The following is a 144,179-nucleotide window of genomic DNA, read 5'->3' on the forward strand; positions in this document are numbered from 1 at the left end:
TTTCGAAAAATAGATACGACATAATTTCCTATTACAATGTTGCAACTTAAAAACATAAATATTCCATTCTCAAATCTTTTCTGTAACAAATGAAACCAGCAACCTCTACTTGTCCTCTTTCCTTTCTTCCAACAACCTGCAAATAAAACATAGGCTATGACCATGGAGTGCTCACCTCCCAGCCTAGGCTAACTAGTAGCCACCGCCGAGCTCGGAGAACCAAGCCCTAGATAGGTAACAAACATGCAACCACAGAAGATAGAATACACACAAACTCAAGCACACTCCCAAACCTGGGCTACACTACACCACACATTGGTGATGTCTTTTCGAGGGTGGTAGTGGACCAAGTACCCTGAGGAGACTGCAAGTATGGTAAAACACATAGCCACCTCATGGCAAACCAAAACATATAGCCACCTCATGGAAAACCAAATACATCAAGTATAACATAATCAACCCCTTATTCCTTATGCCCCCCAAGGCATTCATGCCTTATTGCCCTCCTTATGACCCCCAATGCATAAACAAGCCATGCAGCAAGGGTCACATAAATTCCCTTGTGATCGCTCTCATAACGAGAGTCTCTCACTCGAGGGCTGTCACTTCTACCACCCACAAGATCCTCCTCTCTCCCAAGAGTAGGAGGTCTTGATTACTCCCAAAACATATACAATGTACAAACAAAAAATACCAAATAAGTTTCCAAGAGAACATGCACGGAAACTAGCCTTTTACACAAAAATTACTTTCAAAACAAATGCAGTAAGAAAATCATTATAAAAAAAATACAACCAACCCTAAACTGCCCAAAGGTATACTAGTTTTGTTGAGGATGAGCAGCCCAATTCCATGGTCTTCTCTTTCTACCCTTAGCTAAAATTCTCAAACCAAATTCTATTTTTTTCTTTACAAAATTCTTTTGTCTCCAAAAATGGAGAGTGGGTGATTACCCCCAAAATCTCTCTTTCTTGCTTAAGAAGACACTAGTGTGAGTTCTCTCAAGTTTCTAAAACTGAAAAGGAAAGTAAAGTAAAATGGGAAAAGGGAACTTTCATTCAAAAAGGAAGGTTAACCACTTAGCTCAAGTCTTCTAATTTCAATTTTCGCACAACTTAGAAAACTTACTTTTTAGGGTGTCTAAATGGTCACATGGGAGTAGAAACTTGCCTAAAATTACCCCTAACCCTTAGGTATACCTTATGGGCTTTAGGAAACCCTATTAAACTACTCCTAGATGTCCATTTAACCCTTTTTTAACCCCTCTGAAGTTTATTTTCGGGTGAAACCTATGTTGACCATCCCAAAGATTCTTTACCCAAGGCATTTATGGGATCCCATTACATTAATTGAAAAAGCTATAGTTAAACAATTCCCACCAAGAGACAATTTAAAAATTCAAACATAAATCCACACGTGTCAAGTGACAAAGAAACTACTTTTACAAAATTATACATGAAATCGTGTCTCTTGTGGGATTTACATAAATCAATTAAATAACACTTAACACACATGCATCATTTACTATTACGAATAAAATACGACAATACTTGAAATTGTGTCTCTTGTGGGATTTACATAAATCAATTAAATAACACTTAACACACATGCATCATTTACTATTACGAATAAAATACGACACAAATGGGGTGTTGTCTCTCCAAATAGACAAACCCTGGTTTTACAAACATACATAGGTCTAGGTTTGGTTCTCCGTAATATTTCTATGGTCACATGAATATCTTTTCCTGCACCACTCCAATACACATTAGTAATTTCCAATAACCTCATATAATATTAAACACATGAATTAGAATACACATCAAACACTTCGCATACAATTTACATTTGAACAATTCAATATATCTCATATCCAATTAAATCCACATAAGCAATTATCACAATTCTCATAATTTTGGTCCACACATAAAACATACATCTTAATTCTATCATAATAATAAAGTCCTGCAATCCAATAATGACATACATCCTCTCCAATTTATCCTATTCTAGAATCATATAGAGTTCTTTATCATAAAGCATATAAATGAAGCATCAACATTCATCAATGTTATCAAATCATGAAATCATATACGTTCTACATCCAGACATAGGTGACATACGTTAAATCAAGATTATCCAATCAATGGATCTTTTAGGATTTCAAATTCATAACATATCAAAATGTACACCACAAGGTGCAATAACCCTATAACTTGGTTCAATTACCTTTTTCACCAATCTATCTATCTAACACAGTCCATTCTATTGAATTATAAAGCCTTTATTAATAGGTCAAACATGGTCAACTAAGTTAATCAAAGCTTGGTTTGGGGAAGGCCTTACACATATATAGAGATTTGTAGAAGCCAAACTAATGGGATGTGTGGAGATATAGTCTTGTGGGAGTATTGTCCGAACTTAGATGACTTTGTGACCTCAGATAAGGCACTGGTATAGATCAAGGTTATTTATTACATATTTTGTAGGTCAATACTGAACATGAGTACAATTTTCATTCCTTTGTTTCAGTTAGTTTTAAGGTGATTAGATCCACTGGTTTTTTGGACTGGTTTGCTATGGATTTATCTTTTAAAAGTGTGAATTTAGTTTACAAAGGTATACCCACCTGGACTTTGAATAAGTCTGAAGTGTAGAAGGTTAATCAAACCTTGTCATATGTTCTCCTGGAAGTTTCCTTCTCTTTAATATCTCTTCTGCATACAGAGTTATCATGTCACTATAAAGATGTTAAAGTGAATCAGATTTTGAGAATAATAGGAGCAAATGGACCCTGCTAAGAATATAGGAGCAGCACTTAGACATAATCTTTTGGGAAGAGGTTGGCCTGATGAGAAATTTTCTGCCTTATTGACTTTTTGATAGGAAGTTCAAGTCCTGAATTCTAATTTTTAGAGTCATCATTTGGATGATAATTTTATGACATATGGAACAAAGAGAATGATGACACTGATGAAGAAGAAGAAGAAGCATCCAACGAGCAAGAGAATAAGGGGAAAAAACATGAGACAAGGCTTGTCACAAAGTCATTAATATTTGAAGAATATCTAGCAACCCGACAACCACACACCCAAAGTTAAAGGAAGAGGCCTTAATCTACACAATAGCCTAAAAAGGGGGCTGAAATTAACAACCTACCACCTGGGAAGAAGTAGAAGACAAGTGGCACCCCAGAGAAAGCTACATAACAAGTGGTTGTTTCCGCTCCAATTTCAACTACCCCCACAATTCAGGAATGCTTTTCTCCCCCTCTTCTTATTTCTCAATATTTGTTTAGTCCATTAGTTCCCCTACCTCTTGTCTCTTCAATTGGAACCAGTTCCACAACCTCAATTTCTATCCCCGTGATGAGTTCTACCCAATTTTTTGTATCCATTTCCTTGTCTGGCTTAATTCTTATACCTCAGTGAGTGATCCCATCATTCATTGCTTCGTCCACCATGCCCTCTATCATAACAATGAAAGATCCACCAGTGTCCACCCCTGCATCACAAACTATTCTGGCTAATACAACTCCATAATCCTCTACATCTAGTTTAAGTACTATGCCTCCTCTTGTATTTGCAGGACAAAGTTACAAATTATTCCCTCATTTTCCCTTCCAGTGCTAAGTTTCCCAAGACAAGCATAGTCTAAGTCCTCTGTATTCCTAATTCCTTTTGCCCTTCCTACAAGATTTCCTTTCTTTGACCAATATATCTAATCTCCTTCTAACTTTAGAGATTGGGCTAATGTAATGAGGATCACATGAGAAAAACAAGGGCATAAGAGGAGAAAAAGATGTAGCTAGGCTTATCATGCCATACATAGAAGCAATCTTTAACAAAATACATAATTCTATTATGTTTTCATCTAAGATTCCTAATGTAGAAAAGCCAGAAGGGAAAATGCAACTAGAGGACTGCATGGTTTATGTAGTAGGAATCAACCTAAGCCAGGCCCGACTGCAAGATAAAGTGGAGCTTATGAAAGAAACACAAAATGTAATGACTACAGATTTCCTTAAGCTTAGTCATCACCTAGAGAAAAGAGAAAAGGAACTAATTAATGTGAAGGATACTATTGACCTTTTGAAGAAAAAGGAAAAAGTGAAAGATGCAGAGATTGTCCAAGTACCAAAATATTTGCAAGGAAATACCCTCACCATTTCTCAGCAAGGACAAGCGGAAAAGGCTAAGCTCCAAGAAGAATTGAATAAGATTACAACCCAGATTTAGAAGGATCAATAAGAAAAGGAAGACCTATCTAAAAGGTTTCACAAAAAATATCAAGACCTAATGAAGCTACAAAAAAGCCTTTTAGAACCAACCTACATCCTGACACTTACATAATATGACTGCTAAAACAAATCTTCTTCAACAAGAGATGAAGAAGTTGCGAGTCCTATAGGTTCAAGAGAAGCAAGAAAATGAATTGGCAAATAGCCAATTGCATGAAAGGATCAATGAGCTTTCTCGAGTAAATCAAGAGCATGCAACCTCCATAAATCTGCAAGTGCAAATTCAACAGGAGCTTCAGGACTAACAAGCGAAATTTCACAAAGAGCTCCATGAAGCTTGAGTTTCCTATGAAAAAGAGTGTGAGGCAAAAGGAGAAGTAGAGAGAGCCCTCCAAGAGAAATTCTCAAAAATTAATTCCCTAAAACAACAAATCTTTGATTCTAAAAAGAAAATTGAGGGATTGATGGTGGAGGTGATGGCAAAAGAGGCACAAATTAGCTTTATTTTGGAGCCAAATATAGTTTTATCCTCAAACTGATTTCACTCTAATATTACAACAACTCTATATTTATTACTAGGAGAAAATTAAATTGGCTATCATCTCCCTCTAGCCAACCTTGAATTTTTTTGCAGATGCCCAAAAGCTAGTTGCAGAAGTAGGGAGCTCAGTGGATCAAACCTTGTAGGCCATTACACTGAAAGTGTCTAAATCTGAGATGTTGATCCGAAAAATGTATATGATCACAGACCATATTCTAGTAGTAGTGCGCATAGGAGATTGTAGATCAGCTACTCAAAAAGATAATCAATCTATTAATTATAATAGAGAAGCTCTAAGTGCAAAAGGGTATTTAAATGCATTAATGGCTACCGCCACTCATATAAGGGGGTAGTTTGAACAATTTATGCAAATGGGTCTACCATCTCCTTTTCTTGAAGATGGCTTGATGGTGGCTGAAGAACAAATAATGTAGCTCTTGGAGCCATGTCATCAGGACCTGTCATTCTTTCAATCACTTGAACCAATTCCTAATGCCTCTAATATCGAAAAATATCATTCACCCTTTGGCTTAACTAAATTTGTCACCTAGAGTGGGCATTCAATATGTTGAGTGATTTATCCTTTAGGGAGATGATCAAATTAGATCAAGCATATGAATATCTACGAGCCCATAAATAGCCTTCAGATGTAGCATGGGTTCCTTTGTAGGCTGCACTCTCCCAACTCTAAAGTCCTTTTTCTCAGTTTTAGTTTGGATTGAAAACTAGAGTTTTGAGGTTCCTTTTATCTACAGGTGGAATGCCAAGATGATTCGCCAAAAGCTATGGATAAAAATCCTTAGCCTTCCTTCGAGCCCTTTTCTTGTTTAAATCTTTGGCATCCTGGCTTATTCAAAGCATTTCCTTTGTTTTTGCCATGTGTTAATAGGGAACACTTTTTAGAATAGTGTCCTTGTCTTAGCCTTGCCAAGCCATGCTAGGTTACCACATGTCTCTTCCCCATGCTCCTACTCAGGCCTTTGAGTGAAGAAAAATCCTTAACAGTAAGAGCACCATGTGTTGCATCCATGAGGTTTCTTTGAGGAAGGATTGTGAAGGGCAACAAGAAGTCCCGACAACTAACCACATGTCTCATTTGCAGATTTGCGAAGGGAAAGAAATTAAAAGTTGAAGAGAATCTATGCCTAGCTTCCACGCGTACCTACAACCAAGCAATCAACTATGCATTGGTAAAGCAAAATATCAAGGATCATCACAGCTTAGGGAATAAACAAAGGCTTGATCTAGTGCCAAGCGTTCGCTTAGGAAAATGTGTAGACATTATTGAGAACCAATTTGTTGAAGCGGTTAGGCCGAAATGATGATTCAGAGTGAGGGGGCATTTATCATTAAGAAAATATGATGCCATTTTGAAAATGTACAGCCACACAGCTATGTTGGAGAATCAATTTTTGTTTCCTCGGGCTTCTTGATTTGTAGTAGAGGGCTATAAAAGGACAATTTCTTGTAGTTTTAAGGGGTTGATTCATAAAAGAATTTTAGGTCTACTCAAAATTTAACTTTTCTCAGTTTATGCAAATAGGCACTAAAACTATGCTGATTTTTAGCATTTGCATTTGTTTATTTTTATTCATGTTGAACTATGTTTTATGTCATTTTGAGTAGGAATTAAAGATTTGTAATTTGTGAAATATTTTGATATTTTAATATGTTAGACAGTTCAGATAACCGGAAGACAACTGAGGGGGGGGGTGAATAAGTTGTCACAGATTACAGGAACCATTAGCAATTTAAACTTTAATACCAGATCCCAAAAAATTAATACTAGAATATGTTGGTGCCCAAAACCGCAAATTGGAAAACCCAAAGACTTGCCAACTCCTTAGGAAATCCAATTAGCCTTGGCCAACAAATAGGGATGGTCGAAGACCAAATCCCTCCGCACTTCAAGCTCCACAAGACCTAGGTGGGTGTACCCTTCCCTCTCAAGCACAAAAGAGTTATTTAAATGTGGATTTAAGCCTCTAAGCAAGTTTACACAACTGGCAAATTAGTGTTCTGCAACTATGCTATGTCATGTGCTTTAGCTGAATACTTTGAAAACTGAAAACTAAATATGAATAAAAGTGCATGTTAAAGATATTGTATATTGAAAATGAAATGCTTTCAGAACTTGAATGAAATCTACAAGGATTAGTTCAAATAGGATATGGAAGAATGTTTCTTTGTAAGGACCTTATGCATACAAATCAAAATCTCAGAAATAAATAATAGACCAGTGCCTCTATCCAGGAATATCCATGATACTTTGTGGACAAATATTTCAATTAAACTCTTGAGATAGTTTTCAGGCAACTTGTAACACAAGACTATCAATACAAAGGTTCAATTAAGTGCTATAAGAACATGAAGAAGCAAATATTATATTCAGTTATAACAACTTGTGGTGGCACACTGTATTAAACCCTTTATCAGATTTATCAAGAGGACAAAATGAAATGCATCAACACAAAAGTATACATGAATTCTGGAATTGAAATAGGGAATCTTGTATATTAATTTTTGGAGAGTGAATGCATACAATAGCTACACTTATAGATACTCCATTACACAGTGATTGCTCAAAATGATACTTCCATTCCTACAGAATTCTCCAATACAGACATCCCATAGCCCTACAGGCAGCCTCACGGATTGTGAATTGTCTTCTGGATGATTTTTTTTATTTTTAAAGACTCCCTATAAATACCTAATCCAAAAGACATATGTGAAAGGACACACCCTTTCGCATACAGGAGGGAGTTATAGACAGTTGTTTTTCCAAAGGACACACCCTTTAGTTTACAAGATAATTACATTTGAATCCCTAAAATACATACTAAATAAAGCTTTAATGATGTTCTTTATAATCTTTCACTTTGATAAACTTCCACTTCCACTCTTGAACTCCTTGATATTCCTCGTCACCAAACTTTGATAAAATATCCCGCACACAAACTAAACCAATCAAATTCATTGGTTTAAAAAATTAATTACTCTCGATTAGGTTTTACTTATGAAAGACTAATAATCCCTTTCCTAATGCAAGATCAATCCTCAATCAAAGTATATCATCAAGAGGATATTTTGCAAAGTGATTTTTATACTTGGGACTTTAAAAACATTAATTCATATAATAAAACAAAATATTTACCCAAGTATATATTTCCAAATAATAACAGAAGGTAAAATACTTTATACTAAATAATAATACTTCCCTTGGAAAATGGTAACCATGGATAAATATTCCAACTTTGCAATACCTTTTCATCCTTTTAGGGCAACTTCAATTCTTTTTTACATATTTTATCATATAGAACATATACTTGCAAAAAAAAACAATCAAACCATTAACTATATGATATAAATAGTTTACCCTAATGAACATATTCAATTAATTAACTTAGGGAAAGTAATATGTATATGGAAGGATCACTTTAAATAAATAAATGCTTTTCATCATTTTACTTATGGTAAAAATACATTTTCTTCAAAATAATAATAATCATTCTTTGATCTTGCATAAAATCAACCCTAATATATACATGTTCCATTTTATTCACTTAGGGTGAAAAAATATAAATGATCAAATGATAATATCAAAATGCTAAAATTTATTAGGTCATCAAATTAAAGAATTAACCATGGTAAAAGAACTTATAAAATATAACTTCCTTTGTGATAAAATATATCCCTTTATAGCCTCTCAAAAGGTAATTTCAAAAGATAATATTGAAAACTATTATTATTGTATCAAATATTGTAAACATGATTTCTTTTACCAAGGTGCTTCTGAAAATCATCAAATTATAATATAAAAACTTTAAATTAAATTTCTTGAGTAAGGGATACTTCCTGTTAATATGCACCCAAGAAATATAATTTTTGCCTATAGTATCCTACACAAAACATAAAAATCAAATCAACTAGCTTGATAGGTCATATGTTCCTATTTCATAGGGATATATTTAATAAATTCATTGATAATATTTTCCCCATGCAGAATAAAGTAAATGGAAACTTCTTGAGTAAACATTCAAATAAGGATATTAAAGATTTGAGAGTGTTTTTACTTTCACTTGAATAATTTCCAAAGTAACAAGAACGTTGCCATAATAACCTCTTTAAATTAATTTTACCTTTTAACTTAATAAATCAAAAGCAAATGATTAAAATATACCTACCTCTACATGATAAAAATACATTACCTTGGCAAATATTCCCCTCTTGCAATAAGAATAGATTTTGAATAATATGCATATGAAAAGATTAAAAGTCCACTTAAATAAACAAATGCTTTTTATTATCTCCACTTGTGATTTGAAACATTTCATACCTTTGAAATATTTTTCAAAATAAGATCTATTTATATGAAATAATATTTTACCCTAATATATATTTTACCAATGTTTTTGGGTAAAAATAATTTATTTAAATCACATATTTCAAAATGTATTTCCACATTTCAAGATTACTTTAATAAATTAAAATCTTGTGGAAATATTTGAAAATTATTATCCATAGTAATTTACCCTAATAAACATTTTCAAGTAATACAATAGAGCAATTGGTAAAGGGGAGGGTAGGTATGGGTAGTTAGGAAGGTCAGGTTGAGAGATTGAGTGGCCTTCAAGGTAGGGTGGATGGTTTGGGCCTCTATCGAGAGACAAAAATCACCATTTAAAACTCATATTGAAGCCCAAAAAATGGCTTGAATTGCAAAAACGTGAATCAGCTTTTGCTGCTATTGGTGATACTTCTCATAATAGCTTCTCTACTTCTCTAATATTTGTTGAGCTTACTCGATTATGTATGAAGATCGTGACATATATTTAATAGTTCACTACTACTTGTCATCACCCCAATCATTTTCTTGCTGAGGTGTTGTAAAAGCTCACAACATCATGTATATATAATACTTCAGCTTGAGCACTCAATAGGTTATTAAGGAAACATGTATATGTTGTTTATTAATGAATATATTGTTCATTTTCAACAGGTTGTACAACAATGGCTGCCCTATCGGGGATCGGGAGGGCTCTCAAATGCCTATACCGATACTCGATGGCTTTTACTCGTCGAGCCCCAATGTATCCCAATCATTTATTTAAAAAAATGATTTAATATTTCACCTTTTGAGATAAAAACTTTTTACTTCCTTCAACCAGCTATAAAGTATTTGATCATTTGATTTGATCAAACATAAAATCTTTTATTTCTTTTTTGTAATAATCTTGCACATTATACAAGCTCAAAAATTGTGTTAGTTTTAAAAGCATCATATAATTTCATGTAACACAAATAATTTAAATACTATAATATTAATTGGAGGAAAAATATAATATTCAAACTTAAAAACTTCCTAATTAATATTATACTCAAGGAAAATAATAATGGCTTTCATAATTCATTCAGCGTGATACTCTTGCAAAAGAAAATTTATTAGTATTCTACTATAATCATTTTGACAAAATTTTAAAATTGTATATTGCAAATTTGAAGAAATTGTATTAAGATTAGCCTCATAAAACATATCAAACGATATCGTATGAATTTGAAATTTGAAACATAGGTCCTCATATATACATAAAATACAGAGGAATAATTAATTTGACATAACAAAGTTCAGATGAGAAGAAGTTATGGTTCAAAAAGGCGTACCTGGCTTGATTCCATATTTGCAACTATATACATACCTGGAAATCGACCACCTTCTTCATGCATCAAAGTAAGTTGCAGGGAACTCAGAGTGGAATAGATACTTGATCTAAATAATTGCAGAGAGAGATTTGCTTCCTAGTATGAATCTGGAACCTTAAAAATTAAAATTTTTAAGGGTCCAACAGAATAGAAGATAAACCAATAAGCATAAATAATGTATACACCTAAAAATCGGCTATGAGCAATTAAATAAATATTTTATATTTATTTAATAATTATTCTTCTATTAAAAAGTTAATTCAAAAAGATTAATCTGTTTAATTCATTTCATGTCTTTCTATTAATTAATATTTTATTAATTAATTCATCTATCTCATTCCTCTAATTAATTAAATATCTAATATTTAGTTATTCCTATTCCTCAAGTCAATTAAATATCTAATATTTAATTATCTCCTCCAAGTTAATTAAATATCTAATATTTAATTGTCTTCTCCAAATAATTAAATATCCAATATTTAATATTATTCTCCTATCCTATAGTCTCAAATATTAAATAATTCTCAAAATTATTTAATCCCTTTTCCAACTCACCCTCCATCTCCACTTCATCTTCCCTTTTCCAACTCATCCAACATGTGGCTAAGGAAATTAATATTTCTTAATATTAATTCATCATTTATCTCCAACTTCCAAAATTAATGAAATTGTGTACGTACACACATTTCATAACCATTTCCTATATTCTCTCCAACACCCCCTACATCTTAGGAAGGACTTGAGTCCACTTGTCTTATCATGTCTAAATTTCCTCCAACCATCCCTAGATTCTCTTAGTTAGCAACCCAGTCAAGGTGAGATGAGTGACACTTGTCTTCTCCTTCCCCCTTTCTCGCAACCTTCACCTTTTCTCATAGCCATTCAAATCTCTAGATCTGATCAGGACTGTTGATCTAAGCCACATCATCTAATCCTCTCAAAGTCTATAAAATCAAGAGCTACAATTGAGAGGAAGAGAGTCTTCAAAAATAGTCTTCAAGCTAATCTTATGCATCCGTGAGTTTTTGAAGCAAATAGCAAACATCATTTTAGCAATATTATCATATAGTATCATTTAGCATAATCATGTAGCTTTGCATATCATACTATCAGTTAACTACAAGTTATCAGTCCATTCTTCATATGCCATCTTGCAAGCCAACAGTGCATTGTCTGAGAGCACACCATCTACAACCAGGAATAGTGGAGTTAGGACACAATGAGACATAAAGCCATGAAGGTAAAATAATGTTTTATTTTAATATATATTTCATGTAGTTTCATTGGTGGATTTTAGATTTTCTGTATGCATTTTCATTGTATTTTGTGAAACTAACTTATTACAGGTAACATTCTAAGGATGAAATTCAAGCTCACACATTTTGGCACCTACCATGGGGCTGGACCTCACATATACCTCTAAAAATCTCACAAAAATAAAATTAATGCATTTATAATGCAGATTCACACATGTGTGAATTCTGATAGCACTTTTGTTTGATAGGTTAGCGCATATGCATCACAGGTTAGCGCATATGTCATGTAGGTTAGCACTTTTGTCTGAAAATCTGCACATTTGCATCATTGGTTAGTGCATTTGCATCACAAGTTAGCACATTTGCATCGCAGGTTAGTGCTTCCTAACATAGGTTAGCGCTTTTGTAACACAGGTTAGCACATTTGATAGATGGGTTAGCGCATTTGACAATTGTTTTGGCGCATATGTTCTCTAAGATAGCGCATTTGAAACAGAGTGCAAAATTTTTAATCAAATCTTGAAATTAGGCTTGTGCAAGGGTAATATATATGGAATATAACATTTAATGTTTGAGAGGGGTTTAAGACCTCTAGGAGTTATAATGCAAAATCTAGTTTTTGGAAGATCCTCCAAATTTCAAACTTAGTCAAATTTCAGGGCATTTCAGAATCAGGAGTGAAAAATTTGTAACCACGATTTGATATTAGGCTTGTGGAAGCCCACCTAAGGTTTTGGATTTTCACTAACTTCCTTTTTTATTGTAGGTTTCTAACAGTTTCTTGTAGGTTTGGAGAAGACAATTTAGGATTTAGTGATTTCTTTCCTAGCTTTTTCAAAGTTGGTTAAAAAGAACTCATACTTCCTTTTGGGTAAAAAGAACTTCATTTTTCAATTTGGTGTTCTAAAAAGTACCTCACTTATTTTTGGGCTCTAAAAATAATCACATTTGCAAGGTAAAAAGAACAACAAATCAAACATTTACTTTCTTGCAAAGTTAGGACATTCACACCTCAAATTTTGGGCTCTAAAAAGAACAACAATCTTTTATTTTCTTGCAAAGGTAAAAAGCACAATAAATCTTTTTTTTTTTGCAAGTTAAAAAGAACAATCAACTTGTCCATTCTTACAAAGCAAGTTACTTTTCGCAACGATTTTCATTTTGTTGACCAGGATTTCCAATTCCTAGTTTATAAAATCATTTGCTATGAAAGGCTAAAATAAACACCATGCTTGTTGGAGCAACATCTCCAAGTAGATGATAGATCACATTGCTATGGAAAGTTAAAAATAAAACTTATATTTTGTGTCTCGAAAGTGGTAGGTATATGCTCTCCCCTTAATTGGGTGATCAAAAATCCAAACCCACTCTTTTACGCTTTCTTTACTTTCAAGCAATTAATCCTTTAGAGGGCTTGCCTTCCTGAGCTGCCTTGAGGGGGCCAATGAGAGGAGAATGACCTAAAGTGGAAATGGGCTAATACTGAGTCCTTCCAATCCACTCTAAATAAATCGTGTTTGTAACGAAAGTTCAAACAACATGTGCTGATAAGTTCATACCGACACTATATTTCCCCATAAACCCTATGGAGCGTAACCTCTATAGGCTGGGAACCTTTTATATTTACAGAGCTGAAAGTGCCACATGTATGGCCACATGACCGGAAGCCTTTACTAAAAACTATTTGTACTAGTTGCCAAAAACCTTCTAGTTGTTGGCGCAGGAGGTCAGACCTCTGAAGCGGCTCACACACATACAGTTCCTAGTAGAGATATAAAGTTTGCCATGGGGAGTTTTCATGGAGATTGATGCTTGGCTGCCCTAAAGAAGTGAGTGTCGAGGGTGGAGCCAGTGGGGTCAAGCATCTAAATATCCACTTTGAATAAGCATAGCCTTGGGGGAAACCCCATGTGAGATTCAACAACTATTGTCTCAGCCTGCCATAAGATTTGTACTTGCTTGTGCATTTTATTTATTAAACATTGTGTCTTCTATGTTTGTAACATGTTCCAAATGGTCAAAAATTGAAGAAGATTATCATCTACAAGTGAGCAAAAATCCCAACAAATTGCTGAAAAAAAAAATTAATCAAAAGGGTAATACAAAGGTTTTCCAACATTTGAAACACTAGATCAAACCAAGTGATCAAGAGTATATCATCCAACTATCTCAACAACAACAATACCTAGATAGGTATTCAACTTAGTCAGGTCAAGTTTCCATATCAAGAGACTTTATCCATATCATTTGACATACTTTGTCATAGGAGCCTATCGAACAAACCCTCTATTCAACTTAGTGAGCTTGAGTATCTAAAATGAAGTATCCATCAATTCAACAACATCAACCTATCTAAACTAAAACTTTGATCACTCATGTAATCATCCCTTGTCACTTGAAAAAGAAGAAGCTTATTCAAAGGAAATGAGTCCTAGCCTAGATCAAGATCAAGATATCATGGCTCTCCAATCTAATCCCATTTTTTATCAAGATCCTACCAATCAAGAATCTTATGATGATCCCCTAAAATTTTGGTATTCCATCCACGATGATCCCCTTTTATCTCAAGAGCAGAGTCCCATTCAACATCCACCTCCTAAGAAAGAGCATGGCATCCCTTCCATCCCCTTCATTAATCTAATTCAAAATCAAGAGCAAAGCACAAACTCAAATGGTCCTACTCCAAGTCAAGATCAAGATCAAGAAATATCTTCATCCTCCAAATCCATTTTAGGTCCTTTCATTCCAAAGTCAAACTCTTCATCCTCCAAATCCATTTTAGGTCCTTTCATTCCAAATTCAAACTCTTCATCCCTTCCATCCATCTTGGGTCCTTACTTCCCTCCATCCACCATTCCATCACCTCAAATGATCCATAAGAAAGATCAACAAAGGAACGCATCTTTGAACTTGTTTCAAACAACTATCTAAACATCTTTGAAAACTATTCTTCCATCATTTCCTTCATCTATTTTGGGTTCTTATGTCCCAAAATTTAATTATCCTCCATATCTTTATCACTTCTCAAGTTGTGTACCAACACTCATCTTGAATGCATTTTTATCTATCCTCACGCAAGTCTTCCAACATTCTATCTATTATCCAACACATCTTTTCTATCCTTCCATCCATTTCATTCAATCCTTTGCATAAATTCATCATCTGTGAAATAGGCATTTATGTCATTTTGTCACATGCTTTCCCATGCTTGAATATCATGTTCAATCCATTTCCTAGATATCTATTCATGATACACTTAAGAATCTGAGGTTGATCCTCTTTAACATTATCTTTTGATTGGGATACACACTCAATCCAGAAAAGAACCACTTATCGTATCTTGGTACCGAAATATTTTGATTACTATATCTCGTACACTTAATTAATTTCTCTAAATCATTGTGATCTCTTAGTCGAAGACATGGCTAGTGAAAAATCTAAAATCTTGCTTCAGCGCCACTGTAATTATCAAACCCATGTAAGTTTCATTACTTACAAGCCAATGAAATCAAAATAAGAAAAGAAAAAGACAATATCAAAAGATCCAAAGCATGATAAGGAAAAGAAATAAAATATCAAATACTTGGCTATGGGAAAATGCAAATAACTCCATCGAGGCTATGGATGCCTGGCTGGCAATGGAGCAATATTTGTGATATTACAGTGATAACCTTGTTGGATCTATGGATTCTTTCTGGCAGTGAGGCTCTATCCAGGATGCTTTTGAAGTCAGGATAACTCATGTAGCTAGCTACGCTGGATTCTAAAGATTACAATGATCATATGAGCTAGAATGAAACCAATTGCACACACATGGGTAATCAAAGACTAAGTACCATGATCCAATTTGGGATTCTTCTTCCCTTTTGAGTCTGCTTCCTAGTTGCTAGATATGTTTGGTTGAATTTTCCAGAGGTTCTAAGTGTGGTTTGGGTCTCTATCTTTGAAAAGTTTAGGAACACTTATTCAGGTGGTACTAAATACTGTGACAATCTTACATATCACCTCTTTACAAATGGAGACTTCTATACTTGGGGTCAAAGTTTCATCCACTCTATTCTTCATACCATATCTCCCATTATCCTTCCTCCAGTATCCATTACTCTATCTAAGTTCATCCAGTGCTATCTATGATCTTGCTTCATGCTAATCCATACCATTTATCCTAACTATACATTTCTTCCATCAGGTATCACTATCTATGATCTTGTTTATCACATCCATATCCCCTTTTACATCCTTGATCTTGATCAAAACTAAGGACAAAAACATGATTTCAAAAAATCTCTTGACGTGTCTCCTCATAAGCTACCTCCATATTTCACCCATTCATCTTCAGCTCAACAATTCATCCATTGCTTGTCTTGCTATACTTTGGGGAAACCAAATACATCTTTCTTCTAATCCAAAAAGCTCAAAAAATAAAAAATATCCAAAAACTAAAAAAAGAACAAAATGGAAAATCAAAGTATGAGTGCATGGCCCATCCATCAAATTAACAATATGAAAACAATCAAAGTCTGCAATCAAACTGAATCAATCAATGATTATCCAATCAATCAAATCAAATTGAAGCAACTTAAGCTATCAAATCATTTTAAACCTATCAATCATGGTTTATTATCAATCACTGAGTTTGATCAAAAACTCTGCTAAGTTCTTGCATCAGAAACTAAATCCGTTTCTTAGAGCTACTCAATCAAGCTAAACAAAGCTATCTATCAATCAAGCTAATCAAAGCTACTCTATCAATCAAGCTAATCAGGGCTACTCTATCAATCTATCAAATCAACATCTATCAAGCAATCAATCAAGCTAATCAATAAATCTAGCAAGCAATCAAGCTAATCAAAGCTACTCTATCAATCTATCAAATCAACATCTATCAAGCAATCAAGCTAATCAAGCAATCAATCAAGCTAATCAAGCAATCTATCAAGCAATCAAGCTAATCAAGCAATCTATTGAGCAATCAAGCCAATCACGCAATAAAGCAATCAAATCAATCAATCAAATCAATCTATCCAACAACATCAATCAATCGATCAATCAAATCAATCAATCAAGTCCTTATTTCATCATACATGTGCATCAAACACATTAAATCTAATCATCAAAGTGATTTTTAGCTTTTGCACTTATCAAATACTGCAATCAAACTGATCACATGTCTAATTAATCAATCCATCTATAACATCAACATGTCTTATACAAGGATAGGTACACTCGAAACCAAACATATCGGTCTTACACGGGGTACTCACTCTTTGAAACCAAACATTTTTATCAATCATCAAACAAAGCAAAACAATGACATAGATTAGTATGACTGCTGGATTTTGTTTTGGGTAGTCTTATCTTTATCAATTGATGGCAGGGCATGTTTCATCTCTCAAAAATCAGGAAAAACAAATAAAAATGTGCAATCGAAATGTTCTTTCATCTATGAGATCGCTTTGCACACTTATCCACTCCATCATATCACATCTATCACTTCCATCATATCCTAGCTTATCCATTCCATCTTTTGCATCCATTGCTCTGAACCATTAGCAAGAAATATGCAGCTTACCAATAGTTATCAATCTTTGACATACTTGTCGTAGTCACTGTCTTAGATTTTATCAGCGTCAACCAATTTGCATTTGTATCTCGCCATGGTTTGGATCTTGATCAATTCATACATCCATAATAAATTTTTGTTTCTGCTGGGGGAAAAATCCAAATTCCTTTTGCTAAGGTGATCTTTTGAATCTTTAAAAAATCCAAAACATTCAAAAAATTTAGAAAATCCAAAAACACCAAGGATTTTGAAACAGATAACGAGCAACAAAGAAATGAAAATCAAGGCATTTCATCAACAACTGAATCATGAAACTTAGAAACTGAAGAATCAACTAGCAAACTATAAAGGATTATCAAAGATCATTCATTAAGATGATTATATTAGTTAATGACCATTAGAACATGTGAATGACATACAAGATTTAGTGTTTATATCTTAATTTTATTGCTAATCATGTACTCTATGCGACTTAAGGATGTCCATGACTAGGGGAGCTATGATGGGGCATGATTATTTTCTTTGATTGTTGTCTATGCCTTATCTCTTACTATGGTATGAACTTGTCTCAGGATATGATCAGCAAAAGATCAAGAAGGACGTTCTAAGTCATGCATGAAAGGAGATACTCCTTGTCTGTTCTGCAAGCAATACTCAGGTAAACTTGATCCATTATATCAAGTTGCTTGTATTAACTTGCTATATCAAAATCCATGTAAGAAATACTCAGGTCATCTTGAATCATTATGTCAAGTTGCTTGTATTTTCTTACAACATTTTAAAGCTCAATGATGAAATCAAAGCACTGTTACAAGATAACATATGAAGAATGGCAGTACAATTTTTAGTTAGATCATTTCATTAGCTCATTATTCATTTGCATTATAAGCATTCATTTGTCAGTTGCATTATAAGCATATAATTTCATTAGCAGATCAATGGTCATAAATAAAGATTGAGTATACTTGGACAACAAAAACAATTTGCATTTAATCATTATAGGTGCATTCATTTTTTTTAGAATCATTTTAATCATTATCCATCTCATTTAGTTGTATATAAATCATTGTATTTCACTTGCATTCGCATTTGCATTTAGCTTGCATTTCATTCTTGAATGGGATCCTACAAGCTCATCTTATCCAAGGCTAAATCCATCACAAGAATCATCGAAGCATCATCATAAGTGTATACACAATCAAACTGATGACTCATCTCTCTCATGATATTGTCAACCCAGTGCCAATCTTATATCACCCCCTCAACCGAATCACCATCAGCATATCTACTGATCCTGCAACCTGATATCAACAAACTATCAGTTCTTTATCCAATCAATCTTAATCCATTCTATCAATTGATCGCATTTGATCTATCATATCATGTCTTATACAGGATGTATCCTTCCTGAAACCAGACATTTTGATCACGTCTTATACAGGATATATCTCTCCTGAAACTAGACGCTCTTGATCATCTTTGTCTTACATAGGAGGTGTCATTCCTGAAACCAGACTATATCTATATCTTATCGATCTCATCTTATCAATGGAAAACTAAACCATTGTGATCAAAGAACTCGCACTTTCATCAATCAAAGTTGCATAATCAAACCTTTTCTGATCGAGACATCAATCTCGTAATCATCCAACTGCTTCCCCAATCAATTATCTCAATTGATCTCCTGAGGGGGCATCATCATACTGTAATTTATCAACCAAGGTCTAGGGCATCCTATCAAACCAATATCATCATCAAATGAAATTATTCTTTGAATCAACGTGTCATCACACCTCACTTCAAAGAGGGGCAAAATGTATACACTGAAAAATTGGCTATGAGCAATTAAATAAATATTTTATATTTATTTAATAATTATACTTCTATTAAATAGTTAATTTGAAAAGATTAATCTGTTTAATTCATTTCATGTCTTTCTATTAATTAATATTTTATTAATTAATTCATCTATCTTATTCCTCTAATTAATTAAATATCTAATATTTAATTATTTCTACTCCTCAAGTTAATTAAATATCTAATATTTAATTATCTCCTCCAAGTTAATTAAATATCTAATATTTAATTATCTTCTCCAAATAATTAAATATCCAATATTTAATATTATTCTCCTATCCTATAGTCTCAAATATTAAATAATTCTCAAAATTATTTAATCCCTTTTCCAACTCACCCTCCATCTCCACTTCATCTTCCCTTTGCCAACTCATCCAACATGTGGCTAAGGAAATTAATATTTCTTAATATTAATTCATCATTTATCTCCAACTTCCAAAATTAATGAAATTGTGTACGTACACACATTTCATAACCATTTCCTATATTCTCTCCAACACCCCCTACATCTTAGGAAGGACTTGAGTTCACTTGTCCTATCATGTCTAAATTTCCTCCAACCATCCCTAGATTCTCTCAGTCAGCAACTCAGTCAAGGTGAGATGAGTGAAACTTGTCTTCTCCTTCCCCCTTTCTCTCAACCTTCACCTTTTCTCATAGCCATTCAAATCTCTAGATCTGATCAGGACTATTGATATGAGCCACATCATCTAATCCTCTCAAAGTCTATAAAATCAAGAGCTACATTTGAGAGGAAGAGAGTCTTCAAAAATAGTCTTCAAGCTAATCTTATGCATCTGTGAGTTTTTGAAGCAAATAAAAAATATCATTTTAGCAATATTATCATATAGTATCATTTAGCATAATCATGTAGCCTTGCATATCATACTATTAGTTAACTACAAGTTATCAGTCCATTCTTCATATGCCATCTTGGAAGCCAACAGTGCATTGTCTGAGAGCACACCATCTGCAACCAGGAACAGTGGAGGTAGGACACAATGAGACATAAGCCATGAAGGTAAAATAATGTTTTATTTTAATATGTATTTCATGTAGTTTCATTGGTGGATTTTTGGATTTCCTGTATGCATTTCCATTGTATTTTGTGAAACTAACTTATTACAGGTAACATTCTAAGGATGAAATTCAAGTTCACACAAATAATAATCACAGAATAAAAGCCATCCACATGACACCAAGATTTGTACATGGAAAGCCCGGTAAAGGGAAAAACCACGGTGGGAAGCCTACCCACAGTCAGATAATACTTCTGCAGTAAGTATGTGAATTACAATTGCTCAATATAAACTTCCTCATCAAGATCCCCATTCAGAAATGCACATTTAACATCCATCTGATAAACCTTGTAGTTTTAATAAGCAACATAGGCAAGAAATAATCTCACAGCTTCAATCCTAGTTATAGGTGCAAAAGTCTCTCCATAATCAATTCCTTCCTTTTGAGAATATCCTTTACAAACCAATCTATCCTTATTCCTTATTACTTGACCATCCTCATTCAACTTATTCCTAAGAACCCATTTAGTTCCAATAACATTTTTATTTTTAGGTCAGGGAACCAAGGTCCATATGTTATTTTTCTCAATTTGATCTAATTCTTCTTCCATAGCTTTCAACCAATGTTCATCTTTACATGCCTCAATTACTATACCAGTTCAACTTGTGAAATTAAACATACCTAATTGTTTTCTATTCTTCTTCTTGTCATCACTCCATTGCTCTTATCCCCAATAATTTGATCTTATGTGATTCAATCTCACATACCTAGGCATCTTCTGACTTTCTTTTCCTCTTCCATGTTCTTCAGTTACTGTAGAGTTCTCTGATACTGTCGGAGTAACTAGTTCAACTCTTTGTTCTGGTAAAGGTGCTACCAATTCAGATATAATCATTTCCACTGTCGGTTCCTTCTCATAAACTCTGATTTGACTTATGTTCATCTCATCTACTTTGACATTAGCACTCTCCACAATTCTCTGCAATCTCTTGTTATAACATCTATATGCTTTGCTTTCATTAGAATAACCAAGAAATATGCCTTTATCACATCTAGGATCATATTTCCCAATAATATCATCTCTCCTAATATAACATTTACTACCAAAAATTCTAAAATACTTAACTGTAGGTGTATTGCCAAACCATAATTCATAAGGTGTCTTACCATTTTCTCCTTTGAAATGTACTATGTTGAATGTATAGACCACTGTACTCACTACTTCTCTCCAGTAGATATGAGGTACACTAGCTTCCATCATCATCATTCTAGCAACATCCAAGATAGTTATGTTCTTCCTTTCCACAACTCCATTCTGCTGAGGTGTCTGAGGAGAAGAAAATTGTCTTCTTATACCATGTTTCTCACAAAAGTTATTAAACTCACTAGATGTGAATTCTCCACCATAATCTGACCTCAAAAATTTAATCTTCAATCCTTTCTCAGTTTCCACTTTAGCCTTAAAGATTTTAAACTTTTCAAATGCTTCATATTTTTCTCTCAGAAAAGTAACCCACGTCATTCTAGAATAATCATCAATGATTAGCATAAAATATCTATCACCTTGAAAACCTTTAACTCTAGCAGGACCACACAAATCAGTATGAATAAGAGAAAGAACATCATTTGATTTACCTTGCATACTCCTAAAAGAGGTTCTGACCTGTCTACCCATTTAACATTCCTTACATACCAGATTATAGGGCTTCATAATCTTAGGTATATCCCTAACAACCTTAGTTGAACTGATCTTCACAATGCAATCGAAATTCACATGACACAACCTTTTATGCCATAGGCAACTCTCATCAATCTATGTAATCAAACATGTCTTCTCACCAGAGTTTAAGTGAAATATATTAGCTTTTGTCTATGTACCGGTTGCAATCTCCAAGCCAGATCTGTTAATAATTTTGCATTTCCCATCCTTGAACTATAATTGAAATCCCTTATCTACCAATTGTCCTACAGTCAAAAGATTATGCCTCAAACCTTCAACATAATAAACATTTTCAGTAATGTTCTTACCATCCAATGATATAGTTCCTTTTCCTTTGATCATACATGCCTTGTCATCTATAAATCTAACTAGAGCACCATAAAATTCTTGCAAAGATAGAAATTTCCCTTTATCTCCATTCATATGATGTGAACAACCACTGTCAATTACCCATTCATCCTTGTCTTCAATTTTAGCAGCAAGTGCCTTCTCTTTAGGTACATTCTCTTCCAGTGTTGGATCATCTTCCTTGATAGCCAAGAACACCCATTCCTTCCCATTGTTGGATCCACTAGCAGAGTCTTCTATCGGTTCATCATCTCAATCAGTAATGCCTTCCTCATCCGCTACGTAGCATGATTTGTCTCTTTTTTCTTGTATTTATACTTGTTCTGATATCCAGGGTTAAGCTTAAATGATCTCTTAACTCTTTCTTCAAATCTTGAATTCCTTTCAAGACATCTAGATTCAAAATGACCAATCTTATTACATGCAAAACATTTAAAAGGTGCTTTTCCTTCATATTTACTTCCTACTGGTCCTTTAGGTACTCTTCTACAAAATAGTGCTTCAACTTGCTCAAACTTGTCATCTTCTCTCTTCATATCTTCTAACTCCTTTGCATATAAGGCTTTCCAATCTTCCTTACCAGTTGTAGATGTAGATGCATGAAAAGAAGGTTTAGTCTTCATAGTTCCAGAAGGTCCAAATTCCTCAAGCTCAAAATAAGATAGTTTCCCAACCAAAGTATCTATGTTGATATATGTATTAGCCATTGTTCTCAACTCATTAATAGCAGTAGCCTTCATTTTGTAAGCTAGTGGTAGGGCTCTTAGGACTTTATAAATAATTTCATCTTCGCTCAGAGTTCCACCACAACATTGAATTCCCATAACAATCTCATTTACCCTTTCCATGAATGCAGTAATCCTTTCATATTCTTCCATCTTCAGGCTTTCATATCTCACCCGAGAACCATCAAGTTTAGCAATCTTCATTGTAGGTTCACCTTCATTAAGAGTCTCCAACTTATCCCATATAACCTTTCCAGATGATTTGTTGGTTAATCCCATTATTTGTTGGTTAGAAAGTGCACACAAGAGGGCTTCTCTTGCTCTACAATCATTCTCAAGCTCCTTGTCCAGGTTTTCCAGATGAGGATTGTTAGATTCTGGATTATAGGGTGTGACACCATTCTGTGTGAACTCCCAAATCTCCTTGCCAAGACATCTCAGATGAGTCTCCATCTGAATCTTCCTTCAAAAGATAGTTCCAAAAGGACTGGATGAACTTGAACTGTTAGTCACCATAGGATCTTCCTCAAGTAGTTAAGCTTTTTCCAGAGAGGACCAAAGCTCTGATACCAATTGTTAGATAGTTCAGATAACTGGAAGACAACTGAGAGGGGGGTGAATTAGTTGTCATAGATTATAGGAACCATTAGCAATTTAAAATTTAATACCGGAACCCAAAACATTAATACCAGAATAGAAGATAAACCAATAAGCATAAACAATAATCACAGAATAAAAGCCATCCACATAACACCAAGGTTTGTATGTGGAAAACCCGGTAAAGGGAAAAACCATGGTGGGAAGCCTACCTACAGTCAGATAATACTTCTGCAGTATGTGAATTACAATGAAGGGGTCTGCCCTTGCAGGAAGGCCAACACCCTAAAGCACATTTCTCATCACCAAAGGAGCCTCACTAACTATATACAAATCTAGACTACAATCTGGAGAAGTATTGAACTGCAAAAGATAGCATCTCGTATGCCTGAGTACAGTTCTGGTTAAGCTCAATACCAGAGGACTAAATCCTCTTACATAAACCTAATTCGATCTCCAATAATCAACCAACTCCTCTGCCTGAGTGATATTACATTATTTTCACATTACATTCCTTGACCATGACCTCTTACATTAACCATGATGATCTACAATGAGATCTTACATCTATTTATACAAATCCTCGATAATAAACAATCAGATCGGCCACTAGAAAATAAACGGATTACATAATTATAAACCATGTCGGCCTTAGACCAAACAAATAATATCAACACATAAGACATCCTGTAAATAAATCAATAGGTCATACCCACATGTTACATTAAATTTGGTCCATAACCTAGATCAACCGGGACCAAATATAGGTCCATATGCTTCAGCAATGATCTCGAACTGCCAAGTCTCAAACACAATCACCAATAGCATCTTGAAACTCCATCAGAAGCTACACCAACACCACTTATGCAATTCATCAAAGATCTCCATCAAAATCTTTGTCGATGAAACCCTCGTCGAAACCAGAAACCAATCTTCTAAGCAAGCAGGATAGCATCCAATCACCAGACCAACACCAGCTGACCAAATATGAGTATAAGTATCATGAAAAAGCCAATTCCATCATCAGACTATATCGGAGCCTACCAGATCATGCCGAATCCAAGTTAACCAAAAACCACTCAACCTACTGGGACCAGAAGGGTGCTGGTAAAGCATCCAAATGGCTAGTGTTGACATAAATGACAAAACATCAATGCAACACATAATTAATTCCACCAAATGGCCAACATGATATAATTTTTGTTGGTTGAATCATGTCTGATACTCTTTCAATTCAATGATGATGTTTTTGAATCATACTATAATTATGAATAAACTTGTGATATGAGTATGTTCTAATTAGTATACTATTGTCGATCCTTTAGCTATGCATTCATGTATGGTTCTCTGTGCTTCGAAAATATTTTAAATTTCTAAATCTCTTTCCTTTTCCCTTATGTGATGAAGATTTGTCTTCTAAAATCTTGGAGGTTGTTTAGTGAAGTGAAATAGGTTCCCCATTCACTAAACTTCCCATAAGGTTGTTGTCCTAAAATAAATTTTAGGCATCAATAGATATCAAGGTCATATATGATGAATAAATTCCTATTATGTGTCACAATACAAGTTCAATAAAAATTTCAAAGAATTCAGTTATGCATTCAAGAACAAATCATATTTTAAGCAGATGTCACTACTTAAGGGAAAAAGTTGTTGAGAAGGAAGTTCGATTGGATTATATGTATAAAAAAGAATAGGTTGCATATATTTTCACTAAGGCATTAGCAAAGGATACATTTATATTTCTTTGGGAAAAGCTTAGGGTCATTTCCCCTCCTTCTTCTAGCTAGGTGCATTATGGGGATACATCTTTCCAGGGGGATCCTTCATGCCTATTTCTTTTCTTGGATTGATGTTATGGTTTCTCTCAGGGAGAGTAGTGGTGTGTGTAGTATTGTTGAGGCCTTTTTCCTTGATGGCAAAGGGGAAGAGATTGAGAAGTTTGAGATAGAGATTTGTTTGATTGAGTAGTTTCATGGGGAGAGATTGAACAATTTGAGATAGAGATTTATTTCATTTATTTTCTTTTGGGGGAGAGATTTGTTTCTCTTAAGGAGAGATAGTTCAATTTGGGAGAGAAAGAGATGTGATGAGATGTGATATGTTTGATATAAAAGTTTCATTGAGATATTGAGCAGTATTTGTAGTCTAGTATTTTTTTGCAATTTGATCAATTTTTGGTTGCAGGTTGAGTTTTTCTCGAGTGTTGTCAAGTGTTGTCATCAATGACAAAGGGGATATTGTTGGAATTATGTGTTATTGTGGTTGTCATGATGTGAAACTTATAGTTCTGGATTGGTTTGAAATGTTTGTAGTGCAAAGTTATCTTTTTATGTTGATATTGTTTTTGTTCTATTCGTGGTTCCAGAAGTGTTTGAGTCTGGAAAGTGTTGCTAATATTTTTTATTATGGTTACCTTTGTTGGATATAGCTTTGGTGTCGTGGAGATGATAGTTCTATGGTTCAGAAATATCTTTGTGTTCTTCGAGTTTGTGGCATTATTTATAGATGGTTGTGATATTTTATGTTAGACATATCCTTAGGATCGAATATGATTTTTGGGAGATTATTTGATGTTTTATGGGTCTCATCGTAGCATGTGGAGATCCGGATTTAAGTTATTTGCATTGGAGGATATGTTTTGACTATAAATTTCTTATATGGATGCGTAGCATGTGTACATGATTTTGGTTATGTTATAGTGATTGTGGATCAGTGAATTGATCTTTGGAAGATGTGTTTTGGTCCCCTCTTTCTCTTGGAGTGGATCATTGTGTGTGTTTTTGGTCGGGAAAGTATATTTTGGTTCGAGATGACTTGGTTCAAGCTTTGATAATCTATCTTGTATATAAAGATGGGTGTGATTGAGATAAGTGTATCATGATGAGGTGTGGAGTGTAGATATATGATGCAAAGATAGTCAGTAAGGTTCGGTAAAGAGCAGAGAATAAAAGTAGTGTTCGAATTATATGCATTGTGCTTCAGGACTATGGTAGAGTTATTGTTGGCAATTGATACTCAACTGGTTGGTTTCAATATGTTGTCATTGATGGCAACATGGAAATTTATTCCAGCTTCATATTTTGGGTTAGTTGTGTACTGACAGGCACTTCACAGACACTTCACCGGAATCGGCACCAGCACCGGCAGGTTGGAAGGAATTCTTTGGTTACCGACAATGCAGGCTGACATGGTTTAGAATTAGGTTATCGGTATTGGAGGCCAACATCTTTTGGATCTGGCTTCAGCAATTGTTTTTGATATTCATGTATTTATGTTATCTAGCTGACATATATATTGATATTGTAATTATCTTTGTAAGCTAACATAAGGCATGATGAATTGTAAAGGGTATATAGGTCAGTTGGTTAGATCATTTTGGAATATGTATTAGGAAGGAAATAATAAGGAGACATGAAATATATGAGAGAGATCATGTATGTAAGGATACTTATGTAAAGGGGTATTCCAATAAAGGATTAAAGGTTTCAGACTAGAACAAACAGAGCTTAACTGGAACTGTATTCAGGCATAAAAGATGTTATCTTTGCAGTTCAATCAACTCTCCAGATTGTAGTCTAAATTTGTATGTAGTTGGTGAGGCTCCTTTTGTGATTGAGCAGTGTGCTCTAGGCTATAAGCCTTCCTACAAGTGTAGACCCCTATATTTTGTAACATCTCTTCATATGGTCAGTGGATTAATATTGTGGGTCACAAATCCCACCATGGTTTTTTCTCTTTAAGGTTTTTCACTTATAATTTTGTGTGTTATGGTATTCATTTATGTGATTGGCTTATTGATTTCTTTACTTCTTTTAATTATATATGTATCGGTATATCGGTTGGTGTATGCATGTTTTAATAAGGTTGAAATTGATTATTCTGATTATACACTGATAAACCCCCCTCTCAGTGTTCTTGGATTCCAACAATTAATATCAGAGCCTTATGCCTCAGAGGAAGTTTAATAGCTTGAGGAAAATCCTAAATCCAAAATCCATGGATATGAGTTTGGAAAAGCAACTTGAGGTGGCACTTGAAGATTATGATGCTGAAAGAATGAAGAACTTGAAGCTACAAGATGAATTGAATTCTGTTGAGGAATTCATTCTTGTCCTACAAGAGAGGTTGTCATTTGTTCAAGCTAGGAGGAAGGAACTTTTGCAACATCAGGATGATGAAGAGAAAGATGCACTTAAGGAACATTATCATAAGTTGATTCAAGAGAACATGGTCATGAGAAATGAAATGCAAGCTATAACTATGAGAATGTCTAAGGAGATTGAAGACCGGAAGAAAAAGGAAGAAAATCTTGTTGTATCTCTGAAGAACAAATTTGAAGACTGTGGTAGGTTGGTTCATGAGAATGAAATGTTAAGAACTGATTTAGTACAATCCCAGAGTAATGAACAAGAACTTGAGAGACAAATGATAATTATAAGAGATGATCTGACTATTGCAAGTGAGTATAAAGGAAAATTCAAGATTAGTTCAGCACAGCTAGATGAGTTATTGAAAATTCAAAGGCAGAATGGATATTCCAGTGGACTTGGATTTCAGCAAGGACAAAGTTTCGATACTGAAAATGAAGATCAAAACCATAAGGCACTGGTAAGGCAGTTCAATGCTTATAAATTTAATGGTAGATGCTTTGTTTGTAATAAATTTGGTCACATAGCTAGGCAATGTAGAAATAGAGCAAATGAGAACATTGATTCTACTCCCGGTCAATGTTCTAAATGTAATAAGTATGGACATAAGACAAAAGATTGCAGAATGTGTTAGGATTCCCATAGATACTGAGGAGGGGGGGTGAATCAGTATCTAACTGATTGTAAGATTTTCTTAACTTAAAACATGTAGAGCATATTAATATTGTATACCGGTAAATAGAAAGTAATGCAATAAGCAGAGATAAAAACAACCACATGAGAAACACACCATAACACAATATTTTAATGAGGAAACCTGGTGTGGGAAAAATCTCAGTGGGATTTGTGACCCACAATATTCACTTACTGGCCAATAAGAGAATATTACTGCTACAAGAGGGGCCTGCACATGTAGGAAGGCCAAGTGCCTAGAGCTCACTACTCAATTACAAAATGGGAAGTCTCACTGACTTACAAAATGGATTATACAAATCTAGTGTCTTGTACTGCTTCAAAATAGCATCTACTATGCCAGATCCAGTACCGGTTTATAGCTCTGCTTCTTACATAAACCCTTAAACTATAATTCACATAATAGGTCTACCTTATTTCTCCTAATTACATTCCTCTATCTATTACAAAATGTTCTACAATGATCTCTCTTATATAAGAGTCATTTTACAAATTACCAAGTCGGCTTACAATGATTTTTCAATAATAAACAAAATATATTAACAACAAAATTCATGTCGGCTTTTGTGTCGGTATGCTTCCTTTCACTATCGATGTCGGTGGTCTGTGTGCCGGTGTAGAATCTAACTTTGCTAGTGCCGGTGGATTGCCTTGCCGGTGTCATAGAATTGTAAGGTTGCCATCAATGAAAAAACCTTAAATCACCTACAATGTCTCATTAGAGTGTGCATTTGCCAACAATCTCCCCCTTTGGCATTGATGGCAACACTCATGAGAAAAATTCAGAAGTGTATCCAAAAATTGAAGTCCAAAAATTGTTACCAAAAATGTGTGCTCCCCTGAGTAGATGATCTCTAAGTTATTGGATTTTTCACATAACACTACTCCCCCTTTGGCATCAATGACAAAGATTGTCAAAGTGTCAATAGAGTGTAGTTTGTTGTCTCAACCTTGTAACTGGTTGGTTACAATTTGAAAAAGTTCTGCCATAACCAAATTCAAGTTCTCAATGAACTTTTTACTGTCTTTTATTGTGGCCTCTTTCCTCTGAACTATACCAGTGAGGTGTTGCATTTGCTCTACTGGTGTTTCCTATCCTTGTACTAATGCATCAGATATTTCTTTCCTTAAACATGCGAGGTAGTCCAACTTTGGACTTAATCTCCATTTCAGATCCTTAGCCTTACTTTTTATTTTCTCCTTTTCTCTTTCTAGCTTTAGTAATTCTTCCTCAAAACCTGTTATCTTTTTCTCAAAAACTGATAATGAACTAGATGAATTAATAAAATTGTCAGCTAGCTTATTAATTTCCTCCTGTATCTTGCCCATTTTCTTGTCTATGTCAACTGTCAAAAAGTTTGTCTCACAAGTGTCTCTGTACAAAGTTTTGAACTCCTTAAGTGTGTTGCACAATTCCGGTAGAAGTGTGTCAAACTGCCTTGTACACTTCTTTATTTGTTCCTCAAAGAATTTCTGTTTTTCCTTTTCTAACCTCTCTTTTAATGCTTCCTCCTTTATTTGTTCAATTGTCACTATGTTGTCAGTAATATACTTAGACAAAGTGTCAAGTTGACTCAAACAATCCTTATTATCTACATTGCATTTTGGACCTATCATCTTCAAAATTGGAATTGTGTCATCTATAGCTTTATATGCCTGTGAACTAAAATCTACTATTTTCTTTATAGAATCTAAAAGAACTTCAGTTACATTTATTGATTTAAATCATGCAGTTAAAGAGCTAACATTTTGAATTCTACCGGTGGGAGCAATATCCTTGCTTGCAGTGACCTCTGGTAGGTCAGTTTGTGTTTCCATTTCCTTAAGAAATGGTTTGTTTTGCTCAGTAGTTGCCGGTGGCACTAATTCTGTATTAACCTATTCTTGTGCTGGAGCTTGTTGCTCTGCTTGTTGCTTTGTTTGTTGTTTTGCTTGTTGTTTTGTTTTCCCATCTGTTGGTTTACCTTCTGTATTATCTATGTTATCAGTTACCGATGGCTCACTAGCCTTATCTGTCTTACCGGTTGTGTCCTTATCTACCATAATGTTGACCTTCTGAGTATCAACATCTACTGTATATAATACCTCAGAATTAGGATTTGTATCCTCTTGTGATATATCCATACTCTCATCAGCCAGTTGATCTTCAGTTTTTGTTACCGGTGGAGTAATCAGAGGTGGTGGAGATAAATTATCTCTTATTTTGATGCTTGGAGTTCCACCAACCTTTCCTTTTCCCTTATACTTGTCTTTCTGATATACCTTGATTGGTTTAGGGTTTCTATACTCTTCCTATTTTTCCTTCTCAACAAGGAATATATCCCATGCATTTTTCAGTTTCCTCTGTAACCTCATTTACTCTTCCAACCATTAGTGCAATATGTCGGTGTGCAGTAGAGAATACTAACCGGTTAGCCTTTGCAATTAGATCATCTATTTCTTTTGGAGAGTTAATTGGGTAGACAACAAGTAATTTTTCAATTTTTATTTTCTTGTCAAGCTCTACAATAGCTTGTCTTCTTACTTCCAGTCTCTTGAATAGTTCATTTGGTAGTTCATTTACAACTTGCATCAAGAACTTCTTGTAGATATCCAAGTGTAAGATAACATTGTTTTCAACCTTTTCTTTATCATCAACTGATAGTGAGTCCTATAGTTTGTTGATGTTTTTAAGTTTTCCTTCTTCTGTGATTTCATCCAACAGTCTATCAATCAAAGTAATATTTTGTTGAGTCCTTTTCTTTGGTGTCAACTTTTTCTTCTTAGGAGTAGACTTCTTGACCGGGGGCCTCACTGCCTGTTGTTTTTGTCTAGTTCTTCTAGGCGAAGGTGTGGATACCGGTGAAGGTTGTCTTTTCCTTACAACTCTTTTAAATGTTGTTGGCATGTCACTCTCTGAAGAAGTTGCAACTGATGAAAGGTGAGTTTCTGGTTGTTGTGCCTGTAACTCATCTTCAGTGATACCGGTTTGTTTCAGTACATCTTCTTTGATAGCCTCAGCCTGCCTTGAACCTCTCCTCACTGTTGCTTCTACTTTCTTCACTCTCTTCTTGGATTGAATTTGATTTTCAATGGTTTCAGCACTGCCAAATACCTCTTCCTTAGGTTCATTGGGTGCTTCCAGAAGGGCTTTTGCATATGTTTAAATGATGTGATCATCTGTCTCATAACCCATTTCAGTAACCCAAATTGTTCTTGGGATAACTTCTTCCATCCAGATCTCATCCTTCTTAATCACAAAGCATATGTCATCCTTATATTTATCTACAATTGTTTGTGATAATCTTACTTTAGTGTTCATTCTAGCCTTTAATGCTTGAAAGTATTCATTAATATTCTTTTCTTTGTTTTCACCCATGTTGTTCAATAAGTTAGATAGTTGTTTGCCTACCGATATGTCAAATCCAAGGTTCTTATTACCTATATCGGGCACCTATTTGGTTATATGTAGCATTATGGGGTACCGGAATTTAGCTCTTCAGTACTTATGGGGTACCATTCAATTGGAACCTAAACACAATAATTGCCCTAATCAAATCAAGTATTAGGAGTTAATTCTTCAATAAAATACTCTTGATGGTAACTAAGAGGATTCCTTCCATTGAGATATGATCTTGACATGGCAAGTAAAGCAAGATAGTTAGACCTAAGATAAAGGCACAATAAACAAGATAAATAAGATCGAGACAGTTCAAGTTAAGTTTTTAAGCTATGTGAAATTATGATGGTTAAAAAGATCAAGGCCGCCATTGGAGACATAAATGAAGAAGAGTTAAAAGGAACTCTTGCAAATCTCAAATAGAAGCATTAACCTATCCTAATGACTAGGTACCTTAAGAATGTTGTCATGCTAGATTTCTTATTAAGAGCATTTGTTAGACAATTTTTGTAGTAATGCAGCAAAGCTAGAGCTGGATAACCCTGAAGATTAGAACTAAAATGATGAATGGAAAACTCCGTGATCAGAAAACCCTAGTAATACTATAGATGAGTTAAATAAGGAGAAAGGAGGCATGAACTTCTTGGGTTAAAACACGTAATTACAATAAACCCTAAGTTCATCCATGGTTATATAATTGGGGAAACAAGCAAGTAAAACCTCAACTAGTTCCTTTACGGGAAGATAATCTTGGAGAAATTAAATAATGGAAGAGAGAGTAGAGTTGAATTGGGAATCGTACAAAAATCCCCATTGAAGTGAAAGGAGTGTAAAAGTATTAGGATCTTATAATCTAGGAATAAGTAACTAATACTCGTTCAGAAAACTAGGAAGAAAAGTGCAACCCAATCATGGTTAGTCGCTAGGCACAAGACCGTATGTAACACAATTTAACTACTAGGCACAATCAAAGAAGTTTTGCAAATTATGGCACTCAAATGTAGAAGTATGTAAAAACATTAAGTATGGATGAAGCAACATGTGGATGGAAATGGGTTATGGAAAGATAGTATAACAACAATATAATACCAAAGTTTTAATGGGAATTACTTGACAGTATAAAAGATTTTATGAGAACATTGATAAGGAGCCAAATTATGTGGTTAGCCAAGGGAGAACTTGGAAATTATGGGAGTCTTAAGACATTGATAATTATTGGACACCCTTATGTTATACCGTACTTTGGGTAACAGGATGTTATAATGATAAGGTGGTGTATGTGGTTTGAAGGAAATTGTAAGTTGTGATATGCCAAAAATGGGGTAGTAAGTAAATATAAATAAGTAATATGGAAAGAAATAACTTATTTTTACCAAATTTTTATTAAAAGGGTGAGTGTTGGTCACTTCTCGAGTGCACACCCCCTTGATATCATAAGTTTCATAAGGGAAGTAGGAGGGAATAATTCAACTCTCCGCATTGTTTGAAATATGTCATGAAATGTGTGGGGAGGGATTAGTTGTCAAGCATTATTGATTTTACTTGACAATTAGTCCACCCCGAATGGTCCTTAACCATAAGTCTTAGTAATCTGGTAAGATGCTCCTTATTGATGAGAACAAAAGGATGATTAGAGGTGAAAATTCAAGGAGCTAGCAAAGGTGCTAAGAAAACAAATGATGTCCCTAGTAGAATTATATGATTACTTTTCTTTTTCAAATCCTAAGTGTTTCTAAGTACACAAGTGACAATTTTGTGCCAAACTATCCACCGCATGTGAGTAAGACATGAAAGTGTCGATGCATGAGTTACCACATAATATCGAGACCTAAGGTTTCATTGGATCAGCTTGTTAAGCTTTAACCTCTAGTTAAGCATAGATTGCGTATAATTAAGTGTTCAAAAAAATTAGTGCAAGAGGAATGGATGGAGAATGGTAGCCTATTAGAATATAATTAAGGATGTTAATAACCCTAAATAGATAGTGGGTTATATCAGAAAGTGTTGCTTGAAATAGTAAGCAAGTGAAGGTTAAAATGGAACATGATTTATAAAAAAATGAATACGATCTCTCACGTATAAGAATTTATTTCATAAATCAATAAAGGGATTATAAAGAATCTAAGAACCTTAAGAGTCTAACAATCACTTCCTAACACACTCAGGACATGTGATCTTGGGTGATGTGTTGTGGTTACTCCCTAGGGTATGACCAGTATGGTCATCTTGTTTCGAGTTTTGGTTCGTCAATATTTTCAACTTTCTTTGAAAAGTATATTGTGACCTAGGGGCTAGTACTTTCTTTTATTTATTTTATATTTTTTGTTTTTGTGAAAAGAGGACCACTAAATTTATGTTTCTTTTTATTGGAACTATGGCACTTGCCATGTTTCTAGTTTTAATATCTTTCAATTGCCGGCATTTTTCTTCTTTTGAAGGGACTTGGTAAAAGTATTTTTTTTATTTTGACCTTTTAAAGTGTCAAGTGGTCTTTTTGATGGTTGATATAGCTAGCCCTAGTGATGTGATTTGTGTAAATGGCTATCATGTTCATTGAAACACTGATAGTGTGTCAAGGGAGAATACCGCAATGAGTGAAATTAGGCACAAAGAATTAACAAAGAATATATTTTATCAAATTAAGAAAAAGGAAGGAATATCCTCCTAAGTAAAATTAATTGCGAGTAATCTGGAAGAGAAAGATTTATAACAATAGTGTGACCTAGACCTAATGAATTGCGAAAGTGATGATTGTCGACTGGTAAATTTGGCATGTGTATGGATATGATTGCGTGGATGATGTCTAAAATAAGTATTAATAATTTCCATCACTCCCTTAGAATGGGATTGTTATGTACCTTAATGTTTGGAAATTGTGAATAATGTACCCTATGAAACTTAAGCCTTGGTGCCTAGAAATATAAACATTGTAATTCCTAGTGGTAGAAAACTATCCTATATAGGGGCAGATTTGAAGAAACCTAAATTTGATTAGGCCTTGTTACCTAAGGAAGTTGGAAGAAATTATGCACCTAGGATGGTTTAACAAATATTTTATTAACACCCTAAGGAGGTGCCTTGATGTAAATAAGTAGATACATTAAGAATAAACTGTGATGTCAATTCTCTTTAGTGGCAAGCATGGATGACAATTGCGGTGGGATAAACATGTTTTACACAAACCCTTAATAAGTATGACTCCTAGAAATTAATAAGTAAACTATCATGTGTAACCTTGATTGTGGGAGTTGATGTGTGTTATTGATATGATCTGGATGGCGCATTAATGTAAGTTGTTGAAAAGTAGAACTTGTAAACACCTACCTAAGATTGAAGGGAAATGTAATAAAAATACTAAGAATTTAACCTTGTGAAGATAGTAAGTTAATTACAATAATAAGTTGATTTTGGTATTTCACCTTTCTAGTAGGCAAGATAAGATTTTGAGTAACTTATTGAAATTGTGGGAAATGTTATGTCCCTACTTTGTAAATCTACTCATGCGACTTCTAGGAGTAAGTTGAACTCTAGGGGAGGAGGATGTAAGGCCCTCCCAAACCAAGCTTTGATTAACTTAGTTGACCAAGTTTGACCCTACTAATAAATGCTATAATTCAATCGGATGGGCTATGTTAGACAGATAGATTGGTGAGAAAAGTAATTGAACCAGGTTACGGAATCATTTCACCTTGAGGTGTACATTTTTATGCATTATGGATTTGGATAACATTGATGTATGTTGATGCTTCATTTATATGCGTTATGATATAGAATGCTATATGATTCCAGAATAGGATAAATTTGAGATGATATATGTCATTATTGGATTTGTAGGACTTCACTATGTTGATAGAAATAGGATGTATGTTTTATGTATGGATTAAAATTATGAGGATTATGATAATTGCTTATGTGGATTTATTTGGATGTAAGATGTATTGATTTGTTTAAATGTATATTGTATGCAGAGTGTTTGATGTGTATTCTTATTCATGTGTTTTATATTATATGAGGTTATTTGGAATTATTAATGTGTAATTGAGATGTGTAGGAAAATTGTCCATGTGACCATGGAAACATTATGGAGAACCAAACCTAGACCTATGTACGTTCGTAAAACTAGGGTTTGTCTATTTGGAGAGACAACACCTCATTTGTATCATATTTTATTTGTGAAAGTGAATGTGGCATGAGTGTTAAATTGAATTTATTAAATTGTGTAAATCCAACAAGAGACAAAATTTCATGTGTAAGTTTGTAAAAGTATTTTTATTGTGTTACTTGACACGTGTTGTTTTATGTCTTGATTTTTGAATTGTCTCTTGGAGGGAGTTGTTTTAACCATAGCTTTTTCAAATAATTTAATATGGTTCTATATTTTTCCATGGGTAAAGAATCTTTGGGGAGTTCAACTTAGGTTTGACCCGAAATTTAACTTCACATGGGTTTAAAAGGGGTTATATGGACTCATAGGGGTAGTTTAAAGGTGTTTCCTAAAGCCCATAAGGTATACCTAAGGGTTAGGAGTAATTTTAGGCATGTGACGACTCCCATGTGGCTGTTTAGTCACCCTAAAAAGTGAGTTTTCTAAGATGTGCGAAAATTGAATTTAGAAGGCTTCATCTAGGTTAGTTAACTTTCCTTTTTGGTGAGAGATCCCTTTTGATATTGTTTTGGACTTTTTCCTTTTTCAATTTTAGAAACCTATGAGAACTCTCACTGAGGTCTTCTTAGGAAGGAATGTGAGATTTTGTAGGTAATCACCCACTCTCCATTTTTGGAGACAATGCAATTTTGAAAGAAAGAGATTTGGTATAGGAATTTGGCTAAGGATAGAGAAACAAGGATTGTGGAATTGGGCTGCTCATCCTCAACTAGATCTAGCATACCTTTGGACAGTTTCAAGGTTGGTGTAACTTTTCTTGGTATTGTTTTCATGTTGCATGCTATGTTGAAAAGATTGCTTGTAAGGAAAGGCTAGTTTCTTGCATTTCTTTTGTGAAAATTATCACGCATTATGTCTTTTATTTCTTGTATGCATTTTGTGTTTTGGGAGTAACCAAGACCTCCTACTCTTGGGAGAGAGGATGGACTTGTGGGTGGTAGATGTTTGACAGCCCTCGAGTGAGAGGCTCTCTCTATGAGAGTAATCTCAAGGGATATTTATATGACCCTTGCTGCATGGCTTGTTTAGGCATTTGGGGGCCATAAGGAGGGAAATAAGGCATGAATGCCTTGGGAGGCATAAGGATGCAGAGTTATTATACTTATGATATATCTTGTTTGCCATGAGGTGGCTTTGTGTTTTTACCATACTTGCAGTCTCCTCGGGGTATTTGGTCCACTACCACCTGTGTAAAGACATCACATTGTGTGGTGCAGTGTAGCCTTGGTTGGGAATATGTCTGTGATTGTTTTTCCCCTACTTGTTGTGTTTGCATGTGTGTAACCTGTCTAGGGATTGGTTCTCCAAGCTCGGGGGTGGCTACTAGTTAGCCTAGGCTGGGAGGTGAGCACTCCATGGTCATAGCCCTTTTGATGTATTTGTAGGTTGTTGAAAGAAAAAAGAAAAAAGACAAGTAGAAGATTGTTGGATTTATTGTTTGCAAGAGAGATTTGAGAATGAAATATTTTATATTTTAAAGTGTAGCAATGTGAAAGGGATTGTAATTACTTTGAAAATAAAATGTATCTGTTTTAATAGAAGTCCTCATTTAATAGAAATGAGGGACTAGTTTGGGTATTTCACCCATTTTGTAATATTAACTATATTGTATGCCAAATATGTTTAATTAAATGCATGATTTTTGTCAATTTATTATTGCATAAATGAAATGATTCAGTTGGGTTTTAGCTTGTATTGTTCGTAAAAGTTTAATGATTGCATGCATGTTACTTCGAAAATAAATGTTCAGTTTAATTCCTATTTGCATATCGCTAAGGTTAAATTCAAATGAATCTAGATAAATAAAGTTGTTGTTTAGAATTATTAAATTTTGTCATTTGCTTATTGCAAAAAAATAAAATCTATAGTTAAATAGACTATTTGATTTAAATAATATCATAGTTGTTGTTTAATTTTTATCGGATTCTGTCAATCATTTAATACAGAAAATAAATCTAAATTAATTAGTCCATCTCAAATTCTACCTAAATAGTATAAAAAAAGAAATAGGGGTACATTTTTTTTAAATCTGGAAAATTTTATTCAATTTGTTAAAAGTTCAAAAAAAAATACATCATACATTTGCATGGTAAATTTAACCCTAGAAATCTCGTGCATCTAAAATATTTACAAATATATATATATATATAGGGAAAAAAAAATATATACAAGTATATTTAAAATATATAAACATATATATATGTTAATTTAAATTTAAAACAAAAAAAAATAAGGAAAAAAAAAATAGAGGGGATTTGGGCCGAATCCACTGTGTTAATCACAGGGGTCGGCATGGGTGGGAGGGGCCGCCACTGTGGGTGACCACAGTGGTCTATACGAGGCCTCCCACTGTGGTTAACCATAGTGGGAAGACTCTAGGCAGCCATTGTGGTTTCCCACAGTGGGTGGCGCTTGGCCACCACTGTGGGTAACCACAGTGGTGTCTCCGGGGTACCTCGCCGCTGCCATAGCAATCCCCTCTCCCCAAAACCCTCCGCCGATTTCCATTCGCTCCGCCCTTCACAAAAAAAATGCTCCGCCTCCACCCTGCAGTAAAATAAAATTTGAAACCAGGTTAGGGCATTTCAAAATTATAACAGTATAAGGGGAGAAGGTAAAATGAAAGGCACTTTTATAATGTTTTTTTTTAAATTAGGTTTCCAAGTTATTTTATAGTTTAGGTTAAGTTTTAGAGGATAAATATATTTTAGAAAATAATTATTTTCATAAGTATGTGTATTAATGGGAATATATATATATATATATAAAAGATTGTATAAGATTTGTAATAGAGATATACATTAAGTGATTTACTTAGCTTAATGGGTTGGTTTGGAATTTATTGAATTAATCCTATCACATTTGGGTAAATATATTTGAGAAGTTATTTTAATAACTATTTAATTTGGGATTTGTTTAGTTATAGAAAGGTAATATACTCCTTTTAGTAGATTCTTTTAAAGAAGTTCATTGATGGGCTCTTTTTCTTCCTGTAATGTTTAATTGATTAAATTTAAACCAGGAGGTAAAGAGAATATTGAATTTATAATATTTAATATTTGATAAAGGAAAAAATGACAACTTGATTTAAGCTATATGATTACGCTCTAGAAATCTTAATGTTCCTTTTTATAAATAACAAAATAATTTAATTAAATATTTATTTTAAGAGAAAATTGTAGAGGCGTAAATTATTTTCCCTAAAATAAAATGGACTAAATCTTGCGAACCGTGTTAACCCAAGAGGAGTCTTTCATCAGACAATTTAATTATTGTAATGATGCTAGGCACTTTAATTATTCAAATAGATGTTACAATGAAATTGTATTAATATTGAATTAATAGATTTAAGGATTATTTAAGTTATTAATGAAGAGGTCATGGTATCTATGCATCGGGAAAACTCTTGATGTACCTTTACCTAGGTGAATATTATTGAATCAAGTAATTTTATTAATGTCTTCTTGGTAGAAGTTGATCTAATTATTATTATGAAACGTAACTGAAAAGAAAGGGACATTTGAGTGAATTTATTAGTACCCTTATAAAGTTAATTTGATCTCTTGATTTTTAGAGTTATCATAATTGTAACATAAGTAATATTTTGATTTTATCGTCTAGAAGTTTTATCGAAACTTTAGGTTTCTATTTAAACTTTAATTCATCATTCTCTTTAGAAACCCATTTTCCTTATAATATCAATTAAGAATTTGTTTGTAACAGCTTGTTAAGATGTTACAACTATTTAAGCAATGGTTGCATGTAATTAGTGTTTAAAAAAAAAAAATTATTGTTTGTGTTTTGCCCAAAAGTTTGGGCATGACACCTCTATCTATTACAAAATGTTCTACAATGATCTCTCTTATATAAGAGTCATTTTACAAATTGCCAAGTCGGCTTACAATGATTTTTCAATATTAAACAAAATATATTAACAACAAAATTCATGTCGGCTTCTGTGTCGGTATGCTTCCTTTCACTATCGGTGTCGCTGGTCTGTGTGCCGATGTAGAATCTAACTTTGCTAGTGCCAGTGGATTGCCTTGCTGGTGTCATAGGATTGTAAGGTTGCCATCAATGACAAAACCTTCAATCGCCTACAATGTCTCATTGGAGTGTGCATTTGCCAACAGAATGAATGTTAAATGTTATGCATGTGGAAAATTTGGACATATGGCCAATCAATGAAGGTCAAGAAATTACATCAGTTTTAGCAAAGCAATTTAAAAGAACAATGTTACATGTTATGCATGTAATGAGGTTGGACATATTGCTAAGTTTTGTAGAAGCAAAAATCCACCTGTTGGTAATGGAGGATCAAATGAGAAAGGAAAAGAGAATGTTAATGAAATCAAACAAGATCATACCTAGAAATGGGTCAAGAAGACTGAAGATCAATCTACATATAGGAATGCTTTGGTTACTCAATCGAGAGAGGAGGTTGCTCCTCCACCGGTAGGAAGCTCATCCGAAAACTAAAGCAAATGCCTTAGGGGTAGGCAAAATTTATGAAGATGTTGCATATGCTCGGGGAAGAGGTTTTGAAAGATGTTCTAGACATTGCAAATGCTTATCCGGCATGGAGATGTTTTATCGAGATCTGGTATCTTCCACCGGAAGTCATTTATATTAATGAAGGATTGGGGTTTTTCTTGGAGGATAAAAGGTCGAATTCACTTTATTTCTGATCACTTTGCATTCAGAGCAATTCAAAGAGATTCAGAGGAATTATAAGGCAAATTAGTGCGATCGATATCATCTTGAGCGATTTCACCATCGATTGGAAGAAATCTTTAGGGTCTTTCACTGGCAGTGATTCGTAGGTATTTATCTTGAATCATGGAAGTGGGATCATCATTTGTACCTATCTTTATTGCAAATCCAACTATTGTTGAGGTCAAGGACCGTCCTAGGTCAATTTTCAAGTGGTATTCGCATGTTGCTACCCTGGACAATTCAGTTGGAGCTTTTTCACGTGTCCTAGAAGGAGTCATGTACGTCAAAGATTTAAGAGCCTACATTCACTATCATATTGAGGATTTGGGAATGACTGATATCAAGAGCATGTACATGAATGAGCTAATGAGAGATTTTGGAAAGATTAAACCTGAATACAAGCATATTGTTGATCATTATAGGCATTCTAGATATTCCATAATTTGAAGATGAAATTATTAGGTATTTTTTGAGTAGAGTACATGGAGAGTTTATCTCGTTGGATAGACCGTATTAGATTATGAAGGAGGCCATTAGGGCAATTACCAGTTTACCGCAGGTTGGACAACGTCCGGAGAATAATGTTTCAAATAATCAGGTTAACAAGATTACTGACGCTACATCAAATAATCAATCAAATGAGAATCAATACTATCACCGATACAGACATCAGATTTGGAAGCACGGTCATCGGTTACAAGGTAACACAATCAAACTGACTGAATTCTATTTCTAGCTCCTGCATTTATGCAGCTCATAAAATGATGAGGGAGAATGAGAGGTTAGATCTATGTGGTTCGATGTTGGATGAATTGTTGATTAACTTAGGAAAGATTAAAGGAGAAAAGAAAGGAAATTTCTAGTATCGTAACCTAATTGTCTATTCAATGTTATTTTTCATCAATGACACTCTCAATTTTGGGAATAGAAAATGGGCATTCGATATCCCGGTAGGGAGGCAACTAAAATAGTCTATTCCTACATTGGGTAGTCAGAGAGATGACAAAGTGTGGGGTTATTTTAAAGCATTTCAAAAGGATATGAATTCTAGGATGAGGGTTCCCAAGCACATTGTTGAGAAGTACTCAACTGAGATATGCTTCATGGTCAAGAAAGATGAAACTTTGATGGAAGTTGTTAGGCCCCAAAATATTTGGATTGAGGAAATGGGTTATGAAGTTGATGCACAGATTCTTGATGCTTATGCACAAATGCTAATTGATGCATCAGTAGATGAAACTATAAAAACCTTTGGCACTACTAAGCAGAATACACAAGAGGTTGAAACTGATTTCAACTAGAAGAAGAGAGAGAAGCAGGAAGGTAAGGGAAGTAAATTTGCTGAAAAGGTTTCACAAGATATCAAAGCATTTATTGATGTTGTCCCAAAGAAAGGTAGGAAGAGGAAATAACCAGAAATATTCATTGAACCTATTGCAGTAGAGTCTACATCTGATGATGACACACCCCTGGCATTCAAAAGGGTATTGAGGAATAAAACTGAAGAAACTAAGGTAGAAGCTAAGAAGCAACCATTTAGGAAAGTTACTATCAGGGTACTAGCACAAAAGAAAGCACCAAAAGAAACACCTTGAGCCCCATCTGGTACTCAAAGAAGGAAGAAGAAGGATGACATTGATCTTGCAATTGTATCTAGTAATGTAACTATTGTTCCACCAAAGACTTGTGTAGAGTTAGTTGATGAGATTACTAAAGATGTTATGTTGAAGGATGTACAATTTTATTATGAACATAGAAAGGTAGAGGAAGCAATTTTGTTATATTTGGATATTTATAAGAAAGCCTTGTTAGAAATTGAAGACCAAATATTGGCACAGTTGTATGATATGTTAGATGTTAGAAGACTATCAACAATGCAAGAGGATAAGCATATAAAGATTAAAGAGTTGTTATATGTTTGTGTTTCTATTGCTCCAAATAGGAAAATCTTTAACAACAAGCATAGAATAATCAATCTTATGTTAGGTAGAGTAAATGAGATAATCAAGGAGACACATAAGGCATGGGTTAAGTTCTTTGAAGAGAACCATGGTTTTTATACTTCATTGGAATCTAAGATAGATACTACACACATCCCATTTGAAGGGAAGGGTAAAGGTATTATGGGTACTTCATCCTCAATTTTGAAAAACATTAAGATAGTAGAAAATGAGCCCCCAGTAGATATAGACAAATGTTGAGATATCGATTGATACATAGAGTGTAAAGGTTGATAATGTAAAGGTTTCACATGTTGAGGATAATAATCCTCCAGATACAAATGTACATGATGAGGTTACAGTTCCTGTATACACCTAAAAATGGTCTAAAGATAATTAATTAAATAACCAATTATTTAATTAATCTCCCTCCCCAATTTAATTGAATTCACTAAACAATTTGATTAAATTCCCCTTTTCATCTACTTATTAATAAATCTAAGGATTTATTTAATAGGTTAAATCCAATAGTCCTCTTTAATTAATTAATTCAAATTAATTAATTCCCCGCATCCAAAGTCATTTCTTCTAATTCCCTAATTAATTAAAACAAATCAAATTCATGAGTTGTTGAGATTAATTAACCTTTTCCTATTATTTCAATTTTTAAATTCAAATTCTCCTAACTTCTACCACTCCTAAACCTAACCATTCCTAAACTTAACCCATTCTACCTACCCCCATGTCCCCTTTCATCCAACATCTTCTAGAACCTTTGTGACACTTGTCACTAAGTGTTCCCTTTCATCTAACCTCTTCTAGAAGCCTCTTGACACTTGTCACCATAGAGATGATAATGTTTCCTTTAATCCAACCCCCTTTGCCAACCTCCTCCAATTTAACCATTGATATCTTCAAATCAATCTTGATCGTTGATTCTTGCCACATCACCCCTAGCGTTGGGAAATCTTATAAATAGACCCCATTTTGGAGCACAAAGGCTCCCAATTTCATATCATTTCTTGCATATCATTTGATTGATCCCATCTCATTCTCATCTTATGCATTGTTACTATAGGCATCTAACTTCTAGTTTATCATTCTTTAGCAATGTTATCATGATCAATTTTAGCTTAATTGCATCTTCATTCTAGCTCATTTTCTAGATAAATCATGAAATCATATAGCTTAATCGTCCTATTCTTGCTAGATCATGCATTTTCATCATTCAAATCCTCCATCTAAGTGTATTCAAGTCACTGGAATATGTATAATCAGATCTGAGAGTATTTTCATACTAGCATTTACTAGGAGGCAATAAGTCGATTAGCTATGGTTTTGTCTTTTATTATTTCAATTTACTAACCATTGCTTGTAATGATTTATTGAGTGCAATGTGTTTGTAGGTATAGGTACACTTCATAGAGCACGACATTTTGGCGCCCATCGTGGGGCCGGAATCATCACTTTTGGCCTCTTAATCTTCAGCAAACTTCATCTCTGTCTGGCTCTGTTTCAGATATTCGTACGAGTTGCCTTTTTAGATCATATGAACTTCCTTTCAATCTAGGATGACACCTCATCCTGACTCGTACTAGGTATAATTCTATGTCGTACTAGCTTCTATGTTGCAAATTCTTTATTCGTACTAGGTCTTAAGTTGTGTCGTACGAGTCTATTTCTTGCAAATTCTTTACTCGTACTAACCATAATTTTGTGTCGTACGAGCTAGTTTTGGTCTCTGTGCGAAATCTAACTTTGTGTCATACTAACTAGAAATTTGTGACGTACGAGTCTTTGGTTCTATGATTCTTTTGATAAATTGCATGTTAGGGTTTTCTGGCTTTAATCTGAACTTCACTAATGCTAACCCTAATTGGTTTGTGAGATTGTTAGCAACCTAACTCTTTTCTGCAGGACGATTGACGAAGAAACACTTGTCAAAGACATAATTCAAAAACACGAATGACTACTAATAGATCTATTTTGCAGGTTGCCTATGAATTCAACTAAACTTTGTGTATTCATTAAAGTTTTCTAGGCACACTTCAATTTTGATAAAGGAATGAACTATCATGTCTTATGTGTCTTTGATGATAGGCGAGTATGCTCTCACCTTTCTTAGGTGATCAGAAAGCTAGACTCATATTTTGCTTTCATTAGTGCATTTCTTTAGCAAGCCTGCCCTTCTGAGGAGTAATAACTCTTAGCCATTAAGGTCGGTTAGAGGGGAACAATCTAAGAGGGAACGGCTAACGCCAAGTAATCCAACCCACTATAAAATAAATGTGTTTTTGATGAAAATCAAAGCAATGATAGTGCTCAAGAATAGCTCTCCTTTGTACCTTTGGGTATATCAACCCTTGGTTTTCAAGGTTGGGAGACCTCTTAATTGAGTTTATACCCCGACGTGCCGAACAGATCCCGTACTAGTTCCAGTTAAAATAGAAGCTACCCGATTCACCTCCGGAAGGGTGATAATCTTTGTGCTAGAGAGATAGTAACTCTCCCAAGACACTTTCCATATCATGCCCCCATTAGCATTTGGAGTCAGATAATACGACGTTGATAATCCATTGTGTGAGACTCAGCGGCTATATTTTGATTAGCTATTGGGTGTGTACCTAAGTCAGTAAGCAAAGGTTTTCATTCTCAGCCAACTTCCTTAGGGTTTAGCTTGATTGAGAGTCATTCATCATATCATGTGTTTGTTGTGTAATCATCCCTAAATTGACAAATCAGACATCCAAAAACTGGAAGACATAAGCAAGACATTAAACTTCAGTTATCAAAAATTCAACCAAACAAATACATTTTTATCTCTGCTCTGTTGTCTATCGTATGAGTTAAGATCTTTGTCGTACGAACCTGTTTGCATAAAATCTTGTGTCGTGCTACACAACATTCTATGTCGTATGAGTTAGTTTTTTTGTCATATGGTTAAGAAAAGTGTGTCGTACAAGCCTCTTCTTTTTACATGAAAACTTCTACTTTGTCGTACAGACTCATATCTTGTGTCGTTCTAAGATGCATATCCTATCGTACGAAACTCTGCATTTGTCAGTCCAGAACTGTGTCTTACATACCTATTTCAGATTTATCATTTATGCCTGATCAATTTGTAGTAAACATAAACATCTATTGTCTGTCAGTTTGTCCTTAGATTGTTTGCTTGGTTTGCTTAGTCAGGTTATCACCCGTCAAAATTAGACTCTAGAAGATAAACACCTCAAGATTTTCAAAGTGCTCACCCCCAATAAGTTCAAGATCTAAACATCTCAAAGTGCATTATCACCCTCTTTGATAAACTGATCACTCAAACATAGTTTCTCATCAGAATCAATCATCCTTTATCATGAAATTGAAACGTTTGGTCAGGATAATCTTGTCCCACATTGTAGGATATATCATTCCTACTAGACTTGGTTCTTATCAAATCATCACCATTGCACTCCTAAACCGAAGATCGAAAAACTTGCAAACTTTTAAACACTTGAATTCTCTTTTAGTATCATATCACTTTATTGCCTTGAAATTGACTATTGATCACTTACTCAAACCAACCTTTTGGACAATCGAATACTAGTGAAATAACACACGTGTATGCCCATTCTCACTAGAGCTCAGAGACAAAGGATCGCAGAGATTGAAATCGAAACATTGAAAACATTCGAAGAGCATATAACCATGGAACATGAAGATGAAATACAAGTTGAAGAAGAAATAACAGAACAAAACATACTTTCTAATGCTAGCTAAATCTAGTGCTACACTTCCCCAAGATTTTGATGTGAATAAATTGACACAAAATAAAAGTGACCCTCCTCCTAATAATGAACAATATGAGGAAATCTTTGGTCTCTGCATGAATGACACATCAATTCCCAATAACACAAGAACCAATGAAGAAACCAACATACCTAGAAGAGATGAAGTAGAAATCCTGAATAACATTCAATTCAATGAGGATACAAGAAGAGATAGAGATGAAACAAGAAGAGATCCCAATCCTCCTAGAATGCAAAATCATGGTCATGCAAGAACAAATCATGTTGATAATCCTATCATGACTCTCACACAACAACTGCAAGAAATGTAAACACAAATCCAAGAGATGCAAAGAGGAAATGTTAGACGATACTCACTTCAAGAAATCTGTCCTTATCCTTTCGACAGAAATCTAAACATGATACCATTTCCTATAGGTTTTGAAACTCCTAGATACAAAAAATATGATGGAAGCATTTACCCTCAAGATCATATATGAGAATTTTGCACAATGAGTATGGATTTTGCACATGAGGATACCTACTTGATGAGATTATTCCCGAAAAGCTTAACTAGACTAGCTATGGAATGGTTCTCCAAACTTCGACTGGGAATCAGATCATTTTCAGAATTGGTGGATAAGTTTGTCTCACAATACTCTTACAGTATACAACATGAAGTAACAATGCTAGACCTATGTAACACCAAACAAAAGAGTGGAGAACCTTTCATGACATTTTTACAATGATGGAGACAGTTGGCCTCGCGGTATCCTCGTACAGTACGAGAATACAAAAAAATGGACATATTTATCGATAACTTAAATGATCAAATTATTTATTACTTAAAAATGCAAGGAAATCAAAGTTTCAGAAAAATGATTGATAATGGAATCAGAATGGAGGAAGCCATGATAAAGAAAGCTGAGTTGAAAATATACAAAGAAGGAGTCCATCCTCCTAACAACAACAATAACACGAATCACAATGATAAACCAAAGTTTTGGAATAGAAATTGAAATATCGTCAACAATGGAATAGTGGATAACAATAATCTGAAACCAAAACAATCAATTTTTAATATATCCACTCACTCAGCAGTGGCTTAGCAAAACAACAATCACCAAAGAGAAACTATCAAAACTTTCTTTCGAAGACAATTTACAAACATCGGTGAACCACTTGGATCGGGACTAAAGACACTATTGCAAACAAATTGATCACTTTACTAGAAGAAAGGAACTACGAACCCCAAATCAAACCATCTTGGTGGAACGATAATCAGTATTGTGATTTCCATCGAAACAAGGGACATCTCACAGATAATTGTCAAAAGTTGAAACATGTCATACAAGACATAATTGATAATGGTGTAATAGCTGTGGATGGATATACAACAAATGAATCTCATACCACCTTTAAAACTCCACTTCCAAACTATGAGAAAGGTGAATCATCAACAACAAATAATGTTAAGGGTAAAACAAAGGTAAACTATGCTAATACATATGACAATGTGGTGAATGTGATTGTAGTTAAAGAAAAACAAAATCAAGAACATGCTCAGGATATCACAAGAAGCGAAGCCAGAGTTGTTTTGTCGGGTCCTACAACAAACACATCATCCCCTGCAGCAAAACAATATAATTTAGTGGAGAAAATAAAGAAAACACCCGCCCAAATATCAATCTTAGAGCTTTTAAGACTTTCACTCACACATAAAGAAATTCTTGAACGAGCATTAGTAGATACAACTGTATCCAAAGACCTTGATATTGATAAATTCCAAACCATGGTGGGACACCTCACAACCCCTCATTGCTTATCATTCACTAACGAAGATGACATGTCCTTGCAACATCCTCACAACGCTCCCTTGCATATTGAAGTCCTTATTCACAAAACGTGAGTCAAGTGTGTTCTAATAGATGGTGGAGCTAGCCTAAATATTTTCTCATTAAGTCTTGTTCGTGCCTTAGGATATTCAAAAGATGCAGTTGATATCCAAAAAAGGATCACTATAAAAGCCTATGATGAAGAAGAACTTTCCTCCAAGGGAATTGTGATACTACCAATCAGAGTGGGACCTCTACAAAAAGACACAACGTGCCAAGTTATAGACTTGGACCTATCATATAATGTACTCCTAGGGAGACCATGGATACATGAATTGCAAGTTGTCCCATCAACCTATCATCAATGTGTCAAATTTCCCTACGAAGGACAAGAAATCACAATCTCTGCAGATGCAAATCCATTTCAATATTGCAACAATCTAAAAGTGGCTCAGCTGGAAGTAATTGTTCCTCATAACAGGGAAGTGACATCTTCGAACACACAATCCAAGGAAAAATCATTCACCTCTATTCTATCAAGTATGGAAAAACAAATACAGCTAAGAGACTGAGGGAATGGAGAATACTCAATATTAGAATTACCACTTTCTCCTAAATCCTTTGGAAAACCATCAAATTCTAAACAAAAACCAATTGTGAAACATCTTCCAATATTTGATGGAACATTTATTATTGTTGGAACCTTATCAGAGGAAACAGAAGACAAAGATGTGCTACAGTGGCTATACAAAGATGAAGAAGCTCAACAAAAGGTCAACAATGTCAGAATACCTACAGAAAAATATGGAAAAGGATTCAACATTCTTTGAAGGATGGGATACATTGGGACAGGCCCTATAGGAAAAAGAAAAGAAGGTATCTCAAAACCTATTCAGCCTCATACTCAGCAGACTATAGACAAAATAGGTTTAGGGTATGGACAAGTCACTCTACTAGAAGACACATCTTTTAGTCAACAATAAGAGGAATATGAAAACAGACAAGAACAATAGGCAATTGAAAGGGAAGAAAAATCTGCTCAGCAACAAACACAAGTAAACACAAAATCACAAAAGAAGCAAGCTTCAAATCAACAAGAGAAATAAACTAAAAACATCTCTCAAGCAGCATTAAATCTCAATCAAAACAAGAAAGAAGCTAATGTAAGTTCAAGAGAACTCATAGAAAATTTGACAAAACTCAATCTTAGTCTTGAAGAGGTTGAATATGAAAGAAGAAAAAGTATAGCCAGGAAAGCAGAAGAAATGTTATATGACCAAATCTGTAGACTACAAGCTGCAAGTGATACTGATTCTAATGAATGGGAATGGGATTCATATCACTCTGAAGAATCAGTTGAAGAAAAATGCTTTGAAGGAGATATAGAAGTCGATATAGTACGTATGCAGGACAAATGTCAGGAACTAGTTCACTTGAATTAGAATCACATTTGGCTAGCTTGGACTTAACCGAGGATGATCAGGAACTTCTTACGTGAGATCATTCTAATAAGAGTATCGTTCTAGACATCGACGTACATATTGAAAACTTTGATACATCCATCATGACCATTGAAACCATTGAAACATCCCAACCTGAAGATCCCTTACCTCTAATCCACCCTGAGATTATTGATTGGGAAAATGAAGGACATGCCACTATTGATACCTTTCCAAATGACCATGCCATATCTATATATCTTAACGCAATCAAATCCGTAACAACTTTCACCAAGAATTTTAGCAATGCATCTTCTAGTCAAGTGGGTGCCAAATCTCCTAGTCGCAAAGGTGAAAATAAAGAAAACAATATCAGGTCTAATGCTGAAAACCATTTCTTGGCAACATTAGACCAGGAAAAAGTAAAAGGAAAGGATGCATCTAATGGTGAAAACCTCCTTGAGGTGTTGGAAGATGGGAGATTTGACACTTCACCTGAGCATTATCAAGAAAGGTCATCCATTTTGATCGAACCAACAAAGGCAGTTAACATTGGCATAACAGAGCAACCAAAGATTCTTCATCCAACAACATCTTTATCAGAGGTAGAAATGTAACAATATGTGGAATTCTTCAAATGATGGCAAATCAATTTTGCCTGGTCATATGTAGACACACTAGGGTTAGATCCAGAGCTTATTATGCATCACTTGAATGTTAGTCCAGGAGCCAAACCAGTCAAAGAAAAGTTAAGGAAAATGCATCCGCATATCGCTCTCCTAGACAAGGCAGAAATAAAGAAATTAGTGGATGTCAGATTCATCAGACCTGTAGCATATCCTCAATGGGTATCCAACATTGTTCCTATTTCAAAACCAGATAAAAGCATCAGAATATGCATAGACTTCAGAGATCTTAATAACGTGTGTCCTAAGGATGACTTTCCTTTGCCTAGCATCGACATCATTGTAGATTTAACTACTGGACACTCCATGTTTTCTCTAATGGATGGTTTTTCTGGATACAATCAGATCAAAATAGCACCCGAAGATCAAGAAAAGACAGCTTTCACATGTCCATGGGGTACTTTCTACTGGAACGTCATGCCATTTGGATTAAATAACGTAGGCGCTACATATCAAAGAGCTATGACAACTATATTTCATGACATGATGCATACATTCATGGAAGACTATGTGGATGACATATTAGCTAAATCATACAACAGAGAAGAACATATAGAGATACTGGAAAAGATCTTTGACAGGTTAGAACAATACAAGCTAAGGCTAAACCCTAAGAAATGTGCCTTTGGTGTCACTTCAAGAAAGCTATTGGGATACATTGTTTCAGCAAGAGGAATCGAAGTAGATCCAACTAAGGTTAAAGCAATCATGGAAATGGAATCTCCCAAGAATATCAGTCAACTAAGATCACTACAAGGAAGACTCCAGTCAATCAGAAGATTTGTGGCTCAATTAGCAGATAAATGTCAACCATTTACTCACCTATTGCACAAACATGTTAATTTTAAATGGGACCATCAATGTGAAGAAGCATTCAACAAAATCAAGGCATATCTCATGCAACCACCTATTCTAATGTCACCAATTCTAAGAAAACCATTATTACTCCATGTATCAACTACTAAAGCATCATTGGGAGTTTTGCTCGCACAAGAGGACAAGGAAGGAAAAGAATGAGCCATCTACTACATCAGCAGAACACTAGTGGGATACGAGGTTAACTATTCATCAACAAAAAAAGCATGCTTGGTAGTATTTTTTGCTTCTCAAAAACTACGACACTATCTACTATCTCACTCCAATTTGATAGCTAAAATTGATCCTTTGAAGTATTTGCTCAGCAAAGCCACATTGATAGGATGACTAGAAAAATGGATCATGATTCTAAGTGAGTTTGATATCAAATATGTTGACAGAAAAGCTATCAAGGGACAAGTCATCGTAGATCAACTAGCAGAGGCACCACTTCAAGATGACCATCGTCTACAGATTGAGTTTCCTGATGTTGATATCCTAACAGTCACAATAAAAGCATGGCAACTATACTTTGATGGTTCATATACACAACACAGATTAGGAGTCGGAATCCTATTCATCACGCCACAAGGTCATACAATCCCAAAAGCATACAAATTAAGCTTTCCGTGCACAAACAATATAGCAGAGTATGAAGCATTGGTAACAGGTATCAAAATGGTTGTAGAATGGAACATAACACAACTTCAAGTCTTTGGAGACTCTCAGCTCATCATCAATCAAATCAATGATGACTATCAAACAAAGGATGAAAAGCTAATGCCTTACAAAAAGATAGTGGATGATATCAAGAAGTACTTTGTAGAAATCACTTTGGAATAGATCCCAAGAAATGACAACAAAGCAATAGACGCCATGGCTACACTTGCTTCTCTATTGCGGACACAGGAAAATCAACAGCGTTATGAATTCCTGGTTGAAGAGTTGTTTCATCTCGCCTTTAATCGTCCTAATTCCTGAACCATCTATCAACTTAAATACATGATTCCTCCCGCTATGGAAAAACTTATACATACCTGAAAGATAATATCTTACCTCCTTATCAAAAAATCAAAAGAGAAACTTTATTCGCCAATCCTCCCATTTTACTCTCGTCGCAAATACCCTATTTAAACGAGGTCTAGATGGTACTCTCTTAAGGTGTCTCAAACAAGAAGAATCTGAGAAGGCCTTACATGAAGTCCATAATGACATTTTTTGCACTCATTCAAGTGCTCTTACCCTTTCAAAAAAACTCATACGCTTGGGCTATTATTGGTCAACTATAGAACGAGATTCTTTAAAAATAGCAAGAACATGCAAACAATGTCAGATCCATGGGAATTTGATTCATGCACCAACACAAGAACTTCATGCTTTAGCAACATCTTGGCCTTTTTGCCAATGGGGTCTTGATTTGGTAGGAAAGATAAGTCCTTCTTCATCTAATGGTCACAAATTCATCCTGGTAGCTACAAAATATTTTACAAAATGGATTGAGGCGGTACCTCTCATCAATATCACAGGAAAACAAATTGTTTCATTTATCTTGAATTATATCATCTGTCGCTATGGAATACCAATGACCATTATCACTGATAATGGGTGACCATTCAAGAATCAAGATGTACAAGAGCTATGTGAGAAGTTCAAAATATAGCACAGATTCTCCACACCATATTATCCACAGGGAAATGGGCAAGCAGAAGCATCTAACAAAACTATTTTGAAAATTCTTAAGAAGATAGTGAACGATGCTGGGTAAGATTGGTATATTCAACTAAACCCTGCTCTTTGGGCTTACCATACTAGTATCCGCACACCGCCAGGTGCCACACCTTTCTCTCTTGTATATGGATCAAAAGCCATATTGCCAATCGAAGTAGAGATACCCTCTCTACATGTATCAATAAAAGGTCTTATCCCAAGTGAAGAACAATGAGTATCTAGACTACAAGAGTTAGAACTAATCCATGAACGAAGACAAAATGCCTTTGATCATTTAAAGGTATATCAGCAAAGAATGTGTTGGAGCTATAATCATAAGGTTAAACCATGAATCTTTCAAGTGGGAGAACTAGTGCTAAAGGAAAATCCATGCAACCAAGAAGATCGAGAAAAGAAAGGAAAGTTTGAATCAAACTGGTTAGGTTCGCTTGTGGTCACAATAGTATTTGGGTCAGGAGCATATCAACTATCAACACAGAATGGTGATCGACTTGAAGAACCCATCAATATCATGCACCTGAAGAAATTCTATGTCTGAAAAATAAAAAACAGTGAAAAATAAAAAAAAATAAAAAACTGTGAAAAAGCAGAAAAATCCTAAAAAGTGAAAAAGAAAAATAAAGAAAAAATCAAATATCAGAAAAAGTGCAATAAAAACATATGGTGAAAACCTAGCAAACAGGCGCTATCTATCCACTAGCTCTTCCATCTATTAGCTCATGCATTTTTCCACTTGCATTCATCCTTCATCAGCGCTATCCATCATTAAGCATTTGTACATACTCAGGCATCATAGTTGCTCTCTCACCATGGTTTGGATCATTGGATATATCATAATGACTTTGTTTCTAGGCTTGGGGCAAAATCCTACACTTAGTAGGGGGCAAAACTTTGGATCAATTTTGAGCTTAATTAAACAGGTAGAACAAACAGTTAGACAACTCTTATCAAGCGAAAACTGAGACACATCCAACGTTGAACACAAGATCAAACTATCAACTATAAAGCTATCACAAAATCAATCTAAGCACGTCACACAATTTTCAATGGATGATATATCTTTTGGATAATGATTTTAACATAGTTGTTCAACTTTTCTATAATTGCTTTTCACTATCATGATTTCTAAATGACTCCAAGATGTCATTGACTAGAGAAACAAGGAAGGAACATGATATTTTTCTTGTCTGCTGTCTGAAAATTAATCATTAATATGTGCAAATTTGTCTTGGGACATGATCATCAGAATATCATTGAAGACATTTCTGATTTGCGTATTGAAATGATTAATACTGCCTATTTTATGCAAGAAACACTCAGGTCATCTCAGTTCAATTATACCTCGATGCTTGTGCTAACTTGCTATATCAAAATCCAAGAAAGAAGTGCTCAGGTCATCATGGTTTAATTATACCATCGATGTTTGCACTCACTTCCCATATTTGAAAAGCTCAATGATGACAAAATGCAAAATAATCCAGTGACTGGTCCGATCGTAGATTTGCATTCCATTTCATTTTAGCTTGCATTTCATTCTTGCATGGGATCCTACAAGCTCCTTTTATCCAAGGTTAAATTCGCAGGAATCATCAAAGTATCATCACAAGTGTATACACAATCAGAATGATGACTCATATATCTTCAGTTATTGTCGACCTAGCCCAAAATCTTATGCTATCTCCCTTAACAGAATCAACAATCAGCATATGTAGAATATTTCTACAACTTGATATCAAGAAACTGTTAGTTCTTTATCTTATCAACCTTATCAAATCAAATCAATCAATCAAACCTAATCGATACTATTATGTCTTATACAGGATGAATCCTTTCTGAAACCAGACGATCTGATTTTGATTCATGTCTTATACAGGATGTATCCTTCCTAAAACCAGACGTTCTAATCATGTCTTATACAGGATGAATCCTTCCTGAAACCAGACGCTTTGATCATCATTGTCTTATATAGATGAATCCTTCTTCAAACCAGACGCTTTGATCATCGTTGTCTTATACAGGATGAATCCTTCCTGAAACCAGACTGAATTTTGATCTTATCAATCTAATCAATCAAGATTTTTCAATCTTACCAATCTAAGCAATCAAGCTAATCGAAGAACTCGCACTTTCATCAAACCACAATTGCAAAAATCAAATCTATCGGGATATCAATCTCGCAAAACTCCAAAGATCAATTACCTCAATTGATCTCCTGAGGGGGCATCATCGTACCAGAATTTAGCAATCAAGAGCTGGGGCATCCTATCAAATCAATACCATCATCAAAATGAGATTATTCTTTGAATCAACACATCGTCACACCTCGCTTCAAAGAGGGGCAAAATGTATACACCTAAAAATGGTCTGAAGATAATTAATTAAATAAGAAATTATTTAATTAATCTCCCTCCCCAATTTAATTGAATTCACTAAACAATTTGATTAAATTCCCCTTTTCATCTACTTATTAATAAATCTAAGGATTTATTTGATAGGTTCATTCCAATAATCCTCTTTAATTAATTAATTCAAATTAATTAATTCCCCCCACCCAAAATCATTTCTTCTAATTCCCTAATTAATTAAAATAAATCAAATTCATGAGTTGTTGAGATTAATTAACCTTTTCCTATTATTTGAATTTTTAAATTCAAATTCTCCTAACTTCTACCACTCCTAAACCTAACCATTCCTAAACTTAACCCATTCTAGCTACCCCCATGTCCCCTTTCATCCAACATCTTCTAGAACCTTTGTGACACTTGTCACTAAATGTTCCCTTTCATCTAACCTCTTCTAGAATCCTCTTAACACTTGTCACCATAGAGATGAAAATGTTCCCTTTAATCCAACCCCCTTTGCCAACCTCCTCCAATTTAACCATTGATATCTTCAGATCAATCTTGACCGTTGATTCTTGCCACATCACCCCTAGCCTTGGGAAATCCTATAAATAGACCCCATTTTGGAGCACAAAGGGTCCCAATTTCATATCATTTCTTGCATATCATTTGATTGATCCCATCTCATTCTCATCTTATGCATTGTTACTATAGGCATCTAGCTTCTAGTTTATCATTTTTTAGAAATGTTATCATGATCAATTTTAGCTTAATTGCATCTTCATTCTAGCTCATTTTCTAGATAAATCATGAAATCATATAGCTTAATCATTCTATTCTCGCTAGATCATGCATTTTCATCATTCAAATCCTCCATCTAAGTGTAGTCCTGTCACTGGAATATGCATAATCAGATCTGAGAGCATTTTCATACTCTCATTTACTAGGAGGCAATAAGTCGATTAGCTATGGTTTTGTCTTTTATTATTTCAATTTACTAACCATTGCTTGTAATGATTTATTGAGTTCATTGTGTTTGCAGGTATAGGTACACTTCATAGAGCACGACAGTTCCTAGGGAGGAACTAACAGTTATTGAGACTGCACCGAGTGGCGAAGCCACCGGTGCAAGTGAGGAAGCTATCAAGGTTAAAATATCAGAGGAGAATAAAGAGGAATCCAGAAGGGAACCGGTAGTGAGTCCATCATTGTTGTCAATTGACACCTCACAGGTTGAGAAGAAAATCATGATGAAGGAAGGATCTATGGATAAAGGTGTTATTGATCAGTCTATCACTATTTTGCATAGAATTGTCCCAGAGTGTAAATTTGGCAATGAAGCAAGCCCATCCAGAAAGCTTAAGATAATCACTAAACACATTTCAAAGGATTTTCAATCCTTGTAGCAGATATCAAACCGACAAGCACTAGAGAGGTTTGCACAGGCAAAGAGAGCTAAATTTGATCAAGTGATTGAGTCTAAAAAGAAGAAGATTAATGATAAGGTGAAATTGATAGATAATGCATTGAGGAAGTGTACTAATATCTATAGAGTATGTTGTAATATAGATTTGTTCACAGCTAAGATAGATAAAAAGATTAAGGATATCCAGGAGGAGATTACAGGTGTAGCCAATTATTTTGATGGATTGAATTCATTAACTACATCTATAGATGGTCAGATTTTGGTTTTGGAAGCCCAAGTTTTTTCTCTTGAGAGGGAAAAGACAAAATCATAAGAAGAGCTAGAAGTCTCAGAGGTTTGGTGAGTCCCCAGTTGGATTAATTAAGTGCACATAAGAAGGAGTGTATAGATCTTGTTGGTAAGCTCACACCAATAGAGCTTAATGGGAAAGAGTCATTTGCCCATATGCTAAATGGACTTGTATCTATTTCTGGCACTTTAAAATCTGGTTGAGATACCTATCTTGAGCTATTGAAGAAGGCTTATCTGGATATTTTCAAATACATTCATCTCCAGTAAGGCATTTTGGGACATATTCATTGTACAGTCTTTCATTCTTCATCCTAGTTTTTGGTATACTTTTTGGAATTTTTATGTCATTGATGTCAAAGGGGGAGTGATATAGATGTGAAAAAGAAAAAGACAGTTTTATACATTAGGGGGAGTATAGGTGGAAAACTATGGAAGTATAGAGTATTTTGTATTGATGGATATTCAGCTCAGGGGGATCTAGTTTAGGATGAAACCGACAGTTGGAAGCCATGACCATTTTTCACATGAGTGTTGCCATCAATGCCAAAGGGGGAGATTGTTAGTAATTGACACTCAATTGGTTGGTTTCAATATGTTGTCATTGATGGCAACATGGCAATTTATTTTGACTTCATATTTTGGGTTAGTTGTGTACCGACAGGAACTTCATAGACACTTCACTTCACCAGCACTGACACCGACAGGTTGGAAGGAATCATTTGGTTATTGTAAATGCAGTCTGACATGGTTTAGAATCAGGTTATTGGTATTGGAGGCCGACATCTTTTGGATCCGGCTTCGGCAATTTTTTTTGATATTCATGTATTTATGTTATCTAGCCGACATATATATTAATATTGTAATTATCTTTGTAAGCCGACATAAGGCATGATGAACTGTAAAGGGTATATAGGTCAGTTGGCTAGATGATTTTGGAATATCTATTAGGAAGGAAATAATAAGGAGATGTGAAATATATAGGAGAGATCATGTATGTAAGGATACTTATGTAAAGGGGTATTCCGGTAAAGGGTTTTAGGTTTCAGACTGGAATAGACAGAGCTTAACCAGAACTGTATTCAGTCATAGAAGATGTTATCTTTGCAGTTCAATCAACTCTCTAGATTGTAGTCTAGATTCGTATGTAGTCAGTGAGGCTCCTTTTTTGATTGAGCAGTGTGCTCTAGGTTGTAAGCCTTCCTACAAGTGTAGGCCCCTATATTTTGTAATATCATATGGCCAGTGGATTGATATTGTGGGTCACAAATCCCACCGTGGTTTTTCCTCTTTGAGGTTTTCCACATATAATTATGTGTGTTATGATATTCATTTGTGTGATTGGCTTATTGGTTGCTTTACTTATTTCAATTCTATATGTACTAGTATACTGGTTGGTGTATGCATGTTTTAATAAGGTTAAAACTGATTATTCCAATAGAACATTGATTCACCCCCCTCTCAATGTTCTTGGATTCCAATAGTTATGAGACAGAGTATTAGCAGTTGAGGTTTAAGTTGTGTGTGCTAATGTTGGTTGCTTGATGTAGAGTTCAAGGAAAACTTCATGATCAAGAGATCCTTCTTTTCATATCATTTTTGTATCTTGCTGTGTCATAGTTAGCTTCAATATTTGCAAGTCCTCTTTTGTATCTTGCCCCATGAGTAGTTATCCTTGGTTTTCAAATCCAAAGTAGTGAGCTCTTTTCATTGTAATCTGATATACATAGTGGATATATTTTTTTGGGCAGGTACTCACTATGGTTTTTCCCTGTTTGGATTTTACACGTTGAAAATCTTGGTGTTCATGTGTTGGATGTGTGTTGATGTTTAATTGTTTATGTGCTGAATTAATTTCTATTATAGATTGATTCACCCCCCTCTTAGTCCTGCCTTCGGCTCAACACCATTTCCTAGCTACATTTTAAGTTCATTCCTCACACACAAAAATATGAAATTATCAACTTAAAAAAGGCTTCAAATAATATTACTTGCATCACCCATATCATATTTTCTCATAAGAGCTGATGTTGGAGAAAGAATATAATTGTTCTAAGGAGACACTATTAACCTACAATTTATAATGGCCACATGGTACAAAAAACTCTTTAAAAGTAGGCACCTCCCAACAACATAGCTAAGACAAAGTTCACATGAACATTTCAGAACTAGAACAATTTTTTTCATGTTTGATTGGAGTCAACCACCTCTATGTGTGAAATGGCAATATAGATTTTATGGGACCAAAGTGATAATTCACATCTTTGATAATTAATCAGCCCCCAAAAAAATTTTAAAACATTATAAAATAATTTAAATAATTTAAATTTAAAGTGAGAAAGCATGCTAATATATAAAAAAAATTCAAAACCCTCATTGTTGCAGTAAATGGAAACTTGAAGCCAAGAAATTATGCAGAGTGAAAACAATTCATACCAACATTCACCACTTGGGATTTTTGCTAACATGGTGAATTGCAACTTTTACATCCCTTGATGCATGTCACGTCCCCAAGTGGGCTTGACTTTCTTTTTTGTTTTCATACCAAAAAACCTCAAAATGTAGTGAAACTAGAACCATAGGCAAATGTGATGGAAACAAAAAATGGGCTGCCCTTAGAAATATAAAATTTAAAACCTTTTCTGGTACCATTTTTTACCTTCTTGTAGTTGTACTCACATTAAAAACTATGTTGGAACTCACTTGGGAGCCACAAAATTGAGAGGGCATACTCACATTTGACCCAACATACTTTTTACCAAGGGATTTAATATGATAATCAACGAGTTGCAAATTTTTAGGTGTTAAAATTGGACCTTTAGCTTGTTGCAACTAGGAATGAAAATTGATTTGCCTCACAACTTTGACAACTTCGTGCATTGCATAAATGCCAAATAAGCATGTGCCAACACCTAGTCCATCATGTAGTCTCTCAATGGAATGTAAATCATCCCAACACAATTTCTCCGAGGTCATCTTTTATACATCATGACAAATCTTTCGCTCTTACTTTGTCTTTTCAAGAGACATATTAGGCTCTATTTTGCCCAACAATTCTCTTAAGGGAGCATCACTTCGACCATAAGCCCTGAGCAAGAAGGCAAACTTCCTCCTAAACATTTCTCCATAATAATTTTTAATATTCTTTGAAATAACACCATTTAGTTGCATTGTATCAAAGAGGGACAAAATATAGACATATAAATATTTCCCTGGGCCTAATTCAATCCATCACCATCACCTACTCTATTTCATTACCAGGTCCTCACCATCTAGTTCATTCCATCACCTAGGCTGATTTCCTCTCACATCAGGTTCCTCATTTAAGCAAATAATTCATATTATTTAATTAAACACCTTTTCCATCTCCTCACAATAAATAAAATAAAAAAATAATAATATTATTTAATTATACCTTATATTCCCTCAAGACAATCTATGAATAATGGGGACACAAGAACACTTGTCCTTATGGTTCTACCATTCCCTCCAACAATCCCAAGAATCTAGCCTCAATAGATGGACATGTTCCTTTTTTCTCTCATGGCCAAAAAAAATTACTAAATTTAGTAAGTCAATCCTAGCCATTCACACTCTAACTACCTCTATCCCATCCCTTCATTCCCTCCTTGATCATAGATAAATCCTTGCAAGAATTATCTACCATTAATCTCATTTGTTGATCTTGACCATCCATTTATCCTTGTAAAAATTTATAAATTCAAGCATCCCCATCCATTATTTGCTAAGTACATGCACTCAATTTGGCTATCTTCAAGCAAAGGAGCATCCACATACCATCTTGTCGTTAGATTAAATATTTCAACAATGGAGATTTTGGTAACATTTGAGTTGGTATTTTATGTTGTTTGCACTTTCTTGTTGTGCTCTATCTAGAGGTTTTTCTTTGGTTTGAATAGCAACTTTCATACTTGTTTGTTTTTCTTTTACATTCAAATTTTAACACTACAACAACTATAGGTTATGCTTCTCTAAATTATAGAATTTCTCATTTAAATATATTTAACTTTGACTTATTTTTAAATTTTCATTTTCAAGAGGTAAATTTTAAATTTTCTAATGATATCTAGAATAAATAATGTAATCAGGCAATCATAATAAAATTTAACTTAGGTAAAATTATCGAGTTTTAAAACAAGCACAAAAGTATATTGAAATAAAGGTTATAAATTAAAAAGATAATCTACGTGATTAGATCTAGTATGAAAAATTGATGTTTTTCTTTTTAAACTTATGATATTAGACTTAAAACTATGTAACTCTATTGTATTGTCAAATGGCATGTCTTTTTTTTTGGTTCTAATCCCTATTTTGTGGACTTTATCCTCACACCTATTAAATTGAACCTCTTTTGGTAGAACTAAACCTTTAGTGTAAACTTGAAATATATATTCATATTTATCTCTGTCTATCTAAAAGTGGTGTTTCTTAAAATCACTATTAGAGCTTGCTATGCTAGGAAGGGAATTTGACTAGCTTCCCACCTTGCACTATAGTCAAGCCCCTTGATTGATTTAACAATGTGTAACTTCATAGAAATGTCAACCTTAATAAAAATGCTTATACATATGATAGGCTCTTGATATAAGTGGTGGGCACATGGAGATGATCAATGGAGGATACAAGGAAACATGGAGAAACATGTGGCATACCTAAAGTTGGAGAAGAACTAGGAGGGATTATGTAGTAAGAGGCTTTACAGGGAGAAGGGTGAGGTACATAATCCAAAGGACTCGATAAGATTACTCATAGACCTATATACTTGAGTATTTTATTTCATAACCTTTATTAATCAACATATTTTGAAGAACATCAATCAAAGTAGAAGGATTAGCACCATTGCTCAATTTACAAGAATGGATAAAAGCATTTGTATTGTGAGAGCCATATATTTATAACCCATTTTTTCCACATGGGATTTATGATCAATTTTATCTAAACCCCATTAAGATAGTAGTGGCATGCATGTCCTCAAACATACTTATTTACTTTATTTAAAGCCATTTTAAGTTTCATCTAAGCTTGCTGCTCAGTAGAAAGTTAGAAGAAGGGAATTATGAGACATTAGCATAAAATCAAAAGATAAAATACTAAAAGGTAATAAAGACTAAGAGAAAGATCAAATCTCATTTGGCAAAGGGAGATTTAAACATAATCTGAAAATGAAACCCTAGGGGTGTAGGATATGCTAGGTTCATAAAAAATGAAGTAAAAACAAATCATGTAAAGTTATCTTGGTTGATTAATTTTTATAAGGTAATAACAATTATAAACAATTTTGATAAAAAAAAGTTGAACTATAAAACAATGATTATAATGTATTTAATTCTATAATCAACTAAAGATGATATAAGTACTAAGTTCTATATGTAACAAATAAATGTTTTAATATATTACACATTTGATAATCCAACTTAACTTTTTGTGATCAAACTTATAAATATATAGCTCTCACAAACTATAAAATGACCTACTCTCTATTTTGTTTCAACATTACATATGTGACCATGATTCCCACCTATGTTGCCTTGAACCTCTTTTTTTGTGACCTTAAAACTTGTATTGCAACTTTAAATTACATGCTTTTGGACTTTAAATTACATGCTTTTGGACTTTAGATTAATGTACACGTCTATGTATCTAAGAATGGTGATGCTTACGAGCATTGCTTGAACTTACTATTTTAAAAAGGGAAGTCAAATAGCTTCCCACCTTGCACCTTCAAGCTTCTTGATCAAGTCAAAAATTTATAAAAAATTTGTATACATCGAGCGATATAAATTAATATAAATATCTGATGATTACAAATATTGATACAATATTATTTGTAAATGTTCTATTAATTTAAAAATAAATTCATGATAAATAATTATAAATATTTAAAATAACTTTAAAATGCGTTTCTATTTAACAAAATTAGAGACAGAATAGAGCTGTGAAGTAAAAGTGGAGGCAACGTAGTATGGAATATAGTTATTTAACAATGAATTAAAAAGCAAGCGAGATATTTTCTTTCTCTCGTGTGGACAAGATTGTGACTAAAAAATATGAGCGGTTAAAGGCAAACATGAAGCCAAATAAACGCTGAGCATGGCTTGGCTTGTAATATCTATCGTGTATCCTCAAAAGGAAATCGAACATTTTCATTAGTTATTACTTCTTTTTTTTTATTCCCGGAATATTGATTTGGAAAGGAAAAGCCTTCAATCATTGCACACTAGTGGATCTTTCTCACGGGAAATTCACCACCCTCCCCTCTTATGTCTTTCATGATGCCTTCACACTAGGAAAAAATTATTTAATTATTTAATATTATTTGTGTTTTTAAGTTAACTTAATTCTAATTATTCATTGTGTGTTGACTCTTGTGTCAAAAGCTTTCAAATTACATACCTAGGACATTACCTTTAATTCATTTAAATCATCACTTGTTATCGCCTTATCTAAATCAAATCTACAATCATTTAGTATTAGCATTTATGCTATTTAGAATCACTCATACACTTATCATATCAATTTATTGCATCAATCATTCTAATTGCATTGACCTTTTTATTAACAAAATCTAAAAACTTAATTGTTGCACTAGGTCATAGCATTAACCATTACACTTTATTCATGTCTTAAGATATCATCGTCATAGACACACTATTTGTATTTTTTGCTTCTTGTCTTTCGAATTTATCTGGTACACCCCATTGTGACAATACTATTTACTATTACGTGGAAGGAGAGAGGTGGATGGGAGGGGGGCACTCGTGGCGCACCCTACTCCAAAGGGGGAGGGAAATGGCTATTAAAACCTGCTACCTTTTGCTAGTACATGGGAAAGATATGAATGCATTGGTTATATAGTCAAAGGTGGTCGATCAATATAAGAGGGCGACCACCATAAAGGTGGTGCACCCCATTATTATGGGAGTGTATGCATAGGACTCCACCACCCCACATGGGGAGTGGTTTATACTTAGAGCTAACCAAGTAAAGGGGAGCACTATTATATGGTAAGCGATATACAATAATGGTATGTCATGTGTTAGTTTCAACACCCCCCCCCTACCCCTATTAAAGGGATGCATAGAATTAAGGGGAGATTGCTAGACCCATTCAAATGGGAAGTGAACCAAGTAATAATAGTACCCTAAATTAAGGGAATAGGAATGTGAGTTAACTAGGCATCAACCTAGTTATTAAGGAAAATACTTATATTTCTAATAGCTAATTAGAGATAGAATTCTATTTGTTTAGGTAAGTGGTGAGTTTGATTAATCATCATATTTGACTTAGTAAATGATGATTCATGCTAATATTTGATAGGACTGGTTATGTGTTGACTTTGTGATTAAAAGAGAAGCCACGTAGTCTTAGTAGTGGAATAAGAGGAAGATGGGTGACAATTTAGAGAGCTTAATTATAGCCTTAAGTCTCTCATACTTTTGTATAAATAGAGGAGCTCTCTTGGAGCATAGATCATCCATTCCATTTCATTTTCATCTCATCTCATCTTCTCTTCATTTTTCTTAGTGTTCTTATTTTCATTATTGAGAGAAGGAAATGGTTTCATTGTGTGAGTGAATAGGATAGTTACTATTATAGAAGGCTTAGAAGTTTCTAAGCTAGTGGAATAGTGGAGAAGCTAGCATCTTGGAGGAAGGAATCAATATTGTGTAATAGCTATGTTATAGGCATGAGGATTCTTCCTTTTGTTATTTATTGATATGTTAGATTATAATGTTACATAGGCTCAATTGAAAAAATGTAAGAGATTGTGTTACTTGAAGAACTTGTATTCTTGTGTGATAGAAACCTGAAATCTTATGATTAGATTCATGTATGATAAGCTCACTAGGGTTGGGAATAACCTAGATCGTCTTTCTTTATTAACTCATGGAAAAAATATGGGTTTAGCAAAATGGTCAGTTTATCAAATAGAGAAATGAAGTGGGTGGACATACAACTCTCACTCAAAGAATTGGGTGATGAATTCTTTGGCCAAAGTAGTGAAGGTTGCCTCTGTCTACATTATCGTTTCACTGTGATCAAGGTTTACATACTAGACAAGGAATGTCATACATGTAGGTTGTAGCCAATGTATGGTAGCTCTAGTTATGTAGGACACAACACAATGCTCATGTGGCAATATTATTATGAGGTTACCAAAACAAACTCTTCATCGAAGGGTCAGGCTCCTTTAGTTAGAAGAGGCCCAGGGGACTATAAAGTCTTGGTTGTGTGTAAAAGTGCTTGAGTGATGCTCTTCCTCATGTAGTTGGAAGTTGATATTTGAGGATGTATGCCAGGAAAGACATTTGGACCATTTGCATTGTTTATTTTTCATTAAGCTCATAGAATATTTGTATGTATTCAAATATTCCTAATGTAAATGGAAATTTGAAAAAGAAAATAAAAATACTTTCATATGTTTATGAATATGATATTGTGAATGATTTATGATGCAATGAAAAAACTAAAATGGGATTTATTTCAAATATGCATCTTGTGTATTGATTGGAAATAGGAAAAATTTTATTACTTGTATGATGGTAATCTATTTCTTTCACACATGGGTTAAAAACTTAGTAAATTGAATGGGTAGAATAATGGGCATGTTACATTATCAATATTGTTGAATTGATTGATGAGACTTATCTAAGGCAAAATTGAGAATTTAACAAGCTCCAATGGTGCTCTTCAACACTACTAAAAATTCTCAATTGTAGGTACATGCACATGTGAAAAAAAATTCAAATACCAAAGATCTCGGGACCTAGGTTCAAAAATACAAATAAATTTTAATATCATTAACATTATCTTAGAAATGTAGATGCGGGAACCAAAGCTACAAGTGTAAATTTGACCCAAGTTCATACATGATTGTAGTTTTCACAAAGCATGATCATCATAGTCTATTATGTTAGACAACTCAGATAACCAGTGAACAACTAAGACGGGGGGGGGGGGGGGTGGGTGAATCTATTATTAATAGGTTATAAAACTTTAAGCATTAAACCTTATTACTGGAATACATAAACCAAATACGGGAATAGAAAATATAACAGTTAAGCACAAATATAATCCACAGAACATTTACCAACCATCCACAAAAGATAACAACAAGATTTGTATGTGGAAAACCCAATAAAGGAAAAAACCATGGTGGGAAGCCTACCCACAGTCATATAATACTTCTACAGTAAGTATGTGATGACATAAAGAGGGGCCTGCACATGCTGGAAGGCCAATAGCCTAGAGTGCACTACTCATCACAAAAGGAGCCTCACTAACTACAAAATAAATCCAGACTACAATTTAGAAAGAAGAATGAACTGCAAGAATAATATCTCCTATGCCTGAATATAGTTTCGGTTAAGCTCAATACTAAAGGTCTAAAACCTCTTTCACCAACCCAATTCGATCACCTATGATCGACCAAAACCTCTGCATATGATTACAACATTATTCGCACACAGATAAACCTATATCCCAAAAATCCATATACCATGATCTACAAAGATATCTTACATCATATTTATACCAGCTTGGGACCTAAACAATTAGATTGGTCACCTAAAAGATAATACAATAAATTAATAACATAAACCTGCAATCCAATGATCAACCAAGTCGGCCTAGGACCAAAACAACATAATCCAATCAATAGATCCAACTGGTAACACATCAGGATCATCCACCAACATGTTACATAAACCGGTCCATAACCTAGCCGAATAAGATAGTATTAGATCTGGACCCAAATCCAACACCACTAATCAATAAGAATATGAACAAGATATCCACCAACATCCCGAAAGCCATCTAGAAGACAAGCCAACACCACTTATCATGTGCATCAAAAGATCTTCAACAAAGCTCTGTCGATAGAATCCTTACCAGTGACCAAAAGGCTTACTAGAACAAATGATAGCTTCTAAGTCATCAAATCCCTAACCAAATGATCATGATACACATTTGAATAGCATGAATGACAGATCCAAACCAATTCCACAAACTGAAGCATATCAGAGCATACCGGATCAATATCATAATCTAACCACTCTACCGGAACCTACCGGAAACCGGTAAACAACCAAAACAACCAATGTTGCCATTAATGACAAAACATCAATGCAACACATAATTAATTCCTCCAATTTCCAACAATCTCCCCCTTTGGCATTGATGGCAACACTAGATGTGAAAAACATCCAAGTGCCAAGAAATGCCAAGAAAGTCTCCCCCAAAGGAAGACAACCAACAATATCCCATAAGATGATATTACAATGAAGTTAACAAACTCCCCCTATGAATGATATCCTTGTTAAACTCTGTTTTCCACATATATCTCTCCCCCTTTGACATCAATGCCAAAAATCTGACATGAATATCAAAGAAAAATCATAAATCCACTGAACCACATAGCTGACTACTCCCCCTGAGTAGTAGCACCAACACATCAATTCGGAATGAATAGTAGCTCTATAAATGCATACCGGACTGATGCCAATTAGCATCACTCAGGTCTCTATCGGAGGAGCAAAAACCCCCCAATCTGTCTCTGAAGTACTCAAATGATTCCTTAGGAAAAGGTTTAGTGAAGATATATGCAATCTACTCTTTAGTGTTTACACAAACTAGTCTAACTTCATTTTCTTCCACCTTCTCTTTGAAAAAGTTGTACTTGATTGATATGTGCTTTTTCTTAGAATGAAATAATAGATTCTTTGATATGTCATTAGCAACAGAGTTATCACAGTGAATAACTATTGGTTCATTAAAGTCCACCCTTATATCCTTCAAAATTTGCTTAATCCACATAATTTGTGTATAGTTAGTAGCAACAACAACATACTCAACTTCAACAGAAGATAAAGAGGTACATGACTGCTTCTTGTTGATCCATGAAACAAGTTTCTTTCCAAGAAAGAAAGCTCCATCGGATGTGCTCTTCCGTTCAACAACATCTCTAGCCCAATCAACATTTGTATATGCACATAGTGTAAAATCATCATTTTTAGGATACCACAAACCATATTCAGTTATTCCTTGCAAATACCTTAAAATCCTTTTCACTGCTCTCATGATTCTCTCTAGGATCACTCTGATATCTTGATACAATATAAATTACATTCATTATATCCGGTCTAGTCTGAGTCAGATATAACAAACCTCCAATCATAGACTTGTACCTTGTAGGATTTACCGGTGTTGATGCATCTATCTTAGTCAATTTCTCACTTGTAACCATAAGTGTATCAACTGGTTTAGAATTTTCCATACCAAAATTTTTCAACAACTCCCTAGCATACTTAGTTTGATAGATGAAAATACCTTTATCAGTCCGAGTAATATGCAAACCTAAGAAAAATTTCATCTCCCCAATCATAGACATCTCAAATTCATTCTTCATATTATCAGAGAATTCCATACATAACTTATCCTCACCTCCAAAAATTATATCATCAACAAAGACTTCAACAATCAATATGTCATCATCAGTGATCTTATAATATAAATTACTACTAGCATTACCTTTAGTGAAACCAAGCTTCAAAAGATATTTATCCAATCTTGCATACCAAGCTCTAGGGGCTTGTTTCAATCCATATAAATCTTTCTTTAACCTGCAAACCATATTTTTGTCATCTGAAAGTGAAAATACATTAGGCTGCTCGATGTAAACTTCCTCTTCAAGACCTCCATTCAGGAATGCACACTTAACATCCATCTGATAAACCTTGTATTTCTTATGGGAAACATAAGCAAGAAATAATCTCACAACTTCAATCCTAGCTACCAGAACAAAGGTATCATCATAATCAATTCCTTCTTTCCGAGAATATCCTTTACAAACTAATCTATCCTTATTCCTCACAACTTTTACATCTTCATTCAATTTATTCCTAAAAACCCATTTAGTCCCAACAACATTCTTATTTTTAGGCCAGGGAACTAAAGTCCATGTATTATTCTTTTATATTTGATCTAATTCCTCTTCCATAGCTTTTATCCAACATTCATCTTTACATGCTTCAATTACTGATGTCGGTTCAATTTGAGAAATTAAACATACCTCGCTTCAATTACTGATGTCGGTTCAATTTGAGAAATTAAACATACCTCATCAGCTGCCAACCTTCTTCTTGTCATCACTCCTTTATTCTTGTCTCCAATGATATGATCTTCTGAATGATTTAACCTCATACTTAGGAGTCTTCTAATTTTATGTTCCTTTACTCTGATCTTCAGTTACTGTTGAATTTTTTGATACTACCAGAGTAACTGGTTCAAGATTCTATTTAGGTGTAGGTGTTACTGGTTCAATTATGATCATTTCCACTATCGGTTCTCTCTCATAAGTTTTGATTTGACTTATGTTCAGCTCATCCACCTTGACATTAGTGCTCTCCACAATTCTCTGCAATCTTTTGTTATAACATCTATATGATTTGATTTCATTAGAATAACCAATAAATATCTCTTCATCACATCTAGGATCAAACTTTCCAATGGAATCATCTCTTTTGATTTAGCATTTACTACCAAAGATTCTGAAATACTTAACTGTAGGTGTATGACCAAATCATAACTCATAAGGTGTCTTACCAATGTCTCCTTTGATATGAACTCTATTGAATGTGTATACCGTCATTCTCACAGATTCTCTCCAATAGATATGAGGCAGATTAGCTTCCATCATCATAGTTCCAACCGCATCCAAGATAGTTTTGTTCTTCATTTCCACAACTCCATTCTGTTGAGGTGTCTAAGGTGCAGATAACTTTCTCCTTATTCCATTCTTTTCACGATAACTATTAAATTCACCAAATGTGAATTCTCCACCCTGATCAAACCTTAAGCATTTAATCTTCAATCTTGTCTCTATCTCAACTTTATCTTTATAGATTTTAAAATTTTTGAATGCTTCATATTTCTCCCTTAGAAAAGTAACCCACATAATTCTATAATAGTCATCAATGATTAGCATAAAATATCTCACCCTGAAAACTCTTGATTCTAGCAGGACCACACAAATTAGTATGAATATGATAAAGAACATCATTAGATTTGTCTTGTATACTCTTAAAATAAGTTCTGACTTACTTTCCCATTTGACATTCCTTACATACTGGATTATAGGGCTTCACAATCTTAGGTATATCTCTAACTGCTTTAGTAGAACCGATCTTTACAATGCAATCAAAATTCACATGACACAACCTCTTATGCCATAGCCAACTCTCATCAATTTGTTCAATCAAATATGTCTTCTCACCAGAGTTCAAATGAAAGATTTTACCTTTAGTCTGAGTACCGGTTGCAATCTCCAATCCAGATCTATTGATGATCTTGCATTTTCCATCCTTGAACTGTAACTGAAATCCCTTATCACCAACTATCCTACACTCAAAATATTATGCCTTAAACCTTCAACATAATAATTATTATCAGTATCATTCTTACCATCCAATGATATAGTTCCTCTTCCCTTGATCATGCATGCTTTGTCATCTGCAAAACTAACCAAACCGCCATCAAATTCTTTCAAAGATAGAAACTTCCTTTTATCTCTAGTCATATGATGTGAACATCCACTGTCTATTACCCATTCATCCATGTCTTCAACTTTAGCAGCGGGAGCCTTTTCTTCAAGTACCAGATTATCTTCCTTGATATCCAAGAATACCCATTCCTTTCAATTGTCGGATCCACTAGCTGAATCTTGTGTCAGTTCATCATCAGAATCAGTCACACCTTCCTCATCCACATAATAACATGATTTGTCTTTGTTCCTTTTGTACTTATGCGTGTTCTGATAATCATGGTTAGGCCTAAAAGATCTTCTATCTCTTTCTTCAAATCTTGAATTCCTTTCAGGACATCTAGATGCAAAATGACCTATCTTATTACATGTGAAACATTTAAAAGGTGAACTTCCTTCATACTTACTTCCTGTCAGACCTTTAGGTACTCTTTTAGAAAATAGGGCTTCAAGTTGCTCAAACTCTTCATCTTTTTTCTTCATTTCCTCTAGTTCCTTAGCATATAAGGCTTTCCAATCACTCTTTCTGGTAGATTATGTAGATGAATGAAAAGCAGGTTTGGATTTTGCAACTCCAGAAGAACCAAATTCCTCAAGCTCAAAAGCAGATAACTTTCCAACCAAGGTATCCCTTTTAACATTAGTGTTTGCCATTATTCTTAACTCATTAATTGTAGTAGCCTTCATCTTATAAGCCGGTGGCAAGGCTCTCAATAATTTAGAAACTATTTCATCTTCACTCAGAGATCCACCACAACACTTAATTCCCAAAACAATTTCATCTTTAGGTTCTCATATCTCACCCAGTAACCATCAAGTTTACCAATTTTAACAGTAGAGTCACCTTCATTCAAAGTCTCCAATTTATCTCAAATAGCCTTTGCAGTTGATTTGTCGGTTAGTTCCATAATTTGCTAATAAAAAAGTGCACACAAAAGGGCTTCCCTATCTCTACAGTCATTTTCAATGTCCTTATCCAAGCCTATCGGAGGAGGATTGCTAGATACTGAATTATGAGGTATATATCCTTTCTTAGTGATCTCCCAAATCTCCTTGCCAAGACATCTCAGATGAGTCTCCATCTGAATCTTCCATACTTTGTAATTTGTTCCATCAAGCCTAGGAATTTCTCTCTAGAAAATAGCTGCAAATGAACTGGATGAACTTGAACTATTAGATGCCATAGGATCTTCCTCAAATGGTTAAGCTTCTGCAGAGAGGACTAATCTCTAATACCAATTGTTAGACAACTCAGATAACTGGTGAACAACTGAGAGGGGGGGTGAATTAGTTGTTAACAGAATATAAAACTTTAAGCATTAAAACCTTATTACCGAAATATATAAACCAAATACCGAAATAGAATATATAACAGTTAAGCACAAATATAATCCATGAAACAATTACCAACCATCCACAAAAGATAACACCAATATTTGTACATGGAAAACTTGATAAAGGAAAAAAACCACGGTGGGAAGCCTACCCACAGTCAGATAATACTTTTGAGTAAGTATGTGATTACATAAAGAGGGGCATGCACATGCAGGAAGGCCAATAGCCTAGAGTGCACTTCTCATCACAAAAGGAGCCTCATTGACTACAAAATAAATCCAAACTACAATCCGGAAAGAAGAATGAACTGCAAAAATAACATCTCCTATGCCTCAATACAGTTTCGGTTAAGCTCAGTACTGGAGGTCTTAAACCTCTTTCACCAACCCAATTCAATCACCTATGATCAAGCAAAACCTCTGCATATGATTACAACCTTATTTGCACACAGATAAACCTATATCCCAAAAACCCATATACCATGATCTACAAAGAGATCTTACATCATATTTATACCAACCCGGGACCTAAACAATTAGGTCGGCCACCTAAAAGATAATACAATAAATTCATAACATAAACCCGCAATCCAATGATCAACCAAATCAGCCTAAGAGTGAAACAACATAATCCAATCAATAGAACCGATAACTCATCGGGATCATCCACCAACATGTTACATAAATTGGTCCATAACCTAGCCGAATAAGATAGCACTGGGTCCGAACCCAAATCCAACACCACCGATCAACAGGAATATGAACAAGATAACCACCAGCATCCCGAAAGCTATTTAGAAGTTGCGCCAACACTACTTATCATGTGCATCAAAAAATCTTCAACAAATATTTGTTGGTAGAACCCTTACTCGTGACCAAAAAACTTACTAGAACAAATGATAGCTCCTAAGTCATCAAATCCCAAACCAACTGATTGTGATACACATCTGAATAGCATGAATGATAGATCCAAACCAATTCCACAAACTGAAGCATACCAGAGCATACCGGATCAATATCATAATCCAACCGCTCTACCAGAACCTACCGAAAACTGGTAAACAACCAAAACAGCCGGTGTTGCCATCAATGACAAAACATCAATGCAACACATAATAAATTCCTTTTAATTTCCAACATATTAATCTTAGTTCCACTTTTAAATATGGTCTTTATAGTCTCCTCTTTGAAATTAAGCTACTCATTTTACTTCAATTATTTATTTTGATTTTATAGCTAATTAGATACACATTTTTTACTCAACTTTAATATGTTTAGGTTCGTTTATATATTATTACACATTTACAATCAATTAGTCTAGATATTTATGTAGATTTTTTTATTTCTTACATAAATTTGTGAACTACACCCTCAAGCCCCCAAGGCCTTTCCCTTAAGGTTTTAATCTTCTTCCTATGGATGAATAAATGAGGAATATTAAAACAAGAACAATACCATAAAAATACCCAAATCTCACATTCAACGATCATTTCAATAGAGCAAGAGAACAATCGCATTAAAAATAATAAATCAATTGTACCTTCACAAAGACCAATATTGCACCATTAGACTTGTGTGTTCTTAGATGATTGATATGTTGGTTACTCTCTTCTCACTCATAACCTATGATAGCAAGATGGATGATAACTGTAGCATGAATTCTCAAAAATCATGGAGTAATGCATTGTAAGATGATTGATTTATAGATTTAACCTCATATCTATCAATGGTTGAGAATGATTAGAATAACCAATGGGTTATATTAATTGAGAGGAAAAAAAGAATGTGCATGTGAGATGTGTACTTGTGAAGAGCTAAACTGGTGAGTTATCTAAAATTGGGGATTAGTCAACTGATTTTGGATGAGTAAAGTAGATTTGATTAATAAGTAGATTTATGCATGGAGAATTATTAATGGAATTAAATTAAAATATAGAATTCATTTACATGGTTGTAAAATAAATAACATATTAATTTTATTTATTTCTAGAATAAATTAATATAGAAAAAAAATTTAAATAAATGATAATGTAGTGTCATAAAATTGCGACCCTAGCAATTTTTGACTACATTAGGGTCCTCATGCCTCGAATCCTCTAGCCTGATCAAAGACCAGAGATCGTTCAGCTTGCAGAAACAGCTTCTTCCTTGGCCTCTGAATCACCCTGTCCATAGTTTGCCCTGGTGAAAGGGATAGGACAGGGGTTGTGCCTCGGGCGGGAAACTCCCCCAATGTCAGCCCATGACAAAATTCAAATCCACCAAATATGTATTTAAGGGGCATTCATTCTCTCATTAGCATAAGTTGGACAAGTTTAAGTTGGATAGGTCGAAGTTGGAGAGATTCAAGTTGCATAAGCGATCAAGCATTCAAGCATTCTTTTCTAGCATTGAGTATTCTCAAGTCTCCCTTCAAGGCTAGGTGTTGCATTCAAGTCAAGGATTCAACCATTTAAGAGAAGATTGATTTCAACATTCAATTCCACACATGCACTTCTATTGACATTTCTACTACAACCTCCCTTGAGGTGACTTACAATTTAGTCTTTCATTTACATCTACTTGCAAGTACTTTCTTTTGTTACTTGGTTAATTCCAAAACTAGGGTTTGACCTAAACAAAAAACCCCAATCCCAACCCATTTTCCTCTCTTTTATGTGTGTAAGTTGTAGGTGCGTCGCTATACTTTCGGATTCCGGCTTCATTTGCAAAGGCAGAAAAACTCTTTTCATTTCATGAATTTTTCGGAGGACCATGTATATTCCCGCCATGGTCTGGCCAACTTTTCTTCAAATTCATAGGGCGACTTCATCTCGACATTTTACTACCAGATCCAGGTGCACAACTTCATCCCATATTCCAATCTCAAGTTATAATCAATTTTTTGTCACTTTTGCACTACATAATTCAATCAATTTGCTTTCCAAATCAAACAAGGAAGAAGGGATCAACTTAGCATTCCCAATTCATTCAGAATTCAATCTACCATCTTTGTGTGGAGAGATTGAATCTAGTTAATTATTATCTCCTTCTTCCTAATGTAATGGTGAAAAGTGCTTGAATGGTAATCAATAGCGAAACTCTCATCTCTCTTTGGGGCAAAGGGTAGTTTCCTTCTTGATTTATCATTCACCATTTTCCCACCATTAAATTTTGGTGAACCCGACATCTTGCATGAACAAAATTGCATATTTTTCATTTACAAGTTTCAACTTTCTGCAAACTTAGTGGATAATTCATTAAAAACCCTAGTTTTAAAAATTAAAATTGAACTTGTGATGTGTAAAAATTGCTTGTGGTTATCTTAGATCTGAAAATTATTTTTTCTTATTTGTCAAATTCAATTTCCTCATTGTCTTGTTCAATTTTCAATTAAAATTTACAAAATTAAGAGGTTAGTATTTAAAACCCTAATTTTCAAAAATCATATTGAACTTGTGCAAAAATTGGATTTCCATTTAATTTTCAGATTTCTGATTGTTCTCAGATTTGTCTTCAATCCTACAAATTCAAATTTTCAATTTCCCCCCTTTTTCCCAAAATTCAAATTTCAAAATTAAGTGGTTAGGTCATCAAACCCTAATTTTTAAAATTAATTGGATTTTGTGTGAATTTCAAATCAATTTCATTTACAGATTTATAAACATTTTCCAAGGCGTCCCTACCCATTAGGTTTGACCCTTTTCAAAATTCCAATTCAATTCCTCTTTTTCTTCAAAGCCCTAATAGGGTCCTATTTTCACATTTGTGCCTTCATTTCGCCCATCTAGAGATCATTAAATTCACCAATTTTGGGGGGTTAGCTTTAAAATCATCGTAATATCCATCCATGAAAATTTCAAAAAAAGTTGGTCGGACGATGTGCATTCCCGCCATAGTCCTAGGCTTTTTTCTTGAAATTTTGGGAGACTGTTATGACTGTATTTACTAGCCTAAATCCAGAAGATTGGCTAATTTTATCAATTTTTTATCCCTCTAGAATCAAAAATACCTTAAAAATTCAATATTTCAAATTTCAAGAAAATTTTTAAAATTAAGAGGTTAATTATTGCCTGCCCTGATTTAAAAAAATAAATTCTAATTTTAAAATTAAGTGGTATTCCCTTGGCCCTGATTTTAAAATTCTAATTTCCTTTCATTTTTGGAAATTGTGTCATCCTCTTCCCCCAACAAAGTTCAAATTGTGTAATAATTATTTCCTTGCATTTTGCATTACTCAATTTCGTAAACTTTTTTCTACAATTCAAAATTTAAATTTTCCCTCTAGTGCATGAGTTTTACCACTACTAGTCCTACCTATCTTATCCCTATTAGACGAAGCATTAGAACTAAGGCTTCCTAAGGTTTAATTACTGAGGAGATGGAACCTAATTTGGGTGACTTCTTTGATGAGGATCATGCTAATTCTTCCCATCCTAATCATGTGCCTATTCACCCCATTGAGGGATCCCATGCTGAAGAAGAAGCTTTAACTAGGATTTCTTTAGATCAACTTTCCACATTGGACAATCAATTTGACAGCTTCCAACAATGGATGTCTTAAGAATACCCTAATAGTGAAGCTCTTCCATTAATTGAAGGTCTTAAACGCATGCTTCAAAGTAATAAGAATGGAATTATATTGGTGATTCTAATGCCATGCCTATCAAGAGTTGTGTTGGAACCCTAGGTTACTCACAACCATCAACACAAGTCAATTCTTCTATTCCTTTGACTAATCCTATGACTAGTATTCCTACTTTCACATCTAACATCATGGCTACTTCAACTAAAAATTTCATTCCTACAATGATAGGTCATGGGGGCAATCCCTCTTCTTCATTTAATCCTCCATATTTACCTATGCCTTCCATGAGTGTTCCTATTATTCCTCAACCAATCAGTGTGACACAAGGGGGCAATACCTTCAACAACTTTATTCCTCCTTTAAGTGTCCCTTTTCCTACCCAATCATCACCCATGCCTACTTATCATAATTTCCCACCACCTTATTCCAAGTCCACGCCTTCTTTCAACAACATCACACCACCTTTTCAATCACCTATGTCTAACATCAATTCTTTTACCGAAATGACAATTAACATTATTGCCCAAATCGTGTCTTCCTTGCAACAACAAATTGCTTCCATGATTCAATCCAAGTTTAGTGTGCCCACCTTTGATGTTGTGATCCGACTTTCTCTTGATATTGTTAAAGTCGTGCCACCTAAACATGTTGAGATCCCTCAATTAGAACTCTATAATGGAAAAGGTGAACCTCTAATGCATGTCAAAACATTTCAAACCTTGTGTACTGATTTTGCTTATGATCAACAGTTGCTTGCAAAACTGTTTACAAGAACAGTGAGAGATAAGGCCTTACAATGGTATTTCTCTATGCCTTCCTATTCTATCACTTCCTTTCAACAACTGGCAAATGCTTTCATCCAACAATTTCAAAACAACATTGGTCCTAAAATCACTTTGGCTAATTTAATCACTAGTACATTTGGGGCTGATTTCCGATGGCCTATCATCGGAATTTCAACTATTTTTCATTGGACTACCAACAAATGAAGCTGTTGAAAACTCATCGTCGGTAATTCTGATGGTGCCATCTAATGTCGGAATTCTGACGACATCCTGAACTCTTCTGATAGTGGCCATGATCGCTCATTCGGCCAAAGAATGTCATCGGGCATAAAGAATCCTCGTCGAATGGACATCAAAATTTTGACGCCTACCAGGAACTTTTAGCGATGATGAGTACAACGAGCGTCTGACAATAAAGTGTCGTGGGACATACAACAACCTTGTCAGATGTTTCTTCAATTGGTGTCAAAATTTTGGCACCTGCCAGGAACTATGCACCGACGAGGATGCTGTCTGTCGAACGGTTTGGTCGTTGATGTAAAGTTGGGTCGATGTCGGAATTTTGACAGTGATTCATTTTTTAAAAAAAAGAGTACGCATGCCATTTGCAATGGTGCTTGTTGGTTCCCTTTTAGCGTGTCCTACTAGATGGACCTAAGTAGTTCAATTTCAAGTATACTGGGATGAATTTCAATACCATTTGGAATCCCACATGAAGCCACATTTATATTTTATTGATAAGAGTTCCTATGCACTACTTCATACAATACAAAATTGACTTGATTCTCAAATCTCTTATTCCAAATATATCTTTAACGCATCATTTTAGGAGAACAAAATCAATACAAAGTTCAAAAATTAGTAAATTCAAGAAGTATCGAGTCAAGTTCATCCTTTTGGTAGTTTGATTATGCTTGCACCCAAGAAAGACGAGATATGGTGACTCTACATTGACTCTTATGTCTCAACAAGATCTCAATGAAGAACATGTATCTCTTTTTACACATCAACTATCACTTGGGTCATCTCTAGGCACACTAAACCAAATCAACATATCATCAAGTTTCGATCCAATTTTTTTTTTTTTGAAAACTATATTCAAAATGTGAGGACTCTATGAATGGGTGGCTATGCCTTTTGATAGTTTCTAATGCTCTTGTGACACTCGTGCTTGATAAAAAATGTTATCATTGTCTACATGGATGACATCCTAATCTTTAACAAGATCTTAAAAGAATACATGCTACATGTTGTACAAGTACTAAATACACTACATCAACACAAGTTTCAAGCTAACCTTGATAAATGCATTTTGGCACCACACAAAATTAACACCTTGGTTACATAATCAACCACACTTGCATTCATGTTGATCCAGAGCAAATCAAGGTGATTAAATACTATCCTATCCCATACAATATTGGAAGAACGTATGTTACACATTGCACATGTACCACATATGCTATCCCAACACAAGTTGCAAACCAACCTCAACAAATGAAATTTTGGCACCATGCAAATTTAGTTACATTATCAACCACTCTCCCATTCAAGTTGATCTTGAAAAAATCAAGGTGAGATGATACTAGCATAACCATGCAAAATCAAATAATTGCACAACAACATGAGTATGCATTAGGGAGGACCATACATCCATGAAGTAATCATGCTGAGAGCACAACAACATGAGTCAACCCCATAAAGGATGAATTATATACATAAACTATGAAATATACCTTTGACACATATAGTGCGCAAGACACATGAATACACATAAGATATTGATCAAACCTAAATATTGGATCATACCAATAAATAAGTACATATAAATACATCAATATATTTAAGGCATGATTTGAATAAGGATCATACATGTGAATATATGTATCTTATAAAGCATGGGATGTTCATTGTAACACGTAGAGTGTCCATGAATTCACTTAAGCACACATGTTGTGCATGGAGCATGAAGAATACACTCAAAACACGAGGAATATAAATGAATACACATGAGTCATAAGGCATACAAATGAATACCTTGAAGCATGAAGCATACAATGAGCACTTAAAGCATGAAGCATACAAATGAATACACTTGAATTATGAAGCATACAATGAATACTTAAATCATGAAGCATACTCGTGAATATACTTAACGCATACAAAATGAGGCATCCAGATGAATCCAATGAAGTTATAAAGCATAGACTTGAATATATGTAGAGCATGAATTCTTTAAGTCATGAAACATACATATTGTTACACGCAAGGCAAGAGCATGAACCATCCATGCAAGACATGAAGTAATACACACAAATACCCCCTAAGGTACAATGAATATGTGAAAAAGTACACATATAAATCATACAATGAGGAAATCATATTGAAGACACAACAAACACATTAATATCCATAATTTATCAAGTATATATACATAAAACATGCATTTAAGAGAAATATACATGAGGCACATGGATGCACTTAAAGCATGAAGTATGCACATTAAACATAAAGAATACATATAGAGCATACACATGAATATACTTGGGGCAAGAAGCATTCATGAAAAACATAGAGTGTACACATAAGGCACAAATACATGTAAAGCATGAAGTGCACACATGAATTCATTTAAGGCATGCAACATTCACATAGCATAAAGTATACATAAGTACCATAAGATGTGCATACACGTAGCATAAAGTATACATAAATACCATAAGATGTGAAGTGTACACATAAGGCATAAGATAATGGATACATGTAAGCAAAGAATCAACATACATGAATATATGCAAGGCATGAAGTAATGCACATAAGGCATGAAGGGGATATGTAAAGCACAAACCATACATATGAATACATGCAAGGCATGAATCATACATGTAAACCATGAAGTAAAACATAAATACATATAAGGTACAAGCATATATGAGAAAGGTTCTCATGGAGTGGACATCTTGAAGACACATCGATCATAAAGCATACAAGAGAGAGGTATTCATGGAATAAACATCTGAAAACATCTCATTCATGAAGTAACACAAATACACATATGATATAAAACACACATATACCAAACACATGACAGACATGGTGCAAGCACAAGGTATACATGAGGGAAGTGTACATATAAAACACCCATGGAGTAGGCATGCTCAAAACATATTAGACACTTAGTAGTTAAAGGCATACTCATAAGAATGCAATGTTGGCTAGATCAATACAATTTTTGATTTATTTAAGAAGAGGGTTGAATCATTAGTTATAACTGAGTAGTTAAAGCAGGTTCATCCAGCAGGCTAGTAGAATCATGCTCTGAATATTGTCAATTATGTTTGACAATATAATTTTCATGCTCTGCATCACAATGCTCCAATTTTGACCTTACCTAATTCTTTGTTTCTCATTGAAGCTTACACAAATGCTATTGAGGATGTCATGGGAGCCATCTTGTTATAAGATGGTAAAATAGTATGCTACTATTCAAAGGTTTTCTTTTCAACAATGAGGGACTATCTAGCTTATGATAGAACTTTATGCATTAGTCTAGGCGATGAGAAAGCGTATAAAAAATAGTATGAGAAAGACTCAAATTATGGGGAATACAAATAGCAATAAAATACATGATCATCAAGGGAAAATCAAATATTGGTTGACAAATATAAGATAGCAACCATGCAGATCATACAATAGTGATAAGGAGAATGATTAAATAATAGTCCATATGAATCACCAAGTAATAGCAGCATATAGTCATAATAATCCTCACATAGAGCAACCATGGAGTCAAAGAACACTATCCAATGTACAGTTATAACAGGATAAGAACTTTATATCCATCTATTCTATTGATATATTATTACAGGAGATAAGTAGCTATAATAGTCCCAATGATTCTATAGGGAAGTCATACTAGAATAAGAGCATGCAACAGTGAATGTACCAGTATCAGCAAAGTGCCAATGAAAAGATCACGTATGAGGAGCATTCATAGCAATTAATGGCACAAAGGATAGTATAAGCCCAAACACAAAGGAAGATCACCGCATAGTGTATATTTGTCACAAGAAAAATATAGTGTTATGAGTCACAATAAGTGCTTTAGAGAGTGAGAAAACACCAAAAAGAAGGTCATCCAGATTGTAGAGCAGCACAAAAGCCATAGATTGGAGGTAGAATACAATCATGAAGGCATTTTTTTTGAAAAGACAGGGTTAAAGCCCAGTCATGGCAGTATCACAAGCAAAATGTTGTCTAGATCATTTGACAGTCAGTGGTGAAAACAAAGTCCCACACTTAATAGTTAAAGGACAGTCCTGAAGTCAGGTACATCAAAAGCATAAAAGTAGCAGCTACAGTGGCTAAGGGTCCCAAAACCAAGAGATCGGTAATGTATAGAAGATCAGGTGCAAACACCATTATGATCATGATCACTGTACAAAAGGTCATGGTCTATTCACTAGAAAACAACCAAGAGAGAAATAGTGACTTAAGATGCAAAGCACAGTCTTCGATTCATCAAGATAGTGGCATCAAAGTAAATACAATGAAAAATAAAGTCTTAGAAAGGAATATTGATATTAATGAGGACATTGGAATTTACGACATTATAACTAATTAAAAGTCACCATCATGGGGGTATCCTTCACAGTCATATGATATAACAAGAATGAATAATGTATTGATAGCCATCAAAGAGTTTGTCACAATGTTTTATTGTAGTAGAACAATGATCATGATTATAATTTCAATCTAAATGCCTTCAAAGGAGTAGCTTCAACATATGATTAGCAGTCTAGGATAGTTTGCAACCATGGAATTTATAAATATTTCAAAGTCCAACACAGTGAATAATGAAATACTACTACAATAATTCTTCATGGATAGTCCATAGCCTTATAACAAATACACTAATAATGGCAAAAAAGATCACTATTATCATGGGTCTGAGACAATATAAAATGATCAAAATATACAGTTATTAGCAGTCATAAACTATCTTAGAGGATTGGCAAAGAAAAACATAGGTGTTCTCCTCATAGAATATAGAGATATGAAGCAATAACGAGATGTGAGGCAACAATTATAAAATTTGGATGAACTCAAAGAGACATTTACAAATACAACCTACCCATTATAATACCTAATTGAAAAAATGGATTCAATGCAAGTCCTTGTATCAATAATGTCTAGCAGATAGTAAAAAACTAGAACAATAAATTTCATATAAAAGTGGTTAGACTTAAAATGATAAGGAAAATTTAAAAACGCAAAAGAAAATATCAATTAATAAAAAAACTTACAAGGATGAGGCATATTCATAACTTTTGCAGTCCTGCCATGGATATCAACACTAAAAGCAACTCATACTTTTAGTCTACATACAAGACAATATGGGAGTTCATTATACCCAGCAACTTGTGGTGTTGTTGTTCGTGTTGGCTCTGTTGGACCCTGCAATTAAGATTCAATATACATTATTCAATAAGATTAACTGTGCAACATAATGAAATATTGAAAAGTGTGTTATCTTATTGAGCTTCACTTGGTTTCAAGAATATTTTAATATTCTCTACTTAACAGGGCCAACCACGTGAAGGTGGAAGCTCATTTGGCCCCTCCCCCCCTAAACATCACTCTAAATTCCCCATTAACATCTAACATTCATTCATTCTTTCTACCATTAATAAAATATAACATTCATTCATTAATATCACATAACATTCATTAACACGTAAAATTGATTTAAATTAATTAACATGCAACATTCATCAATATTAATTAACACATATAATTCATAACCATTCATTAGCACATAATTACATTCATTAACACATAAAAATCAGTCATTATCAAATAAGGTAGATTATAATCATTTGTTTTTTTGTTTTTTCTTTTTTTCTTTAAAGATATGAAAAGACTAAGTGGAGCATCATTTCCTTCATCATTTCCCCCCTCTTCAGTTGTTCTGTCCTCTGCTCGTGATCTTGATGTATGTCTAGTCCTATACTGAGGATGAGGACACTAAAGCGAAGGGGGGTCCTCTGCAATAACAAAGAAATGGGTTAAATTCAAAACATTTTTTATTATTGTTACAAGTATTTCATTAATTTAGATAGAATAACTGTTGCACTCTTTACCTCATGGGGCTACATCATTTTGCCTAGCCTCAACCTCAACATGTTGAGCACCCTCTAGATCCTCTGGAGTTGAAATACTAAAGGTTACATTAATTTTGAACACCAATTGCAATTAAATTTGTTTAAAGGAATAACAGTGGTCTTCTTTACCTGATTGGGGAACATCATGTTCCTGATGTTGTGTACCCGGATCATGCTCCACTTGGTCACCACTGACTACATGCTCTAATATATTAACAAAAAAGGTTACATTAATTACTACTCTAATTACAAATTAAGATGTTTAATTGTATTAATAATTACATAAATAAATTTGAATAGCAAATGAATACCTCCACTACTAGGATGCACATCCAGACCTTCATGTCTAGGTGATGTTTCACGATTAGCAGGTTGCATTCCAATGTCATGCACATTGTAATCATTGCTTGCTTATTAAAAAAAAATATAGTCACTTTATGTTGGAACTCAACATCACTTAGATTATTGGTAAAGTATTCAATTTGAAACAACTTTCATTTAGCTTATTTACCTGTGTGACGGATGCACCAGAACCTTGTGTTTGCCCACTCAATTCTCGTAGCCGATCAACCACGACTGTATAGCCTTGGTGGTAGGCAATTCTCTTGTCATCTTCTATGGGCACTCTATTGAATTCAGAGCCCTACATTTTTGCTTCGTATCATGAATTTTGCTTACATTGTTTGATAAAAAAAAAAGCGTTTGCAATTTATAAATATTTTGATGCGATATTTCATTTATAGATACTTACAATTCATGCGGCAAGTTTCATATAACCACCAGAGCCGATTTTGTGTTGCCCATTCTTTTCTTGTCTTGCCTTGGTTGCCTTTGACATGTCACTCAGTCTATTATGAAAAGTTTGAAATATGTTAGATTATATAAATATAAAGAGTAATTAATTAGTAAATAATTACATTCTTAATAGTATCCCATACCTTCTTTTGGTGTCTGGTGGTGTATTTCCTCTTTTCCTTTCAATTATCTCCTTGGCATCCAAAATCAGGTCCTTCCACTCCCTCTCTGGAATCATGGGGGGACGATCGTACTTTACATTCTTCTCTAAATGGGTCTTGTATTGGTTCTTCACATACTTTAGATATGTGTCAGCTTTTTCAAGGAGCTTGGTTTTGTCGAATGTGTCATTTCCAAACAACTCAACCATACGGTTTGTCAACTCATCTTTTAACCTTTTTTCTTGGTCATTCCACCTTTTAAAGCAAAAACAAACCTGTTAGATTCAGAAATGAACTGAAGCTACATTTATAATAGTTCAAGAAATGGATCAAAGGAAAAATATTCTAGCAATGATATGAAATCAAAATAGTGGATTAGGGTTAGTTCACATATGATGTTCCACCTTTTACGTATGGTGGGCCCAAATATCTGCAATGCAATGTCATTAATATTTTTATTAAAAATATCATTTCCTACAAAAAATCCATGGGATCATTAGTCCAAAGTGAGTGATCAAAAAGTAAATTACAATTAGACTATATATAATAATAATTTTAAAGTACCTGGAACCTTCTGTATCTCTAAGGGAATCATTTCTTCGTCGCTCACCACCAATGTGGCCTGCAACGTTCCAATACTAGCAATACGGGAAGATCCAGAAAATGATGGTATGTTATCAGTAGTAGTCACCTCTAGCGCATCCTCATGTGCATCTCCTACTGTAGAAAATGAATCCACTATGAAATGCCCCCAAGAAAGAATGCTTGAAGAGAAACAAACACATAACAGAAAATAGAGCAAAAGAGGGATCTACCAATAGTGGGCGGGCCAATATGACATGCAGTAGAGGATGTTTGCATGTTGCATGTTGCCGACATTACATTCGGTAATACAGGTGGGGCTAACCTCTGATGAGGCACTAGCAACATTTTCACAGGAACATTGAAAGCACCTGAAGAATAATACATTAAATATATGAAAAGTGCAAGAATTATAAACAAGGATGAACCTTTATTATGAACATTGACAGTATCAAGTATGATGTATTTTAGGTACTCAAAGTGATAAGCCAAGCAAGTGATAAGCCAAGAAAATAGTCATCACTTGAACTACCTGCAATACCCTGATCATGGCCACCAGGTTGATGAGGACGCATAAATTGTTGTAAAAACAACACGTACATATTTTAGTTAATGATATAAAAGAGTATAAAATATAAACCATTATTGAACTTTTATTATAATTAAAGCTTTCATTACTACTTACTTGCAAGTTTTCTGTTGTCTGAATCAATTTTGAAACCCTCTCTCGTTTCTCATTAGTCTGAGGCTCCGTGGATGCCAAAGCGACAATCTCTCTACTAATTTTTCTAATAGACTTTATTATCAATTCCATAGGGTTTGTGGAATTTGCAAGGTCATCATCGCTTAATCCTGTTGAGTCCATGTCCCTAGAGAGGTGCTCAAGTACTGCAGCTCCCTTTCCCTTTCCCCAAACATCCATCTGTGACAAGATTATCATTAACAATTACAAAATTACTCTAAAACACTCAAAAAAATAACATAATAATGTAACAATTTGCTTCTATCTAATTTGTACAATTACAATGAGGTTTACCTTCTCGATAGAAGTGTCGTAACCTACATCCCTATCTTTGCTATGTGATGGATCCATGTCTGTGACAAATAAAAAATATAAAAAAATTTAGCGAAATGAAACCAATAGACTTAGCAAAAAAACTTCATAATAAAATAGTATATTGGAGTCATTAATTGGAGGTTGGTTAATTTAAATGATATATAGTATGTACCACCCCCATGATAGTAACTTTTTTTGTATCGATATGATTCAAATTGTAATCAATTAGCAGCTATTCCCCTGCACTTATTGATTTTATCGTACATACGAATACATGATTTCCCTCGCGCGCCTGAAATATGCAATTGGGTTGTTTATTAGTTGACCCAAGTCACATACTATTTATAAAACCTACAATATTCCCTGTTGCTTTTGGCCTTCCATCAATGTATACAGCCACTCATTTACTTTAATCATTATCTTTCTGTTGTATATAATTTGCTGACCGTGCATACCTACGCATACTTTTTTTATATCGAACAATCTGCATGCAATTATTATAATTGTAACAAGGTCTAACAAACTCCATCAATTCAACAACTTTGTTGTAACAAACCTTTATGTCATCCATGGAAAATAGGCCCAAACAATGTAACGACGAAGGTGCTATGCGATATATCCTATCGTTAACACAAAAATCGGTGTTTATTGGAGGAAGTTCCTTGGGTACCCATTGTTTCTATAGATGTTTGTACCTCTAGGGCACCTCAATGTCACCTTTGGTCTCATCATCATAAGAACATGACCCCCTTGAGCAAGGAAAAATTTCATGCGTTTATTGAATTTTCTTCTAATCTTTTGACCTCTAGTTGATCTCCCTATTGTAGACCTACTACATGTCTCACTTTCATTTTCTATTCCTGTATTTCCCTCACTCGAAGAAGACACATCTAACAAATACCTATTTGGTGGTAACTACACTCCATCAAATGAGAGAGTTAGTTGGTAATGAGAGAGATATTTTGCAAATGAGGGTAATGTTGATGAAGAAGTCAGCCCTAAAGTTGATGTTGAGATTAAAATTTGAATAAGTCCAACTGGGGCCTCAAGTGTTGATAACTATATTAGATTTGCTGCTAATGTCGAGGTTTGAAAAATTGAGGAATTTTGTTTTCCAATTAATTTTTAAAAAATAAACCATTTCTATAGGGTGTATTGACTTATACATGTCGATCCATGAGACTGTGTAGGATTCTCGTCAAAGGGGTCCAGGTTCCTACACATGTAATTCAATTATCTTATGTTAGCTAAAAATTACATAGTACACAACATGAACAACATGAACTTTGTAGACAAAAAGAGTATTAAATAAAAAATATGTTGTCATCATAATCATTGTAAATTTTTTAATTCCTTACCTTTACTTTATGTAGACTATGCAGGATCCTCAACTAAAGGGTTGACAATGTCTGTAGTCAATGACCTATTCCCACCAAGGGTGACAACATTACATTTGTAAGTTGATAAACAATAAATACATATGTATCATAAGCATCATAAGCATCACATATGTGTCATCATAAACATATAATCCATCACATATGTATCATAAATCACCATCCATCACATAGGTAATAAACAATCCACATTCTATAAATAAACACAAAGTTCAAAAAATGTCACATGTATCATCATAAACATGTAATCCATCACATATGTATTTTAAATCAACATACATCACATAGCTAATAAACAATCCAAATTCCATAAATAAACACAAAGTTTAAAAAACTTCACATAAATAATCACTCTCCCTATCTCCATCTCCTCGGGGTGGCATAGTTCTACTATTAGGACCTACTAGAGGTGGAACATGAATTAAAAACATTAAAAGGTGCACCATGAATTAATTATGTAATGACATAAGAATTCAAAATATAATGAATTAATTATGTAACCATATAAGTCAAATAATTTTTTATCAAAAAATCAATATTAAATAGATAATATACTAATCGCATACCTCATACATTTCATTCATGTCATAGATCTTCTTCTTCATCTAGCTCATCAACATCATCATCATCATCATCATCATCATCATCATCTTCATCATCATCACCATCAACACCACCACCACCACCACCACCACCACCACCACCACCACCACCACCACCACCACCACCATCGCCATCACCATCATCATCATCATCAGCAGCAACAACTTCTTCTTCTTCATCATCTACATCATCTTCTAATTCTTTGGTATCTTCTTCTTCCATCACATTATACTTTATCGGCCTTCCTCTTGGATCATGTCTAACAACAAATGACCAACCCGGTTTATGTAGAACCTCTGAGTAAAATACTTGCTCACATTGGCTTGGAAGAACATAGGGCTCATCCCCAACTGGCTCAAATGACCTTGTATTAACCATTGTAAAACCATTATCATGTTCAATAACAATTCTATCAGTATCATTTTTATTCAATCATAGCCTGTACCATTTGATGATGAACAAATCTAATTTGAAGGAATTAAAGTCACACTCAAGTATATTATCCAAAATTCCATAGTTTCAATTTTGAGACTCTTAAGGATGTATGTCATTTCTCGATGAAATATTTGTCACCTCAAAGACTGCATTTATCCCAGAGTCACAAGTTTTCTTCGTGTCATCCAAATTTTTGATGCAAAATTTATGACCATTGCAGCAAATAGCATTGTGGTGTTTGACTTGCAATATGTCAAACATGTAAAAATTATTGCATCGTGAGTTGATAAACATATGGGTCATTAATAAATTTATACATACCTATTTATCTCTTAAACCATATGCTAAATAAATTTCTCTTTGCATAACATTGGAATCTCCATTACGATGAGCTTCTTTAACCAATGAAGCCACACCTTCCCATGTTAATGTGTGACCAGAATGTTGACAATGTTCAATCCATACCATCATCCAATCAAGATTGTTTGCAATATACAAATGTAGTGCATCCCACTCTTGACCAACTTTATAAAAAATAAATAGACGTCTTACAACCAGTTTATTTTGAAGATTAAGAATTAATTAACTACAATAACATCTTATAATTACCTCTCACTTTCCTCAATCTACCTTTCCCCATCAAGTAGTCCCCTTCGAATTTGTTAATGGGGTTGGGATCCCAAATGCGATCCACGTGGATCTTTGCTGCAAACTTAGGAAGATATTCAGAAATGTACAACATAGTCTGGTATACCATATATCCCTCCACCATGGAACCCTCAGGATGTGCTCTTTGTCGAACCAAAGCCTTCAAAAATTTCAAGTGCCTCTCAACCATCCACATTGACCTAGTGTGTACAGGTCCACACAATTCAATCTCCTCAACTTGGTGTATGAGGTAGTGTTCTTGTGCATTGAAAAAAGCTGAAGGTAGACACTTTTGCATTTCACACATTAGATGAGGAATTTTTCTCTTCCAATATTTTATATCTTCTTTATGGATTTCTTTACATGACAACCATCTACAAGATATTCAAGATGCAAAAATATATATTACATAACAAGTAAAACAAATTGCAAATATAATATCTATACAACGAACTGAACAAATATCACTACTTACCTCATGTATTTTCCAAGATCATATATGACTTTCTTGACATTATTGTCGAAGTGGTCTGGGAGAGATAGAGGTAGAACGTACTGCAACAATTATAAAATTATCTTTTCATTTTTTTCTAACATAATACAATGAAAAGTACATACGCAGTATATAAATATATAGTAAATACACAAGAACATGAATTACCTTAATGAAGATATGCCAGTCATGCGTTTTCATCCTTGGCCCAAATTAACTTTTCTTTTATATGAGATTGTTTATGTTCGCAGCAAATCCTATGGGAAATCGAATTTTTCGTATGACTTGTTTTATAGCATTGCTTTGCTGGTCCGTTAACAACCAAGGAAGGTCACTTATATTAATCCAGTCTCCATGGCTATTTGATTGAATGACATTTTTCATTGCATGATTGGATTCTTCAATGTCACTACAAATTTTGACAGTTTTTTCTTTGTCATGCCTTCCATCCAATATTTTCCATAATGTCTCTGTTATATTCTTTCCAATATGCATAGTATCAAACAAATGCACAATTTGTAACTACTCGTAGTAGGGCAACCTACTAAATTGTCGGGGATAACTTTTTAGTCCCTTAGGAAGGTGGTCATTAATGCCTTGATGACCTTCATGATCATCAATCACATCATCAGTAAACAAAACACAAATAAGAAAATATGTTTTATGGCATAAACTATTAGATGAAATGGCATTACCTTGATGATTAATTCTATTATATTCCAACTTCTACAGGTGAGGTGTCATTCTTCATGGCTTTGATGTATTCTCTTCTTTCCCATTGAAAAGATGTTTTTCAGTATTTCAATACTTATGATTTTTGTGGAGAAAGTGCCTATACTCATCAAACACCTGCTTTCCTTAATTTTTTGAATGACGAGATTTCATCTTTGGACCACAAACTAGACATGCAAATTTTCCCTTTGTTTGAAGACCTACAAGATAATGTATAATTGGATTAAATATGTTAATTCTTTTAATTATAATTATCATGCGCAACTTGAGCACTATAACATACCACAAAAATGTGTTAGCCTTGGGGCATCGTGTATTGTCCATAACAACATCACATGGAATTGAAATTGTCTTTGTCCTATTGGTCTAGAGACATCATACATAGTGACACCATTCCATAACTCCAACAACTCATCGATAAGAGGCTCAATATATACATTCATATCTTTAACTTGGTACTTACCTAATCGAATGAACCAAAACATTACATAATTATTATGACCATTTTACTGCAATATTTATAATTAAATGTAGATGACTATTAAATGATTAAATACCTGGAACAATCATTGGAAACATTATGTGCTCCCTCTTTATTGGCATTTATGGAGGAATGCTATTGTTGATAACAAAAATAGGCCACACTGAGTAAACAGATCTCAGCTCTCCAAATGGATTGATATCGTCTACTGCCAATGAAAGCCTAAGATTATGAGGTTCTTCTTTAAAGTGTGGCCACTTTTTCTCTATGTCCATAAATGTTGAACCATCCACAGGCATTCGAATAATGTCATCTCTACTTCTATTGTGTGCATGGTAATCCATAAATTGTGCCAAGCTAGTGTACTTGAATAATCGTTGTATACATGGAATAATGGGAATATAATGAAGAACCTTGTGAGGCACCCTTTTTGTTATTTGATCTATTTGATAGCTACTGATATGACATTCAGGGCATTCAGTTCGAAATTCATGTTGTTTGTGATATATAATATGATCATTGGGACAAGCATCTATTGCTTTTTACTCCATTCCAATATCTTTCATAATGACAGATAATTCTCGATATGAGTGAGGTAGAATATTTGATGGTGGTAACAAAAACTCACCTATCAATCTACAACAAAAAAATATAATTTTTTAATTAAAAAATATTAATGGTACATGATTCACCATTTATTAAATATAATGACATATATGACATACCTTAACATACGTGAGATTTTTATGCTGGATAAACCATTCATAACCTTCAAGTTCACCAACAACAATACAATAGAGAGAAGAGTTGCCTGGGAGCCTTCGTAAAGGGTCTCAGATGCCTTCTCAAGTAGAGGTAAATCATGAACAACATCAAGGTCATCTTCATCATCATGGTCAGTTATGCCAGTACTAAATGTGTCATGGATCAATGTATTTGTACCATAATCTTCAATTGTGTTTTGTGCCTCATGATCGTCATCTTCCATGGGATCATTATCTTTAGCTTAGATATTCACACCTCCATGTTCCTCCACTTTGAAAAGCATATTATCCAGGTTGTGTTGATCCAATCATGTGCTTCAGGATGCTCGACCTATATAAAATTGATAAACATAAATAAACCATGATCATGATCTCATCATCAAGTGATTTCTTATGTATATAAATTGTTAAAATGATATAATGAAAAACTTACCAATGGATGATAATCATGTCCCCCTTCAATGTGACCATGTAGCCTACAATGTTTCTTAGTTGTTTTGATTAGAAGTCTTCTAGTCTTTAACCCCTTAAAAATTTTGCAGGGGCAATAACATTTTCCATCACCTATTCTTTTCAAGTTAGACAACAATCTAGCAATTGTCTCCTTATTTTGTTGTTTGTTGATATTGTCTAACATGGTCTTTCTTCACAGGCAAAAAAATTGGGCTATAGAACTAGTTATATAGAAGTTGAAATGTTAGTTATGAAATCACGTTTCAGTATAATATACCAAATTATACCAAATTAAATTAATTGAACATAAAAATTATGAAAATTGAACCAAAAGCATTTAACTCTTCTTTTTCATCTCAAAACATATCTAATGGCTTTGTGGTGATTTAGAGTAGGTGATATGCTAACGGCTTTGTGGAATGCAATTCTTGTATCATATCTTAAGTTGACTAATGTAATTGGGGTAATCCATGAGTGTCTAATGTGAATTCATTATTAATGTTGTGAAGTCATCGAGAGTATGGTGATAGTCATCCTTATAAGATCCTCTCAATACTGTCCAAATCAGTCTAAAAAGGAAACTAACTATCCATTCCCATGCTCATGCATACTTACATGACTAATACTGCCCTTGTGTATCCTAAACATTGGAGAGACCTTATTTGACTTGCCTAATCAATGTGGTTGCTTTCCTAATATGAAATACTGAGTTTTACCCTTGCCTCTACATCAAACTTCTCACATCATGTTTCTTCAACAAAACACACTATTCCAATCCCAATATTCCTCAATACCCTCAATGGAGGGGAATGTATAATGGTTTCAACATACAAAGTCAATGATCATACAGTCCATTCTTCTAGACACCCTTGGATACATTACTTGGCTTCTAGGCTTGGGAAAACTAATATGAATTGAGCCAACACCATGAGGATAGGGTCAAGTATCATGGCAACTAATCATAATACGTGAAGATGAGATTCACACCTAAGTGTTGGCTCTCAACAATGCCACACTTCCAAAATTGTCAGTCTCAAGACTTCTCCTATTGGGTCAACACTCATTGATGGCCACAAGGCCAAAACAATGTATCTAGGCTTCAAACTCCTTACTCTAGGCTTGGAGGAACCTACACAAGGTCTATGAACACTCACTTGGTATAACAATAGAAAGATCCTTCCTCTAGAACTTTGTTTTCAACACACACATCATTGGTAATCATTGTTATGATGGATGGTCTATTAGAACAGTAAATAAAATGCTTATTCTTTTTCCACCCTTTGAAACTACAATAAGGTATTTTACTTGGGAGGGTCCCCACACATCACTTCAACACCAAACATTAGGCAATTAAACCTTTTGACTTCTCAATGCATTTTTTTTTCTTTCATTGGTTTTTTTAGTCTAATACATAGGGATATTAGGCCTTTCATGGCATCATCACATGCACAAACTTCCCCATATGTCCCTGTAAGTCTAATATATTAAATGCATTTCACCTAGCACTATCTGGTACATATTCTTGTGTCCTATCCATATAGGATGTTTTCACATTACACTATCATCCTTGACTCATGGGTGTGATGCAGAGGTAGGGGAATGTATAATGGTTTCAACATACAAAGTCAATGATCATACAATCCATTCTTCTAGACACCCTTGGATACATTAATTGGCTTCTAGGCTTGGGAAAACTAATATTAATTGAGCCAATACCATGAGGATAGGGTCAAGTATCATGTCAACTGGTCATAATTTGTGAAGATAGGGTTCACACTCATTGATGGTCATTTTGCAACTCACCTTGAGTCTACATGAGTTGCAGAAGCTTGTGATGAGCATGGATGATTGTCTCCTTCCAATATGTAGTCCTTTCATATTTTAGGTTCCTACACACTATGTTGTTGTTAAGTATTTATGTAGTCTTAAGACATCTCATGACTCCATTATATGTCCACACTTGGGTTTACAAACACAACTCTGTCAAAACAAAAACAATATCACTAGTAAAACTATGACTGTGACAATTAATACCCTTAGGACAGCCATAAAAATTTAATCTATTTCATTTGGTTTTTATCCACAAACCCTTCTTAAGGTTGCATAGGGACCCCTCACCCCTCTCTTTATCATCAACCACTTCAAAATACCAATCACTTGGTCTTCCTACCAAATTCTTCACTCTTACTGCCTTTTACTATCTGATACATAGAGATATCAGACTATCCTCATGCCCAAACACGTACCAAATCTAATTTGGAGCCCTACACACAACATAATATGATACATAACATGATACCCAAGTTAACATGATACACCTATGGTCACTCCTACCCAAGTGCAAACACAAAAAGCAATGGAAATGGGTGTGGACCAAGACAACATAACAAAAGAAAACCAATAAAATTTATTTTCAGAGCCTAAGGCCAAACAAAATGAAGAGAGAAGACCAATATGATATGATACATAGAATGATACCCAAGTTAGCATGATACACCTATGGTTACTCCTACCCAAGTTCAAACACAAGAAGCAATGGAAATGGGTGTGGACCAAGACAACTCAAGAATTGTCATGACAATATAACAATAAAATTTATTTTTCAGAGCCTAAGGCGAAACAAAATGAAGAGAGAAGAAACATGGAGTCAAAGAAGCATGGAGAACAAGAAACTGAGGATCTATCTAGGCCCCCACCCCCAAGATGAATCCTCCAAAATTTTAAACTTAGGTACACAAGCAACAAGATGAAGAACAAAGGCCAAAGTAGGTTGTAACTACCACAAACCCATCCATCCAAAGTGATGAGAATCTAGATGTTCCTAAGTGGCTACAATTCAACTTTGAGAGGATAAAGAAGAGAGTATTGAAGAAAGTAAGTTTGCAAAAGATGATCGTTGAGCTTGAGGCCTCAAGGAAGCCAAAGAAGGAAATGACCTTGTATGCCACCTAGAACTATGTAAAAGGAGAGATAGTTGCAAACATCACTATCCCAATGCCAAATAAGGATGACTGAGAAATGGATCCTTTTGATCATTGGGGAACTCGAGTGAAATTTCGAAAATAAACTAAATGGGGATAAGTAGAAAATTTGGATGCAACAACTGAAACTATAAAGGTAAGGATGCAAAAATTATACCAATCTAAACAAGAAAGGAAGGCTATTTAGTATCATAGTACATGGACAACTCTTTAGAGATCTTGATGCCCCTTGAGCATCTCAAGTTTCAGGGATACTGATGCCTACTTTTCTTCCTAAAAAAGAAATGGAATATTTGTATGCTATGAAGGCTAAAGCTACAATGATGGATACATGAGTTATGGAGAAAATGAATCACATCAGAACCTTCTTTGCTAAGTTCTACAATATTTATGATGAAGAAAGTAAGTTGGAATTAATAATGTCAGTTGGTGCTAATCAATGGGAGAAAGATGTGAGGAAGTGAAATTAAAACGTTGAGTGAAAATAAAATCAAAGAAGCTGATGTATTGAGCGATGAAGATAATGGCTTCAATCAAAGTAGTTTAGACGAGCTAATATTCAAGATGGAAATCACAAAAGGAAAAATAACTAAGATGGTAAAGTGTCATTATGCCATGTTAACTGAGCATCGGGGTTATGATGAATACATAATAATCAATTTGGGGGCTCATCCCTTTAGATCAGATAAGGATTGGTTGGACACTATATAAGTTATTTTGTCTAAATGGATAAGAAGGTGGAAGGGAATTTTGGGCCAAATAATAAATTTAATGAACAAGTCTTGAATGAATGTATGGGGTTAATTTTGGCTACATCTCATGCTACCAATGTGGTGAAATCCTTAGAGAATTCCATTACCAAAGTAAATAAAGTTGTTAGAGCTGTTGACTTTTGAATCAAATCGATAGATGGGCCAAATGAAAGATCTTTAGGCTAATATTTGGATAATTATAAGGAGTATAAGGAAAGGAAAAAGAAGGCTTCCTCCACAAGAAATCTAAGTCTGAATTGATTTGTTTCAAATTTTGATCAAGTAGATGGCAAATAATGGATTCTTAGTTAATTTGAAGTGATGACCTAGCAAGCTTATCTTTATTTAAGTAAGGGCCCATCCAAATACTATTAGTGAACTGCATTGAAACTAGAAAGTTTCCTTCTTTCTACAAGCATTTCATCTTCTTCCTCTACATACATGAAATCCAACTTCAATGTACACAAAGTATAAAGGAAAGTGTGAGTTGTCTACTCTAGTTCGGGCTAGTAATTACTCATTTTCTCTTATTTGGCATATCATACTTACTATTTTGGGGTTATTGGACTAGAATGAAAAAAGTTAGCAACTTGCATGTTGGCTAGACTTCCTAGAGGTTAGGTAATTCTGGGCAAGTTATTTCATAGAATTAAGGAGGTTTCCTCCTATAAATTGATGTTTTCAAGATATTTTAAAGGTTGGAAAAATGATGATTTGAGGCCTCTAGCATAGTTTATTTCAATTTTTGCGGCTCTTTATTCTCTTTGTTTCATGATACATTTTATGAAGACAGTGGACTCAAGTGCTAGTTATTTGTTAGTACATGGTTAATATATCAAGTTATTGTTGATTCATTGTCTCATTGACTTTTTGGTATTTTTCTAGTGTCTATATCTTCCATGATTTAAGAATGATCTAAAAATATTTGTTTCAAGCTTATTTACTTCAAAAATCACTTTATTTATGCTAACATTTGGTGTTTGAGGTCAGGGTAAATTTATGGAAAAGGGAAGGGTAATATGTGGTTACTTCATTTATTTGCTAGATTTGATTAGTTTAGCATTTCAAATGGATCTGAAAACTAACCATGTTGATAATGTATGCTTAGAATATGTGCTAGTAATTTGTTTTCTCTTGCTCCCTACTCTATCTTTCTTGTTAGAGTATAGTTGAGAGGCCACCACTACCTCAATATATTTTTTATTTTTTCTAAGTAGACGATATCTTCTTCCTAATAGAATTCACATGAATCATTCAATCACCTTCTATCTGCAGATTCTGCACTCATTTGATTCTCAAGTGTTCACAAGTCTGTAGGTCGAGAAATAGTGTATGTGCTTCTACTTCATTGATAGTTACTAGTGCTAATCTCTTTGAGGAAGCTCCAACCATATTTATACTAAGGTCTCCCGCACGACCATATTTCCACTATGATCCCTAAATCTGCAACTAGTTTCCGAGATTACAGGGTGTCCCGTTGACACTTCAAATTAAGTTTGAACCATCCTTTGGGGCCGGACAGACCAACCTATTCCCTTTCTTGGATTTTTCAAGGGATTAATCCCTCCATCCCCATTAACAAGGGGTTATTTAATACATATATTATTTTATCTATATTATTTTATCCCTAATCTATTTGTTTTCCCTTTCTCCCTACTCTATATTATGCATATATTACGCTAATCTGAAATTCCTCAAGTAAATATTATGCAAATCCAAAGATCCAATGAATGAATTAAGGAGAAGATTCAACAATTCTTCATTATGCAAATCCAAATTTAAGGTGAAGATTCTACCTCAAATGGTGAGTGTTCCGTTTGATCTTGCCAGGGGTTGAAGTCGACATGGAAGCCTGCACAAGATTGAATGCACAAATGACTTGCCCTCTTTTTTTTTTTTTTAAAGTAATGCCCAATGTCATCGAAATTTCAATGAAAGCGGGCATTTTTTTGAAAAAAAAAAACAAATTTCATTGCTAATGCCTTCTTCATCGAAACCAAATGTGAAATTACCGTCGGAATTTTGACGAATTAGGGCATTTTTTCAAAAAAAAAAATCAAATTTGGTCACAATATACATTCTCCATCAGAAACCTCCATTGGAAAACTAGACCAAATGTATTAGTGAATGCATTGTAAACAAGGTGTTAAAGAAAAAGTGATTGATTTCCTTGGTAGATATAAGCATTTGTGTGCTCAAATTTCTTTTCATGTACCTAATAATGATATTTAAAGAATTTTCATTTCTAATTTACAAAAGGGTATTAGGGAAAAGCTTATTTTGTCTGAGTTTAATTCCTTTCCGCAGTTGTGCGCAACACTCCACAATTATCAACTAGCTATGAGTCAAATGGAGCAATCCACTCCTATGGCTCTGAGTGATGAGGGGGAGAGTGTTCAACAACCATTTCCAAAGTTCAAACCAACAAAAAGCTTCATCAAGTTCAATGATCCAATCAACAACAATCATGTGAATGCTACAACACGTGTGTGTGCCTTCTATTTCTAAATTTTTTCAAAGAGAAAGATAGTTTACTCCTTTGAATGAATCTTTACATAGTATTATGTCTTAGTTGTTGCATAGAAATGTTATCAAACTTCCTCCTATAAAACAAATTGATCCTTCTAAACTTGCATCTCCTTATTTTGATAACAATTCCTTTTGCCAATTTCATCGTCAACCTGGTCATGATACAGAGAAATGTTTTGCATTAAAAAATAAGGTTCAAGACTTGATTGATAATAATACTATATCTGTGATAGGTGTGAATGATACAAGGAATAAATCAATTTCTCCTCCTAATCCAAATCTTAATATTTTCATTGATCCCTTGCCATCTCATACGTCTAACATTAATGAGATTGTGCCCAATTCTCTCACTTCTGAAGAATTCACCTCTATGTCTCCAAACTTGGTTAATATGGTAGAAACACAAGATATGCCTAAGGATCTTTGTATTACATTTGACCCTAGCGAGACCATTAGAGCACCCGATGGCCCTTTATACATAGTTGCAAAGGTTAAGGATATCCCTTGTCGTGGTGCCCTTATTGATCCCTCTTGCATGGTTAATATCATAATTGAAGAGTATATTTTTACTTTACAATTAAATAAACTAGTATATGATGCTTCTAATGTGTTTGTGAAGTTATTTGATGGCTTCTCTTGTCCTACCATTGGTTCTATCACCCTTCCTATTGAGGTTCATACTAACCTTCTTCTAAGCAATTCCATGTGAAGTTGGGCTATCCTTGGCTATCTTCCATGAAGGCTATTGATTATGCAATCCACAAGTGTTTGAAATTTCCTCACAATGGTGAAATAATAACTGTGAACGATAGCTTATTTTGTCCATCTGAAAGAAGCCTCGGTGTTCTTATTGATCTCTTTTGGGCTAAACAATTTCAATCTCTTCTATCAAGGAGTGATGCTCTTTTTTAGTCTTATAAAAAATGGAAGAACGATATGATATTATCCTTAAGTCAACCTAGATCCCCAACACTTGACATTCCTCTTATTCATCAAGACGAGGTTCTTCCCCTAGCTAATAGAACTTATCTCCCTCCTAAGGAAGATCTTCAACCTATTCCTATGATATGACTTTACCTTCTCTTAAGGAGAACAAAAATATTCCTCCTAAGGTTAGACCTATATCTCCTCCTCATGATGGACCTGGTCTCCTTCCTACACCTAATATTCCTCCTTTCATGGCACAGTCCCACCTCCTTCCTCTTATCGAGGGAAGAGGCCTGCTTCTCCTCTTGTTCAACCTAAAAGACCTCAACCTAATCCTTCAAGTATCAAGGAGAGAAACATTCCTACTTTTGCAAGTTTTCCTCCTCCTTCTCAGCCTTCCACTAAGACTCGACATAATCATTCTGCGAGAGAACGTCGATGAAGATGTCATGTTCAAGCTCGTGAAGCTATCCCACAAAATACTCAATCTCCCCAGACTCTGGCAATTGACATGATTCTGTTTTCTCCTAAGTAAGATGTTCAACCTACATCTCCAAATCATAAGTTCCATAAAACATGTGGTGGTTTTACTTCTATTTGTGTTCTTTCTCCTCTTTCTCTAAACATTTATGAAGAAATGGGTGAAAATGTTATTTATAATGGTAATATAACTCCTAATGCTTTTGATAGTGAGTATGAGTATGTTGATGTGGACAAGAATTTATCAGACAAGTATTCACAAACCCTAATCCTAGCTCCAAGAATCAAACAAAGTGACTTACAACATGAGCATAGTCCTTGTCTAGATCTTGTGATATATCCATTTGTTGTGCTTGATATCGCTTCTTTGGCATGTTTCTCGCCTTCCCAAAATAGTGATCAACAAGATCGGGAGGCGGATGTCATGCTAGATTTGCGATCTTAGCATTGCAGATCTCTCTCTCTCTTTTCTTTCTCTTTGTGACCATTCTTCTATGTGTATCCCTATTCTTCTATTGTTCCCTTAATGTCTACTTGGGGATGATGCAAAGCATTGAGATCTTTTCTTGGTCTCTTTCATGTTGACTCAAAAGACATCCTCTCTTCCCTTTCTTCTAAGGTAGTGTCCTTCTTTGAGGAATGAAGATTATTATATGCATATACATACATGATATACATGAGTTATCATACAGTATACTTTTTGGGATCCGAGAACACTAAGAGGGGGGGTGAATCAGTGTTTTGTCAGAATCAGCAATATTTAACTTTCTAAACCATGCATGTATGTCCCAGTAAACAAATAAGCATATAACAAGAAGCAAATAAACCATCCACATAAATGAACACCATAACACATAGAAATACGTGGAAAACCTCAATGAGGAAAAACCATATTGAGATTTGTGACCCACAATATCAGTTCACTGGCCATATAAAAAGATATTACATAAACAGGGGCCTGCACTTGCAAGAAGGCATACTACCTATAGCATACTTATCATCACTAAAGAGCCTCACTAACTACAAGCTTTCTGCTAAAGTAAATTACTAAAAATGAACTCAAGAATGCATCTGGTATGCCAAATAGAGTTCCGGTTATGGTTCTCCTCTGTATCGGTTCACAATATTGAACTATTACAGGTATTACTTCTCATCCAAGAGTGCTTTCCTATCTATCTATAGATCATTGTATGATACAATGTTCACATACAAAAATGATCTCCATACATATATTTCGCATCTCACAGTTCTGCTATATGTCTATCTTTATACCATCTCTCCATGTCTCTTAAATTGACCTAGCAGACTAACTTATATACCTATTACATATGATATGCCTTATGTCAGCTTACAATGCATTTACAAAGAATATTCAATGTCAGCCTCGACAATAATTATTAAATGATTTACTAAAATAAATCTTTCTTGATGTCGGCTTCCTTGAAGTACTGATGTCGATGCCAGTGTAGTCCTGAATGCTTCCAATGTCGGTATCTCCCGATATATGCCTCCTAGTGCCAGTGTGAGACTTCCATAAAGTCTTGTTGCCTTGTATCTGATCTTGTTGCCAACAATGACAACAAAATGAATCCAATTAGTGTCAATTGCCAACAATCTCCCCCTTTGGCATTGTTGGCAACACTCATCTGAAAAATGGATTCCCTATCGGTCTGCTCCCCCTGAGCAACATACTTCAACTGATAATATATTTGCTGATATTTTTCACATATGTACATACTCCCCCTTTGAAATTAATGCCAAAGACCAGTGAAGGAATAAAAAATGAAAGAATATAGTTAGAGTCATTTGAGCTTAGTCATCTTCAGAATTTATGGGTATGGCTTTTACAGCAACTGAAGATATGTGTCCCAGCCTAATTTGAAAGTGTCTGATACCGATGCAAGTCCACTAAGTAAGTGGGCCAGTGATTCCTTCTCTTGGATATCTATCGGTGTGGGCTTGGCTAGCATGTCCATGCATTCTCTCTTATGAACACCCAAAGAGTCAAGTCTTGGACTTACCAGTCCTCTTTAATTTCTTGCTCTCCTCAGTATTTATCTTTTTCTTTCTCAAAAGCAAAAACTTGGTTCTCCAAGGAAAAAATTTGTCCATCAACAGATGTAGTTAGTGTAGTTAACCCATCAAAAGAATTAGCAATAGTAGCCATTTTTTCATATAATTCTTTCAATATGTCATTTACATTGGCTGCTAGACTTCCTATATTACGACATACTTAGTAAATATTGGTGCATTGTTTCAAACAAACCTCAATAGAGATAAGTTTGTCCTCTATCTTCTTCTTCCCAGTTCCTATAAGTTGATCAAAAGCTACTCTTTTTGCAGCAGAAAAATTATCCAAAGCCTGTCGGTCCGCAATCTATCTCAAGGATTGATAGTTGTTTGATATGTGTTCTGTTAAATCTTTGAGCTTACCGATAGAGCTTGCTCTATCCTCTATCTGGCAGTCAGACATTATTCTGTGTAATACAAAGACTAATTTATCAATTAAACTTTTGTCTATAGTTCCTTCCTTTAACAATTTCTAAGTGGCCATCATCATTAGTTCTGTTGGACTTAACTCAGAAACTGATTTCTTCTCGACCTGAGAAGTGTCAATTGCCAAGACTCTTGCCAGTGAATCTGTTTTGCCTGCCGGTATGGACTCAGTTGATTTAACCTTGTCCATCTCAACCTCTTTTGTACCAGTGGCTTCACCACTTGGTGCAGTATTGGTTACTTTCAGTGGAGTATTATCCACAGTGTTTCCAGTGTCTTGTACACTCTCTTTCTCAAAATTGGTTTGTGTCGGTATAAACTGTACACTCTCTATGATTGTCGGTTGTGGATGTGTGACTTTAGTTGTAGCCAGTTGTGATTGTGTCAAAATTGAAGTAGAACTGCCTAAAATACCCTTTCCTTTTGATTTGTCAGGAATTGTAGGGGATGTTGCTTTTGCAAATTCTTCCTGAGATGTGACAAAGTCTAGGTTTTTATTAAAGAATTTGGTCCACCCCTTACTTGTCTCATTCACTTTACCCATCGTAAGACTTATCTGCCAGTTTTTACTACTATAAATTGTCCTATTAGCAGTATCTATACATCTTTTCATCTCTTCATTATTTATAGTGCCACATTGTTCTAAAAGTGCAACTTCCTTGATTTCCTTATCCCTCTTGATAGCATCAAGTCTCCTAGCTTCAAGTTTATTATATAGAGATAAAGGTATCTCTTTCAAAATTTCAACTAATGCCTTCTTATAAATATCTATATACAATAAAATAGCTTCCTCTAACTCATTTTTCTCACTCTCTTCAAAAACTTCATAATATTTTGATAAATTCTTTAATATCCCATCTTTTGTCACTTCAATAATAATTTTAGCATAGGTCATTGTTGTCTTACCAGATCTGGTATCATCACCCATCTTCTTTTTGCTTGTTGTTGCCAGTGTGACTTGTTTCCTCTTCTGCATAGGCTTCCTTACCGGTGGTGGAGGTGCAGTAGGCTAATTTGGTTTTTTGACAAGTCTCCTCCTTGGTTCTTCCTTTTGTTGCTCTACTGGTGGTTTTACCACATCCTTCCTTTGCACCCTTCTGAAAGCCAAAGGCTCATTATCCTCAGGGTTAGAGTCAGAAGTGATTAGGGAAATGTGAACTTGTGGCTTCTTCACTTCTTCAATAGCAACGACTGTCGGTTTGACTGCCTATTTAGATTTGGAACCTAGCTGAGTATCTATCTTGTAAATCACATTCTGCACATATGCAGAAATTTAATCAATTTTCTTCTCTCTTCTTTTTCTATTGAAACCTATTTTCACTACAAGAGCCTTTTCTCTTGTTGTACCAAATTTCTTTGTCTTATCCTCTAATGAGGCATATAACATCTTTGCATAAAGCTCAAAAATAATATCATCTACCTCATATCCAAGCTCAGTGATCTATATTTGCCTGGGTTCAACTTCTTCCATGAGTGTTTCATCAGTTTTTACCATAAAACATATGTCAGTGGAGTACTTCTCCACAATGTTCTTAGAGATTATTTACCTTTGCCTCATGTTCTCCTGAAATTTATTGAAGTAACCCCAGAGCTTCTCATCCCTTCCGGTACTAAGACCGGTGATAGCCATTTTGATTTGCATACCTATTGATATGTCATGAGCCCATTGCTTCTTTCCCAAACTGAGTAGCTCATTTAGGAAATAAAGCATTAAACAGACAATTAAGTTTCCATATCTGAATGTTCCTTTCTTGGTTCCTTTGATCTTTTTAAGGTTTAAAATTAACTCACTCCTCACCCATTCACATAAGTCATATTTCACATTATTTCTTAACATTCGATATGCGACATGAATGCATGAACTTGCAACAAAATTCAATTGGTTTGATTGAGTTACCTTATATCCTATGATCATGCTTGCAAATTTTATGTCTGAGTCAGTTATCATGCTTATCCTCATTGATCTGTTATCCGGTATGGAACCAGTGATTTTTTGAACCTCTGTGTTGGAAATTTTCTTACCACGTTCTTGTCCAGCCCTAGGTAAGCCGGTGAAAGCTTGAATAGCTTCCTTTGTGATCATGTAGGGTCCATCTAACCAAATGAATTTGTTATGAACCTTGCTCAGTATTTATCTGATAACTTCATCCTTGAATTTTGGTAAATACAGAATACCGGTTAACCCTAGATCCTCAATTGCCTTAAATTCTAGTTTAATGTTTTTGGTGTCTCCCAGTATCACTGATTGATGCATGCTTTTTATGTCTTCAATGCCTATATCCTCAAGAGTGTAGTGGATGTATGCCCTCACATCTTCAAGATACATTACTCCTTCAAGAACCCTAAAAAATGCTCCCGCAGAGTCTTCTTTCTTCGCAATTTTAGGAACCTCCTTAAAGATTGGCCTTAACCTATTCTTAAATTCAATGATTGTCGAATTTGCAATAAAAGTAGGAGTGGAAGATCCAGATGCCATGTTGGAAAATACCTGAGTGAATGTCGGTCGACGATTTGAGTGCTTCAGATAACTTTCTCTAAATCCTTTCTCAATGCCTTGCTCACTCTTAGTTCACCTTTACTTCGCTCTGATTGCTTGAATGCTTGGTGAGTGAAAATGAATTCACTTAGCTTCTTTTATCAACGAATAAAACCCTAATTTCCTATCATTAATGTTTCACCAACAACCCTACAGATGTCGGTTTCACAGTTAAGTGTTGGTGTAACCTTCATCGATGATAAACACAGTTCTCTAGATTTCTTTCCAAATCTCCTTAGATCTCTTCTGGGGTAATATGCAAAATTTAGCAGTGAATTTTCCAACCCCTAAGGCTTTTGCCTTAGTTACTGATGGAATTTCCTGTTCGTGGAGGATTACTCTATTCTACTGGTGGATTTGCCAGTATAGATGGATCTCCATTTTGTTCTTCAGATTTTCTAACCCATCTCTTGGTATGATCTTGTTGTATTTCATCTACCTTCTACTTCCCTTTCTCATTGTCTTTATCATTATTATCCAGTTGAGTCTTGCTTCTGTAATACTTAGCAATATGACTTATTTTGTTGCATACATAACATGTAACATTGTTCTTTTGAATTTCTTTGACATATCCGGTATTATTATTATTTCTTGACCTACAATGATTAGGAAAATGTCCAAACTTTCCACATGCATGACGTTTAACATTTATTCTGCAGTCTTCTGATTTATGACCATATTTCTTGTAGTTTGTGCATTGACCAAGAAAAGAATTGTAGTTTTGATTTGCCTTATTATTATATTGTTTAGCCATATGCCCAAATTTATTGCAAACAAAGCATCTACCATCGAATTTGTAAGCATTAAATTGTATCACCAGTTTCCTCTATTCTAATGAGTTCTGCATACCAGTTGTTTGAACTTCATTAGCAGTACTGGAGCTTTCACCTTATACAAATCCAAGTCCTATGGAATCATCAATGTGTCTTTGTCTTTTCAGTAAGTCATCCAATTGTGCAACATTGATCCTAAACTTTTCTTTATATTCGCTTGTAGTAGTCAGATCATCTCTCAGAGTAGTTATTTGCCTTTCAAGTTCTTGTTCATTGTTCTGGGAGTGTGCCAAATCATTTCTCAATAGATTATTCTCATTAGTCAATCTTCCACATTCATCAAATTTGTTCTTCAAAGATAAAACAAGACTATCTTCCTTCTTCTTTCTATCCTCAGTATCTTTTGATAACCTCATGGGCAAATCTTGCATTTCATTCTTCATGAGCATATTTGCTTGACTTAGTTTCTAACATTGTTCCTTAAGAGAATTATTCTCCTAATCATCTGGTTGTTGCAAAAGTTCGTTCCTCTTGGCTTGAGTAGATGATAACCTTTCTTGCAGAATAGAAATGAAATCATTTGCAGAATTCAGTTCTTCTTGTAATTTCAAATTCTCCATCCTTTCAGCATCATAATCCTCAAGAGCCATCTCAAGTTTTTTCTCAATAGCCATATTCAAATATTCTGGTTTCAAGATTTTCCTCAAGATGTTAAACTTCTTCCGAGGTACCAAGCTTTGAAACCAATTGTTGGGATATAAGAATACTGAGAGGGGGGGTGAATCAGTGTTCTGCCGAAATCAGCAATATTTAACTTTCTAAACCATGCATGTATGTACCGGTAAACAAATAAGCATATAACAAGAAGCAAATAAACCATCCACATAAATTAACACCATAACACATAGAATTTATACGTGGAAAACCTCAATGAGGAAAACCCATGGTGGGATTTGTGACCCACAATATTAGTTCACTGGTCATATAAAAAGATATTATATAAAAAGGGGTCTGCACTTGTAGGAAGGCATACTGCCTAGAGCATACTGCTCATCACTAAAGAGCCTTGCTGACTACAAACTTTCTGCCAAAGTAAATTACTAAAAATAAACTCAAGAATACATCTGGTATGCCAAATAGAGTTCCATTTTTGGTTCATCTCTGTACCAGTTCATAATCTTGAACTAATATCGGTATTACTTCGCCTCCAAGAGTGCTTTCCTAGCTATCTATAGATCATTGCATGATACAATGTTTGCATACAAAAATGATCTTCATACATATATTTCTCATCCCACAATTCTTTTATATGTCTATCTTTATACCATCTCTCCATGTCTCTTAGATTGACCTAGCAGACTGACTGTTGGTATTTTGGTATGGTTTTGTCATTGATGTCAACACCTACTAAACACTTATCAACTCTGGCATTTTGGAGAATCAGCAACATTCACTGGCAAGCAAGTGACTTATGCACAGTCACCGGTATCTGGTACACCGGTAGGATATAATGATCACTAGCACTTGGAAGGGCATGGAAAACACTTGGTTATGTCAAAGACATCATGTGGACACCTTGTCTTGGAGTTTTGTTTATTGGTATATTCATATTTGCATATTTGTTGTTACTGGCAAATAGGTCCAGGTTATACATCGGTAGGTTTATCTTTTCCAGATCAACATGACACGCTATGGAGATGACTTTATGTTGTTGTAAATGCATTAAGCTGACATGTTGAATCGGTTATTGCATCGGACATTAATTTATTTGTAAAATAATTTTATTGTAATATCTTGTAGAGCCGACCTACTAAAATTGGTCGTAGGTTATGATATAAATATAATATCTTCTTGTTAAGATTGGAAAAGGAAATGCGAAGAAGATTTGTGTGAAGGTATATGCGAGAATAAGAAGAGCTATACACACAGACACCATTTGAAGGTGAAGGAAGGTTTCGTGAAAGCATATTAGAACTACACCAGTATTGAATTCAGCATATGAAGATGCTATTTTGAGTAGTACATCCTTATTGGATTTAACCATCCAATTGTAGTCAGTGTGACTCCTATTTTGTGTTTGAGCAGTGAGCTCTAGGTGCTTGGCCTTTCTGCATGTGCAGACCCCATTTGTATACACTTACTATCTATAGTAGTATCATCTTATTGTGGGTAAGGTTTCCCACCATGGTTTTTCCCCTTACAGGGTTTCCACGTACAAATATTGGTGTTATATGTTGTGGATGATTTTGTCTTTTTGTTTCATGCATTAATATATTACCGGTATTGCAAATTATTTGATAAAACTATCCACCGGTATAAAAGACTGTTTCACCGGTATTGAGCAGAAAGTTGATTAAGTTGTTTTTGGTTTAAATTTATTAGACAATTGATTCATCCCCCCCCTCTTAGTTGTCTCCAGGACCTAACAATTGGTATCAGAGCTGAGCCCTCTTTTATAGAAGTTTAACAGCTTGAGGAGATTCAATGTCTACTAACTATTTCAGGAAGGACAGTCCTAAACTTGGTGGAACCAACTATGGCATATGGAAGATCAGAATGGAGACACATTTAAATTGCATTGGAAAGGACATCTGGGATGTTACAAAGAATGGCTATACTGCTCCTACTCAAAGTCATCCTAATCCACCTAACTTGACTAAAAATGAGGAAAATGATTGCAAAGCAAGAGAAGCACTTTTGAGCGCATTAATAGGTCAGCAAATCATGGGATTATTAAACAGATCAACTGATAAAGCTATTTGGGATCATCTGGAAACACTTAATGAAGGAGATTCGACAATCAAAATTGCAAAGCTTGAAAGCTTCCGAGTCAGGTATGAAAATCTGAAAATGGAAAAAGATGAAAGGATTTCTGCTTTTATGGAAAGAGTTAATGAAATTGTTTTGGGTATTAAATGTTGTGGAGGAACCTTAAGTGAGGATGAAATTGTTTCAAAATTTTTAAGAGGATTTCCACCGGCATATAAAATGAAGGTCACTGCTATAAATGAGTTAAGAACAATGCCTAATACATCAATAACTAGAGATACATTGATTGGAAAACTTTCAGTTTTTGAAATTGAGGAATTTGGTCCTACTGCTACTATAAAGATAGATTTAGCCTTTAAAGAATCAACATCATCTGCATCATCATTTGAAAAATCTGTGCGGAAAGCCTTTTATGTAAGAGAACTTGAAGAAAGCAGGAAAGAAAATGAAGAACTTGAAGAACTTGAGGCACTATTTGCAAGGAAAATGCCTAAAGGTCCAGTTAGAAGTAAGTATGAAGGTAAAGGACCCTTTAAATGTTTTAACTGTAATAAGATTGGTCATATGGCCTCAAGATGCCCTGATAGACATGCTAGACTAAGAGAAGAAGCTAGAAGAACATACAAGCCTAACCCTGAATATCAGACATACAGATTTAAGAAGAATAAAAACAAATCTTGTTATCTTGCTGATGAAGGAGTGACTGATGATTTTGATGAGGATCCGGTAGACAATGGATGGGTTTTTGTTGCTATAACAGAAGATCAACCGACACCTATAGTCTAGCTGGTAGAGCAGGCCTTGGTAGCTAAAATTGAAGTAAAGGATGAGTGGATCATTGATTCAGGATGCTCACATCATATGATAGGAGATAAAGGTAAATTCTTGAACTTTCAAGAATACAATGGAGGCTTAGTGAGATTTGGAGATGAAAAAGCTTGTTTGATCAAAGGTAAGGGTACAATATCTCTTGATGGTAAGCATAACACTGACAATGTTTACTATGTTGAAGGTTTAAAGCATAATCTTTTGAGTGTTGGTCAATTAGTTGAGAAAGGATTTCAGGTACAATTCAAAAATGGAAAATGAAAAATCATGAATAGAACTGGTTTGGAAATTGCAACCGGTAACCAGACTAGAGGTAATATATTTCATTTGAATAACGGTGAAAAGACATGCTTGATTGCACATATTGATGAAAGTTGGCTATGGCATAAGAGACTCTATCATGTAAACTTTGATTGCATGGTGAAAATCAGTACTACTAAGGTAGTTAGAGATTTACCTAAAATTGTCAAACCTCACAATATAGTATGTAAGGAATCTCAATTTGAAAAAAAAGTTAGAGCTAGTTTTAAAAGTATTCCAGAAAAATCCAATAATGCTCTTGATTTAATTCATACTTATTTATGTGGTCTGGCTAGAACTAAAAGCTTACAATGTGATAGATATTTCATGCTAATGATTGATGACTATTCTAGAATGTGTTGGGTTACTTTTCTCAAAGAAAAATCAAAAGCACTTGGAAAGTTCAAACTCTTCAAAGCAATGGTAGAAAATGAAACCGGTAAGAAAATCAAATGTCTAAGATCAGATCAAGGAGGAGAATTTACATCTAAGGAATTTAATGCATTCTATGAAGTAAATGGAATCAGAAGATAGCTATCAGCACCTCAGACACCACAACAGAATGGAGTTGTTGAAAGGAAAAATAGAACTATCTTGGATGCAGTAAGAAGTATGTTATCAGAAGAAAACCTACCACATGTATATTGGAGAGAGGCAGTAAGTAAAACGGTCTATACATTCAACAAAGTTCACATCAAAGGTGAAACCAGTAAGACCCCTCATGAACTATGGTTTGGTATTATTCCTACTCTTAAATATTTCTGAATTTTTGGAAGTAAATGCTATATTAGAAGAGATGAGTACATTGGGAAATTTTATCCTAGAAGTGATGAAGGAATATTTCTTGGTTATTCATCTAAGAGTAAAGCATATAGATGTTTTAACAAAAGATTGGAGAAAATTGTTGAAAGTACAAATGTGAAGATTGATGAATAATTTAGAGGAACTTCAAGGTATATAGATTCTGAATCGGCAACAAAAATTCTAACAAATGAACCTACACTGAATCCATCGGTATAGAATGAAGATCCAGTTGTAGACACATAAAAATAATTATTTTAAATATTTTTAATTCCTCGCATAATTAATTAATTAATTATGTTAATTCAAATTCCTCTCAATATTAATTAAATATAATTAATATTGTCACTATAGCATGTGATTGATTTATTTAATAAATCAATCCCTTTCTTTATTCTTCTAAGAAATCAAATCCTCACAAATCTTCCTCTTAGCTGATTAATTTCAATTAATTAGTTAACCTACATGATTCCTACAAATCATCTTCTTAATTCATCATTAATCTAATAAATTCTTCTAGAAACTTCCTAAACTCACTTAACATTATTCTTCTAATTTTTTATTCCCTCCACTCATTCTCTCTCCTAGTCAAATTCTCCTACAAATATTAATCCCACCTAACATTTCCTCTAATCCCTCTCCTAATGAGTTGTTAATGGTTAATCATCATGATTAGCCACAAAGTCAACTCTTTGTCTTTTTCATCCAGCCAATAGCTTTAAATGCTCTCTTCCTAGGTGAATGTAAGATTTTTGAAATCACACATTCCTCTAGGCATCCCATCTCCCAAGGAATTTTTAATTCTTTTTTATTCCTCCAATCCCCATGATATCCTTTTTTGAAGAATTTTTAATTCCTCCAATGCATCTTGTGGAGTGTGGAGATACGAAATGCCTTTAAGGCATATTTCTTGGTCTCCACACCCTCTCTTGGACCTTGTGTGACCTCACAAGTAAATCTTAGCCCTTCATCTCGAATTCATCCTAGCCATTCATTTTCCTCTCCTCTTCCTATAAAATAGGGCTCCATCCCTTCATTCAAAACATCTTGAAATCTAGTAAGTTTATGCTGCCCTTTTGAGCCCAGGAATTCATCTTGGCAACTTGATCATCTCATCCTTATCATTTTTCAAATCCATTCCATTTGTGCACAACATTGGAGAGCCATCCACATCTAGTAATCAAAGGAGCATATCAAATGGAGCATTATCAAGAGGTGCCTTCACTTCATCAAGGTCAATCCAAAGGAGAAGGATGCTTGTTGAAGACTCTATTTTTTCCAAACTACTAATCAAGTTGTTTTGTAGGACGCTTTTTGAAGACTCCATTTTTCAAAGTACTAATCAAGTGGTTTTGCAGGTTACCTATCTGATTCAACCAAATATTGTGCATTTATTTAAATTAGGCACCTAGATATTAATTAAAATGGAATGAACCATTGTCTTATGTGTCTTTAAGAAAAGCGTAAAGGTAGGAAAGTATGCTCTCATCTTACTAGATGATCAGAAATCTAGACCCTCCAACCTTTCTTGTTTGATTGTGTGTTTACCTCTAGTGGGCCTACCCTCCCAACTTGCTCTTTGAGAAGGTAAGAGGGGAACGACCCAAGTGAGTACACCCGGACTTGGGGTTCCCAACTCACTATAATAAATAGGCCATTGACTATGAAAGGGTTAATGGTTGGGGCTATATGAGAGCTCACTCTCACATTGGGTGCTTAGTAGGATCCTAGAGATCTCAATCATGCTTGTGTGACTACTAAGTTCTTGGTGCTTCATTGGGCTATAGGCCTCAATTGCGCTTGTGCAACTTCAAAGGGTAGCTCCTAATGGGAAGACTTACTAAACACCTTGTTCATAGTGGCCAAAAACCTTCTAGTCATTGGTGTAGGAGGTCGGACCTCTGAAGTGACCCATATTCTTACGGCCCTTAGTAGAGACACAAAGTTCACCATGAGGAGTTTTCATGGGAATTGATGCTTGGCTGCAACAAGAAGTGAGTGCCATGGAGGGGAGCCAGTGGGGTCAAGCATCTAAGTGTCCGCTCTGGGTAAGCGTAGATGGGAAACCAATTGGGATTCAATGACTATTGTCCTTGCTAGCCTTAAGAATGTTGTATATGAGCATGAGTGTCTTTGATATAATATGCATTTGATCACTGTGTTTGCTTTGTTTGATACATACTTGCCAAGAGAAGACTAAAAACACATCACTATCCCCAAACACTTTGCAAAAACATTTGTCAAGACACAAACAATTGTCCAAGTCATTACCCACACAAAGTCCAAAATTGCGTCAAAACTCTGTCCGTCCCATTTTTCATAAGCCTAATAGAGAAGCTAAGAGTCTGTCATCTCCATCAACATTCAAGTTTGTCCTTTGAAACACCAACTATCATCCAAATCAGGGTCATCATATCCCTCCATACAACTTGCCATTCAAATCGATCCTCCATTAAATCGTATTCATGTCAAAGACAACCAAGTTATCAAGTTTCTTCTAAACCATCACTACCATACCTTCTTCATCAATCATCCTCAAATTTCTTAAATCCTTTCATCCTCAATTTTCTTAAATCCTTCCATCACAAATTTCTCAAATCTTTTCATCACAAATTTCTTTAGTCCTTTCATCACTTTTTTCCTAAGTCTTTTCATCACAAATATCGTGTATGGTTGCAACTCGATCCCAAAAGAAAAAGATGGCTGAATAACAATATGGCATGCCAGACATTGGTGTCCTATATGACTATCCCATGCAAGATCATACACAAAGTGGGCAACCTAGCGATCAAGATCAAAGTCAAAATCTTGACATGGTTAACCAAGATGAACTTTGTCCAGAAGTGCAAACTTTCCTAGCGGATTCTTATAACTAAGAGATGATGGAAAAGTTTATTAAACACAATCCTACTGCACTTCTGAAAACTCTCCTTGAACATGGAGCTCAACTTCCGCCTGAATTTAATAGATCCGCTCTCACCCAACAACCACAAGGAGACCTCACTCCCACACAAAGTGCTGCACCTACTATTCAAACTCAATCAATTGCAGCCCCATCAATCATCCAGGCTCAATCAATGCCACCCGCGGTACCTCCCACCATGGTCTCCATCCGACCTTCTTCCTCCTTACCATCCATACCACTATCAAATCCGATCTCATCCATTCTCCAACAAACTTCTATACCGCCTCCTTCTATTCAACCACAAATTTCTATTCCACAAACTTTCCTTCCTCCCAACAATGTCGCAAATTTTATCCGGGCCGTATTCAATCTCGTCACAACAGTTGGTGGACCGCAACCAACTATCCCTCAAACCCCAATGACATTGGTCATCACATCCCACGTTCCCACCTCCTCAACATATCAATATATTGGTGGTGGTGCACCTTTTTTAGTTCATCCAATTCTTGGGGCAAATACAATTCATCAATATCAAAGTCCACAACAAGACCTCATCAAGGAAATTAAAGACATGAAGAATATCATCAAGGACATGAAACAAAGGACTAATAAAAGGAAAACTTACTTGTTCAAAGAGTTTTTCCCTTGTCCTTACGACCCATCTATGTTAGTTGCACCATATCCCCCAGGATTTGAGATCCCTTCTTTACCACGAGGTTCCATTGTCTCTTTTCTAGACTTGGTAGAAAAAATTGTGTCCCACTATGCATACAACATGGGTAATGATGTTTCTATGATGGACCTATGTAATACAAAACAAAGGCATGGAGAAACCTTCACCAATTTCCTACAAAGATGGTGACATCTTATCAAGAAATTCCTATGGGACATGCCAGAACAACATCAAATTGAACTATTCCAAAAGAATTTGGTGCCTGAACTTTCAAGACCCTTAATATCCCAATACATCAAATCCTTCCAAAAATTGACTGATAAGGGCCTCACCCTCGAACGTGTCTTGTTGGAAGAAGGAACCTTGAAACATTACCAAAAGTCGACACAAAGTTCTTCCTCTTATCATAATGACAAGCCAAAATTCTGGTCCAAGAACAAAAACGTGGTCAATGATGGTGTAACTGATGCAAAGCGGGTACAAACCGTGGCTGCTCCCCCAAAATCCACCACCAATAACCATCAATTCAATAATCGAGACAATCCAAATCAATCCAAAAAACCTCACAATAATGTCTCAATCTAGGGACGACCACCCCGATCGAATAATAGGACTCCAATAGATTTCACTCCTCTAGCTGAGCCTATTGAAGTGGTGTTTCAAAAACTTGTCCAAGCAGGTATAGTGGTTTTTTGAATCACTCACCCGTTTGACCCCAAACAACCTAAACCAAGATGGTATAATGAAAATGAGTATTGTGAATACCATCGTATTAAGGGACATGATACACGAAAGTGTATGAAACTGAAGATCTACATACAAGATCTCATTGATAGAGGTGAGATTGAAGTAGCAAATACAAAACCTGGTAATAACAATGACAAACACAAAATGTACTAGGAACCCTTCCCGAAGCATGATAAAGGAAATCATCATCTAACGCAATGGGTTATGACTACGCTAATCACATAACCGGTTTTGATTTTTTAGTATGAACCTGCAGACAATCATGTCAATGTCATAACCATCCAAGGAGTCAATTCTCCTTCTTCCCAAAGCAGACCAAATCTTGCTAGGATAGTCATTCAAGGCACCACGCCTTCCACCTCCCATTTCCAGAATGACTGCAATGCAACTACATGCCGAGGAAGAGTCACCATCCAAGGAGTTCCTCCCCCACCAAACCCCCCACCCATGTCTTCCACCCACCGATATGACCTCCTTGATTAACATGGGAAGACACCCGCACAGATCTCCATTTTGGAACTTCTCAAGACCTCCCCCGTCCATAAAGAAATTTTGGAACAAGCCCTTCTCCAATCACACATTTCGGATAACATCAACGCCACCCAATTCCAAGCCCTCATTGGAAACCTTGCTGCCCAACAACACATTGTATTTAACTTTAAAGATGCTCTCGCAGATGAAGACCATAACAAACCTTTGCACATCGAAGCTCTCATCCACAAGAACAACGTCAAACGTATCCTAATAGACGGTGGATCCGGGCTTAATCTGTGTACATACAAATTAATAAAATAATTTGGACTTTCTGAGGATCTGATAGACACATCAGAAAGGATCATAATAAAGGCATATGATGATGCAGAAAGAATTTCAAAGGGAATGGTCACCTTACCTCTTCAAGTGGGCTCCATTACAATTGAAACCCCTTGCTAAGTACTAGATCTTGACCTCCCCTACAACATTCTCCTCGTGAGGACATGGATTCATTCCTTGCAGGCCGTACCCTCCACCTATCACCAATGCATCAAATTCCCCTATAACGAAAGAGAGATCACTATCAAAGGTGATCCCCAACCTTTTCAATATTGCAAACTATTAGAGGGGAAGCATCCGTATCATTGCCCACTAAATAGACCCTCGCCAACGCATCCATCTAACACATCAAATGGCCTCCACAACATCCCAACCAGATAATCAAATCAAGATCTTGGACAATGGCTATGGAGAATACAAATTGGAGGATGTCTTATTAATAGGCAACCTCCCTCTCTCTCCTAAGTCATTTGGCAAACCAAAAGAGATAAAAAAGGACCCAAAACTAGTCATGCAATGCCAAAACACCACCTTCCAGCAATGGGGCCCACTTGATAATGAGAGCCTTGAAGTAGATATCTCTTCATGGCTGTACTGGGAAGAAGATGAAGATCCAACAAGAATATCCAAAGAAATGTACCCAAAAGCATTTGCCATAGTTGAAAGAATGGGTTAAGGACACGACCTGGGACCAGAGGAGAAAGGAAGAAAAACACCCATAAATCCTATCTCCTACAGATACAACAGAGGCTTGGGGTACACCCTGGTGCCTAAGATTACTATCGTTGGTGCCCCTTTTAGTCCTTCTTCCGATATCGAAAGCCCTGACAAAGAGAAAGTCCATGAAATGCCTTATGAATATGAGAAAGATATCTTCTTGGATGCTTACATCAATACCATCACCCCTGTAACCCCTCCCAGTTCACATGAGCTACATCTTATCCATCCTGAACTCATTGACTGGGGCCAACAAGACAAACCCACTTTAGATATCTGCGCTGACGATAATGCTCTCATTGCTCTCCTAACAACGCAAAATATGGAAGATTGTAGAAGAATCGAGGGTATTCAACTACACAAAAAGGGATACTTTGGTAGTCAAGTCAATGCCCTTAGCCACAAAAAAGATAATAAAAGAAAAATATATGATTCCCTAGGTGAAAACCTCCCTAAGGCGCCTTTGGATGAACAAGAAATAAAAACAAAGGGCGTATCTAAAAGTGAAAACCTAGAAAAGGCACTTGACAATGAGGGATTTGACCTCCCTACCATTGGTTACCTTCCACAGGACAAATCAAATTTGTTGATAGAAGAAACATATAGCATCAACATGGGCACCGAGGTCATTCTGAAAAATGTGCTCATTGCCAAATCCCTCACAAAAATCAAGAAACAAGACTTCATCAACTTCCTAATAGAGGTAAAAATCAATTTTGCATGGTCCTATTCTGATATGCCAGGGTTGGACCCTGCCTTGGTGGTTCACAATCTCGCCGTCCGCCCATATGCAAAACCTGTAAAACAAAAATTGCGCAAAATGCACCCACATATTGCACTCCTGGTCAAGGCGGAACTCCAAAAGTTGTTAGATGTAGAATTTATCAAACCAATAGATTATGTTGAATAGGTCTCCAACATTGTACCTGTCAGTAAACCTATTGGGGGCATCCACATCTGCACAAATTCCCAAAATCTAAATATAGCTTGTCCTAAAGATGATTTCCCGCTCCCCAATATAGACATGATTGTGGACCTTACAGCAGGACATGAAATGTTATCACTAATGGATGGGTTTTCTGGATACAACCAAATCAGGATAGCAGATGAGGATCAGCATAAAACTACATTCACAACACCATGGGGTACCTTCTGTTATCGGGTCATGCCTTTTGGCCTTAAAAATGCTGGAGCTACGTATCAACGGGCAATGACAACAATTTTTCATGACCTCTCGCATAAAATTATGGAGGACTATGTGGATGATCTGCTAGGCAAATCTAAGAAAAGACAAGAACACATTCCCATTCTAAAGCAAATCTTTGAAAGATTAGAAAAATACAATCTGCGCCTAAATCCCAAAAAGTGTGTGTTTGGCATCACATCAGGAAAACTACTATGATTCATTGTTTCCCGTAGAGGCATCGAGGTTGATCCTGCAAAGGTAAAAGCTATTACGGAAATGCCTCTGCCAAAAACTCTCAGACAATTGCACAGTCTCCAGGGAAAAGTCCAGTTTGTCAGGCGTTTCATTTCATAGCTAGCAGACAAGTGCCATCCATTTGCACACCTGTTGCGTAAAGATACAAAATTTAAATGGGATTGCCTATGTCAAAAGGCCTTTGAGAAATTAAAAGAATATCTAGCATCACCTCCCGTATTGATGCCTCCTGCTCTTGGAAAACCCCTTATTTTGTATATATGTGCTACTGCAGTGGCATTGGGGGCATTATTGGCACAAACAGATGATCAAGGGAAAGAACACGCCATTTACTACATCAATCGAATGTTGGTAGGATATGAACTCAATTACACCCCCATTGAAAGAGCATGTTTGGCATTAGTGTTTAGCACACAAAAACTATGACACTATATGCTAAATAATAAGACAAAATTAATTGCTAAAATTGATCCACTTAAATATCTCTTGTCCAAAGCTGCTCTCATTGGCAGAACTACCAAATGGGTCATGCTCTTAAGCTAGTTTGACATTGAATATGTGGACAGAAAGGCAATCAAGGGACAAGTCATTGCAGATCAGTTGGCTGAAGCTCCACTTCTAGGCAACCATCCTCTTCTCACAGAATTACCAGATGAGTTCATTATGACTGTTACCACATCCTCCACATGGAAATTGTATTTTGATGGCTCCTACACTCAAAATGGATCGGGGGCAGGAATATTATTGGTCACACCTCAAGGAGATGGCATCCCCAAATCATACAAGATAGCCTTTGCATGTACCAATAACATAGCAGAATACAAGGCCCTCATCATAGGTTTACGCTTGGATATCCACTAGAAAATAAAGGAATTACAAGTCTATGGCGATTCCCAACTCATCATAAAACAAGTTAATGATGAATACCAGACAAAAGATGATAAACTCCTTCCCTACCATACCATGGTTGAAGATATTAAGCAACATTTCACGGCAATCAAGTTTGACCAAATCCCACGAACAAACAATAGGGCTGCAGATGCAATGGCCACCATTGGCTCCCTCCTTCAAATGCCAGCACACAGTCAGAAGTGTGAGTTCTTGGTCAAGCAATTGTTTATACCGGCATACGACCTACCAAATTCTGAAATGGTGTGTGTTCTCATTGGTCCTAAGTCCCCTTGGTACAAAGAAACCTTCGCTTTCCTCAAAGACAACACCATTCCCCCACACCTCACCAAAACCCAACAACAAACCTTCATCTGCTGATGTGCCCATTACACCATCCTTGTAGACACCTTGTTCAAAAGATATTTTGATGGTTCCCTCCTAAGGTGTTTAGATAAACAAGAAGCAAAATGGGCATTACGCAAAGTACACGAGGGTATCTGTGGGGCATACTCAAGTGGACTCACATTGGCTAAAATTTTTTTGAGAATAGGATACTATTGGCCTAAAATGGAAGAAGATGCATACAATTATGTGAAAAAATGCATCCCTTGCCAGCAGCATGGTGACAAGATTCATGCACCATCACAAGAATTGCAGCCATTCATTACACCATGGCCCTTCTCGTAGTGGGGGCTCGATCTCATTGGGAAAATCCACCCTTCATATTCCAATGGACATAAATTCATTATCACCACCACCGAATACTTCACCAAGTGGGTAGAGGCTATCCATCTTACTTTCACCACCGCCAAGCAAATATCCAAATTCATACTAAACTACCTAATCTGTCGATATGGCATCCCAAAAGTTATCATCACAGATAATGGTAAACAATTTAAGAACCAGGATGTCAAAGAACTCTGCCAAAAATTCAACATCCAACACCGCTTCTCCACTCTATATTACCCCCAAGGCAATGGCCAAGCTGAGGCTTCTAATAAAACCCTAATAAAAAACCTCAAAAAGACAGTCAATGAAGCAGGCCGTGATTGGCACCTCCAAATCCATCCTGCATTGTGGGCCTACTGCACCTCCATCCGCACCCCCACAGGTGCCACTCCTTATTCCCTAGTATTTGGTTCTAAAGCCATCCTTCCCCTTGAGATCAAGATCCCCTCTCTAAGGGTATCGCTGCAAAACATCCTACCAGATGAAGAATACATAATTGCCCGCTTACAAGAGCTAGAATTGTTAGATGAAAGGTGCCTCAAGGCCTTGAATCATCTCTGAGTATATCAAAATCATCTGTGCATGATTTATCATAAAAAAGTCAGAACCTGAGAATTCCAAGTTGGTGATCTTGTCCTCATGGAAAATCAGAAAAATCTACAAGAAAGAGAAAAGAAAGGCAAGTTTGAGCCTAATTGGCTTGGACCATATGTAATCATAGTGAAATATGGATCAGGAGCTTATCAGTTGGCTACTCTTGAAGGCGATCCTTTGGATGATCTAATGAATATCATGCACCTCAAAAGATTTTATGCTTAGTCCTCAGAAAGTCTTAAATTGTCAAAAAAAAAAATCAAGAAATTTTTTTTTTTTAAATGAGAAAAAGATCTTGAAAAAATCATCACTTTGGTGAAAACCTGGCAAACAGGCACCTTATGACAAAAAATAAATTAAAAAATTAGAAAAAGAGAGAAAAAACAATTCGTCCATTAGTGAAAACCACTTGGTGGTGCTATGGACACATACCTTGGTGAAAACCTCTATGCAAACGCCAAGGTAAATAACCGGATCCACTGTTTATCATGTCAATACTACAAATCATCTGCCATCTAGCCCACCCATGCGCAACATTCCTTCTTTTCCAGCTCCCAATAAAACATGTGTATGATGATGAAGTCTTTGCCTGAGTCATGAACAAGGAATGTCCCATTGAAACTGAAATTTTATGCCTCTATGTGTAAGCTTCAAGAAGTCTTGAGAAACAATCCCAAGTCCATCCTAGCTCTACTCTTGGCAAGAGGTATCATGTGGTCGCAACGAAGAGACTTGCTAGATTTTGTTAGATCTTTTCATATAGGCTTGCATCTTTTGCCCTACGACTGCCACTATTTACGACTGCCTGGGTTCTTCCATATCTAGGTATGTTATGATAGGTGCATACTGGGGTATATTTCATAGTATGGCATGTTTTGGATCCTTCTTGTATAAATCAGTGACCTGGTACTAGTGTTTATCAACACTTACCTTCTCGTGTACAAGAGGTATCAGTGTGTTTGAGGGTTTCCTTGCACGAACCCACAATTTTGTATTAGTGTTTCTTAACACTTGCATTGTTGTGTGCAAGAAATTCCCATTTGTCTACAAAGTCGGTCCACACCCTACGTTTCTCATGGCATCCTGATTTCTATAATCAATGGTGCAAGTCACTTAGGGAAACATCAAACTAGGTTGGCTCTCCACATTTGTTGTGCACAAAATCTCACCATCATTCCATCAAATCCTAAACTCAATAATCCCATGGAGTTCTCAATTGCCCCCATTTTTCCTCCGCGGTCTCACATCTCATATTCTTCTTTCCAAATACCTCACGATTGCTTCATATTTGTTCCTCATCTATCCCTTCCACCTTAATTTTTCTTCCTCTATTTTTTTTTCCTCACATAATCAATTCTGATCCTGATTCATGTCTTATACATGATGTATCCTTCTTGAAACCAGACACTCTGATCATGTCTTATACAGGATGAATCCTTCCTGAAACCAGACGTTGTGATCTGATCATGTGTTATATAGGATGAATCCTTCCTGAAACCAGACGTTGTGAGCAGTCATGTCTTATACAGGATGTATCCTTCCTGAAACCAGACACTCTGATCATGTCTTATATAGGATGAATCCTTTCTGAAACCAGATGTTGTGATCAATCATGTCTTATATAGGATGAATCCTTCCTGAAACCAGACATTGTGATCTGATCATGTCTTATACATGATGAATCCTTCCTGAAACTAGACATTGTGATTAGTCATGTCTTATACAGGATGTATCCTTCCTGAAACTAGACACTCTAATCATGTCTTATATAGGATGAATCCTTCCTGAAACCAGACGTTGTGATCAATCATGTCTTATACAGGATGAATCCTTCCTGAAACCAGACGTTGTGATCTGATCATGTCTTATACAGGATGAAACCTTTCTGAAACTAGACGTTGTGATCAGTCATGTCTTATACAGGATGTATCCTTCCTGAAACTAGACACTCCAATCATGTCTTATACAGGATGAATCCTTCCTGAAACTAGACGTTGTGATCAATCATGTCTTATACAGGATGAATGCTTCTTGAAACCAGACACTTTGATCATCTTTGTCTTATACAGGATGAATCCTTCCTAAAACTAGATATTGTGATCAATCATGTCTTATATAGGATGAATCCTTCCTGAAACCAGACACTTTGATCATCTTTGTCTTATACAGGATGAATTCTTCTTGAAACCAAACTAAATCTAGATCTTATCAAATGAATCAAATCAAATCTATCAGGATATCAATTTCACAAAAACTCCAAAGATCAAATACCTCAATCGATCTCTCGACGGGGCATCACCATACCATAATCTATCAATCAAGAGCCGAGGCATCCTATCAAACCAATATCAACATCAAAACAAGATTATTCTTTGAATCAATGTGTCATCACACCTTGCTTCAAACAGGGGCAAAATGTAGACACTTAAAAATAATTATTTTAATTATTTTTAATTCCTCGCATAATTAATTAATTAATAATGTTAATTCAAATTCCTCTCAATATTTATTAAATATAATTAATATTGTCACTATAGCATGTGATTGATTTATTTAATAAATCAATCCCTTTCTTTATTCTTCTAAGAAATCAAATCCTCACAAATCTTCCTCTTAGCTAATTAATTTCAATTAATTAGTTAACCTACATGATTCCTACAAATCATCTTCTTAATTCATCATTAACCTAATAAATTCTTCTAGAAACTCCCTAAACTCACTTAACATTATTCTTCTAATTTTTTATTCCCTCCACTCATTCTCTCTCCTAGTCAAATTCTCCTACAAATATTAATCCCACCTAGCATTTCCTCTAATCCCTCTCCTAATGAGTCGTTAATGGTTAATCATCATGATTAGCCACAAAGTCAACTCTTTGTCTTTTTCATCCAACCACTAGCTTTAAATGCTCTTTTCCTAGGTGAATGTAAGATTTTCAAAATCACACATTCCTCTAGGCATCCCCTCTCCCAAGGAATTTTTAATTCCTTTTTATTCCTCCAATCCCCATGATATCCTTTTTTGGAGAATTTTTAATTCCTCCAATGCATCTTGTGGAGTGTGGAGATACGAAATGCCTTTAAGGCATATTTTTTGGTCTCCACACCCTTTCTTGGACCTTGTGTGAGCTCACAAGTAAATCTTAGCCCTTCATCTCAAATTCATCCTAGCCATTCATTTTCCTCTCCTCTTCCTATAAAATAGGGCTCCATCCCTTCATTCAAAACATCTTGAAATCCAGTAAGTTTATGCTGCCCTTTTGAGCCCAGGAATTCATCTTGGCAACTTGATCATCTCATCCTTATCATTTTTCAAATCCATTCCATTTGTGCACAACATTGGAGGGCCATCCACATCCAGCAATCAAAGGAGCATATCAAGTGGAGCATTATCAAGAGGCGCCTTCACTTCATCAAGCTCAATCCGAAGGAGAAGGTAAAATAGCAAGGTGAAATGGTCGTTTAATGATATTTTAGCATTTTGTATGTTTATTTTGTTATGTTTTGATCACTTAACCTTCAAATCTGTTTTCCCCTCTTCACCAGTTACACCGGTATCATCTGAAAATTTCACAGTAACTGAGAAACAACAACAAACAAAGACACCCCGATATGTAAGACTAAATCATTCCGAAGATTAGATAATTGGAAACAAGTATAAAGGAGTTATGACAAGAGGAAGATTGGCAAATGAAGAGGTATGTCTTATTTCTCAAATTGAACCATCATTAGATAATGAGGCATGTGAAGATAAATATTGGATTAAAGCTATGGAAGAAGAATTAGAACAAATTAAGAAGAACAACACTTGGACATTAGTTCCCCAGCCTAAAGATAAAAATGTAATTGGAACCAAATGGGTATTCAGAAACAAACTTAATGAAGATGGTAAGGTTATCAGAAATAAAGCAAGACTAGTGTGTAAGAGGTATTCTCAGAAAGAAGGAATTGATTAGAATGAGACCTTTGCACCAGTAGCTAGAATTAAGGCAGTCAGATTATTTTTGGCTTTTGTAGCACACAAGAACTACAAAGTATATCAAATGGATATTAAATGTGCATTTTTGAATGGAGATCTTGAAGAAGAAGTTTACATTGAACAACCTGATAGATTTTCTTTGATAGATAACAAAGATATGGTTTGCAAGTTAAGGAAAGCTTTGTATGGATTGAAGCAAGCTCCAAGAGCTTGGTATGCAAGATTGGATAAGTATCTTTTGAAGATTGGTTTTTCTAAAGGTAATGTTGACAACAACTTATATTATAAAGTGACTAATAATGACATCTTGGTTATAGAAGTTTTTTTTGATGATATAATATTTGGAGGAGAAGATGAATTATGTAAAGAATTTTCTATTGAAATGCAACAAGAATTTGAAATGTCTATGATTGGAAAAATAAAATTCTTTTTAGGATTGTAGATTTCACAGACTGATAAAGGTATATTCTTGAGTCAATCCAAGTACTTAAGGGAGTTACTAAAGAAATTTGGGATGAAGAACTCTAAACCGGTAAGCACACCTATGACTACAAATGACAAACTATCACTAAAGGATGAATCTACACCTGTTAATCCAACTAGGTACAAATCTATGATAGGAGGTTTACTATATTTGACACAAACCAGACCTGATATCATGAATGCAGTATGTATTGTTTCAAGATTTCAAAGTAATCCCAGAGAAAATCATGAATCAACAGTAAAAAGGATTTTCCGGTACTTACAAGGCACTATAAATCTTGGATTACGGTATCCTAGAGATTAAAACTTTGAATTATGTGCATACACAGATGCAAATTGGGCAGGAGATGTGGATGATAGAAAAAACACCACCAGTGGAGCACTCTTTCTTAGAAGCAGACTAGTTTCTTCGTTGAGTAAGAAACAAAGTTGTACATCTTTATCAACAGTAGAATCAGAATATGTTGCAGCAACAACTAACTGTACACAAGTACTATGGCTTAAATAAATGTTGAAAGACATAAAAGTAAAATGCAAGGAACCTATAACTATCTATTATGATAACACTGCTGATAGTTCTGATACTTAAAGATAAGTACAGATGCTAAGATAATAAGATGAGAGGGGGGGGTGAATCATACAAACTTAATCTTTCATAAAAACACCAAATTCAACCTCGGTAACATATACTTCAGTGATATAACTAAAACTGCTAAACATGCAAACTCAAAAGCATATAAACATCATATCACTCATAACACTAGATTTAACATGGCAACCCAAATACGGAAAAACCACTATGGGATTTCGGACCCACTAACAAATATACTCTTCTAGAGTATGCTCGGTTAAAAGAAAATCCTGTTAAAGATTACAAACACATTGCTAGATGTGACTTGGTTAAGGGATTTCCCTCAAATTTGTTACAATCTTCACCTTGTTAGAAGTGACCTTGTTAAAGGATTTCAAACACTCAATCAGAATGTCACCTTGCTAGAGGGTTTTACAAATAAGACTGTTAATTCCACTCGGTTAAGAGATTTTCTGTCACTTTCAGAAAATAATAGTAATAAAAATCTATCTGCAACTTCACATCTAAAATGCTAAAGCAGATTCTTATTTGCTCAATACAATCTAGACATAGAACTAATCTTGTCCATCTTCTGGGCTTCTATACTCTGTTATTCAAACAGGTCTTCAAGCTTCTGTGCTCGGTAATCACTATATAGCATCTTTGTGCATACATTTGCCTGCATGTATTGTTTATCAACAGCTCCCTATTTATAAGCAATTAGCTAACCGCTTAATCTCTTTGATCACATTTCCCATGATCAATCATAGCCATTAGATCTTCAATATTGTCTAGGTTCAATGTATCCTTCGATCTGAAAAATGTTTTAGCCCACCTAGGAACTTGCATACATTTCTTGGAACTTGTGCTAGGGTAATGCGGTTCAATCTGTGCTATAGATCTTCATGCCTATTTTCCTTTGTCATAGATTCATTAACAAACTTCATGCATGGCATACCAATCATTTAATTAGTTCCAGCTCATCAGCTTCCTTCATTAAATAACACATGTAACCATTTAATGTATTTTGTTACAGCTCGGTTACAACTCGGTAACAACTCAGTAAATACTAAACTTCACTCGGTAGACATTTCGCCTTCATTAACCGCTAGCGATAACCTTAGGGTTTACCGACTAGGTTCTTTACTCGGTAACATAGTATAGTATTAACCTTACAATTTACAACATATGTATGATGTTAAAACAATCTAAACATCATGATCTCATCATTGTCTGACTCGGTAATAGTTGCCCATTGAATACCTTATTTATCCCCTTATTCATCATATTCTTTCTGTGTCTTTTACCGACATCTTTATACTCATCAAATCATACTTCTCAAGATATGGCAACATCATACTGAATTAGAAAATCAATTTCTTGACATCAATGACAAAATAATAATATTAAGACAATAAATAATCCTTAATCAATTATATCCATAATCATCAACAACCTTCTCAATATCCTTATTGAAATGCCAACAATCTCCCATTGTCTATTATAATGCCAAATGCCAACAATCTCCCCCTTTGGCATTGATGGCAAAACCAATTGATTTGACCTAATTGATTCGGATTGCTATGAGTTGTTTGTGAGATTCTGAAATGCTCTCTTCCTATCATCAGAATTCTCCCCCATACATTAGACTTCTCCTTTTTTCTCCAGTCTTCTCCCCCTTTTTCTTCAATCTTCTTTAGTCTTCTCCCCCTTTGACAACAATGCCAAAAAAAAAATAAAGAACTAAAACATAATTTCTTCCTGTATGAAGTGAATTCCTGCTGTAATGTGTCAACTTAGTCTCGATCAGAGCATTTTGTCTTCAATTCCTATTTCCTGTATTGTATCCTGCACTGTTTCCTGCACACCTTTAGAAAACATCTTAAAGTGTGTAAATCAGCATCAACTCCTAAAAGATATTCTGTAGAGTCATCGAATTGATGCTTTCACCGAACTCGGTCAGTGAGTAGAAGATAGGGGTAGGACCCCTAACTTACTTCTGAGATACTCAAAAGTGTCCCTTGGCAGTGGCTTGGTGAAGATGTCTTCTATTTGTTCCTTTCCGCTAACATACTCCAACACCACTTTTTTCTCTTGAGCTTCTTCTCTAAGATAATGATATGTGATAGAGATGTGCTTTGTCTTAGAGTGCATAACAGGATTCTTCAAAATGTTAATGGCACTAGTATTGTCATAGAATATAGTTACTGGCTCGGTAACTTTCTCATTTATACCTTCCAACATTTGTTTGATCCATGCTATGTTGGTACAATTCAATGTTGCAACAACGTATTCAGCTTCTGCTGTTGACTGTGAAACACATCCTTGTTTCTTGCTAAGCCAACTCACTAGTCTTTCTCCTAAAAAGAAAGCTCCTCCACTTGTGATTTTTCTATCATCAATGTTGCCTACCCAATCAGCATCAGTATAAACTTTTAAATCAAAATCATTTCTTTTCTGATATACTAAGCCATAATCCTCAGTGCCTTTCAAGTATCTAAAAATTCTCTTGATTGTTGTCATGTGTGTTTCCTTAGGATCTACAGAGAATCTTGCAACTATACCTACTACATGTGCTATGTCTGGCCTACTGTGAACAACATATTGCAACTTTCCAATCATGGATCGGTAAAGTGTCTCATCAACAGATGCAGATTCATCATTATTTGATAGTTTATAGTTGGTAGTCATAGGAGTACTTACTGGTTTTGAATCCTCCATTCCAAATTTCTTCAAGATTTCCTTTATGTACTTGGATTGAGTAATGAAAATTTCATCTTTCATTTGCAGTATCTGTAAACCTATAAAATACTTTATCTCACCGATTAATGACATCTCAAATTCTTTGCTCATTTCATTTCCAAAGTTCTTGCATAAAGAGTCATTTCCACAAAATATAATATCATCAACAAATATGGCTGAGATCAGTATTCCATTTTCGTCATTCTTCATGTACATATTGTTGTTCTCACTTGTCCTTATGAAACCAATCTTAATCAAATGAGAGTGCAATCTTTCATACCATTCTCTAGGTGCTTGTTTCAGACCGTATAAAGCTTTGTTCAATTTACATACCTGATCTTTATTATTGTCTTCAACAAATCCTTCAGGTTGTTCAATAAAAACTTCTTCTTCTAATATTCCATTCAGAAATGCAGATTTGACATCCATTTGATATACCTTGAAGTTTTTGAAAGCAGCATATGCCAACAATGTTCTTACTCCTTCAAGTCTAGCCACAGGTGCAAAAGTTTCACCATAATCAATTCCTTCTTCTTGAGCATAACCTTTGCATACTAGTCTTGCTTTATTTTGAATGACCTCACCTTTTTCATTTAGCTTTTTTTTGAAAATCCACTTTGTACCGATTACATTTTTGTCCTTTGATCTTGGGATTAGTGTCCATGTGTCATTCTTCTTGATTTGATCAATCTCTTCTGTCATAGCATTTATCCAATCTTCACTGTTAAATGCCTCTTTCACTATTCTCGATTCAAATTCAGATATCAGACATGTGTTCTGTCTCAGTTTGTTCCTTGTCATCACTGGATCATCCTTATCTCCTATAATTTGACTTGGTGCATGATGCCTTTTGACATACTTGGCTAATACAGGCTTGGTAGGCTCTGTATGATCTTCTTCATCACTCGGTAACTGGATATTCTTTTTATTTTCTTCAACAGTTTTCTCGGTAGGACTTGTCGGTTGAACATAGACAAATTCATCATAATCTTCTGGTTCTTTGGAATTTCCTTCATCATTTCTTTCAGCAAATTCATCAATTTTCACATTTTCACTTTCTACTATTTTGTTAGATGATTTTATCAGACATTTAAATGCTTTGCTTCTAGAAGAATAACCTAGAAATGTTCCTTCTTCACTTTTCTAATCAAACTTGCGATTTCTATCATCTTTGTGTACATAGCATCTACTTCCAAAGATTTTAAAATAACTTACATTAGGTTTCTTGTCATACTAGATTTCATATGGTGTCTTTAAAGTACCTTTCTTTAGTTGTACTCGGTTCAGGGTGTAAACTGTTGTGCTTATTGCTTCTCTCCAAAATGTTTGTGGCACTTTCTTTTCAATCATCAGGGTTCTGGCACAATCCACAATAGATCTGTTTCTTCTCTCAGCAATTCCATTTTGTTGTGGAGTTCTCGGTGCAGAGACTTGTCTTTTAATACCATGATCATTGCAGAATAAGTTGAACTCACTAGATGTGAACTCTCCTCCTCTATCTGATCTAAGACATTTCAATTGTCTTCCTGTTTCATTTTCAACTCTTGCCTTATACCATTTAAACATTTGAAAAGCTTCTGATTTTTCTATTAAAAACATTACCAACATCATCCTTGAATAGTCATCCACAAATAATATGAAATATTTATCACCATAATAACTCTAAACCTTCATAGGACCACAAAGATCAGTGTGCACAAGATCTAAAATTCCCTTAGAAGTGTAAGAATTTCTTGTAAAGCTTGATCTTGTCATCTTACCCATCTGACATCCTCGACACATAGCATTCTCAGGTTTTTCAAGACTCGGTAGACCTCTTACTCGGTGTTTCTTGCTTATTTTGATCAGATTATCAAAATTTACATGACAAAACCTTTTATGCCATAACTAGGTATCATCTATCTTTGCATATAGACATTTATTCTGAGTTGAGTCAAGGTGAAATGTGTTACCTTTTGTTTGTGTCCCGGTAGCAGCTAACTTTCCATGCTTGTCATGAACTTTGACAATTCCTTTCTGAAATTCTATTCGGTATCCTGTATTGTTTAGCTATGCTACACTCAACAAATTGTATTTCAAACCTTCAACCCAATAAACATCATTGCATCTTGCATTGTCAAGAAGTGTTATAGATCCTTTATCTCTTACTGGACATGGTGCATCATTACCAAATCTTACATAGCCTCCATCATAATCTTCTAACATAACAAACTTGTGTTTATCACCTGTCATATGATGTGAGCATCCACCATCTATGATCCAAGAATCATTAGTATTTATGTGAGATATTAGGGATTTTTCTTCATCTGATCCATCTTTGATAGCCACATAAACTACTTCCTCTCTATCAGTTTCATCTGATTTATCATCGTTGGATTCCTCATCGGCTATTAGAATGTCTTTCTATCTATTCTTCTGAAATCTCAGTGTCCACTGTAATGATTATATTTCTGTCTATCATCTTGGTAATCTCTCTTTTCAGTAGAATCTTTGTCAGGACAGTTAGAATCCATATGTCCTATTTTATCACAATTGAAACATTTCAAAGGTAGTTTTCCTTTATACTTACCTTTCCCTCTCGGTAACCTTCTGCCTAATAGTACTTCAAACTCTTCCTGCTTTCTGATTTCCTCATATAGTTTGTGTACTTCTTCCATGTTCTTACGAATTTTTCACTTGCTCCATTGTGATCTCCTTCAGAGTACTTATACTTTCTTTCATTGTAGTCATTAGATTCATCAAGATGAAAAGAACTGAATGCAGATTCAACTTTATTTACCGATGACCCACTATTGTCAAAGTTACTTAACTCAAATGCATGTAGCTTACCAATAGTAGAATCTAAAGAAACTGACATATTAGGTATAGACCTCAATTCATTGATTGCAGAGACTCGGATTGCATAAGCTGGTAGAAGGGTTCTTAACAACTTGCTTGTTATATCCTTTTCTTCAATAGTTCCACCTGCTCCTTTGATTTGATTGACAATCTCCTTTAGTCTTGTACTATACTAGATTATGTTCTCACCTTCATTCATCCTCATAGATTCAAGTTGTCCTCTTAGACTGTCTACTTTTTCTCTTTGAACATGTTCATCACCGCTATATACATATATGAGCTTGTCCCACATTGCCTTTGCATCATTGCAGCCTTCTAGATCATTAAACTCTGAGTCGGTCAATGCAGATGTTATTTCAATCATTGCTCGGATATGTTCTTGCTTTGCCTTTATTTCTTCCATAGTCAATGGATAGATGCTCGGTGTGATGAAATCATTCTCCAGATAATATACAGCATATTCTCCAACTCCTGATAGGTGCAGCTTCATCCTTTTCTGCCATGTAGAGAAACTTGACTTGTTTAGCTTTGGTGCATCCCTCTTATACATCTTTGGATCTTTGCCTCAAGTACCTTTAAACTTTTTCTTCCAAAGTCCAATGCTCTGATACCAATTGATAGTTCTGATACTTAAAGATAAGTATAGATGCTAAGCTAATAAGATGAGAGGGGGGGGTGAATCATACAAACTTAATCTTTCATAAAAACACCAGATTCAACCTCGGTAACATATACTTCAGTGATATAACCAAAACTGCTAAACATGCAAACTCAAAAGCATATAAACATCATATCACTCATAACACTAGATTTAACGTGGAAACCCAAATAGGGAAAAACCACTGTGGGATTTCGGACCCACTAAGAAATATACTCTTCTAGAGTATGCTTGGTCAAAAGCAAATCCTGTTAAAGATTACAAACACATTGCTAGATGTGACCTGGTTAAGGGATTTCCCTCATATCTGTTAGGATCTTCACCTTGTTATAAGTGACCTTGTTAAAGGATTTCAAACACTCAATCAGAATGTCACCTTGCTAGAGAGTTTTACAAATAAGACTATTAAGTCCACTCGGTTAAGAGATTTTCTGTCACTTTCACAAAATAACAGTAATAAAAATCTATCTACAACTTCACATCTAAAATGCTAAAGAAGATTCTTATTTGCTCAATACAATCTAGACATAGAACTAATCTTGTCCATCTGCTGGGCTTCTATACTCTATTATTCAAACAGGTCTTCAAGCTTCTATGCTCGGTAATCACTATGTAGCATCCCTGTGCATACATTTGCCTGCATGCATTGTTTATCAATAGCTCCCTATTTATAAACAATTAGCTAACCGCTTAATCTCTTTGATCACATTTCCCATGATCAATCATTGCCATCAGATCTTCAATCTTGTCCAGGTTCAATGTATCCTTTAATCTGAAAAATGTTTTACCCTGTCTAGGAACTTGCATACATTTCTTAGAACTTGTGCTAGGGTAATGCGGTTCAATCTGCGCTGTAGACCTTCATGCCGATTTTCCTTTGCCATAGATTCATTAACAAACTTCATGCACGACATACCAATCATTTAATCAGTTCCAGATCATCAGCTTCCTTCATTAAATAACGCATGTAACCATTTAATGTATTCTGTTATAGCTCAGGTACAACTCAGTAACAACTCGGTAAATACTAAACTTCACTCGGTAGACATTCCACCTTCATTAGCCGATAGAGATAACCTTAGTGTTTATCGACTAGGTTCCTTAGGGTTTACCGACTAGGTTCTTTGCTCGGTAACATAGTATAGTATTAACCTTACAATTTACAACATATGTATGATGTTAAAACAATCTAAACATCATGATCTCATCATTGTCTGACTCGGTAATAGTTGCCCATTGAATACTTATTCATCCCCTTATTCATCATATTCTTTCTGTGTCTTTTACCGACATCTTTATACTTATTAAATCATACTTCTCAAGATATGGCAACATCATACTGAATTAGAAAATCAATTTCTTGACATCAATGACAAAATAATAATATTAAGACCTTAAATCATCCTTAATCAGTTATATCCATAATCATCAACAACCTTCTCAATATCCTTATTGAAATGCCAACAATCTCCCATTGTCTATTATAATGCCAAATGCCAACAACTGCAGAAATTGACATATCTAAGAATCTAGTACTACATTCTAAAACTAAACATGTTTCCATCAAACTGAATTTTTTGAGGGAAAATGTTGAAGCAAAGGAAATAAAACTGGTTTATGTGAATACTAAAGAGAAGATTGCAGATATCTTCACTAAACCTCTGCCTAAGGAGACTTTTGAATATCTTAGAGACCAGCTTGGGGTCATACCCCCACCGGTAGAGACTTAGGAAGTTGATGTTTGTCATCAACCGATAGAATTAACAGAGAAATATTTTACTCCGGCTTTGATGAGGAAGCTACTTCTCAGGGGGAGTAGTTGGTATACTAAATTGATTGGTATTTTGTATATGAACTTGGATTGGTAATAACTTTGGCCTTTGATGTCAAAGGGGGAGAGATTGGTAAGGAAAAATACGAGGAAACACATGTTACTCTCAGGGGGAGAGATTGATTACTTTGGGAGATTGTTGGCTTTTGGTATTTGGCATTTCTGGTTTGGTACTTTGATGGTTTTTCCATCTTGTGTTGCCATCAATGCCAAAGGGGGAGATTGTTGGTATTTTGGTATGGTTTTGTCATTGATGTCAACACCTACTAAACACTTATCAACTCTGGCACTTTGGAGAATCAACAACATTCACCAACAAGCAAGTGACTTATGCACAGTCACCGATATCTGGTACACCGATAGGATATACTGATCACCGACACTTGGAAGGGCATGGAAAACACTTGGTTATTTCAAAGACATCGTCTAGACACCTTGTCTTGGAGTTTTGTTTATTGGTATATTCGTATTTGCATATTTATTGTTATCGGCAAATAGGTCCAGGTTGTACACCGACAGGTTTATCTTTTCCAGATCAGCATGGCATGCTATGGAGATGACTTATTGTTGTTGTAAATGCATTAAGCTGACATGTTGAATCGATTATTGCATCGGGAATTAATTTATTTGTAAAATGATTTTATTGTAATATCTTGTAGAGCGGGCCTACTAAAATTGGTCTTAGGTTATGATATAAATATAAGACCTTATTTGTAAGATCGGAAAAGGGAATGCAAAGAAGATTTATGTGAAGGTATATGTGATAATAAGTAGAGCTATACATGCAGACATCATTTGAAGATGAATGAAGGTTTTGTGAGAGCATATCAGAACTACACCGGTATTGAATCTAGTATATGAAGATGCTATTTTGAGTAGTACATCCTTATTGGATTTAACCATCCAATTGTACTCAATGTGACTCCTATTTTGTGTTTGACCAATGAGCTCTAGGTGCTTGGCCTTTCTGCATGTGCAGACCCCATTTGTATACACTTACTATCTATAGTAGTATCATCTAATTGTGGGTAAGGTTTCCCACCGTGGTTTTTCCCCTTACAGGGTTTCTACGTACAAATATTGGTGTTATGTGTTGTGGATGACTTTGTCTTTTTGTTTCATGCATTAATATTTACCGGTATTGTAAATTATCTGATAAAACTATCCACTGGTATAAAAGACTGTTTCACCGGTATTAAGCAAGAAAGTTGATTAAGTTGTTTTTGGTTTAAATTTATTAGACAATTGATTCAACCCCCCCTCTCAATTGTCTCCGGGACCTAACACTAACTTATATACCTATTACATATGATATGCCTTATGTCGGCATATAATGCATTTACAAAGAATATTCAATGTCGGCCTCAATAATAATTACAAAATGATTTGCTAAAATAAATCTTTCTTGATTGATTTCAGCTTCCTTGAAGTACTGATGTCGGTGTCGGTGTCGGTGTCGGTGTCGGTGTCGGTGTCGGTGTCGGTGTAGCCCTGAATGCTTCCAATGCCAGTATCTCCTGGTATATGCCTCCTAGTGTTGGTTTGAGACTTCCATCAAGTCTTGTTGCCTTCTATCTAATCTTGTTGCCATCAATGACAACAAAATGAATCCAATGAGTGTCAATTTCCAACAATACTAACCCCGAGGAAAGCAACACTACCTTGTGTTTTGTGTTCATTATCCTTGGGCTTATTCCTCGATTGGGGGCTAAATACTGGTAATAACGTGCTATCTATCTTCTCTCTCTCTCTCTTGGGTATATCCTACCTTAAAGCCATAGCTCCCAATAAGGCGAACGTGATCACTTTAACATGGGGGCATACACTCTGCTCATACTTTTCTTCTTGTGATACTTAGAATTACTTAGTGAACTTTGTTTTTCTTTTTAATATTTTGTATCCTTTCTTTCATGACTCATAGCAAAGGGAACTTTTCTACTTGCAGTCATGGTTCTTCCCTTCTCGATCTTCCCTTTTACTTTGTCAATCGAAGTCGTAAGATCCTAAGTCCACCCGGGGCTTGGCACATCTTGCCTCCTTGACGTGGTGAAAGTCTTTCAATCTTGTTTCCTTGTACTTTAATGGCACTATTGTCATATGCTTATACTCCCACTAAAGTGGGGGCTAATTGTAGTGTCATAAAATTATGACCCTAGCAATTTTTTACTGCATTAGGGTCCTCACACATGTGAACTCGAATCCTCTAGCCTGATCACAGACCGAAGATTGCTTGGCTTGCAGAAACAACTTCTTCTTTGGCCTTTGCATCACCCCGTCCATAATGTGCCCTAGAGAAAGTGGTAGGATAGGGGCATGGTGCCACTATCCCCCTTGGACAGGGGTGTTGCACCCTTGTCCTTCGAGGATAGGGGCGTGGTACCCCTATCCCTGCCCTTTTTTGGGGTAGGACCCTTCCTAGAGCATGCATTGTGGGTTGTGCCTCAGGTGGGAAACTCCCCCAATGTCGACCCATGATGAAATTAAAATCCACCAAACATGTATTTAAGGGGAATTCATCCTCTCATTTGCATAAGTTGGACAAGTTGAAGTTGGATATGTTGAAGTTGGAGAGATTCAAGTTTCATAAATGATCAAGCATTCAAAATTCTCAAGTCTCCCTTCAAGGATAGGTATTGCATTCAAGTCAAGGATTCAACCATTGAAGGGGAGATTGATTTCAACATTCAATTCCACACAAGAACTTTTATCAACATTGCTACTACAACCTACGTTGAGGTGATTTACAATTCAGTCTTTCATTTACATCTACTTGCAAGTACTTTCTTTCATTACTTGGTTAATTCCAAAACTAGAGTTGGACATAAAGGCAAACCCCCAATCCCAACCCATTTTCTTCTCTTTTGTGTGTGTAGGTTGCAGGTGCCCAGTTGTACTTTCAGATTCTAGCTTCATTTGTAGAGGCGGAAAAACTCTTTTCATTTCACAAAATTTTTGGATGACTGTGTACAGTCCGGCCATGGTCCGAGCAACTTTTCTTCAAATTTGCAGGGCGACTTCATCTTGATATTTTAGTGTCATATCCAGGTGCATAGCTTCATCCCATATTCCAATCTCAAGTTATAATCAGTTCTTTGTCACTTTTGCACTACATAATTTTGTCAATTTCCTTTCCAAATCAAACAAGGAAGAAGGGATCAACATAGCATTCCCAATTCATATAGAATTCAACCGGTACTGAACCTAGCATATGAGATGTTTTTTTGAGCACTACATTGTATTGGATTTGATAATCCACTTTGTAGTCACTGTGACTCCTATTTTGTGATTGATCAGTGAGCTCTAGGCTATTGGCCTCCCTACATGTGCAAGCCCCTCATTGTAAGTAGTATTTATTCATTGGCCACTGAGTAAATATTGTGGGTCACAAATCCCACCGAGGTTTTTACCACACCAGGTTTCCGCGTTAAATATCTTGTGTTATGGTGTTTTTTCTGTGGTGTCTCTGTTGGCAAATGCACACTCCAATGAGAAATTGTAGGTGATTGAAGGTATTGTCATTGATGGCAACCTTACAATCATATGATACCGGCAGGCACTGGCACCGATAGAATCTACACCGGCATACAGTTCACCAACACCGAAAAGAAAGATTACTGGCACCATGGCCGACATGAATTTTGTATAAATATATTTTGTATTTAATTGTAAAAACTTTTGTAAGTCGACTTGGCAGATTGTAATATGACTCATATAAGTATGAGATCATTGTAGATCATTTAGAAGATATATAGATGGAAGAATTAATGCATATCTAATATGCAAATTGTAAGACAGATATTGGATAAGGGTTTATGTATATTGCAGAGCTTAAACCGATATTGAATCTGGCATAGCAGATGCTGATCTAAAGCAGTACAAGACATTGGCTTTGTATAATCCATTTTTTAAGTTAGTGAGACTTCTTTTGTAACTGAACAGTGAGCTCTAGGCACTTGGCCTTCCTGCATGTGCATGCCCCTATTGTAAATAGTAATATTCCCTTATTGGTCAGTAAGCGAATATTGTGGGTCACAAATCCCACTGAGGTTTTTCCCTCACTGGGTTTCCTCATTAAAATATTGTGTTATGGTGTGTCTTTCATGTTGTGGTTGTTATTCTTATTTACTGCATTAATTCTGGTTTACCGGTACAGAGTTTTGAATTGCTTTTCATCTTATAATTTAAGAAAGTTCACTTACCAGTCAGATACTGATTCACCCCCCTCCCCTCTCAGTATCTTTGGAAATCCTAACAATTGGTATCAGAGCCTGGTCCTCTATTTTTAAAAGCCTAACATCTTGAGGAAGATCTTGACACCGGTAGAGATGGAAAACTTGAGAAAGCAATTGGAAACAACTCTTTCAGACTATGATGCAGAAAAAGTAAAGAATATCAAACTTGAAGATGATCTAAAGGCTGCACAGGATATTATTCAAGGACTTCAAGAAAATCTCACTATTGCAAGGAATAAGAGAAGAGAACTTTGTGAAAAGATGCATAATAATGATGATGAAAAAGAAACTCTTAATGATTTGGTAAACGAGCTGAGACAAGACAGTACAATGAAGAATGAGATGCAAGATATGACTATGAGATTTTGTAAAGAAACTGAAAATCGGAAGAAGAATGAAGAGGATTTGGTTAGAAGACTGAATGATGCTAGAAATGAAAACACAAGACTTAGTCATGAAAATGATATGTTGAAGAGAGACTTGATGCATACACAAAATGACACAAATGAACTCATGAGACATAAAGGAATCTTGGAGAGTGAACTGGCTGTTGCAAATCAACACAAGGAGAAATTCAAGAAATGTTCAGAAGAACTTGTTGACATGCTGAAGAATTAGAAACCTAATGGTGATACAAATGGCCTTGGCTTTAAAGTTGGTGAAAGCTTCGGCACTGCAAACAATCATGATCATAGCAAACTGGTAAGACAACCTAATGCTTACAAATTTAATAGGAAATACTTTAACTGTAACAAGTATGGTCATAGAGAAAATCAATGTAGATCTAGAAATTATCAGAACACAAATGCACCCAGCGGTCAATGTTCTAAATGCAACAAAGTTGGTCATAATTCAGAAAATTGCAGAATGAATGTAAGATGTTATGTTTGTGGAAGATTTGGACATCTATCTAATCAATGCAGAACACATACCGACATAGGATATGGGAAAGCTATTTAGAAAAACAATGTGACTTGTTATGCTTGTAATAATATTGGACATATTGCAAAATTTTGTAGAAGTAAGACATCACCGGCAAATAACAAAGTACCCAGCCTGAAAGATAAAGAAAAGGTTGAAGAGGTAAAGCAAGAATTCTCAAAGAAATGGATCAGAAAGTCAGATCAGAATGTTGATGGGAATACTCCTCCACCGGCAGAATGGAGTATCACTCCACCGGCAGGAGACTCTTCATCTAACTGAAGGAAAATCCTTTGGGGGTTTAGCAACAAATTGAAAAACATGCTAATATACCCTCGGTTGATGGTGAGAAGTTAAATTACTTCTTGACCGACAGATGAGTTAAGTTGTGACTTAACTGGCAAGCATTAAATGTGGTAGTTGGAGAAAATAACATTATAAAGTAAGTGTTTTGGCTCCTTTTTCCATTCACTGAACATTCAAATCTCCCAAGAGTGCAAAACTTTTGAGCAAGGGCATCCATAGCAAGAAGGAAGCAAATCATTCAAGCACTCATCCTAAAGGCAGATTAAGTTATTTATAACCATGGCATCCTCCTTTGTTCTTGAATTCATTGTAAACCCTATTATTGTAGAAGAAGTTAAATGCCCTAGACCCATGTTTAAGATCATTCCCGACATTGCAAAGAAAGATGATACCCTAGGGGCATTCTCTCAAATTCCTAAAGGAGTAGTATATGCTAAAGACCCTAGAATGTACATACATTGTCACATAGAAGAACTAGGAGATGAAGAAATCAAGAATATGTATCAGACTGTTTTATGTGATGAATCTGGAAACATCAAACCAGAACATAAGATAGTGGAAACCCTAGGTTTTACTGAAATCCTTAGTATCCCAGATTTTCCCAAGGATGTTATAAGGATTGTGTTAAGAAGAGTGCATGGTGAATTCTTTTGGTTGGATTCAATTCATAAGATCATGAAATAGGCAGTTAGGGCAGTGACGGGCTTACCCTCCACCGGTAGCAGGCCTGACAAAACTAAGAGCGTCTCTAATGACATTGTAAAAACCCTAACTGGTGCAACTTTTGACAAGAGATCACTAAGAGTCAATGATGTTAAAGATGTAAATGTCAAATTCATTAGCATGGTACTTGGCTACAAAGATACTCATACAAACAGACTAAACTCAGTCTCTAGCTTATGTATTAAAAGTTCTTATGACTTAGTGAACAATAATGCTAAGATTGACATCTGTGAATGGCTGAAAGATGAACTAATAGAAAACCTAAAAAAAATAAAAGGTGACAAGAAGGGAACTTTTAGATTTGGCAACCTACTTGTAAGCTTAATATTGTATATCACCAAGGAAGTACCCGGTACTGGCAAGAAAGACTTTGGATTTGATATACCAGTAGGAAAACAACTACTCAACCTACTGAACAACATGGGAGAAAATAGAGATAAGAACATCAATGAATATTTACAAGCATTTAAGGCAAAGATGCAATCTAGAACAAGACTATCCCAAGCAATTATTGACAAATACAAAGATGACATATGTTTTGTGGTAAAGAAAGATGAAATCCAGATGGAAGTAGTTGTCCCAAGAACTATTTGGGTAACCGAAATGGGATATGAAGTTGATGAGAACATAATTGAGACATATGCAAAAGCTCTACTTGAGGCACCAAGAAAACTAGATGAGAAATTCTTTGGCAATGCTGAAACAATTGAGAATGGTATTCAATCACAAAAAAAATTAAGAAAACTGAACAGATAGTGAGGAAAGGCACCAGACAAGGTAAAGCAGTTAAGGAAGATGTATTGAAGCAAACTGGTATTAAGGAAAGTGAGTTAGAAGGACATCAACTGGAAGCTCATCTTTCACCGGTTGCAACTTCTTCTGAAAGTGATATACTGACCGAATTCAAAAGGGTAGTAAGGAAGAGAAAACCCTCACCTACACATAGAAGAACAAGACAAAAGCAACAGGCAGTTAGGCCTCCAGTTAAGAAGTTAACTCCAAAGAAAAAGAAGGTAAAATAGGATATTGCTCCATTGGCCAAACTTCTAAGTGAAATAACTAAGGATGGAAAGTTGAAAAATATTAGCAAGTTGTATAACACACTTTCTACTAATGATAAAGAAAGCGTAGAGAATAGTGTAATCTTACATTTGGACATATACAAGAAATTTTTGATGGAGATTGTTGATGATATACCCACTGATTTATACAAAAGACTAGAAGCTAGAAGGGTAGCTATTCTTGAGTTAGACAAAAAGATAAAAATAGAAAAATTTCTTGCAGTTCACCCAGTGAACTCCACTTAAGAGATAGATCAATTAATCAGTGAGGCCAACTGGACAGTATTTTCAACCGGTCATCGACATGCTGCACTTATGGCAGGAAGAGTAAATGAAATTTTAGAAGAGACTACGGATCAATGGGATATATTCTTTATTGCAAAAGAGGAACAAGAAGAACTTAAAAGACCTAAGACTATTAGAGTCTATCAAAAGGATAGGGATAAGGGGAAAGGTAAGGAAGGTGGACCTCCGAGCCTAAAAATAACTGATAGCCTACCCCCACCTCTTTCTGATACTCCACTGGTAGAAACCGTTGACACCCAACCGAAAACAAAGAGTATGGAGGCTCCTCAAGAGGATACAAATCCCAAGTCTGAAATTTTGTACACTATGAACATAGGCACCCAAGAGGTAAATATTGTGGTAGATAAGGAATCAAATGAGAAGAAAAATGTGGCAACAGAGCCACCAGAAGAAAATGTTGGAATTCATAACATTGGAATTGGGGAACAACAACAAATTGAAGAATCAAATGATCCCCCAAACAATGGGAAGACAGAGACCACATATGTGCATACTGTTGCATCTACTAAGCCACCGACAACTACAGAAACTGAAAAACCAACTAAGTCACCGGCAGTAGATAGCGCAGAGGTGAATATAGAGAAATCGGTAGTGGATACTACAGGTAAAGCATCAGAAACACCGGTAGATAATACTGAGACTTCATCAGAAAAACCGGCAGTTGAGAGCACAGAGAAACCCATTGAGGCACAGGTTGAGAAACCGAAACAAAAACAGTTAGAGTCATAGGTTCAAATAGAGATAGTACCACCTTCAACTGAAAAGCCTAAACCTTTGCTAGTAGAAATGCAAATACAAACTGACCTACCAGAGGTCAAAACAAGCAAAGTTATTACTACAACCGATAGCATGTAGATTGTGAAAATAGTTGGGCAGACATTTTGTACTTCAATGACAAAATTCAGACCATCAAATGTGACAGAGGTATTATTAGATTCTATTAAGAAAATCACTAAGTGCAATGCACAATCCTACAAGGCTATTGATGACACAATTCCTATTCTTAAATTGATAGCACCCAAGTGCATTGTGGGAAGTAAAGATTCTTTGAGCCAATTAGACACATTATCTAAATATATTACCGACAATCTAATTACACTAGACCAGATAAATGAAGACACATTCAAAGAGAGAATAAATAAGGAGAAAGAAAAATTCTTTGAGGAAATAGTGAAGAAGAATAAGGAACAAATGGAAACCTTATTACTGGCACTAGTAGAAACAATTTTGGATTTCAAGAAACTGTACAGAGATACCTGCAAAACTGATATTTTGACATAAGACAGATTCGGAGATCAACAAAGCACAAGAAGAAATTAACAAAACTACTGACAATTTAATAGCAACATCAGATCCATTTCTGGAAATTGAAAAGAACATTGCAGATCTTGAGGAGAAAATTGAGAAGTTCAAAAAAGATAAAGAAAAGATAAAGGTTAAGGCAAAGGATTTAAAATGCAAACTAGGTCCTAAACTAGATTACCTCATTTCTTTGAGAAAAGAAATTTCTGAGGCTTTGGTTCCTAGACTCAAGACACCAAAAGATCAAATGCACATACTCACCAGTATAGTTCAAAGAGCAGAAGTGACATTAAAGTAAAGCAAAAGGTTTAGCGATAGTCAAAATTTTGCATTGGCAGACATCTATCAGATTGTAACCCACCGGTTACAAGGATCTAAGTAGGAACCACACTCCACTGACAGTGAATGACAACCTTTGTCATTGATGTCAAAGGGGGAGTAGTGGAGATGAGAAAAATGATCAGAAGAAAGACATCATCAGCTCAGGGGGAGCACACATTCTTATAACACAGTTTTGGTAAGACAATTTTGGCAAATTCTTTTTGGACACTTCTTGGATTTTTCTCATGAGTGTTGCCATTAATGCCAAAGGGGGAGATTGTTGGCAAATGCACACTCCAATGAGAAATTGTAGGTGATTGAAGGTATTTTCATTGATGACAACCTTACAATCATATGATACTGGTAGGCACTGGCACTGACAGACTCTACACTGGCATACAGTTCACCAACACCGAAAAGAAAGATTACTGGCACCATGGCCAACAGGAATTTTGTATAAATGCATTTTGTATTTAATTGTAAAAACTTTTGTAAGATGACTTGGTGGATTGTAATATGAATCATATAAGTATGAGATTATTGTAGATCATTTAGAAGATATATAGAGGGAAGGATTAATGCAAATCTAATATGTGAATTGTAAGACAGATATTGGATAAGGGTTTATTTATATTGCAGAGCTTAAACCGGTATTGAATCTGGCATAGCAGATGCTGATCTAAAGGAGTACAAGACATTGGATTTGTATAATCCATTTTTGTAAGTCAGTGAGACTTCTTTTGTAACTGAGCAGTGAGCTCTAGGTATTTGGCCTTCCTGCATGTGTAGGCCCCTATTGTAAACAATAATATTCCCTTATTGGCCAGGAAGCGAATATTGTGGGTCACAAATCCCATCGAGGTTTTTCCCACACCGGGTTTCCTTGTTAAAATATTGTGTTATGGTGTGTCTTTCATGTTGTGATTGTTACTCTTATTTACTGCATTAATTCTGGTTTACTGGTACACAATTTTGAATTGCTTTTCATGTTATAATTTAAGAAAGTTCACTTACCAGTCAGATACTAATTCACCCCCCCCCCCCCCTCTCAGTATCTTTGGGAATCCTAACAGTCTCTGTTATTCTTATTTGCTTAATTAATTCTCATTTACCGGTACACTATTTTGGGATGCAAAGTTTTAAAAAAGTTTAAATATTTTGCTAACCGATTAGACACTGATTCACCCCCCCCCTCTCAATGTCTTTGGGACTATCATTGAATCTAACAATTGGTATCAGAGCCTGGTCCTCTATTTTCAAAAGCCTAACAACTTGAGGAAGATTCTAACACTTGTATAGATGGATAACTTAGGAAAATAGTTGGAAGGAGCTCTTGAAGATTTTGATGGAGATAAATTGAAGAATATCAAACTTGAAGATGATCTAAGGATTGCAGAGGAATTCATTAAAGGACTTCAGGAGAACTTTTCTATAGCACAAAATAAAAGAAAATAACTTCATGATAAGATGCAGAATGATGATGATGAAAAAGAAACTCTTAGAGACATTGCAAACAAGTTGAGACAAGAAAACAATAATATGAAGAATGAAATGCAAGATATAACTATGAGATTATGTAAAGATATTGAAGACATGAAGAAGAATGAAGAAGACTTGACTAGGAGACTTAATGATGCTGGAAATGAAAATCTGAGACTTAGTCATGAAAATGATATTTTAAAGAGAGATCTGATTCACATGCAACATGATAAAATTGAGGTTATGAGGCAAGTTGGAATTCTGGAAAATGAGTTGGCTACTGTAAATAAACACAAAGACAAATTCAATAAAAGTTCAAAGGAGCTTGATGACATGCTAAAAAGTCAGAAGCCTAATGGAGATACAAATGGACTTGGATTTGAAGCTGGAGAAATTTCTAGTACTACAAACAATCAAGATCAGAACAAACCGGTAAGACAACCTAATGCTTACAAATTTAATGGGAATTGTTTCAATTGCAACAAATATGGTCACAGAGCAAAGCAGTGTAGATTTATAATAATCTGAATATGAACTCACCCACCGGTCAATGTTCCAAATGCAACAAAGTTGGTCATAATTCAGAAAACTGTAGAATGAATGTGAAATGCTATTATTGTGGAAGATTTGGACATCTATCTAATCAATGCAGATCACAAACTGGTCAAGGATATGAAAAGGCTATTCAAAGGAATAATGTAACTTGTTATGCTTGTAACAAGATTGGACATATTGCAAAATTCTAAAGCAAGAATG

Source organism: Cryptomeria japonica, chromosome 6 (assembly GCF_030272615.1).
Source record: "Cryptomeria japonica chromosome 6, Sugi_1.0, whole genome shotgun sequence".
Lineage (NCBI taxonomy): Eukaryota > Viridiplantae > Streptophyta > Pinopsida > Cupressales > Cupressaceae > Cryptomeria > Cryptomeria japonica.